At 43.1% G+C, this 144179-nt stretch overlaps 1 protein-coding gene, 1 long non-coding RNA gene and 2 other non-coding genes across 4 annotated transcripts; 2 read left to right on the forward strand and 2 right to left on the reverse strand.

Annotated features, from left to right (window-relative positions):
- Positions 1-44877: 44877 nt before the first annotated feature.
- IL20RB (interleukin 20 receptor subunit beta) lies at positions 44878-98874 on the reverse strand. Its single transcript, XM_056563100.1, has 7 exons — positions 98803-98874; positions 93456-93576; positions 90184-90374; positions 57121-57245; positions 49521-49671; positions 46942-47087; positions 44878-46168 (listed from the first exon to the last, which is right to left on the reverse strand). The coding sequence occupies exons 1-7, from the start codon at positions 98849-98851 to the stop codon at positions 46064-46066; spliced, it is 888 nt and encodes a 295-aa protein (XP_056419075.1). The 5' UTR covers positions 98852-98874; the 3' UTR covers positions 44878-46063.
- LOC130360575 (uncharacterized) lies at positions 57510-93447 on the forward strand. Its single transcript, XR_008890715.1, has 3 exons — positions 57510-57648; positions 91520-91599; positions 93328-93447. It is a non-coding gene; the product is annotated as an uncharacterized LOC130360575 (long non-coding RNA).
- A 36437-nt stretch (positions 98875-135311) lies between the features above and the next one.
- On the reverse strand, positions 135312-135382 carry TRNAG-GCC (transfer RNA glycine (anticodon GCC)). Its single transcript has one exon. It is a non-coding gene; the product is annotated as a tRNA-Gly (tRNA).
- A 103-nt stretch (positions 135383-135485) lies between these two features.
- TRNAK-CUU (transfer RNA lysine (anticodon CUU)) lies at positions 135486-135558 on the forward strand. Its single transcript has one exon. It is a non-coding gene; the product is annotated as a tRNA-Lys (tRNA).
- The last annotated feature ends 8621 nt before the right edge of the window (positions 135559-144179 follow it).

Here is a 144179-nt window from a genome sequence, read left to right on the forward strand (position 1 = left end):
AAATGTGAAATTTATTCACCCAAAGTCTTGCGACGTTTCGGCTGTCCAATTACAGCCTTTCTCAAGCATGATAGATAGATAGATAGATAGATAGATAGGAGATATATAGGAGATAGATAGAGAGAAAGATCAGTGTTTCTCAACCAATGTGCCTCTAGCTGTTGCAAAATTACAGCTGGGAGTTGTAGTTGTGCAACAGCTGGGGGCACCCTGTTCAGGAAACATTGAGAAATCCCCCACTGACCCCTAAACAGCAATTTGTGTTCTTCCCTCTTTCCCACCAGAAAGTTACCTTATTGATGGGTGGCCTCAGCACGGGCGGGTGTCGGAATCCTCGGTGGAGCAGGGAGCAAAGCATGGCCCTGCTCCTATTGGACTGCACGTAGAGGAGTGTGGGGGGAAGGGGAGGAGGAGCATCTCTCTGCTCTCCTCCCATAGAGTCAGCGCGGCCACAGCCCTGGCCCCTGCACTGACATTAAAGGGCTGCAGGCTGAATATTTTAAAAGAAAATGGTGCTGCAGCAGCGGGCCCCTCTTAGGCTGGAGGTCCCACCATCAGTCCAGCCCTTCTGTGCTACGCCCGCTGCAGGGGGGTACAGCAGGGCCCGGTGCCCTTACTGGAGTACTGGCTGTACCCCCCTGATGGCGCCCCTGCGGCCCCACATCATACATTACATACATACATCCTACATACACACTCAATAATACATACACACAATACATATACGCACACATTAAACATACATATATAAATCTAGCTTACACACATCTATCATTTACTACATACGTAAACACACATCATACATACAAACATCAATCTCACAGTCCAGCCCTGGTCTCATCCCCCCATCATCTTTTCCCCTTGTCTCATCCCCCCATCATCATTTCCCCCTGTCTCATCCCCCCATCATCATTTCCCCCTGTCTCATCCCCCATCATTCCTCCCCTCATCATTTCCCCGTCTCATCATCACCCCATCATTCCCCCCCCCCCCTCATCATTTCCCCGTCTCATCATCCCCCCATCATGTTCCTCCTATGGCATCCAGTGGTCTTCAACCTGCGGACCTCCAGATGTTGCAAAACTACAACTCCCAGCATGCCCGGACAGCCGACTGCTGTCCGGGCATGCTGGGAGTTGTAGTTTTGCAACATCTGGAGGTCCACAGGTTGAAGACCACTGTTCCCCTTTCCTTACTTGTCTGCGTTTCGGCTGTCTTGCGGGGTCAGTGAAGCAGATGAGTTACGTCCTCTCCCGGGTCCTCTGCACGGCATCACGGATGTCACTTTTCGGTGGCGACTACAGGAAATGAAGTGATGCCGCGCAGAGAAGCTGGCAGAGGACGTAACTCTAATACTAAACAAAGCAGACGCTGCTGCTTTAAATCAGTGACCAGAAGACTTATCAGCGTATAACACGCAGGCAGACTTTTTGCCTTAAATTTAAGTTTTAAAAGTGCGTGTTATACGCCGATAAATACGGTATTTAGCGTGACACACCAAAGAGAACAGTGGGAACTGGCTACTTATCATTGCAGCAATGCTCTGCTGCTGTCTGACTGTCCATCATGTACTGCTGCAGCTGCTACTATCCCTACACAGCAAGACATCTCCTGGCTTGTCCATCATACTATACTCAGAGGCATAACTGGAGTTTTCTGGGCCCCAGTGCAAAAATAAAAAATAAAAAAAGAGTGAAAGAGTGGGAGGGACTTTGGATATATCACATATGGACATATGGATTTTAATAAATATTTATTAAATAATACCGGTTTTAGCTAATAAATAGAGGAAAGACACAAAATTATTCATTTCATTTGAATCTGTTCATTGCTGCTTGTGTTTGGTGTGCAGTATATCCGCTATCCATTAGGTGTCCCCCAACTTGTCCAGAGCACATTTCCCCCCATCTCTTGCACAGACTTTGGACTTTGATATGGTATGGTATATGTATATGTGTATATAACGTGTAATCATAATTGACCTTTGTGTATTCCATTTATATTTTTTGCCATTTTACAGTGAGCTCATATTATGTCTTTGGTTTTTCTTTGTGTCTTCCCTCCCCCATTCTCTTCTTTGAATTACACTACTTAATTCTTATGAAGTCCAGATGTCTTTAGAACGTGTGGCAGGCTATGGCAGCTTTTGGTGTCAAGTGACTTTTAAAGGGGTACTCCACTGGAAAACTTTTTCTTTTAAACCAACTGGTGCTGAAAAGTTAAACAGATTTTCAAATTACTTCTATTAAAAAATCCCAATCCTTCCAGTACTTATCAGCTGCTGTATAATACACAGGAAGTTCTTTTCTTTTCTAATTTCCTTTCTGCCTGACCACAAGTGCTCTCTGCTGACACCTCTGTCCGTGTCAGGACATGTCCAGAGCAGCATAGGTTTGCTATGGGGATTTTCTCCTGGTCTGGACAGTTCCGGACATGGACAGAGGTGTCAGCAGAGAGCACTGTGGTCAAACAGAAAGGGCTTTGTGGTAGCCCTTGAGGGGGTGTATCGTAGTGGTAGTATGGTAACGGTATAGGAGGGGTTAATATTAACCCTGTCACTTGTGACGCCAGGGTGAGGGCTGGTATTATTGAGGTATAGCTTCGGCCTTTCGCCGCCCTTCCCATAAACGACAGGCGTATGCAGATAATGACTGAAGGTCCACACTGGAGTTAAACTTGAACTGAAGTAAACTTTACTCTTGAACTTGCGGTACATTCAGAATACAGTAACAGTCTCTGTAATACACTTGTATAGACTTCAATGACTGACGGTTGCTGTGGACCTTGCCTCTTTTGCCGGTTAATAGAATCAAGGTAATTGGTGCGTGGATCCGTCCGGATTTAGGGGTAGATTAGGTCTGGTAGTCCCGCAGAGTGTTTGGGGATTGATACACTCTATAACTATAATTGTTCAGCCGTTGCCGCAAGGCTCAGGCCTAACTCACTGCGATTACTGCTGTACAGGTCTTCTCTCATCAAGAGCACAGGAGCAAGAGAACTAAAATGGCTGCCGCGTCCCTTATATGGACGGAGCCTAATTTGGGGGCGGAGCCTAATTTGATAGGTCCAAGGTCAGCTGTCACTCACCATCACACAGGCTTCTGGGTGATCATCTGACTTCCTGTACACATAATAATACCAAAACAAGGCTAGAAATACCAAAGTGAGGTCTGGAACGCATCCAGAGTGAGGCCCTGCGATGCCACAGAAACAAGTAATTAACCATTTATTTACATATATTATGCTACTTACATTAACCTATGCATAAATTACTAATTATGTACTAGAATAGAGGCGACTAGGGGTATTAATAGGAATCCCTACGTCCTAGGGACTCTGGCTATGGGGACCCATAAATAAACAAGTACCGTATAGAATGCGGTACTGGGACACCACAAACCCCTTACTAAAGATAAATCGGCCTCGACGTCTGTCCCCTGAGACAGAGGGACTAGGACTAAAACAGGATGCTATAGAACAGGATGATCTGTACATTTGCTATACATCCTAAGTAGAGTAAACACATTTTGATGCTATCTAGACATTTGAATGCTATCTAGACATTTGAATGCTGTTTAGACATTTAAAGAAAGCTATCTATCCTTTAGTTTTTAGCTTCCTATACGATTTTATTAAACTTATGATACATTTTGAGGCTTACTTGACAATTAGATCTCTCTAGACAATTAACTAGCTATCTAAGACATTTTTATTAGCTCTCTATACATTCTGAGGCTAAACTGAACATTAGCACATACTTCTATATATAAGGCTAACTAGACATTAGTAACTAGACAGTATATTGGCTAGCCGGAAGCTAGGTCACAGTAAGGGTGGCTGCTAGGGTCTATCGACTACACGCTACTTATCCCTAGAGCACTTTCAAAACAACCTATCCAGGTTATTCTAAGAATTACGTGTTTATTTTCTATATTTCTAAGAGCACCTGCTGGCCAGGCAGAGAATCTCACACACGCAATGAAAAGAGAAAAGAAGAAGTGTACCTAACAGTGGCAGGAATTGGGTATAAATATGCTACAATTCCTTAAGTGTTTTCTGAAGTGAGATATTTATTTGTTTTTGTGTATGTACTAGAGAAATTTTGAAGTAGTACATTAAGTGAGTAATCTAGGGTACTGGAAAGTGCTATTTGAAAGGGAATCCTCCCTATCATTTTTTTGGGTTGAGACAGGTGCTAGCGATGGGCGACAGCAATAATACTACCCTCAGAGGAGCAGAGGTGCCCCCTATTGAGTTACTACTAAACACCTTTGATTTATGATACATTTGTACGTACAAAAATGTATACATATTTCTAGTGTTGAGTGTACACGTGCTGTACGTCGATATTTTCCATGTACAACTCTGAGCTATTTTAATGTACATAGACATTTGACTATATTTTCTATGTACAAACCTTACTTATTATTTATGTGCACAGACACAGGGACATCTTTCTGTCTACGGAACCATGTACAAATTTACTATATATTTATCAACACTCCAACATATTTCAGGTGTATTCACCCGATAAGTGCAACATTTGTCATAAGAGTTCTTATGAAGTTGGTGGTATATACATGAAGCAGGTGTGTAAGGATCAGCAGTCCACCTACACTAGGAGTCCAGGACAATATACAAGTTGGCATGTAAGGATCAGCACTCCACCTACACTAGGAGTTCAATTGAAAAAATGAACACGGCCTTAACCACAACTCAGCCGGGTACAGTCCTTGATGAATCTCCTACAGCCTAGGAGTCTCTTGACTTAATAGTCAGGCACAAGCTTAGTGATTACGTTGCTGAACTTTAAACTGAAACAAACTTAGCACAGTCCTGCTAGGCACTTTTCTTGAACTTGGTTCCTGTAAGACAAAATGGTTAGACAGAGAAAAAAACAATAAGACATTACTTTAGAGTCTCTTTAGAAGATGTTCTTCTTCACTCTTGTAGTGCCTCTCTTGGTTCCCCTATATCTGCCAACATCAAGGGCAGGATCAGACTTGACATAGCTTTGCCACACCACATTGGTGAGAATGGAGTTGTGGAAGGCAGCTTGAGAAGGGGTTATAGGCGTACTAGCCGGGATCACAGTGGGGCAATAGGGCTTGAGCACCATCTTCAAATTAGGAGCAACCCATGACCCTTTCGTTGGTACCTTAGGAACTGGCAAACTCTCATTGCTCTGAGAGGGCCTTGGTACATCTGTGGGTACCCCAGGGTTAGACAAACTCTCACTGCTCCAAGAGGGTCTAGGTACCGACTTGGGTGGCCGCAATTTTTTCTTCACCCTGTGTAGAACTTGACTCTCGACGGTATGAAGAAGATGAAGAACTTGGTTCTTTGCTGTACGTAGAGGATGATGCACTTGACTCTTTGCTGTACACAGAAAATGATGAACTTGACTCTTTAGGCTCCTCCTCCTTGGGTACGCTGGTGGAGGCTTTAGGAGCAGACCTTTTCGGCCTCAAGTTGAAGGGATCAGATTCCCAATCCGTTGACGGGAAATATTTGAAAGGAAGCTGTGTTGGGGCTGTTGGTCTGGTGACCGCTGCAGCCCATTCTCCACAAAGGCTCTGGACGGGGGTGTACTCCACATTTTCACCCACCTCCAAGGTGTTGAACTTCTTATGGAGATATGGCCTTTGCACTGCTCGCTGGTTTACGAGGATGGTCTGCCCAGTGTGGCAGTCAAGGAGAGTCCCATAACGGGGGTGATCCCATTTACGGATGTACAATGCCTCCATTTCCTTGGTATTTTCTTGATACCGCACTCTTTCTTAATAGGGCAAGTGTACGTGCTTTGGAGCATAGAGTTCCTTGTATCGGGCCTTTAACTTTTCCATCAATTCGGCCAGCTCGGCTTCTTGATGGGCCCTTTCCCTTTCTGCAATTGGGATTAGTGGGAGTGTTTTCCCAGGTAACAGTTGAAGTACTCTGTGCATGTACTCAAACAGCTCCGGCTCATCTCCGAACACCCATTGCGGTAATTTTGGTGAGCACGGTCGTGCACTTGGCAAACTTGATCGAGGAATGACCTCAGGGCTGGAGGAGGAAGAATAGGCTGCCTCTGGCGGGGTACTCACAGCTGACTCCTCTGATGGGATCTCGGCCCACGAGCCCCAGATCCTGTGGTGAGGGGACAATTTCACCGGTGACACACCTCCAGGTGTCCCTGCACTGTTCGCTGGAGGTGTCTCTGGCCAATTGTCGTCATCATCAGGCAGTGGGTGAAGATTGCAGGCCCCCTCTTCGTTCAATGACAACCACTGCAGACGGTCAGCAAGCTCTTGAAAAAGTTGGGCTGCGACTGCCACAACTTTCTGTGTTTCCGGCGCCATTTTGCCAACTTGACCACGTGGAACGCTGCTCTCCGCCATGTCTGTACTCTCAGTCTCTCTCTGCAGACTGAAGAGGTTGTTCTGCGGGGAGTATTTTATAGTAGGCTTCTCCAAAATGGCGCTGGGCAGGAAGTACACTATCGGTGCAGCCCCGACTTCCGGTCCCTCCAGAAACGATTCCTGCATCTCTGAGTTCCGCTTCGGCTGCGACACAGCAACTTGGTGGCCACGCCCAGGGGCGGGGCGTGGCGCAGGGCGGGCTTTCTTCGCGCGCTTTTCTGGTAACAGTTGAGGTCCGCCCTTGCTGTCTGAACAAGAGGATCGCATAAATTCATTGCGCAGTTTACACATTGTAGTTGCAAGCAGATTTTCGCCTCCCCCCTTACTTTTCTCTTGGCCCCCTTGTATGGTGCACCACAAGCACCGTTCTTGTACACAGCAACACATGAATAAAGTTCACTTCTTACAGGAGAGTACACTTTCACTAGTGGCAATAGTAGGCACACTCCCGAATCCCGTTCGTGCAACGCCAAAAAGGCTTTGTGGTAGCCCTTGGGGGGGTGTATGGTAGTGGTGGTATGGTAACGGTATAGGTGGGGTTAATATTAACCCTGTCACTCGTGACGCCAGGGTGAGGGCTGGTATTATTGAGGTATAGCTTCGGCCTATCGCCGCCCTTCCCAGAAATGACAGGCGTATGCAGATAATGACTGAAGGTCCACACTGGAGTTAAACTTGAACTGAAGTAAACTTTACTCTTGAACTTGCGATACATTCACAATACAGTAACAGTCTCTGTAATACACTTGAATAGACTTCAATGACTGACGGTTGTTGTGGACCTTGCGTCTTTTGCAGGTTAATAGAATCAAGGTAATTGGTGCGTGGATCCGTCTGGATTTAGGGGTAGATTAGGTCCGGTAGTCCCGCAAAGTGTTTGGGGATTGATACACTCGATAACTATAATTGTTCAGCCGTTGCCGCAAGGGTCAGGCCTAACTCACTGCGATTACTGCTGTACAGGTCTTCTCTCATCAAGAGCACAGGAGCAAGAGAACTAAAATGGCTGCCACGTCCCTTATATGGACAGGGGGCGGAGCCTAATTTGATAGGTCCAAGGTCAGCTGTCACTCACCGTCACACAAGCTTCTGGGTGATCATCTGACTTCCTATACACATAATAATACCAAAACGAGGCTAGAAATACCAAAGTGAGGTCTGGAAAGCATCCAGAGTGAGGCTTGGAACGCATCACATGACCCGAAGGCCCTGCAACGCCACAGAAACAAGTAATTAACCATTTATTTACATATATTATGCTACTTACATTAACCTATACATAAATTACTAATTATGTACTAGAATAGAGGCGACTTGGGGCAGACTGGATTAGTAGGAATCCCTACGTCCTAGGGACTCTGGCTATGGGGACCCATAAATAAACAAGTACCGTATAGAATGCGGTACTGGGACACCACAAAATTCTAAAAGAAAATAACTTGCTGTGTATTATACAGCAGCTGATAAGTGTTGGAAGGAATGGGATTTTTTCAAAAAGTAACTTACAAATCTGTTTAACTTTCTGGCACCAGTTGATTTAAAAGAAAATGTTTTCCAGTGGATTACCCCTTTAATGTTTGTATGAGGGGTATGTGTGCAGCCTTAGCCAATCATAGTTCATCTCACACTGAACTGCTCTGGGCTGTGTGTAGAAGAGTGAGGGAGGAAGTTCTCCCCTGTATGGCTTCAGATGATGTCACACCTGCTGGGTAACGCCCCTTCCCAGTCTGTGAATGTCACACCTGCTGGGTAACGCCCCTTCCCAGTCTGTGAATGTGACTGAAACTGAGCAGAAAATACAGAGCAATATCAAGGTAGAAAACTGAAAAATAATAAAAATAAATAAAGGCAGGGTGTGGATTATCATGATGGGGGCAGTGAACTGGGAGAATTATAACATTTTAAAAGATCATGACAGGTACTCTTTAAGGTAAAAACTGATGGTAGCTGATGACAACCGTTGCACTTTTTGACATCAGTTGTGACATCAGTTCTGATGAGTTTATGTACTTCATCTGAGCCTGATGCAACTGATATATTTAAACCCAGCCTAATAATATTTTGCACAGGGTACTAGTCCCAATTTCTGCAACACTGTCCCAGAAACTTGAGTGTTAAACATAGTTTGTTACAGCAGGTCATGTGTGCTTACATATGCATTCATTTTGAAAACTTCAATATACTGTACACAATTGATTTCATTTATAGGTATCTTTTTTATAGAAATGGGTTAATAATCCATATCTAGCAGCACCTGTCCATAATTCCCATAACAGAGACCAGTGACTCTGGAGTGAATTCACAGAACTTCACCTGATGCTACCACCACTGATAGGGGACTAGATAAGAGAATCTTGATCATTTTAAGCACATACATGTTTTTATTATCAGCAATCGTATCAATCTCCCAGTGCAAGAGTAAAATGTGCTGAATAGGACAGGTTAAGTCACTTAATCATCTGCGGCTTTGAATTACCAGTCAGGAAAATAATAGGGTCATACAGTTTAGGTGGGGATGGAATGGGCTAAAATACAAATAATAAATGGGATTTTGAAATGGCAGAGAGCATTGCATAAATCCACCTGAGTATAAAGGGCTGAAGCAGCATCTAATGCGTTTCCAAAATAGCCACCCGCTCTGTGTAAGGAGGACATTGTCCGCTGCAGAATAGCCCCTCTCTGTCAAGCGGACACACTCCTTATTAATCGGAAGAGGTAATTGTATGGAGGAGGGGGAGAGCGAGCCTGGATACTGCTGCTGCTGCTGCCACAAGAGATAAAAAAGCAGCAAATTGCACCCAGTTGAAAAGCCGGTGCTGAGAAGTGAGGGTTTGTTGAGTGCCGGGTAATTATCCACCACAAAAGGGACCAAATTGCCGGCTCTATACCGGGGACCCAACTGCAATTTTGCTTCCTTACGAAAGCTGATCAAGCTTTTATAACCTGATAAGACTCTGGATGAGAACTTGCTGAATCTGAAGGAGCTGTCCGGTTCAATATATATATATATATATATATATATATAAACATTTTATTGACAAAATGAACTAAGTCACATTTTATACATTGTGGAAAGCATTTGAACTCTTTCGAAAATGCCATCACCATCTTAAAAGAAGTTTCTCATTTGTTAGAGTCCCTTTGTTTTTACATTAAATAATCTTTTTAATCCAGACATTGTGTTTCTGTCTTGGTAGCTTCAAATAGAATTTAGAGCAGTGCTCTCCAACTTGTGGATCTACAGCTGCTGAGAAAGTACACCTTCAGGTATTTTTAGAGTTGTAGCTTTTCAATAAGAACCACAGGTTGGAGACCATTGTTTAAGCTCAAGCACAAAAATGTAGTACCAGTGTTTCCTTAAAGGAGAACTCTGCTTAAACTTTTTATCATTGTGCCCAGGCTGCAAAAGTAAAACAACAAACTTTAACTCAACTTCCACTGCTCCCTGATGTGCAGATATCGATCTTCTGTTTTCTAGGCCCGGTCTACTTCCGCATCCTGGAGCTCGATGTGTTGGCTGAGCGATATCCCTTCTATATCAGCCGGTGATATGCTGAGCGCAGTGTCATGTGATCAGCCTGGGCCCTGCCTTCTGCCCGGGCCTGTTACATGACACTGCGCTCAGCATATCACGGATTGAGGCAGGACATCGTGGTGGCCGGCGATAAGCTGATCTCAGTGTAATGGGTCAGGCTTCAGGATCTGGACAAAGACTCGGCCAGATGACCGATATCGGCACACTGAAAGAGTGGCGGAAGGTGTATTAAAGTTTTTTTTGTTTTACTTTTTGCAGATCAGCCACAATGAATAGAAAAAAGTTTCAGTTGAGTTCTCCTTTGAAGCTAGGGCTACACAGAGATTCTAGCCACAATAGGTGTTGAGCAACCAAAAAAATTGAAGTGTTACTTTGCATTGATCGTGCTTCACCTGGGCTTCAGTTACTGAATGCATTAGAACACACAAGTGTATGAAGAGCACAGCAGTGTACATCACACAGCAGGGAAACAAGAGTAAAGATCACAGATCACCAGCACATGGGGTTCCCACAAATGGTCTCTGTCCCTACAATGGGCAGTAGCAGGTCAACTGCAGTGTGCAGGAAGTGTGAGCAGGGTGTAGTGACAGAGGAAAAGTGTATATTAGAGAGGAACAAATTTTAGAAAAATTAAATTCGACAGTTCGCAGAATTTTCCCCAAAATTTGTTTTGGTCCGAATTTATTTACGGTGAATTGCTATTAAAAACAGCTATTTCTGGCCTACAGAGAGCCTCAATAAGGGTGTAGAACACTTTGCCTTGCTGAAACATGCATAGGGTTTGCGCTGGGTAAGTGAAATAATACTGTTATTCAGTATGACATGCAGATCAGATGCGTCGCTATTAGAATCACTGTTGCAGAGCAGCACAATGACAGAGCCAGCATATAGTGGCTGAATGACACAGCCTGGAGCTTGTGGCAGCATGAGGAGAACAAATAGTGGCTGAATGACACAGCCTGGAGGTGGCGGAAGCATGAGGAGACCATATAGGGGCTGAATGACACAGCCTGCAGTTGGCGGCAGCATAAAGTGGCTGAATGACACTGCCTGGAGTTTGTGGCAGCATGAAGAGAATATATATTGGCTGAATGACACAGCGTGGAGGCTGCGGCAGCATGAGGAGACCCTATAGTGGCTGAATGAAACAGCGCGGAGGTGGCGGTAGCATGAGGAGAATATATGGTAACTGAATGGCACAGCCTGGAGTTGGCAACAGCATGAGGAGACCACATAGTGGCTAAATGACACAGTCTGGAGTTGGAGGCAGCATATAGTGACTGAGTGACACAGCCTGGAGCTTGTGGCAGCATGAGGAGAACATATAGTGGCTGAATGACACAGCCTGGAGGTGGCAGAAGCATAAGGAGACCATATAGTGGCTGAATGACACAGCCTGGAGTTTGCGGCAACATGAGGAGACAATATAGTGGCTGAATGACACAGCCTGGAGTTGGCGGCAGTATATAGTGGCTGAATGACACTGCCTGGAGTTTGTGGCAGCATGAAGAGAACATATAGTTGCTAAATGACACAGCGTGGAAGTGGCGGCAGCATGAGGAGAACATATAGTGCCTGAATAACACAGCGTGGAGGTAGGGGCAGTGAGAGGAGAACATATAGTGGCTGAATGACACGGCCTGGAGTTGGCAGCAGCATATAGTGGCTGAATGACACAGCCTGGAGTTTGACACAGCATGAGGAGAACATATAGTGGTTGAATGACACAGCGTGGAGGTGGCAGAAGCATGAGGAGACCATATAGTGGCTAAATGACACCGTGTGGAGGTGGCAGTAGCATGAGGAGAACATATAGTGGCTGAATGATACAGCCTGGAGTTGGCGGCAGAATGAGGAGACCACACAGTGGCTGAATGACACAGCTTGGAGTTAGCGGCAGCGTATAGTGGCTGAATGACACAGCCTGGAGTTTGCGGCAGCATGAGGAGAACATATAGTGGCTGAATGACACAGCCTGGAGGTGGCGGAAGCATGAGGAGACCATAAAGTGGCTGAATGGCACAGCGCCAAGGTGGCAGCAGCATGAGGAAACCATATAGTGGCTGAACGACAAAACCTGGAATTGGCGGCAACATGAGGAGACCACTTAGTGGCTGAATGACTCAGTCTGGAGTTGGAGGCAGCATATAGTGGCTGAATGACTCAGCCTGGAGTTTGCGGCAGCATGAGGAGACCACAAAGTGGATGAATGACACAGCCTGGAGTTGGCGGCACCATACAGTGGCTGAATGACACAGCCTGGAGTTTGCGGCAGCATGAGGAGAACATATAATGGCTGAATGACACAGCCTGGAGTTGGCAGCAGCATGAGGAGACCACATAGAGGCTGAATAACACAGCCTGGAGTTGGCGGAAGCATATAGGGGCTGAATGACACAGCCTGATGTTTGTGGCCGCATGAGGAGAACATATAGTGGCTGAATGACACAGCGTGGAGGTGGCGGCAGCATTAGGAGACTACTTAGTGCCTGAATAACACAGCGTGGAGGTGGCGGCAGCATGAGGAGACCCTATAGTGGCTGAATGACACAGCCTGGAGTTGGCGGCAGCATTAGGAGACAACATAGTGGCTGAATGACACAGCCCAGAGGTGGCAGAAGCATGAGGAGACCATATATTGGCTGAACGACACAGCGTGGAGGTGGGGGTAGCATGAGGAGAACATATGCTAGCTGAATGACACAGCCTGGAGTTGGCGGCAGCATGAGTAGACGACATAGTGGCTGAATGACACAGCCTGGAGTTGGCGGCAGCATATAGTGGCTGAATGACACAGCCTGAAGTTTGTGGCAGCATGAGGAGAACATATAGTGGCTGAATGACACAGTGTGGAGGTGGCGGCAGCATGAGGAGACCCTATAGTGACTGAATGACACAGCCTGGAGTCGGTGGAAGCATAAGGAGATCATAAAGTGGCTGAAAGACACAGCGCGGAGATGGCGGCAGTATGAGGAGACCATATAGTCCCTGAATGACACAGCGTGGAGGTGTTGGCAGCATGAGGAGACCATATAGTGGCTGAATGACAGAGTGTGGAGGTTACGGCAGCATGAGGAGAACACATAGTGGCTGATTGACAAAGCCAGGAGTTGGTGGCAGCATGAGGAGACCACATAGTGGCTGAAGAACACAGCCTGGAGTTGGCTGCAGCATATAGTGGCTTAATGACACAGCCTGGAGTTTGCGGCAGCATGAGGAGAAAATATAGTGGCTTAATGACACAGCCTGGAGGTGGCAGCAGCATGAGGAGAACATATGGTGGCATATGAGACAGCTTGGAGCTGGCATCAGCATGAGGAGAACATATGATGGCAGAATGAGACAGCCTGGAGGTGGCAGCATCAGGAGTCCTGAAAGTGACCCGGTGACAGAGTGGTGCGGTGGGTGGCAATACCAGTACCCATTGACGAAGGTGGGTGAAAAAAGGAGAACTTGGCATCAGATGTGTCAGAAAAGTAGCTGAGGCAGTTAGGCAGAAGAAAACGGTCTCTTTTGTAAAAGTGTTAGTTTGCACAAGTAAGTATTGAGGATATGAATTATGTGAAACTTAACTTTTTATAATATGCTTAGGATAAAATATATGGACCAAAAAAAAAAACTTTTTCAACTCAAACAGAAGGAAAGGTATGCAAAAAAAAACACCATGTGCCACCTACACCACCAAGTATTAGCATGATGCAAATAGCTCTAAAAGGTGGAAGGAAACAACGTATTGTCCATTGTAGCAGGTGGGGGTAAAAACTTCCCCTGTAAGGACCTACTCTCGCCCTATTAATTCCCTTCTTGGCAAGTGTTACTCACCCTAAAAAGGGCAGCCCCACACAGGAAACTCTCTCTATTTCCATCTGAAAACCCTGGGAAATAGCAGTGTTTGTATGGGTAAGTAGGGAGAGGTTCGTGTGCGGGGCCACCCTTTTTATGGCGAGTATCACTTGCCAATGTGGTGTCCTGGTGACTTAGTCCTGTCCGTTTGTCTGGAGTCCCCTCAGCCAGAGTGCCTTCATGCTAATGGGCTCTGCTGAAGGGCTAATCCCTAGTTGCCTCTTAATATGGTAATATTTGATGTATATATTTATATATTTAATTAATCTAGGATACCTCTGTAGAGGTCACGTGCCTGTAATTTATGTTATGCTATGGTTTAAGGATATACCCAGAGTTCCATGGGTCAGGACTGACAGGTTTGGTTATCCAATGAGCTTTGTTCCACCCCCTTAATATATAAGGGGCTGCTGCCACTAGATTTTCCTCTTGCTCTTTTGTTCCTGGCACTTAAAGAAAGCACATCTCACATCTCATCATCAATTCAAGCTAGGTCTGAAGCCTTATCTTCCGCAGCCACTAAACTGTGAGTTATCCCGCTCAAATCCTGTGTGACTACTGCAACTCAATTATCTTAAAATCAGTAGCACAGTGGCTAGCAAATCCAAATTCATTGCACTCAGAAGTCCCAGCAAACCTGTGAGGAACCTGAACTATGGTCCTCTCTACAAAGACTGTTTTGTTACCTGAAATGCATAAACTATGCAGTAAAGTTTATTCTGGTTTTAATCAATATCTGCTGTGGACATTCCCTTATTTTTCCCTACCGTTTATGGGACGGTTGGCGGTAGGATCATTACCCTAAAGAGACCCCACCCTGGCGTCATGACAACAAAGGGTTAATACCAATGCCCTACACTGCCACTCTGCAACACCCCATTGCATCCTTCCATCCCGGCACAACACCAAGAAGGGAATTAATAATGCAAGAGTAGGGCCTTACAGGGGAAGTTTTTACCCCCACCGGTTACAATGGACCATACGTTGTTCCCTTCCACCTTTTAGAGGTCTTTGCATCACATCCATTCTTGGTGATGTAGGTGGCACATGGTGTCTTTTGCACACCTTTCCTTTTGTTTGATTTAAAAAAAAAATGGGTACCTATATTTTATCCTAAGAATATTATTAAAAAAGTTTTACATAATGCATATCCTCAATACTTACTGGTGGTCTGACGCGGAGGAATGTCTGTAGCTTGGGAGCATCGCCGTAAATATGTATAGCACTATCCATATTTGTGAAGTGTTGGTGTGTCACCATGGTCAATCTACTCTGATGCATCAGACATTGGTGAGGAAAATCCTGGCTCATCCATCTTCACAAAGGTCAGTCTCTCAACATTTTTCGTGGACAGACTAGTTTTCCTTGGGGTTACTATGACCCCCGCCGCAATAAACACCCGCTCTGATGGCACACTACTGGCCGGGCAGGAACGCTTTTCCAGGGCAAACTCCACTAGTTGTTGCCACAAATCAAATTTGGCTGCCCAGAAGTCCAGCGGATCTTCAAGGTGTGATGGCATGGTCATGTCAAGGTATGCCACCACCTGCTGGTTCAGGTCCTGCTCCAGATTTACCTGCTGCTGATGAGTCGCTTCACTATGCGGGTGAAGAAAGCTACTCATCAGCGACTGTAGACTCATGCTGCTGCTGCTGATGGAGCTAGTACTGCTCCTGCAACCCCCCCCCCTCCCCAGCAGTCATTGCAGTGGAAGGTGAGCACAGAGGGCCCCCCGAGTCAGACCTGTGAGAGGATGGACGATGGCGCAGATAGGCATTGGCCAACTGCCTACGTAGGATGTCTCTGTAGTGGTTCAGTTTGTTCTCCCTCTCAGTGGGTGTAAAAGTCCCCCAATTTGTGCTGGTAGCGAGGGTCCAATAAGGTGGAGAGCCAGAAGTCATCCCGCTGTCGAATGGTGACAATTCGGCGGTCACAAGCAAGTAAGCATGCATCATGCCATTTGTGCAAGAGACTCGGAGGGACTCCCTGCCTATATCTCCACTGCATACTGCCACTGTGTGTCTGGGTCCTCTGTCTCGCCTTCCTCATAACCCTCTAGCTCCTCTGGCTGCTCCTGCACCTCCTCTCCTGTCAGATGACTAGAAAAACCACCCATCTCACAAAACCAAAACTGTGCTCCACTGTGCCCCACCCCCTCCTCCAGTTCAGCCCCCACAGGGCTCATGTGGCTGTGAGATGTAGGCGCCATGTCTCCAGTGCCCTGACCAGCCATTGTTTCCAACACGTGTTGTAGTAGATGAAGCAGTGGAATGACGTTGTTCATCCTGTAATCCTGGCATGGAGGGTGGAATTCCAACGTGTGGAAACGTCGTAAATCAGACTATGTTGGGGGATGCCGTACTGATGCTGCAGCTCAAGAAGGTGGTGCTTTGCGGTGTACGAGTGGCTGAAGTGCATGCAAAGTTTCCTTCACATTGTTACAATGTCTTGCAGATGGGGGGACACTTCAGGAACCGCTGGACAACCAGATTGAACATGTGTGCCATGCAGGGTGCATGTTTCAGGCTTTCTTATCGCAGCGCAGACAAGATGTTCTTCCCGTTGTCGATCACGATGGTTCCCATTTCTAGTTTTCGTGGAGTAAGTCATGTGAAGAACGGTGTGACACCGCCGAGCCTTGCACACATGGTATGCTGGAGGGGCACTGAGACTTGTCCGTGCAGTGGAGGCTGAGGACACAGTGGAGGATGAGGAGGTGGAGTGGAACACTGTCACAGGACCAACGGCCTGAGAGCATGGAGACGGAAGCGGCGTGACCTGTCCAAGTTGCTGTTGTGCCTGTGCAGGAATCACATTCACCCAGTGGGCTGTAAAGGACATGTATTGTCCATGACTGTAGTTACAGCTGTACAGGTCGGCCCTGCCGTGCACTTTAATAACACCAAAAGGCTCAAGGACTGGCCCACCTTCTGTTCCACAAAATTGTGCAGGGCTGGTACTGCCTTCTTTGCACAGAAATGACGGCTTGGGACTCTCCACCTCGGATTGGCACAAGCCATCAATTCTCTGAAAGGTGTAGAGTCCACCACTTGAAAAGGGAGGGACTGCAGCACCAGCAACTTGGACAGGAGCACATTCAGCTTCTGTGCCTTAGGATGAGTGGGCACATACTGTTGTCTCTTGGACATGGCTTTGCCGATGGATTGCTGGTGGAATGACTTACTCGAAGTAGGAGGAGCAGAAGCATCTGGAGCGGCAGAAGATGGGTATGACACACAGCTCCCTTCAGCTGAGGTGGTGGAGCCTTGGCTGGCCGGCATGCTACTGGGTGATGCAGCAGGCTGAACCACCACATCGGAGCCAAGGATCTCCCAGGCCGCTTTATGTGATGCTGCATATGTTGGCCCAGGGCCGTGGTGCCAACATTGGGACCCTGGCCACGCTTCTCCTTCTGCCAACACATCTTGCATGTGGCCAGATAAACATCCTCCGGATGCGTGATGAAAAACTGCCACAATGCATATTAGCTGATTTTCCCACCAACAGTCTGCACTGATTGACTACTACTGCCTCTGACTCCAGGAACTCCTTTTTCACTACCTCCCGGGAAGGTAGGCGGCCGCGATGCGGGTGGTCTACCCCGGGCATGTTTGGCTACAGTTTTTCCATGCTGACTGCCAACCATGCTACCACCTTGCTGGCTCAGCTGCTGCCTCAGGGGCAACCTGCAACCCTATTCTCCTTCTACACCTGGCTCCCAAGTGCAATCGGCTTCATCATCATCGAGTTGTGTCTACACGTCACTGATGTCCTCCTCAGGTTCCTCAAAAGTGTCTGCTTCAGGAGCCTGAATGCTCGCAACACCACCTCCCACACCACTCTCCTCATCACTACTTAGCCGCCAAGTGGAGGAATCGGCGGATGTCTCCTCCACTTCTTGCTTGGGCAGTGGCTGCTTACTGTTCTCTAGAAGATCGTCTTCACTAAATAGTGGAGCTGAACCCACAGCATAAGAATCTTCTGTGGGGGAGGGAAGATCATAGGACAGAGGCAATGGGAGGACAGGGATTGCTCCCAGGCCATGCCAACTGAGAGTTGTGTCTGAGGAACCCATAGACTGTTGACTGGGGGTGTCAGTTGTCACTTGTGATGAAGTGGATGACCGTGTTAACCAATCAATGACTATTTAACTTAAAGACCGCCTAGATGGTCCAATAATACCCTTAAGTTCCCAACTTATTATTGGACCATATTATTGGACCATCTAGGTGGTCTTTAAAGGGGTACTCCGGTGAAAAACTTTTTTTTTTTAAATCAGCTGGTGCCAGAAAGTTAAACAGATATGTAAATTACTTCTGTTAAAAAATCTTAATCCTTCCTGTACTTATTAGCTGCTGAATACTACAGTGGAAATTATTTTCTTTTTGAAACACAGAACTGTCTGCTGACATCACGAGCACAGTGCTCTCTGCTGACATATCTGTCTATTTTATGAACTGTCCAGAACAGCATATGTTTGCTATGGGGATTTCCTTTTACCTTGGACAGTACCTAAAATGGACAGAGATGTCAGCAGAGAGCACTGTGCTCATGATGTCAGCAGACAGCTCTGTGTTTCAAATGGAAAAGGATTTCCACTGTAGTATTCAGCAGCTAATAAGTTCAGGAAGGATTAAGATTTTTTAATAGAAGTAATTTACAAATCTTCAAAAGGCAATGAAGGAATAGAATGAATCGGCAACTCACCAGTCTTCTCTTCTGAAAAAGTTCCTTTATTCAAAACATACTCACAGCATGAAATGCAAATAGGGAGAGGGATCGGTGCAGGGGGGGTAAAATGTAGTAGGCGACAGATTCTGTTTCACTCGTTATACGAGCTTCATCCGGCCATGACTACCTGGAACTCTATGCTGCTTCTTATACAGGTGAGTGGCCAATCAGAAAAATCATTCTGGACCGCCCATCTGATCTGACGTACCTGGTGATGCTTCTTAGGGCATCGCCATTGGCTATAAGTCGCCATTTTAAAAGTGCGTCAGTAGAAGTTAGCAATAAATTACATACTTGTAAAAAAATGTGTGTATAATAATACATTTAAAAACAAGGTGCATAATCAACTTTCTCGTTAAGACCAAGTGGACCTGCTGCCGCAGTATGTATAATCCAGTAAGTTTCTCTTTGTAATAAATACTGGTCGATGTTGATCCCAGGTTTAGGTTTAACTCTTTCGATCCCGGCAAATTTTAAATTGTCAGTTTTTCCACTGTGGGTCTCTATCATATGGGTAACGAGTCTGGGTGCTCCTTTTAATGTGCGGAAAGAATACAGGTGTTCCCTAATTCTTGCGCATAATTGTCTTATAGTTTTTCCGATATAATAGAACCCACAGGGACAAAAAATGACATAGACCACATATTTTGTTCTGCATGTGATGAGTTCTGATAATGTATGCGTTATTGCTCCTATCCTCATAGTTTTATATTCGGCATTGAATTTGCAGAAGCTACATGTAAGCTTCTGCAAATTCAATGCCGAATATAAAACTATGAGGATAGGAGCAATAACGCATACATTATCAGAACTCATCACATGCAGAACAAAATATGTGGTCTATGTCATTTTTTGTCCCTGTGGGTTCTATTATATCGGAAAAACTATAAGACAATTATGCGCAAGAATTAGGGAACACCTGTATTCTTTCCGCACATTAAAAGGAGCACCCAGACTCGTTACCCATATGATAGAGACCCACAGTGGAAAAACTGACAATTTAAAATTTGCCGGGATCGAAAGAGTTAAACCTAAACCTGGGATCAACATCGACCAGTATTTATTACAAAGAGAAACTTACTGGATTATACATACTGCGGCAGCAGGTCCACTTGGTCTTAACGAGAAAGTTGATTATGCACCTTGTTTTTAAATGTATTATTATACACACATTTTTTTACAAGTATGTAATTTATTGCTAACTTCTACTGACGCACTTTTAAAATGGCGACTTATAGCCAATGGCGATGCCCTAAGAAGCATCACCAGGTACGTCAGATCAGATGGGCGGTCCAGAATGATTTTTCTGATTGGCCACTCACCTGTATAAGAAGCAGCATAGAGTTCCAGGTAGTCATGGCCGGATGAAGCTCGTATAACGAGTGAAACAGAATCTGTCGCCTACTACATTTTACCCCCCCTGCACGATCCCTCTCCCTATTTGCATTTCATGCTGTGAGTATGTTTTGAATAAAGGAACTTTTTCAGAAGAGAAGACTGGTGAGTTGCCGATTCATTCTATTCCTTCATTGCCTTTTGAAGATATGAACTTTTTGCCAAGTATCAGAGCACCACCACATCTCTAACTATACTTCTCGGTACAAGCGTCATACACGACTGCCCGCCAGAGCCTATAATAGCAGTGCCGAATATCACTTCTTTGCTTTATATAATTTACAAATCTGTTTAACTTTCTGGCACCAGTTGATTTAAAAAAAAAAAAGTTTTTCAACGGACTACCCCTTTAAGTTATATATGGATTTACCCTCCAACCGTTGGTCTCATCTCTAGGTGTAACCAATCGATGACGGCAGATGGGTTGCTGGTCAAGGCCACAAGCTGATACCCGGAGCTCAGGCCTCCTGCTGCGACTCCTGCTGCCACTCGCCCCTAGTCTGCTACGACCTCTGCCTGATGAATTTAGGCCTCTGCCACTCCTCGGTGCACATCCTGTCACTTCTCTGCCTGACATACTTAGTGCATATATGAGGGGAGTACAATACGCTCCACTACGCTTAAAACAGTATTTGTCTACAACACAGGTGTATACAGCAGGTGTATTATTTTGTCTGGCCCACACAGTATCTAGGCCCTTAAGACTTTAACAGGAAGAAAATAGTACACCACTGAGATGTACATAAGTTGAATGAACTTATCAGGGGAGGACAATGTGCTCCAGTATGCTTAAACAGTATTTGTCTACAACATCAGCCGGTGTGTACTTTTATCTGGCCTTTCACAGTGTCTAGGCCCTTAAGACTTTGACAGGAACAAAGTAGTACACCACTTAGATGTACGCATGTGGTATGCACTTATTAGAGGAGGACAAAACGCTCCAGTATGCTTAAAAAAGTATTTGTCTACAACACCAGCAGGTGTGTACTTTTGGCTGACCTTTCACAGTATCTAAGCCCTTAAGACATTAACAGGAACACAATAGTACACCACTTAGATGTACATATGTGGTATGCACTTGTGGTTTCCCAGTACGGGATGGTGTTTCTCCGTACTCTCCTGCCCTGTCAGACAGTGTCCCTCAGTGTCCCCAGGGCCCCCTGCAGTTGTTTTCCCCCATGTACATATGTTATGTATTTTATTCTGTAATGTATCTTTAATAAAAATGTGCCATGTGATTGTTATCCAGGAGGTACTAGTGACCAGCTGACCTCAAAGGTGACCTATGGGCTCCCTGCTGGTCTCTCCCATATAAACCCTGGGTGGAGGTAGATCTCTCTCTCTCTTTTCCTCTGTCCACGCTCTTTGTGCTGAGGTTTAGTTCAGTCAAGTCATGCCTATAGTGTTTTCCAGAGCAGCGGAGGCCTCAAGTCAAGTCCTGCAGCCACAAGTCAAGTCCTGCAGCTACAAGTCAAGTGCACAGTGAGCTAAAGTCACAGCCCTGTCAGTCAAGTTAAATGGGCACTGTCACCAACTTTATTTTTTGATATGTTGTAGTACTTATGTACTACAACATATCTGTAATATACTTTTATTATTTTTTTTTTCATTAAAAAGGTTTAATTTACATTTAAAAACCGGCTACTGAAAAAGGACTGATTTTGGAGTGGCAATCAGTCCTTTTTCAGTTAGGCTGCACTCGCTCCCTGCCTGTCAATCAGACAGGCGGGAGCGAGCGCATTGGCTCCCCGGTCACTGGCTGGGAGGCCACTCCTCCCGCACATCGCCGCCGCCTCGTTGCCGCCGCTGTCCCTGCACGCCCGCTGACGGACTCTGCAGTAACTGCAAGTGTAATGAGGGAACGGGGTATGCGGGGCGGGGGGGGAGGCAACGGGCTAGTGCCGTAGCGGGGGGGGGGGGGGGGAACGGGCTAGCAAAAAAAAAAAATTGGGTGGTGGGAGCTACCCTTTAAGTCTTCTGTCTATTCAGTGTGGCCTGCACTAAATTCTCCCATCCACTACAAGTCCCAGCAATCTTGTGAGGTCTCTGTGTCACTGGTAACCTCCTTGGGCCCTGGCTGTACTGCTTAGACAACTGTCTACCCTCAGTAAAGCTACCTTTGTTCCATAACTTGGTGTTAGTGTCTTCATTGCCCCCCGTGCCTAGCCCAGGATCCAGCGGTATACCTTCGTTTGGTTAAGGATAAACCTGGCATCCCAAACACAATGGGTTAATACCATCTGCCCCTAGGGTCATAACATCTGCCCTGCACCACACACCCCGCCATTACCACACACTTACGAGGAGAGAAAAATGCACTCCAGTATGCTTAAAACAGTATTTATCTACAACACCAGCAAGTGTGTACTTTTGCCTGGCCTTTCACAGTATCTAGGCCCTTAAGACTTTAACAGCAATAAAATGGTACACCACTTAGATGAAAATCTTGGCTACTATTAGTTTTTTAGTTGTTGTACACACCAGTGCTGCAGCACACAGTAGCTGTGTACTACATTCAAAATTTCTCTTTCAATCTAACTCCCTTTCCTATCAGTGCTTCTAAGCTGGATTTGGGCTTGAGGTGAATCGCTGCTATAAAAAAGCTTTTCTGTGCAACACACTGCTCTCTGTCCCTCTCTGCAGTAGAACGCTGATGTGACTGGGAGGTGAATCGCTGCTATAAAAATGCTTTTCTGTGCAACACACACTGCTGTCTGTCCCTCTCTATCTCTCTGCAATAAAAGGCTGAAGTGACTGGCCGCAAGATGGCTGCCGATTATATAGGGCTGTGACATCACAGGGGTGGCTGGCTGCTGATAGGCTGCATGCTGCATGTGATTAAGGGTCATCCGCCTAACCGCCTTCCCAGGATTCCTTGCCCCATAGCAGTACAGGTGTCCTTTAACCTTTGCAGGGACATCGCTTTGGGGGGGTGAGTGGGGCGTGGAAGGGCAGGAAGCAGAGCAGCGCTCGCGGGTCACATATGCTTAGTTCCCTAATGTAGGGACAGCACGCTGCCAATTCATTTCCTGATGTGGGGACTGCGGATGAGAAGCTGACAGTGCGCCAGTGGGGGGAATCATGATAGCCGATACCCCTTATTCCCCCCGCGGGCGCATGGTCCTCATGGCGGGGAAGGGGTTGTGTACATTGTGAGCCAGGCGCAGGGCTGGCTGACAGAGAGAGGAGACATCCATCCTCCCCAACAATTCAATGAATATTTATTACAGGGGTGTGGAAAAGGGGCAAAACCATTGCAGGAAAAGAAAAAACAGCAACAACTGCAGCACTGACGTCTTGTCCACAACAGTAAACAAACATGGCCGCAGGTGTGGACAACAGTCAAAAGCAACCGTAAAAACTACTGAACTTCCGTCACAGAAAAGAGGTCAGTAAAAACATATATGCTGTGGACAGATGTATAACATGTGAATTACAAAAGTGCTAAACTCGCTGCAAACACGCTAGATAACCATAAAACTGTGGTACCGGGCATTTTTTGCACATCTAACCACTGTCATTTTCAGCATTAATAACTCTGGGATGCTTTTAATTTTCATTCTGATTCAGATTTTTCATGACATATTCTACTTTATGTCAGTGGTAAGTTTTTGTCGATACTTGCATCGTTTCTTGGTGAAAAATTCCAAAATGTCATGAAAAATTTGAAAATGTTGCATTTTTTAACTTTGAAACTCTCTGCTTATGAGGAAAATAAACATAACATATAAATTATATATTGATTCACATATACAATATGTCTACTTGATATTTGCATCATAAAGTTGACATGTTTTTACTTTTGGAGGACATCAGAGGGCTTCAAAGTTCAGCAGCAATTTTCCAATTTTTCACAAAATTTTCAAAATCTGAATTTTCAGGGACCAGTTCAGTTTTGAAGTAGATTTGAAGGGCCTTCATATTAGAAATACCCCATAAATTACCCCATTATAAAAATGCACCCCTCAAAGTGTTAAAAATTACGTTCAAAAAGTGTGTAAACACTTTAGGTTTACGTGTATCTTCATTTTTTACACTTGCATGTTCTTGTAGACCCAGTTTTTAAGTTTTCTTAACTTTCTCGATTGGGAAACTCACATTACGCAGCTTTATCAATGACCATTTCTCTTAAACCCTTAAAGGGGTATTCCAGGCCAAAACATTTTTTTATATATCAACTGGCTCCGGAAAGTTAAACAGATTTGTAAATTACTTCTATTAAAAAATCTTAATCCTTCCTGAACTTATTAGCTGCTGAATACTACAGTGGAAATTCTTTTCCGTTTGAAACACAGAGCTGTCTGCTGAGATCATGAGCTCAGTGCTCTCTGCTGACATCTCTGTCCATTTTAGGTACTGTCCAAGGTAAAAGGAAATCCCCATAGCAAACATATGCTGTTCTGGACAGTTCATAAAATGGACAGATATGTCAGCAGAGAGCACTGTGCTCGTGATAGTTATTAGCTTCTGAATTTGAGTTGTTGTTTTCTGTCTAACTGCTCTCTGATGACTCCCGTCCAGGGAGCTGTGCAGTTCCTATGGGGATATTCTCCCATCATGCACAACTCCCGGGACGTGACATCATCATTGAGCAGTTAGAAAACTTCAGAAGCTAATAACTATTGGAAGGATTAAGATTTTTTAATAGAAGTAATTTACAAATCTGTTTAACTTTCCGGAGCCAGTTGATATATATAAAAAAAGGTTTTGCCTGGAATACCCCTTTAAGGACCAGGCCATGTTAAATTTTTTCACTTTTGTTTTATTTACAAATTTATTTACAAATCATAACGCTTACAATTTTGCCGCCTACGGACCCATATGAGTCCTTTTTTATGTTTTTGTGCCTTTCAATTAAATTTGGAATGACATCAATTTTTTAACCACAAAATTGATGTTGAACATATTTTAGAAATCTTTATGTGGCATATTTATTTATTTTTTTTTTAAATGGCATATTTCTAACTTTTGTGGGCTTCTGATTCTCTGCAGTGCACATATTGTTTAAAATGACACCCTATAATTAGTCTTTAGGTACATACATAGCCAAGGATACCTCATTTCTAATGGTGTTATGTTATTTCAATCCTTTAAAAAAATGTAAACTATATGCACCAAAATTAGTATTTTTTAAATTGTCCTCCTCTGACCCCTTAAATTTTTTTCGTTGTCTGCATACGTGGATGTGTGAGTACTATTTATTTGTGCCGTGCTTTGAAGTTTATTATAGTTTTTTTTTTTTTTAATTTTTTTATTTTTTTTTCATTTTTTATGGACTGTTGTATTGTTTGTAATTTTTTATAGAAAGGTTATGCCAAATGCAATAAAATAAGCAATTTCTGTCTGTGGAATTTCTTAACATTTACACAATTGAATGTTCAGTTTATTTAACATTATCATTTTTTATTTTGGATATTTACTCACACAACGATACAACATATGTTTATTAGAGATGAGCGAATTTTAGAAAAATTCGATTCGGACGATTTTCTGAAAAAATTTGGTTTGGTGCAAATCTATTTGCGTTGAATCGCTATTAAAAACGGCTATTTCTGGCCTACAGAGAGCCTCAATTGGAGTGTAGAACACTTTGCCTTGCTGTAACATGCATAGGGTGTGTGCTGGGTTAGTGAAATAATACTGTTATTCAGTCTGACATGCATATTAGAGGCCCTCGCTATTAGAATCACTGTGGCAGAGCGGCACAATGACAGAGCCTGGAGGTGGCATCAGTATAAGGAGACCATATAGTGGCTGAATGACACAGCGTGGAGGTGGCGGCAGTATGAGGAGAACATATAGTGGCTGAATGACACAGCGTGGAGGTGGCAGAAGCATGAGGAGACCATATAGCCTCAATACGGGTGTAAAACACTTTGCCTTGTCCTAACACAAATAGGGAGTGTGCTGTGTTCGTAAAATTATTCTGTTATTCAGTATGACATGCAGATTACATGCATCACTATTAGAATCACTGCCGCAGAGTTTCCGGATGTGGTAGCAAGGAGACTATATGGCGTCAAAATTAAAGAGAATTTTTATGTAATTTTTATTTAACTCCTTGCCGCAGAATGCCGGGTTTTTACAGCGCTGCGGTATAGGAGGGTTATGATGTGGCTAATGCCGGACATCGCTGTTCCGGCAGATGTCCGGCATTAACTCTTTAGATCGCCGCGCCTAAAAGTGAAAGTAAAAGCATCCGGCAGCTCAGTCGGGCTGATCGGGACATCGCAATGAAATCGCGATGTCCCGATCAGCTAGGACGCAGCAGGAGAATGTCTTATCTGCCTCCTGCGCATCCGAATGGCGATTGATTGCTGCAAGCCTGAAATCCAGGCTTGAGCAATCAACCGCCGATAACACTGATGAATGCAAAGCTATGGCTTTTCAGTGATCTGTGTAAAAGATCAGTGTGTGCAGGGTTATAGCCCCCTATAAGAGCTATAACACTGCAAAAAAAAAGTGAACAAAAAAAGTTAATAAAGATCATTTAAACCCTTCCCTAAAAAAAAGTTTGAATAACCTCCCTTTTCCCATAAAAAAAACTGTGTAAATAAAAATAAACATATGTGGTATCAACGCGTGTGTAAATGTCCGAACTATAAAAATATATCGTTAATTAAACTGCACGGTCAATGGCGTATACGTAAAAAAAATTCAAAAGTCCATAATAGCGTATTCTTGGTCACTTTTTACAACATAAAAAATTTATAAAAAGCGATAAAAAAAAGTCTGATCAAAACAAAAATGGAACTGATTAAAACTTTAGATCACAGCGCAAAAAATGAGCCCTCATACCACCCCATACATAGAACAATAAAAAGTTATAGGGGTCAGAAGAGGACAATTTTAAACGTATACATTTTCCTGCATGTAGTTATGATTTTTTTCCGAAATAATAAAAAATCAAACCTATATAAGTAGGATATCCTTTTAATCGTATGGACCTACAGAATAAAGATAAGGTGTAATTTTTAATGGAAAATGTACTGCGTTGAAACAGAAGCCCCCAAAATTTACAAAATGGCGCGCTTTTTTTCAATTTTTTTGCACAATAATTTTTTTTCCCGTTTCACCGTAGATTTTTGGGTAAAATGACTGATGTCATTACAAAGTAGAATTGGTGGCACAAATAAAAAGCCATCATATGGGGTTATAATTTTGAAAAGGTAAGGAGGAAAAAACGAAAGTGCAAAAACTGAAAAACGCTATGTCCTTAAGGGGTTAATTTAATTTAATTTGAATTGATTTAAATTTTTTGAGTACCCATTCTGGTGAGCATCGAGCTGGCGGTCCTCCACCAGGCGAGATGCCACCTATTCCAGCCCCTGCCTCTCAGCGCCCCCCTGATTGTGAAAGTGCGAATGTTTAATTTAATCAGTTATGGTTCATTGTTATCGCTCGATCAATTTTTTTAAATTGAAATAGAAATTTAAGATTTAATAATAAAATGTGTGGTTACAAAAGACCAAATAAAACAAGGAGTTACATGTCACATGGCAGCACAAGAGCCTACAGGTGGCAGCAGCATGAGGAGACCATAATCTGGCTAAATGACACAGCCTGGAGTTGGCGGCAGCATGAGAAGACCATAGGGCCTCACAATCCCTAAGATAAAAAGATGAATTTTCAAATTTAAATTGAAGATTTATGGTAGCTAGTGCTACAATAAAAATGTTTAGGAAATGTCCCAGCAGCATGAGGAGACCATATAGTGGCTGAATGACACAGCCTGGAGTTGGTGGCAGCATGAGGAGACCATACAGTGGCTGAATGACAAAGCCTGGAGTTGGCAGCAGCATGAGGAAAATACCATAGGGCCTCACAATCCCTAAGATAAAAAGTTGAATTTTCTAATTTAAATTGAAGATTTATGGTAACTATTTATGGTAACCTTAAAAATGTTTAAATAATGTGCAAGCAGCATGAGGAGACCATATAGTGGCTGAATGACAAAGCCTGGAGTATGCGGCAGACATGAGGAGACTATATAGTGGCTGAATGATAAAGCCTGTAGTTTGCAGCAGCATGAGGAGAATATAGGGTGGCTGAATAACACAGCCTGGAGGTGGCGGCAGCATGAGGACAACATATGGTGGCAGAATGAGACAGCCTGGAGGTGGCAGCAGCAGCATCAGGAGTCCTGCAAGTGACCCTCAGACAGAGTGGTGCGGTGGGTGGCAATACCAGTACCCTGTGACAAAGGTGCGTGAATAAAGGTCTGATGCATAGGAATGTTTGTAACTGTAAATCTGTATTCACTATTTATATTTGTGAAGTGTTGGTGTGGCACCATGGTCAATCTACTCTGATGCATCAGGCATTGATGGGTGGAAATCCTGGCTTATCCATGCCATATTCATCTTCACAAAGGTCAGTCTCTCGTGGACAGACGAGTTCTCCTTGGGGTGACTATGGCCCCTGCTGCACTAAACACCCGCTCTGATGGCACACTACTGGCTGGGCAGAACAGCTTTTCCAGTGCAAACTCTGCAAGTTGCTGCCACAAATTAAGTTTGGCTGCCCAGAAGTCCAGCAAATCTTCAAGGTGTGTTGGCATGGTAATGTCTGCTGCTGATGAGTTGCTTCACTATGCAGGTGTAGAAAGGTACTCCTCAGTGACTGTAGACCCAGGCTGCTCCTGATGGAGTTGGTACTACTCCAGCAACCCCACCCCTCCCCAACAGCCATGGCAGTGGAAGGTGAGCGCAGAGAACCCCCTGAGTCAGACCTGTGAGAGGATGGACGATGGCACCGATAGGCATCTGCGTACTTCCAGTAAGGGGGAGAGTCAGAAGTCATCCCGCTGCCGAATGGTGACAATTCGGCGGTCACTACGCAAGCAACTGAGCATACATCATGCCATTTGTGCAAGTGGCTTGGATGGACTCCCTGCCTCCATCTCCACTGCATATTTCCACAGTGCATCTGGGTCTTCTGTCTCGCCTTCCTCATAACCCTCTAGCTCCTCTGGCTGCTCCTGCTCCTCCTCTCCTGTTAGATGACTAGAATAACCGCCCAATTCGTGAAACCGGCCATAAGATGTAGGCTCCATGTCTCCATTGCCCTGAACAGCCATTGTTTCCAACATGTGAAAGAGTAGATGAAGGAGTGAAATGACGTTGTTCATCCAGTAATTCTGGCAACTGACTAATAATGTGGCTTAATCAAAGAGTCTAAGCAAACGGCAGGTGTCACGTGTGAGCTGCCTCTTGTTGACATTGCAGTTACACAAGGGAGTCCCCTTCTCCGCTTGGATCATCAGGAAATTGGTGATGGCTTTTCTCTGTTTGTATAGTCGGTCCAAAATGTGGAGGGTGGAATTCCAACGTGTGGAAACGTTGCAAATCATACTATGTTGGGGGATACCGTTCTGACGCTGCCACCACGGTTCTTCCAGGCCGCTTTATGGTGGCACAGCATATGTTGACGCAGGGCCATGGTGCCAAGATTGGAACCCTGGCCACGCTTCACCTTCTGCCGACACATCTTGCATGTGGCCAGGTTAAGATCCTCCGGATGCTTGATGAAAAACTGCCACACCGCTGATTTTCCCACCAACAGTCTGCACTGATTAACTGCTACTGCCACTGACTCCAGGAAACCCTGTTCCACTACCTCCTGGGAAGGTAGGCTGCCCCAAAACAGGTGGTCTACCCCGGGCACGTTTGGCTCCAGACTTTCCACTTCTGCCACCATGCTGACTGCCAACCATGCTACCACCTTGCTGGCTCAGCTGATGACTCACAAGCAACCTGCAACCCTCTTCTCCTGATGATGATGAAGCCCCTTCTGCACCCAGCTCCCAAGTGTGATCGACTTCATTGTCATCGAGTTGTGTCTGCACGTCACTGATGTCCTCCTCAGGTTCCTCAACAGTGTCAGTTTTAGGAACCTGAATGCTCGCAACATCACCTCCCACGCCACTCTCCTCATCACTACTTCTTGGCTGGCAGTAGCTGCTGACTGTACTCTAGATCATCCTCACTAAATAGTGGAGCTCAACCCACAGCATTAGATACTTCTGTGGGGGAGGGAATAGCATAGGATGGAGGCAATGGGAGGACAGGGACTACTCCCGGGCCATGTCAACTTAGGGTTGTGTCTAAGGGACCCATTGACTGTTGACTGGGGGTGTCAGATGTCACTTGTGATGAAGTGGATGACCGTGTTAACCAATCGATGACGGCAGATGGGTTGCTGGTTGAGACACTACTGCTAGCTGATACCTGGAGCTCAGGCCTCTCGATGCAACTCCTGCTGCTACTCGCCCCTAGTCTGCTGCAACCTCTGCCTGATGAATTTAGGCCTTTGCCATTCCTCTGTGCATGTCCTGGCACTTCTCTGCCTGACATACTTAGTGCGTATATGAGGGGAGTACAATACGCTCTACTACGCTTAAAACAGTATTTGTCTACGGGTGTGTACTTTTGGCTGGCCTTTCACAGTATATAGGCCATTAAGACTTTAACAGGAACAAAATTGTACTCCACTTTGCTTTTAGTGCTCTGCTCATCCTAACTGGCTGGCTACTTTTAGCTTTTCAGTTGTTGTACACACCATTGCTGCAGCACACAATCACTGTGTACTACACCCAAAATTGCACTTACTCTCTCAATCTCACTCCCTTCCCTATCAGTACTTCTAGGTTGAATTTGGGTTTGAGGTGAATCGCTGCTGTAAAAAAGTTTTTCTGTGCAACACACTGCTCTCTGTCCCTCTCTGCAATAGAACACTGATGTGACTGGGAGGTGAATCGCTGCTGTAAAAATGCTTTTCTGTGCAACACACACTGCTCTCTGTCCCTCTCTCTCTGCAATAAAAGGCTGATGTGACTGGCCGCAAGATGGCTGGCGATTATATGGGACTGTAACATTGCAGGAGTGACTGGCTGCTGATAGGCTGCATGCTGCATGTGATTCAGGGTCATCCCACTGACCCTTGTTCCCACCTTCCCAGGATTCCTTGCCCCATGTCCTCACATGTGGATCTGCCATTTTAGATGCCTGGCCCCTGGAGCATGGACCACACTAAATGGAGTTTGATGAAGCCCTAACTGACTGGCTACTATTAGCTTTTCAGTTATTGTACACACCAGTCCTGCAGCACACAGTCGCGGTGTACTACACCCAAATTTGCACTTTCTCTTTCGATCTCACTCCCTTCCCTATCAGTGCTTCTAGGCTGAATTTGGGCTTGAGGTGAATCGCTGCTGTAAAAAAGCTTTTCTGTGCAACACACACTGCTCTCTGTCCCTCTTTCTCTGTAAAAGAACGCTAATGTGACTGGCCACAAGATGGCTGCCGATTATATAGGGCTGTGACATCACAAGGGTGGCTGGCTGCTGATGGGCTGCATGCTACATGTGATTCAGGGTCATCCTGCTGACCCTTGTTCCCGCATTCCCAGGATTCCTTGCCCTATGTCCTCACATGTGGATCTGCCATTTTAGATGCCCGGCCCCTGGAGCATCGACTGCACTAAAGGGAGTTTAATTAAGTGATTTGTGCAATCGAATCGCGGCAATATTCACATTCGTTACAAATCAAATGTTTCCTGAAATTCGTAATGAATTCAGATTAGTCAGATTCGATTCGCTCATCCCTAATTAAGATTATTAAATAGAAGTAATTTACAAATCTGTCTATCTTTCTGGAACAAGTGTATTTAAAAATATATATATACCCCTTTAACCATTTCTCATTTATTGCTATGAACATGGTTTGAAAAAAATACTTCGGTTTTATTGGAGGCCCACGCTGGGTCCCCGGCGTCTCTGCCATGATACCTGCCCGACACCACTCCCTTGATCCGACACATTTGCTATAGAAAAATAAAGAAATTGAAGCTACTTTCCTGGTGAGTGCCGTCTATCTTTTTCTAGTCTGGATATCTGGAATTGTTCTTTTCTGGACACAGCACCCACATAGGATTTACGCTTCATTCATCCCACCTGTTGCTTGCCTTTTCCGTTATTACAGCAGTGCCGGTAGCTATTTCTTTCTACTGTCCAATCTATTTATATAGTTCGGACATTTACGCACGCGGTAATACCACATATGTTTATTTTTATTTACAAAGGTTTTTTTTTTTTTTTTTTTATGGGAAAAAGGGGGTGATTCAAACTTTTATTAGGGAAGGGGTTAAATCACATCTATTAACACTTTATTTTCAATAGGGGACTATAACATTGCGCACACTGATTTCCTACACTGATCACTGCCATGCAATAGCATGGCATTGATCAGTGTTATCGCCGATCGACTGCTCCTGCCTGGATCTCAGGCACAGAGCAGTCATTCGGCGATTGGACAGTGAGGAAGCAGGTAGGGATCCTCCTCCTGTCCTGCAAGCTGTTCACCGCAGCGGTCCCGAACAGCACCACTGAACTAACCGGCAATGTTTACTTTAGTTTTAGACGCAATGATCAAGTTTGATCACCACGTCTAAAGGGTTAATGCCAGACATCACATTGATCCGAGATGTCCGGCATTAGCCGTGTTCGGCATTAACCATGTGGGATGCGTGCCCATCTGCTGAGCACGCGTCATACCTCGGGAGCCGCAGATGGACGTCCATTTGCAGGAAGGGATTAATGTTGTGGTGTCATTTATTGGATGAAGAATGTTCAGGTGAGGAAAGTCCTCACATTCCAAACAAAATTGCTCAGTCACCAATGTCATTAGGTCAAATAATTAAATCGCCATTTCTAGTATAAATGGAGATTTAATTATTTAATATATTTTTACATTTTATTTACTTTATATTTTTTATATTATATATTATTAATTATATATTAATCTATATTTTAATATTTCAATATAATTTTTTTGAATATATATATATATATATATATATATATACACGCTCAGCAATGTACAATAAAAAAAAAAGTTTCAAATAGTAATATTAATAATATTTGTGGATATTTTGCTTGGTCAGCTTTTTGGAGGAGGTTAAGTTTTGCTTAGGTATTATAAAATTAACTTGGTGGTGTGCAATGTCATTTCTGTATGTTACTTTTTTATTGGCGGCAAATTTCAACTTTTGAAGGGTTATTGCGCCCATATTTGTGCCACAGATAGTTTGTCGCAGTTGATCAATTAGTAACCACTGCAAAAAAATTACTTGGAAAGTCGCTTAGGTGAGAGAAACATTGAAAATGGCTAGAAGCAAAAGTCGCATATGTTTGTCACATAAATAACGTGAGACAAAATATTGCAACAAAAATACGTGAGAAAAACAGGGTAAACACAATGATGAATACCCCCTATATCTTTATTCAAATCAATCTAAAAACATACAGTAGACATGAGCTAATTAATAGAGATCGCATATATGCAAATCAGGACAGCACCAGTGTAAATCAAGTATGCTGCAATTGCATGCGTATACCAATATACAACATTGGTAAGTGTTTATATACAGGGGGCAAAAAAGTTAAAGTTGGCCACCAATTGTGCAAGTTCTCCACTTAAAAAGATGAGAGACTCCTGTCATTTTCATCATAGCTATACCTCAACTATGAGAGACATAATGAGAAAAATCCATCCATAAAATCACATTGTCTGATTTTTAAAGAATTTATTTACAAATTATGGTGGAAAATAAGTATTTGGTCACCTACAAACAAGCAAGATTTCTGGCTCTCACAGACCTGTAACTTCTTCTTTAAGAGTCTCCTCTGTCCTCCACTCGTTACCTGTATTAATGGCACCTGTTTGAACTTGTTATCAGTATAAAAGACACCTGTCCACAACCTCAAACAGTCACACTCCAAACTCCACTATGGCCAAGACCAAAGAGCTGTCGAAGGACACCAGAAACAAAATTGTAGACCTGCACCAGGCTGGGAAGACTGAATCTGCAAAAGGCAAGCAGCTTGGTGTGAAGAAATCAACTGTGGGAGCAATTATTAGAAAATGGAAGACATACAAGACCACTAATAATCTCCCTCAATCTGGGGCTCCACGCAAGATCTCACCCCGTGGTGTCAAAATGATCTCAAGAACGGTGAGCAAAAATCCCATAACTACACTGGGGGACCTAGTGAATGACCTGCAGAGAGCTGGGACCAAAGTAACAAAGGCTACCATCAGTAACACACTACGCCCCCGGGGACTCAAGTCATGCAAAGCTATACGTGTCCCCCTGTTTAAGCCAGTACATGTCCGGGCCCGTCTGAAGTTTGCTCGAGAGCATGTGGATGATCCAGAAGAGGATTGGGAGAATGTCATATGGTCAATTGAAACCAAAGTAGAAGTTTTTGGTAAAAGCTCAACTCATCGTGTTTGGAGGAGAAAGAATGCTGAGTTGCATCCAAAGAACACCGTACCTACTGTGAAGCATGGGGGTGGAAACATCATGCTTTGGGACTGTTTTTCAGCAAAGGGACCAGGATGACTGATCCGTGTAAAGGAAAGATTGAATAACATAGTAACATAGTTCATAAGGTTGAAAAAAGACCAGAGTCCATCAAGTTCAACCTATAACCCTAATGAGTCCCTACTGAGTTGATCCAGAGGAAGACAAAAAACCCTCATACTAGAGGTAAAAATTCCTTCCCGACTCCAAATATGGCAGTCAGAATAAATCCCTGAATCAACGGTCTGTCCCTATAAATCTAATATACATATATATTATTCTCCAAAAATGCATCCAGCCCCTTTTTGAACTCTTTTACAGAGTTCACCATGACCACCTCCTTAGGCAGAGAATTCCACAGTCTCACTGCTCTTACAGTAAAGAAACCCCGTCTGTGCTGGTGTAGAAACCTTCTTTCCTCTAAACGTAGAGATATAGATACAGTCCTGGGTATAAATAGATCATGGGAGAGATCTCTGTACGGTCCCCTGATACATTTATACATAGTTATTAGGTCGCCTCTAAGCCTTCTTTTTTCTAAACTAAATAACCTTAATACTGATAATCTTTCTGGGTACTATAGTCCTCCTATTCCCCGCATCACTCTGGTTGCCCGTCTTTGAACCCTCTCTAGCTCCACTATATCTTTCTTGTACACTGGTGCCCAGTACTGTACACAGTATTCTATGTGTGGTCTGACTAGTGATTTGTACAGCGGTAGAATTATTTCCTTGTCGTTGGCATCTATGACCCTATTGATGCACCCCATGATTTTATTTGCCTTGGCAGTAGCTGCCCGACACTGGTCACTACAGCTAAATTTACTGTTAACTAAGACTCCTAAGCCCTTTTCCACGTCAGTGGTCCCAAATGTTCTCCCATTTAATACATAATCTTAGCCCGGATTTTTCCTCCCCATGTGCATAACCTTACATTTATCAGTGTTGAACCTCATCTGCCACTTCCCAGCCCAAACCTCCAACCAATCCAGATCCATTTGTAACAGTTCACTGTCCTCTACTGTGTTTACCGCGTTACAGAGTTTAGTATCATCTGCGAAGATTGGGGCCCTCTTGAGATTTTGAGTGAAAACCTCCTTTCATCAGCATGGGCATTGAAGATAAACGTGGCTGGGTCTTTCAGCATGACAATGGTTCCAAACACTCCACCCGGGCAACGAAGGAGTGGCTTTATAAGAGGCATTTAAAGGTCCTGGAGTGGCCTAGCCAGTCTCCAGATCTCAACCCCATAGAAAACCTTTGGAGGGAGTTGAAAGTCCGTGTTGCCCAGCAACAGCCCCAAAACATCACTGCTCTAAAGGAGATCTGCATGGAGGAATGGGCCAAAATACCAGCAACAGTGTGTGAAAACCTTGTGAAGGCTTACAGAAAACTTTTGACCTCTGTCATTGCCAACAAAGGGTATATAACAAAGTATTGAGATGAACTTTTGTTATTGATCAAATTCTTATTTTCCACCATAATTTGCAAATAAATTCTTTAAAAATCAGACAATGTGATTTTATGGATTTGTTTTCTCATTATGTCTCTCATAGTTGAGGTATACCTATGATGACAATTACAGGCCTCTCATCTTTTTAAGTGGGAGAACTTGCACAATTGGTGGCTGACTAAATACTTTTTTGCCCTACTGTATTGCTCCTGCACAAATGATCTGGGATATATAACCCAAATCTGGGGTATCCAAAGGAGAATACAGGTATAATGTAAACCTTAATAGGTCATGACACTACACATTTGTAAGCCAAGTTTACCTGAACTAAAGGTACCACACTTGTAGCAATTGCAACTCACCCATGTTGCTATGAATGTACTGTGCTGTACACATTTTCATTGCCTTTCTCAGGGGGCTCTTGAGACCCTTGCCTGATACGTAAAGGGTTATGATGGTGATTTTTTATTAAACCTGCGACTGACCCCCATCTATCAGGTATGTTGGTGCTCTGTGTTGTGTTCCATTGTGGAAGCAGGCGGGCCAAAGGTTACAAATGTTGTTGATCTCTGCAGCTTTCTGTTGTGTGTGATCACTTTCTATTAAGTGCTGGGGGTCTATCAGTGGGATAAAACTGCTATGGAATTTGTAGGATAAAAATTCCTAACAAAAAAAATAGCCTAGCCACCCTAACCCTAGGTTCTGATATTAATCTCGCCTGCCGTAAATGTTGTCCAGCTATGTGAGTAGGTTACCATAAAGAAGGGAGTCAGCATGGCCTCAGGCTATATGTTCAGTTCATAAGTCTTTTCAAAAAGCTGTGATTTACATTGAAAGGGCCAGCTGACACTGTGACAGGAACACAAAAGTGACTCCAAGAAGGCACAATGGCTTCTCACCACCGCTTATGATCAGCTGTGAAATCAATGACACAGGTCAACGAGACAACATGTAGAAAATGTCACCATCAGAGTTGATCTCTGCCCACAGCCCCCGGAGATCAGGAACTAAAGAATAAAAAAGGTGCAATGTGTGAGAAGACCCTTCAGATGTTCAGTAACATCACTAGCACTAAGCGCTAACATTTACCATTAGAGCCGCCATTCCTGATATGAATTGTAAGACCTCTCATCCAGGACGGGTGCAAGGATTTTTGCCACTCTAGTCAAAAGCTAATTCTGCTGCCCATCGTGCCCTTTTACACGCCCCACTGCAGGGGTGACACATTAACGAACTAACCTCCTCATGGAATCACATTACCACTGGGGTGAGCGGTTGCTATCAGGACCTGCAGACAGTCTGCAATAACTTTCTTGCAGTGGACAGAGCTGCGCCCCCATCAAGAAGGTGCTCCAGGCTGCTGCCTATTTTGCCTATAGGTGGAGTCAGCCCTGCTCTCATCTGAGTGCTAGTAGAACAGTAGGAGTATAGTTATGTCTGCGGGTATTGTGTTGGTTTTTGTCACAATTTGTTTGCAATAATTGTGTGAACAAATGCCATATAACCTGCATGTATGAAATAACCCTTCCACAATATCACAGTTTTTTTTAGACTGTGACCATATAGGCTGTAATGTCTTTATATGTCCTCAGTACAGTATATTGGCTCATAACAGACAATACAGGTAAAATAAGGCCATGAATCGAATACACCTAGAGGGCTCCCTTAGTAACTTTATATACAGATTTTTACAAAATTCTTACAGATATTTACAGGACTAAGGACCCTAATATACATACTAAATATCCCGATATTGCCCTATATCAGTGTTTCCAAACCAGGGTGCCTCCAGCTGTTGTAAAACTACAACTCCCAGCATGCCTGGACAGCAGAAGGCTGTCCGGGCATGCTGGGAGTTGTAGTTTTGCAACAGCTGGAGGCACCCTGGTTGGAAAACACTGCTCTATATAATAGAAGAAGCTCATTCATCAACTGATTGCATTATTTTGACCTTATATGGTCTGCTTTGAGATGGTGGGTGATTTTGGAAAGAACTCTCAGCATAAGCTTACCATTTTTCAAGTCACACTGTGAGCTGTAGTTTCCCAATACCAAATATGAGTGTTACACAGCCGAGGCTACATTGACCTCATATTTGATTTCTCTATTGATCTAAGCTCTAGTATCCTATTTCTTAACAATGCTTGATTCTGTTATGCATTCTGATTCTGTATGTATTAATTGATTTTTAGTTCTGGAACTGTATAAATTTACTGAGCTTAGTTCTGTTACTATATGAATTCATTGAGCTTAGTTCTGATACTATATGAATTTCCTGAGCTTAGTTCTGTTACTATATGAATTCATTGAGCTTAGTTCTGATACTATATGAATTTACTGAGCTTAGTTCTGGTACCATATTTATGTAATGTGATTTGTTCCTGTGCCATATTCTATTTACTGAACTCCGTTCTGGCTCTGTATTAATACACTAAGCTTAATTCTGGCAACATATTTATGTTCTGACCTTGCTTTTGGTGCACATGGTGCACATGTATTTGCTGTGCATAGATCTGGAACAGTATTTATTAAGTAAACCTATGATGCTGAATTTCAATGTAATGAGCAAATATATTGCAGATTTTCTATGGCAGCAAGTGATTAGGATTTTTATAAATCCTATACCTTCTTATTTAACAGATTTCCACAACGTGTGAAGTAATTCTTTTTTTAATTATCTGTCATGTGCAAAAGCTCACCCTGTGGCATGGGTAGGGTGTAATTTCACTGTTTTTATCAGGCAGCAGAGAGTCTAGATGTAGTCCTTATCTTCATAAAGAGCTTCTGCAGGATCTGGGGTTTGTATTGCAAGAAGCACTTTTTTAGTTGCTGTCAACACTCATTTAAGTAAAGGGTTTAAAGGGGTACTTTTGCCTGCCCCTAGACATGTTATACCCTATCCAAAGGATAGGGATAACATGTCTGATCTCCTAGCTGGCGCCGCAGCATTATGGTCAAGGAAGCCTGGGGCTTCTGTGATCGTGATGTCACGCCACGTCCCCTTCATTCATGTCTATGGGAAGGGGTGTGACAGCTATTTCACAACTGTTATGCCTCATTCCATAGACATGAATGGAGAGGGCATGGCGGCTGGAGCAGAGTTCACTCCGTGCACCGGATGACTGGGTGCCACGGCAGAGATCGCAGGGGTCCAGATAGGGCATAATGATATGTCTAGCGACGTAATACCCCTTTAATGTCAATTTCTGTTGGCACAACAACTATCCTTCTCCTAGACCAGTGTTTCCCAACCAGTGAGATGAATTTTAAAGTGACTTACAGCCATGTCACATTCAAAATCACTTAAAGGGGTACTCCGGTGCCAAACAATTTTTTTTTTAAATCAACTGGTGCTAGCAAGTTAATTACATTTGTAAATGACTTCTATTTAAAAATCTTAATCCATCCAGTACTTATCTGCTGCTGTATGCTCCACAAAAAGTTATTTTCTTTTTGAATTTCTGTCCAGAGCAGATTAGGGTATCTGCTATGGGGATTTGTTCCTGCTCTGGACAGTTCCTGACATGGACAGAGGTGTCAGCAGAGAGGACTGTGGTCATACAGAAAAGAAATTCAAAAAGAAAAGAACTTCCTCTGGAGCATACAGCAGCTGATAAGTACTGGAAGGGTTAAGATTTTTAAATAGAAGTAATATACAAATCTGTTTAACTTTCTGGCACCAGTTGATTTAAAAAAAAAATGTTTTACCACCGGAGTACCCCTTTAAGTGATTTTGAATGTGACATGGCTGTAAGTCACTTTAAAATTCATCTCACTGGTGTGCTGCAAAGCTCATTGGGAGGAGTTAGACACTAAAGTCATGCTGTGTGCACCCTCTAGTGTCCGAAGCCGGGCTACACTCTATCTGACTCCACCTCCTGTCATATGTGTACGACATCTGGATGGTGCGCCGGGTGCAGTGGTACAATAACTAGTCAGCGACAGTGCTGCCCCTGTGCACCGCTCAGCTAGACACATACATAGACATATGTAACGCATCTGCATGATCTAGTGAGTAAAATATATAAGCATTATATTTTTTGGGATACGACAGGTACGCTTCACAAAGTGACAGTGACACATGTGACAGATTTGCTGCAGTTTGTATGTACCTCTATGTTTTGTTTTGTTTTCACCAGGGTACAGTAGTGTACCATCTAGATGGCAGCCTTAGCCCCCTCTCACTTGGGGAGACTCAAAGGTCAGAAACTGCAGTAAGAGATGAGGGTGAGCAGGAGCTTTGACCAGTCTACTGCTGAAGCCTCATGGGCTGGACAAGTCAGAGCATGATAAGTACAGTATGTATACAGCGCACACTGGTAGTAGTGAAAACAAAACCTTCAGAGCACAATATGTGAATTATCTTTATTCCAACAATATTCAAACTGGTTTGCAGGGATGTCCTAGAATTTCAATCAAGACTACAGTCCTGTGCTGCCCTCTAGTGCCATTTTTAAGATTTACAAATATTACAAGACTTCACAAAATAGTGATTCCCTTTCCTATACATAATAAATTGCATGTATAGACTTTAAGACAATAGTCTCCAAACTGTGGACCTCCAGATGTTTCAAAAGTACAACTCTCAGCATGCCCGGACAGCCAACGGCTGTCCGGGCATGCTGGGAGTTCTAATTTTGCAACATCCGGAGGGCCACTGTTTGAACACCACTGATTTAAGATAACAGTATGTGACAGGTGAAGAGGGATTTTAAAAGACCAAAACTACCTATTCCCAGGGCCAGACTGTTACTTAAAAAGCAGCCCTGGCACCTAAACCCCACCAGCCCCCATACTGTATCACCTCCACACATTCATGCAGAAAGCTTAAAATTTTATCCCACCCTTCACATCCACCTAAACTAAATCACACTATCTACCCAAGAAGGAAAACAATTGAATCATATAAACATATACATCACATGTTCAGGGGCAAATGTACCCTCACTTTTTAGTTAAAAACAGACAGGGACATTTTTGCGATGAGGCGAGTTGAAGGACTTGCCTCAGGCAGCGCAAGATAGGAGGCAGACATAAAAATAAAAAAAAAAACAGCCTATGACTTTTTCGGCTTGGTGCTTCTCAAAAACTTTAAGGGTTGGGTCACATGTAATGGATCCACAGCGTATTTCATGCTGCGAATGCACCAATGAATGACCCTAGAGTGTGCCTCCTGCTGTGCCTGCTCCTAGAAGCAAGACGCCGCTACATGCTGACACACAGGGACCTGTGAGTCGCCGTGCGCATGGGCAGACATTGACTGCTCATAGTAGTGCTTGGCGGTATGGCCTAAAATGAATATCACGGTATATTTTTTTTATTATCGCGGTATCACGGTATTACCGCCTGTCCCCCCCCCCCCACCACCACCCCACCCCGCTAGCAGGGTCCCTGTGCCCACTAGCGGTGTCACAAGAATGCCAAGCGCGGCTCTGTTCCCTGTCCCTGTCTGCTCTCAGGGTACGGGAACAGATTTAAAAGCCTCGCGTGCAGCTAACGTAGTACTGCACATGCACAGTACTATGCAAATAGTGTAGGGCTAACGCTAGGCTCCTAGCGCTGCCTAAGTTAGCCCTACGCTATTTGCGTAGTGCTGCGTGCGAGACTTTTAAATCTGTTCCCGTACCCTTAGAGCTGACAGGGACGGGGAACAGAACCGTGCTCGGCATTCTTGTGACACCGCTAGTGGGCACAGGGACCCCGTTAGCGGTCATGGTAGCGCTCGCGGGAGGCATTCTTGTGACACCGCTAGTGGGCACATGGATCCCGCTAGCAGTGGGGATTGATCATGCTCGCGGGGACACTGGCTGACAGGCGCAGCGGGGGGACACAGTAAATGGATTAGCTTCTGTGGCCCGATTCCGCTCTCGGAATCAGGCCAGAGAAGCACACCGGGACAAGTGAGGGCGCCGCGCTGGGCTCTACAATTCATCCAGAGGGTGGGGGAGGGGCCCGACCGGTATAGCGGTATGGGCAAAAATCCATACTGTGGGAGAAAAAAAAACAGTATCCGGTTCATACCGGTATACCGCCCAGCACTAGCTCATAGTGGCGGATTGCTGCTACGAGCAGGCACAGCAGGAGGCACACTCTAGGGCTGGTCATCGGTGGATCCGCAGCATAAGATACGTTACGTGTGGCCCTACCCTATCAGTGAAGTCTATTCCTGTGTGAAAGATACTAACAGGTTAAAAAAGGTCAGATGTTAATATACAGAGCAAAATTATTGATGTAAATCAGCTGGTTTCACAGATATAAGATGTTATGCTGTGTCTGTATCGTATGAATTTTACTGTAGTATATCTTTGGAAGTAATGTGTGACATGACTTCATATTGTTCCAGCATGTATAGAATGATTATTAAGTGCAGATTACTAAACCACCAGTAAAAAAGACTTTCATCATGTAAATAACACGCATAGACTGAGCCAAAGGAGGCTTAGCAAGAAGGAGTCTGGAGAAATTCGAATTACAAAAAAGTAAGTATATCATTATACACCAATAGACTACTTTACTTTCAATAGTTTTTATTGAATATTTTAACAGAAAAAGTATACAAAACATGTTGCGCACAACAAAGCACCATAAAGAATATACAGAAGAAAAATATAAACAGAAATAAAGAAAAGGAGAAGGATTACCATGTATCACAATGGAAAATACAAGACCTACACTGCTATTAATGAATCATTGCCCTCTTAGCCTGAAAGGAACAATTAATGCAGAAATGTATAAACAGACATGTCGTTAAGAGGCCAGCCATAGCCAGCTGGATTTCCAACTAAGTAATACAATCTATGGGGGTCAATATACTACTTTAAACCTTCCATCTTTATTGGACTCTAATCTTAAGTCTACAGTTTACATTTATTATCTGTTATTCCCATACAAAGTATAAGGAATTCAATGAAGTTACCCCCACGTATGGGCAGGGAAAAGGAGAAGTCCTGCACTGGCCCACAGCCCCTGTCCCTTCCTATTGCATATCTATCCTAAATGATGGATCCACAACCACTAAGATAGTCCCTGCCTATCTACATGCTAGGACGTCAAGTCAAAACAACAAACTACAATATACTCAGTCACAGGTCAAGGAATTGTCAGGAATATAAAAGGTAAATGCACACTGAACAATACAGAGGGAGACAAACCAACTGATAAATGAGTCAACAAGCCGAAATAAGAACAAAGTGAACCTGAGAGATGCCGAATCAGAAATCAAGGGGTTAATCCAGGAAACACAGTCAAAGTCAGAATACCAGATAGCAGAAAATAATAAAGAAAGCGAGCTATAGAAATTACTTCTTTCACTGGCAAGGTGTATTAACCAGTAAAGGCTTAAATAGCCAGCTGAACAGGTGTGGTCACACAAGATATCTGAAAGGTGGGTGAGACACAGCCTGTAGTTGGCACTGGTAATGCCCAAGCAGGGCCGTTTGAAGGAATTTGGAGGCCCCAAGCAAAATATAAATGGAGGCCCCCCCCCACGCAAAGCCTACAGGAACCACAGCATATCCATACAGTTAAAGTTTACCCACAATTTATATAAATAAAAAAGGAGGCTAACATTGCAATTTTCATGCACATTAGATGCAACAGCAGTATTTGCACTGTGCAAATACTGCTGTTGCATTTAATGTGAATGAAATTTGAGCATTTTCAATAAATGAACATTTGCGAAAAACACCACTGTACCATACAAATTGTATGGTACAGTGGTGTTTTTTGCAAATGTTTAATGTATATTCGATACAATGTAGTACCCCCAGATTAACCCCCTCCCCACAGTAGGCAGGTAGTACCCCTAGATTAACCCCCTCCCCCCAGCAGGCAGGTAGTACCCCCAGATTAACCCCCATAGGCATGTAGCACCCCCACATTAACCCCCTCCCCCCAGTAGGCAGGTAGTACCCCCCGCACCCCAGGTGGGGGTTCATCTGGGGGTGCTACCTTCCTACTGGAGGGAAGAGGGGGTCAATCTGGGGGTACTACCTTCCTACAGGGTGGGGGAGTTGGGGTTAATCTAGAGGTACTACCTTCCTACTGGTGGGGAGGGGGTTAATCTGGGGTTACTACCTATCTACTGGGGGCCCCAGATTACCCCCCCCAGTAGGCAGGTAGTACCCCAGATTAACCCCCTCCCCCCAGTAGGCAGGTAGTTCCCCCAGATTAACCCCCCCCCCAGTAGGCAGGTAGTACCCCCAGATTACCCCCCCCCCCCAGTAGGCAAGTAGTACCCCCTGTACCCCAGGAGGGGGTTAATCTGGGAGTGCTACCTTCCTACTGGGGAGGAGGGTGTTAATCTGGGGGTACTACCTTCTTACAGGGCGGGGGTGGGAGTTAATCTTGGGGTACTACCTTCCTACTGGTGGGGAGGGGGTTAATCTGGGGGTACTACCTACCTACTGGTGGGCCCCAGATTACCCCCCCCCCCCAGTAGGCAGGTAGTACCCCAGATTAACCCCCTCCCCCCAGTAGGCTGGTAGTACCCCCAGATTAACCCCCCCCCCCCAGTAGGCAGGTAGTGCCCCCTGTACCCCAGGAAGGGGTTCATCTGGGGGTATTACCTTCCTACTGGAGGGGAGGGGTTAATCTGGGGGTACTACCTGACTACTGGGGGGCCCAGATTAACTCCCGCCCCCCCAGTAGGCAGGTAGTACCCCCAGATTAACCCCCTCCTCCCCAGTAGGAAGGTAGTACCCCAGATTAACCCCCTTCCCCCCAATAGGCAGGTAGTACCCCCAGATTAACTCCCTCCTCCCCCAGTAGGAAGGTAGTACCCCAGACTACCCCCCCCCCCCAGTAGGCAGGTAGTACCCCCTGTACCCCAGGAGGGGGTTCATCTGGGGGTGCTACCTTCCTACTGGAGGGGAGGGGGTTAATCTGGGGGTACTACCTGACTACTGGGGGGGCCCAGATTAACCCCCCTCCCCTCCAGTAGGCAGGTAGTACCCCCAGATTAACCCCCTCCTCCCCCAGTAGGAAGGTAATACCCCAGATTAACCCCCTTCCCCCCAATAGGCAGGTAGTACCCCCAGATTTACCCTCTCCTCCCCCAGTAGGAAGGTAGTACCCCAGATTAACCCCCTTCCCCCCAATAGGCAGGTAGTACCCCAGACTAAACCCCTCCCCTCCCCCCAGACCCAGTAGGCAAGTAGTTAGGGGTACTCACGCCAGTCAGAGTCACTGAAATGTAACTAACGCCACACGATGCGCACAGTCACGTGACACGTCACGTCACGCTCTAGGGCCAGCTTTAGGACGCCCTGGGACTCAGCGTGACGTCAGGTGACGCACGAACGTACGAAGTCCGGACCGGAGGTGAACCAGGGCGGGGCACAAAAAGGAGCCGGAGGCAGTGACTTCAGTCTCTGCCTCCCGCTCCAGACAAGCTCTAGCACTGCTGGCCCGGCAGGCCGACAGGGTGAGCTGCCTGCTGAATGGCATAGGGAAGGAGGACAGGCAAACACAGGCTCTGCAACGGGGCCCCGGGCCAGCTCGGGGCCCCAAGCAATTGCTTGGTTTGCCTGTCCTCTTCCGACAGGCCTGTGCCCAAGACATCATGTGACATGACGGAGCTAGCTACAGTGTCACTTATATCCTTGTATACAATCCCCCTTATTATTATGATTATCTTTATGATAAATATCAGGTAGTTATAACAGGAAATATGGATTAAAAAGAAGTATGTTGTTGAGTATGAGTTTTTTTTCGCATTCAATATATTTCTTATTCTACTTTCACACTGACGTTGTGACCCACCTGTAATGGGTCTGGTAGGCTCTTTTTTTGTGGCATTTTTGCACCCCCATAGTGATGCCACTGCAAAATGGTTAGGGGGGAGATTTATCAAAACCTGTGCAGAGGAAAAGATGCCCAGTTACCCATAGCAACCAATCAGATCAGTTCTTTCACTTTTAAAAAGACCTCTGCAAAATGACAACTGGGCAAGTTTTCCTCTGCACAGGTTTTGATAAATCTCCTCCAAGGTGAATTAAGGTTACCAACATCAGCAAACCGCTACATAGATCAATGTCATTGTATTTAATTATTTAGAATAACCTTGTGACATTATTTTATACATTATACCAATAGTTTTCTCCACATTTGCTCTCAACATGTTCTTCTTATGTGGAGCCTTCTCTGTTGAGTTGCTTCTTTTTGCATTATGGATGAATGGTATAGAAAGTATAAAAACATAAGCACCAAAGTTGTGGGAGACTTCCCTCCACTTAGTATCTGAAGTTCTGAACACCATGATGTGAATAATGTACATATAAGACAGTTTGTATTTCACAGTATGTCAAGGCCTTTGTGATTTGGCAGGATGAGAACTATTTTCTCAGGAGAACAAATGTTCATCAGGGTCAACACTGTAGAGTTCTTCAGTACTTTCCTTGTTTGTGTCATGGCTTTTACGCATTCTTACATTAATACAGGGCTCTGTCTGTAGAGGAACAAAAATAATGTTGAGTAAATTTATATAATCTACAAATTATTTTATTAATGATTTACTTAAAGGGGTATTCCGGCTTTATACATCTTATCCCCTATCCAAAGGATAGGGGACAATATGTATGATTGCAGGGGTCCTGCACTGGGGACCCCCACATTCTCTGTGCAGCTCCTGGCATTCTGTGTTGGGAGCTACCTCCGAGACAGGGACGTGACGTCACGCGCCACGCCCCCTCCATTCATGACTATGGGTGGGGGCATGACGGCCGTCACGCCCCCTCCCATAGACATGAATGGAGGGGGCATGGCATGACGTCACTAGGGGTCAAGAAAGACTGGGGAGAGGTTAAGGAAGACTGGGGAGGGCCCTGCAGACAAGTGGGGGTGAGGCGGGGCCCTATGATCATACAGTATTTTAGGAAAAAGAATGGAACTTGGTGCCTTGCAAAGGACCCATTTTTTTACCAAACTGTTGTGGTGTGCGAGAGGTAGGTGGCAGAGCGGTCAGCAACAGGCCCCTTTTTAAGGTTTCATTTGGCCTGGGTCCCTGACAATAGTAATATTGCCCTGATGGAGGGCCTTTATACCCTTAAAACCCTAATTGGTAATGTAGCCCCATTCTTGTATGAGAGTACCCCATATTGAGTCAAACTCCCAAATCGTGGCCAATTTTAAAAATATTATTCAACTATTTAAATGCCAGTCAAGCAATGGATAATTCTTGCTACAGTAACAGGTAGCATTGTGTAAATGACATCTTCTTACCAATACAGCTGGAATTTCCTCATCCGGACAGCAGACATATAGCATCACATTCTTAACTTTCCGGCCTACTAAAACCATCGGCAAAAATGCCAGAACTATGCCAAATACGCAAAGGAGTCCAGTGAATAGGCCAGATGGTTGTAGTTCTACAGACATAAAGAAGAGGATTGCAGTTATGTACTGTATGCACCCTGTTATTTTCTTATATAAAGATAGCACAGGCATATGTTCTGACAAGGATTTTTTACTTTTTTTGTGATCGGGACACTTGCCACTAAAAACCCCAAAAATTTGGCAAATCTGAAAGTAACTCCAATATCTCATATACCATATGTCACACTGTCCAAACCCTAGGAAGATGAGATACAAAAAGTTGCTTGCCAGCGTCTACACCATTTTTACTCCTTTACATTATTATTAACAAATCTAGTGCCCATCTCTAATGCCATTGAAGCCTCCAATTCATGTCTTCCCCAAATCAAAAGCTCTGTTTCCCTCCAAAAGGTATACAGTAAACAGAGGCATAACTTGTAGCTTCAGGGTCCCAATGCAAAACCTGTGACATGGCCCCGTGTTTACTGTGCACAACTAATAGTGGTGTTTTCTTATGGGGCAGAGGTGCCTTTGGGCCCCCTTAGGCATCAGGGCCCTGGTACAACTGTTACCTCCACACTCCCTATAGTTACTCCCCTGGGTGTGAAACATGGAGCTTTCTCCAAAATAGCCATTTGGAAACTGGTATTGAAAGACCTAAAAAGCCCTTCAATCTGCACCATAGCAGTTTACTTGACATAAACAGCAGAAGTTCCTGGTGGAGATAATATGGCCAACCTGTAAATTCTAGAATCCCGCCTCTTCCTTTTATCTCGATAACGGAGCTGTGTTCTCCCTCCCTTGCATCCATTAAACATGTTTCCATATATTTTTGCTGTACACTGTGATTGTTTATTTAACATCTGCTACCTAGCAGTATTATTTTAAGTACCATATGGTGGTATTATTTATGTACTGAAAGAAATCCTTAAATTGAAGGGCAGTCATATTTACATACAGTATTGTAGTATTTGAGCACTTTATGGTACCATTATTTGAACACCCTATAGTAGAATTGTTCAAGCAATTTATGCTGTTTTTATTGCTTTACGCCGGTATTATTTGGGATATGTCTGGGCATATTATATAAATATGGCAGCACTTTATTTGCATTGTTTGTATTATTTTGCTCTGTGGGACTATATTATTTGGATAACAATTAATATATTTTGGTCTTACCAGGCCCTACTATGAACTAGCCCGCTAAAGAGGTGTTGGGCAGCCGCATTGGAGAGAGGGTAGTGGATGCAGAAAGTATGGCACAGTAGGAAGGCGGGGAGATGTGGGGGAAGGGAAGCAAAAAGCTGCGTGTTTGTGCAAACGCTGTATTTCACTTGCAGTAGTGAATGAGGAAGAAAAACAAAGGTCAACCATGAAAAATAAATCGCTAAAAAGCTGTGGCTATTAGCTGGGCAAAAGCATCGAAAAAGGATCCGAGCAGGACACCAGAGGCACCGTAGGACTATTGTAGGTGAGTAGAGGTTTATTTGTTTTTTATATACAACACAATTGGATAACACATTTTATTACAGAAGGAGTACAATTTAAATGGGTACTCCGGTAAAAATCAATTTTTTTCATATCAACTGGCTCCAAAAAAGTTAAACAGATTTGTAAATTGCTTCTATTAAAAAAAATCGTCATCCTTCCAGTACTTATCAGCTGCTGTATACTACAGAGGAAGTTGTGTAGTTCTTTTCTGTCTGACCAAAGTGCTCTCTGCTGACAACTCTGTCCATGTCAGGAATTGCCCGGAGCAGGAGAGGTTTGCTATGGAGATTTGCGCCTGCTCTGGACAGTTCCTGACATGGACAGAGGTATCAGAAGAGAGCACTGTGGTCAGACAGGAAAGAAATTCAAAAAGGAAATAACTTCCTCTGTAGTATACAACAGCTGATAAGGACTGGAAGGCTTAAAATATTTTAATAGAAGTAATTTACAAATCTATTTAACTTTTTGGAGCCAATTGATATGAAAATTTCAATTACAGAAGGAGCACAATTTAACAACAATACTATCTTGGGAGCCCACAAATCTTGTCTGAGGGAATGGGATATTGGTGTTAGATGGAGACACACCTGAAGTCATAGAGGCATGTCAAAGGTTTTGTTCGGTGGGTGGGTTCCGGTGCTGAGAACCCTACTGAGAATGAACCGGGAGAAGCGTTTAGTCGCTGAAGACGAGTTCATAGACAGTCTATGTGTCCTTCAGCCCTCACTTACTTCTTCCCATTCACTTTAGCAATCGATTGGACTTTGAGCACCCGGACTCTACTTTGACACGTCTCTACAATAGTGATTCCCAACTAGTTTGCCTCTAGCTGTTGCTAAACTACAACTTCCAGCATGCCCGGACAGCCATTGGCTGTCCGGGCATGCTAGGAGTTGTAGTTTTGCAACAGCTGGAGGCACACTGGTTGGGAAACACTGCTCTATGACTTATATTGTATGATATTGATAGTGTGAATAATATTGCTATACACTTACGTTTAACCTGGACACAGACTGGTTCGCTGCTGCTGCTATTCCTAAAGATGGTACTTGCATAGGCGATGACCTCAGCACAGTATTCTTTCCCTTGCTCTGCTTCCTCCAGAAAAGTGGATGTACTAAAACTACTTGGTTTTATTGCTTTCTTCTGCAAAAAAATAATAAATAAATGATTAATTAATTATTTAATTAAATTAATAAAAGAAATGATAATATCCTGTAATGTGAAGTTCTTCATAGTATGGTGTTTGGTAAATTTAGGAAAACAACCGTTTTACATTGCAGTGTACAAAAGTGAGCTACCGTATTTTTCGCCGTATAAGACGCACTTTTTCTTCCCCAAAACTGGGGGGGAAAAGTTGGTGTGTCTTATACGGCGAATACACGCACCTATCGGGTCGGTCCCTGCGGCCATCAACGGCCGAGACCCGCGGCTAATACATGACATCACCGATCGCGGTGATGCCCTGTATTAACCCTTCAGACGCGGCGATCAAAGCTGACCGCCGCGTCTGAAGGGAAAGTGACAGTAACCTGGCTGCTCAGTCGGGCTGTTCGGGACCGCCACTGTGAAATCGCGGCGTCCCGAACAGCTTGCAGGACTCCGGGAGGGACCTTACCTGCCTCCTCGGTGTCTGCTCCGGGCCGGGATCCCCTGCATGGCGGCGCTCTCCTTCGACGTCATCACGTCGTCGAGCATGCCGTCTTGTCATCCAATAGGAGCGGGGTGCGTAGCAACGTGATGACGGCAACGTGATGACGGCAACGGAGAGCGTGGATCCCGGGGAAGAAGACGTCCGGAGCATCGGGGACACCACGGGGACGCGACGACAGCGATGGAGCGACATCCAGGGCAGCGGGGACGGGTCCGGAGCGGCGGGGACACGTGAGTATTACCTCCTATCCAGTGGTTTTCAACCTGCGGACCTCCAGATGTTGCAAAACTACAACTCTCAGCATGCCCGGATAGCCAACGGCTGTAAGGACATGCTGGGAGTTGTAGTTTTGCAAAATCTGGAGGTCCGCAGGTTGAAGATCACTGTTGGGTGCAGAATCTTTTTTTTCTAGATTTTGCACCTTTAAAATTGGGTGCGTCTTATATGCCGGTGCGTCCTATAGGGCGAAAAATACGGTAATTATAATACGGACAATAAAAGGCTTGTATGCAATTAAACTAACCAAAGCTACAATAACATTCCAGTAGCCCCAGATGGCACATGGTGGCCACAAGAGAAGAAAGCAACACATTCTAGTCATAGATTTGTATAGATGTAGGATAAAAGCTAATATCTAATGTTAGCATTAAACATTACATTTTACATGAATTCTTAAAGTAATTATACTGTAATGCAGATATTAACATGCTGATGTGAATATAATGTAATGTTTAATGCATGAATCTCTTTTTGTATTTACTTGTATCTCTTTTTGTATTTACTTGTATCTCTTTTTGTATTTACTTGTATCTCTTTTTGTATTTACTTGCATTGATCATTTGCTAGGTGTCAGAAACAATTCTTACACTCTGTATTTTGTTCACAGCCTACAACTAGCCAGCAGAGGGCGCCATATACTGCACTTTTTACATTTATGCTACTGAAAAAATACTGTGTGTGATTTTATTGCTTAAAGGAGTTATCCGCCATAGGGTGATTTTAGGAAGTATCTGCCAGACAGTAATGACCATGCTTCGAAAATATCCGTGTTTCTTTTGGGGGCTAAATTGCTATGTTGTGAGATTACCATAAAGCTGAGGCTATCTTTCTGTGAACTGGCTATTTCCTGTTGGAGTTTGTTTCCTCAAACTACAAGTCCCATGATTTCTTGTCTGTAAGTGTGAGGTCACTTTCCTCCCTTCCACACTTCTTCAGCCACCCCACTTATTAAAACAAACCTGTGATCCCTTCCATGCAATAGACCAGTGTTTTCTAACAGGGTGCCTCCAGCTGCTGCAAAACTAAAATTCTTGCAGAATGATCTCCCTCCCTCCCAGCAATTGCTTCACCCATTGAAGCAAAGACAGGCTCCCTTTGAACACCTGACTGGTTATGTCATATCTCGTGCCAAACTGCAACCTGTTAAAACCTGAGATTTGTATACTGTTAAAAATAAACATTGGGGCAAAAATTACAGAAGAATTGAGAGACCATCATCAAACACAGGTATAGACACTATATTATCAACTACACTAACTTTACAGTCCCTGTAGCATAGTCACACAAAAACTCAGAATACCCCTTTAATAATATATATATATATATATATATATATATATATATATATATATATACACAGCGGTCCCTCAACATACGATGGTAATCCGTTCCAAAAGGACCATCGTTTGTTGAAACCATCGTATGTTGAGGGATCCGTGTAATGTAAAGTATAGGACAGTGGTCTACAACCTGCGGACCTCCAAATGTTGCAAAACTACAACACACAGCATGCCCAGGCAGCCGTTGGCTGTCCGGGCATGCTGGGAGTTGTAGTTTTGCAACATCTGGAGGTCCGCAGGTTGAAGACCACTGGTATAGGAAGTTGTACTCCCCTGTTCCCACCGCTCCAGACCATCACCGCTTGTCACCGCTGCCCTGGATGTCGCCTTCCATCACTGTCGCCGCGTCCCCGGGTGTCCCCGACGCTCCGGCAAGGCCTCTGCTTCCCCGGCATCCTTGCTCTCCGTCGCCGCCACCACGTCGCTCCTATTGGATGACGGGATGGCGTGCGCAGCGACGTGATGACGACGATGGAGGGGATCCCAAAGAGGACGCGCCGGAGCCCTGCGGACAGGTAAGTGAACGTCAGCGGACCACACGGGGCACCGTAAACGGCTATCCGGTGGCAGCTGAAGCAGTCTGCACTGCCGGATAGCCGTTTATGCGATGGCCCCGACATACAAAAGCATCGTATGTTGATGCTGCCTTCAACATGCGATGACCTCTGAAAGGCCATCGTATGTTGAAATGATCGTAGGTCGGGGGGGTCACTGTGTGTGTGTATATATATATATATATATATATATATATATATATATATTATATATATATACAAAATATAAAAGCTCTAAAAAATTGTGGTAACAGTTTATTTTTATCAGTAAACAAAGAGCAAAGTGTATGGAGAGAAGAGAAAACTAAATCAAATGAATATATGATGTGACCTCCATTTGTCTTCAAAACAGCATCAATCCTTCTAGGTACTTGCAGACAGTTTTTAAAGGAACTCGAAATGGAGGTTGTTCCAAACATTTTGGAAAATTGGGGGAGCTTTATCATTGTATTTAGAGCTTTTTTTGTGCTTACATTTGTCCTTTTTCTGTCCCATGTGCGCCTAGGCAAGTTTATTTGCGACTTATACTCCTGAAACAAAATAGCTCAAACACGCTTACTGGAGTCACTTTGCATTTACAACTTGAACTGGTAACAGATTTATGAGATGCAAATATCACACAAAATGTTGCAAACCCCTCAAAAAAACACCCCAAATCTACACCAGCCCAGAGCTGCCTTAGAAAAGTGGCTGTGGACAATTTTTTTTGCGCAACTGTGACTTTTTTTTTTTTTGCAGAGTAGAGAAACAATCATACAAAATACTGTTCTGATATATGACATATTGTTTTTTGTTTACGTGCGCCAAATGTATTACCCCCCTGTGATAGTATAATAAATTTGTTGCACACAAGACAAACCAAAGCAAAAATAAAATGACTTAAAAACTCACTTTCTAAAGACACAGAATGATACATGGCCCCCATTGTCTATATGTTGGGCCATTTTTCTGCTGCAGAATGGAAATTAGGATCCAATCAGATGTCTCCATCTTACTTTGCAGCATTTTTGTAGACCTGCAAGCATTTGCCCAGTCCTTTAACCCCTTAAGGACTCAGCGTTTTTTCCATTTTTGCATTTTTATTTTTTCCTCATCACCTTCTAAAAATCATAATGCTTTCAATTTTGCACATAAAATTCCATATCATGGCTTAAATTTTGCGCCACTAATTCTACTTTGCAGTGACATTAGTCATTTTACCAAAATATCCATGGCGAAATGGGTAAAAAATTCATTGTGCGACAAAATTGAAGGAAAAAATGCCATTTTGTAATTTTGGGGGCTTCCGTTTCTACGCAGTGCATTTTTCGTTAAAAATGACACCTTCTCTTTATTCTGTAGGTCCGTATGGTTAAAATGATACCCTACTTATATAGGTTGGATATTGTCATAATTCTGAAAAAAAAATCATAACTACATGCAGGAAAATTTATACGTTAAAAATTCTCAACTTCTGACCCCTATATATATTTTTTTTTCCGCGTACGGGCTGGTATGGGAGCTCATTGTTTGTGCAGTGATCTGAAGTTTTTATCGGTACCATTTTTGTAGTGATCAGACTTTTTGATTGCTTTTTATTCATTTTTTCATTATATAAAAAGTCACCAAAAATACGCTATTTTGGACTTGGAATTCTTTTGCGTGTACGCCATTGACCGTGCGGTTTAATTAACAATATATTTTTATAATTCGGACATTTCCACACGTGGCGATGCCACATATGTTTATTTTTATTTACACAGGGTTTTTTTATGGGAAAAGGGGGATGATTCAAACTTTTATTAGGGGAGGGGTTACATGACCTTTATTAACTTTTTTTTCCCCCTTTTTTTTTGCAATGTTATATCTCCCATAGGGGGCTATAACACTGCACACACTGATCTTTTACACTGATCACTGCAAAGCCATAGCTTTGCATTGATCAGTGTTATAGGTGGTCGATTGCTCAAGCCTAAATCTCACAGTAACCAGAACAACAAAAGACCTCAGTGCAGATTAACCCTTCGGGTTCTTACAGGCGGGAACCCCGCGATCAGACATCTTATCCCCTATCCTTTGGATAAGGGATAAGATGTCTAGGGGCGGAGTACCCCCTTAACATGTATGTTTATATTAGTCTCTAATGGGAAAACAAAACTTCTAAAGACACTTTTACATTTAGCACTTGTATTGTGATCCATTTAGACCTTCTCTAGTTGTAAAATAAGTTTACATGGGAGCTTTCTTTACCCCAACAAACATAATCTGCATTACAATCAAAGTAGAAATACAGCATTTTTGCAATATCATTGAAAGTGTCAAAATCCAGATTTTAAAGCAAAACAAACAATGAAAGGTATAAGGAATGTGGTGTAGCCGAATAACAAACACATTTAAAGGGGTATTCCATGAAAAAAACTTTATATATATATATATATATATATATATATATATATATATATATATATATATATCAACTGGCTCCAGAAAGTTAAACAGATTTGTAAATTAATTCTATTAAAAAATCTTAATCCTTTCAATAATTATCAACTGCTGAAGTTGAGTTGTTGTTTTCTGTCTGGCAACAGTGTGCAGTTCCCAAGACAAGCAGAGATGTCAGCAGAGAGCAGAGTAGAAGAGGTTTGCTATGGGGATTTGCTTCTAAACTGGGCGGTTCCCGAGACAGGTGTCATCAGAGAGCACTTAGACAGAAAAAAAACAGCTCAACTTCAGCAGCTCAAAAGTACTGAAAGGATTAAAAAAAATTAATAGAAGTCATTTACAAATCTGTTTAACTTTCTGGAGCCAGTTGATATAAAAAAAGTTTTTTCCTGAATAACCCCTTTAACCATTTTTATAGAACAGAGATATGTTCATAATTCTAGTCTATAAGATAGACTATACATCTGAGCCTTCAAGTAAAACTCTGTTCACATCAACCTTGTGGCCTTCATTTATAATGGCAACTTTCAACACAGTGGCAGACCTATTGTACAGCGGAACTCATTGACTTACAATGAGGTTTACATTTTTTTATTAAATGTTTTTTTTTTGCACCATTTTGATTAGAATAACGCTACTGGGAAAAAAAAACTGTATCTGCAATTAAATCTGACTGAGCAGCCTTCAGTGACCCTTATGCTTATATCATCTGTATAATAGACTGCTTGTTTGGCTAACTAGTCCTTAAGGAGTTAATGACAGGGACACTTTAAGGCAGTGTTTCCCAACCAGGGTGCCTCCAGCTGTGGAAAAACTACAACTCCCAGCATGCCCGGACAGCCAAAGGCTGTCCGGGCATGCTGGGAGTTGTAGTTTGGCCACAGCTGGAGGCACCCTGGTTGGGAAACACTGCCTTAAAGTGTCCCTGTCATTAACTCCTTAAGGACCCAGCCCATTTTGGCCTTGAGGACACAGAAAATCATATAATTAAAATTGTCCTTTTCTAACTTTTTTATTTTTCTCCATATCTGTAGTTTTTCTCGGAACCATTTATGTTTTGATTGGACTTTTTGATTGCTTTTTATTCATTTTTCTCTGATATATATTGTGATTACAAATCTGTAAATTGGGACTTTGGTATTATATTATGGTGTTCACCAAAGGGGATTATTAACATATTTAATAGATCGGACATTTCTGCACGTAGCAATATCAAGTATGTTGATTTCTCTTTATTTTTTACTCTATTTTTCATAGAATTGAAAAAGAGAGAAATGTTATTGAGGGAGGGAGGGGGGGCTTATTCACATTTCTTAAAACTTTTTAAACCTTTTTTTTTTCCACACTTTTCTTAGTCCCCCACAGGGAACTATATATTGCAGTCATTAGACTGCAAATACTGATCAGTGCTATGCATATGCAACTGGGACCCAAGGTCTATGATGCAAGCGCACTCATTTTAGCTGCGATGGGACACAGGACTTACATGTACGTCATGGTGCACTAGGTCACAGGTGCCCAGGACCTACCTGTACGCCCTGCGTTCTCTAGAGTTTAACAAAACTTTTGACATGTCAAAGAATTTGATTGGTCACGTTAATAATTTGAACCAGCCAGTGTGCTTTACTCCCTGGATCTCTGCGATCTCCATCCAGTTGCACTAAATGGCCTCCACATAAGTCTATGAAGCCTGTATCCTGCAACTGGACCGAGATTGCAGTGAACCGGGTGAAGCGCACCGCCGCATGCTTCTTACCGGATGTTGCAATGATTAGTGGAGTCTGAACGCTTCCCAATGAGCAAAACCTATGACATGTCTCTGTGACACTTTACATTTGCCATAAACATGGACCCTCAGATCTCCTAAGCATGTTTGCTGCCATATGGAGACATTTATGGCTTTGTTTATCTTCTGCAAACAAATGAACATCATGTCAAAATCCATTACACCCAATGTTCACCATTGTTTCACTCAATAGCAGGCAGAGGGCTGGGGCTGCCCCTATACAAATAAGAATGTCATCTGATTTTGATGGCAAGTATCTTATTCGTATGACCAGCTTTAGTTCAATATAAAGTGACTTAACTTTTTAGGTAGATTACATTTATATAAAATAGTGCTGAAAAGTGGACATGATTGATCTCTTGCTTTGTGGTCGTGTGGTAGGCTGTCTATTGCAGAGAAAATATTGTACAGTGAGTCTCTCTCTCTCTCTCTCTCTCTCTCTCTCTCTCTATCTATCTATCTATCTATATATATATATATATATATATATATATATATATGCCAAATATTCACCAATTCTGAAGGCTGTTGTCTCACTTAGCCACAGCCATGCATACTTACATCTTCCTTTTTCCCTTTTTGCCAATAAAAGACAAAAAACTGAAAAGATGGTCCATAGTCTTCAGTGTGGACTACCAGGTTGAGTCCACTGACTTGGAGGTCTACCTTTGGAGGAGTCAGGATTGCTGAAAATAACAGAAAAAGAAGTGAATTACATTGTTATTAACATAAAATAAAATAAAAATCATGCAGGTCCACTCAATTTAGAGCAAGGGTCTCAAACCATGGCCCTTCAGATTTGGCAAAACTTCAATTCCCAGCATGCCTGGACAGCCAACGGCTGTCCGGGCATGCTGGGAGTTGAAGTTTTGCAACATTTGGAGGGCCACGGTTTGAGACCACTGGTTTAGAGCATTGTTAGCTATATTAATATTGCATTGTCTTACAGGGACAGAGCTACCAGATGACCACTTCCAACACTGAAACTGTCCCGGTAGCTGCATCTTAAAGCAAAGGTCTGATGAAGAAAGAAATGCAGCTTTGAAACACGTAAGCAGTAAAGGGATCTGCTTACATCTGTCTGTGATTGTAAGTAGCGCTATTGGTCTTTTATTTTCTGCAACACTTTATTTATTGAACATTTTTAAGGTGAGACAAATTACAAAAACAAAAATAAATATACGTACTTATTATATTCAGGCTATCAAGGAACAAATGGACCCAACCTCTATCCTCAGGAAAGGCCATTAATATTAGACCGGTGGGGGCCTGACTCTCTTTAAAGGGGTCATGGCATTCCACAGGCAAGTGCCACAAGCACCCATCACTGTACCATTGATAGTGGCAAAATACTGATCATGGGGGGTGTCAATGTCCAAAGTTGGACCCTCACCAGTCTATTTTTAAGATGGGATCTTTTTAATATGAGATCTCATTGGAACAATTATGAAAGGGATAGAAGGCATTCTCCCTACCCATCACCCATCATGTTACTTAAAGGGGTACTCCCGTGGAAAACTTTTTTTTTTCTTTAAATCAACTGGTGCCAGAAAGTTAAACAGATTTGTAAATTACTTCTATTAAAAAATCTTAATTAAAGAGCACTGTGGTCATGACATCAGAGAAATCTAAAAAGATAAGCATTTCCTCTGTAGTATATAGCACCTAAAAGTACTGGAAGGATTAAGATTAAGATTTTTTAATAGAAGTAATTTACAAATCTGTTTAACTTTCTGGCACCAGTTGATAAAAAAAAAAAGTTTTCCAAGGGAGCCTGTCATCAGATTTTACCATTTATAATATGTGGCAACACGATATATATGGCAACATTTTCTTCCTCATCATCCCTGGGAGATGCTACTGCCCGCAGGGATGGTGAGGATGCATATCTTAAAAGTGTCCCCTGCCGGTAAGTAGTCCTCTGCGTGGGGAGCTATACTCACCTAGTCCTGTATGCTGCGCTGTAGTCACGCCCCCTCAGCATGATTGACAGCCCTCACTACTGTTCTGCTCTCCAAGCAGAGCGATGATGCAGGGTGAGCCTGTGCTGTCAATCACGATGAGTCATGATTACAGCGCAGTAGACAGAACTCGGTGAGTATAGCTCCCCACCCAGGGGACTACTTACAGGGCCAGCGGGGGACACTTTTAAACTGCATATTCTTATCATCATTGTCGGCAGGAACGTCTCACGGGAATAGTGAGGAATTTTACCATATACAACGTGTTGCCAAGCGTTATATATGGTAAAATCTGATGACAGGTTCCTTTAATGTGTCTGGCCACCTTTCTGAAACAGATTAACTATTACAATCAAAGTGTGAAAACCTAGTGCATCCTGTTGATTCATTTTGGAATGGTCCATCTAATTTTTTTTCTTCCCCATAATGCCATCTAATATCTGATGTGCACCAGTCCCTCCCACAGCAGAGCCCCAGGCTCTGACAGTGTTATTTGACTTTCAGACTCTCCCTTTTCCTCCATACAAAGCCATGGTCATTATGGTCAAGCAGTCCCATTTTTGTTTCATCAGGCCAGTGGATATTTCTCCAAAAAGTAAGCTCCTTGTTGCTCCTTGTAAGCAGTTGCTGACTGTAACCTGGCTTTTATGTGGTGGTTTTGGAGCAGTGGCTACTTTCTTGATAAGCGGCCTTTCGGGTAACATCCACATAGGACATATTTTACTGTTAAAACTGTTACTTTTGTGACTTAAAGGAGTACTCCGCTCCTAGACATCTAATCCCCCTATCCAAAGGACCCCGGCGATCTCCCTGCTGCACCCAGCATTCGTTTAGAGCGTCGGGTGCAGTGCCGGAGGCTCAAGACATCACGGTCGAGCCCCGCTCGTGATGTCATGACCACGCCCCCTCAATGCCAGTCTATGAGAGGGGGCGTGACGGCCATCTACACTTTGTCTAAAATGGCCCTGTATGTATCCCAAAGACCTTGCTAAAACTATGGTTTGTGGAATATGTGGAGGGGAGGAATATGAGTTTTAATTACTTCAATCTAAGTGTATGTAATCTGTAGAACAGACCAATTGAAGAATGTTGGAGTATTCAGAGTTTTGAGGTTCACTATAAACCTGCAAAATTTTACATATTGAATGCTCCATAAACGAATTCAAGTCAGACAAAAGATTTGTTTAAACACCTGTCAACCAATCTGTCAATGAGAATATGTATACAGGTGGAGCCTATGAATCCACATAATACTGATAATATCTGTAACGCAACATACTCATCACTTGACAAGACTCTATGTCTCCACAGAGGTATGTGAGGAGATACAATCTAACAAAAAGAAAACCACCATAGTAAATATGGATTATAAAATAACAGGTTGAGCCCCTTAAGGACGCAAGGTTTTTCCGTTTTTGCATTTTCATTTTTTTCTCATCACCTTCTGAAAATCATAATGCTTTCAATTTTGCACATAAAATTCCATATGATGGCTTATTGTTTGCGCCACCATTTCTACTTTGCAGTGACATTAGTCATTTTATCCAAAAATCCACGGCAAAACGGAAAAAAATTCATTGTGCGACAAAATTTAAGAAAAAATGTAATTTTGTAACTTTTGGGGGTTTCCGTTTCTATGCAGTGCAGTTTTCGGTAAAAATGACACCTTATCTTTATTCTGTTGGTCCATACGGTTAAAACAGGGGCGGCCATACCATATGTGCAGCCGGTTCAGCTGCACAGGGGCCCTAGTGTGTGAGGGGGCCCGCTGCCCATTGAAAGGGCAGAGGGCCCCCTCACACAATACACACTGAGCAGCAGCGCTGCACCGCCGCTGCTCACAGTCAGGGCCAGGGCCGCCATTGGGGGGTACAACCCCTACTCCTCTAAGGGGCCCGGAGCTTCAGGGGGCCCGCCGGCCCTGTGCTTTTTTTTTTTCTTTCTTGTCAGTGAGTGACTGTGTCTGTCACTCACTGACCGCTGGGGGCCCCCACTGTGCACTGCTCATTGACTGACTACATACAGTCTGAGTCAGCCAATCAGTCAGACTACAGTAGCGTGCCCCGCACATACCTCCATGGCGAGCATCTGCAGGGCCCCCTTCCCCGTCTTATGTCAGCCCCCCTCGTCGGAAACAAAAGAAAACAAAAAGTTTACTGACAGCACTGCTCCTGCCCAGCTTCCTCCCGCCCCGGCGCCGCTCCGAGCTGTACACAGTATACAGAGCAGGCCGTGACCTCTGCCTTGACGACATCACTCACGGATGCCTGGCCTGTGGAGAAGATAGGACGTGACCCGTTGGACATGGTGTGTATCTCTGCTTTTGTACACCAGTGTTTACAAATCAGTGTGCCTCCAGCTGTTGCAAAACTATACCTTCCAGCATGCCTGGACAGCTAGAGACTGTCTGGGAATGCTGGGAGTTGTAGTTTTGGACCACCTGGAGAGACACTGTTTTGAAAACACTGCCTTAGTCAGTATTTTCCAACCTGGGCACTTCCAGCTGTTGCACAACTACAACTCCCAGCATTCCCCTGACAGTCTTTGGCTGTCCAGGCATGCTGGGAGTTATAGTTCTTCAACAGCTGGAGGCACTCAGGTTTGATAGGTAGGTCCTTAGTCCATTGTTTTCCAACCTGGGTGCCTCCAGCTGTTACAAAACTACAACTCCCAGCAGAATCCTGGACAGTCTTTAGCTGTCCAGGCATGCTTGGAGTTATAGTTTTGCAACAGCTGGAGGCACTCAGGTTTGGTAGGTAGGTCCTTAGTCCAGTGTTTCCCATCCTGGGTGCCTCCAGCTGTTGAAAAACGATAACTCCCAGCTTAAGACTGTCCGGGCATACTGGGAGTTGTAGTTTTGCAACAGCTGAAGGCAGCCAGGTTGGGAAACACTGACTACAGCAGTGTTTTCGAAACATTGTCTCTCCAACTGTTGCAAAACTACAACTCCCAGCATGCTCGGACAGTCTTAAGCTGGAAGTTAGAGTTTTGCAAAAGAAGGTGGCATTTTGGTGGGTAGTTGGGCCCTTAGTCCAGTGTTTCCCAACCTGAGTGCCTCCAGCTGTTGCAAAACTACAACTCCTAGCATGCCCAAACAGCCAAAGCCTGTTTGGAAAACACTGGACTAAGGGCCTACCGACCAAATGTTACGTGGCCACCCACCTACCAACCAAACATATGCCTGCCTACCTACCAACCAAACATATTACCTACCTAGCAAACACTTTTCCTGCCTACCTAACAAACTTATAACCTACCTACCTAGCGGCAAACCTTTTACTTGCCTTCCTACCAACTGAACTTACTACCTGCCTAAATAACTTGCAAACTTACTACTTGCCTACCTACTTAGAGAATGTTCTACCTACCTAATTTACTACTTGCAAACGTACTACCTGCTTACCTAGCAAACATATTACCTGGGTGGGGGGGGGGGGGCAGCCTTATTCTTTGCACAGGGGCCCTCTGTTGTCTGTGTCCGCCCCTGGGTTAAAATGATACCTTATTTATATAGGTTGGATATTGTTGTACTTCGGGAAAAAATCAGAACTACATGCAGGAAAATTTATACGTTAAAAAATGTCATCTTCTAACCCCTATAACTTTTTTATTATTCCACATACGGCCCGGTATGAGGACTCATTTGTTGCGCCGTGGTCTGAAGGTTTTATCGGTACCATTTTTGTAATGATCGGACTTTTTAATTGCTTTTTATTCATTTTTTTCATGATATAAAAGTGACCAAAAATATGCTAATTTGGACTTTGGAATTTTTTTGCGCGTACGCCATTGACCGTGCGGTTTAATTAACAATAGGATTTTTATAGTTAGGACATTTCCACACGCGGCTATACCACATATGTTTTTTTATTTTTATTTACACAGTTTTTTTAATGGTAAAAAGGGGGTGATTCAAACTTTTATTAGGGAAGGGGTTAAATGACCTTTGTTAACTTTTTTTCCCCTTTTTTTTTGCATTGCACACACTGATCTTTTACCCTGATCCCTGCAAAGCCATAGCTTTGCATGGATTAGCGAGATACGGGCTCGATTGCTCAAGCCTGTAGCTCAGGCTTGGAGCAATCAAACGCCGATCAGACACGACGGAGCAAGGTAAGGGGGTCTCCACTCGCGTCCTAGCTGATCGGAACATCGTGATTTTATGGAGATGTCCCGATCAGCCCGACTGTGCTGCTGGGAAGCGTTTACTTTCACTTTCAGATGTGGCGGTAAACTTTGATCGCAGCGTCTGAAGGGTTAATAGCGCGCGGCACAACGATCAGTGCCGCATGCTATTAGCCCCGGGTCCCGGTTATGACTAGCAGTTGGGACTGACCCGGTGTGATGTGGGGTCACGGCGTGACCCCGTTTTAAACACCGGGACCGGGCAAGGGGCGTACAGGTACGCCCTTCGTCCTGAAGGAGTTAAGGAAACAAAATGTCAAGTACATTCTAGTGTATGAAAACCTCTACTGATCCTTCTAGTATTTAACTTAATAAATATGGTTAATAAATGATAAAATACGATCGAGACAGGGAATGTATATTTTTACTCTTAACTAGAGATGAGCAAACTTTTAAAAAATTTGATTCGGCCGATTCGCCGAATTCCCCGAAAAAATTAGTTTTGGGTCGAATTTATTTGCGTCGAATCTGTATTAAAAACGTCTATTTCCGGTCTACAGGGAGCCTCAATAAGGGTATAGAGCACTTTGCTTTGTCCAAACACGCATGGGGAGTTTGATGTGTTAGTGAAATAATACTGTTATTCAGTATGACATGCAGATTACAGACATTGCTATTAGAATCACTGCTGCAGAGCGTCGATGTGGCAGCAGGGAGATCATATGGTGTCAAAATTGAAGAGGATAAAGAGATTTTTTCATGCCATTTTTATTTAATTTAATAAATATTTATAAAAATTTCTTGAGTACCCATTGTGGTGAGCAGTGAGCTGGATGTCCTCTGCCAGGTGAGATACCACCTGTTCCAGCCCCTGCCTCTCAGCGCCACTCTGACTATGAAAGTGCGAATGTTTCATTTAATCAGTTATGGTTCATTGTTATCGCTCCAAGCTGTTTCATTGGAGTCTTGTGATAATTCCACAGGTAAAATGACGTCAACGACCATAGGGCCTCAGTCTTGAAAAGATTACATCAATTTTTTTAAATTTAGGATTTATATTAGATTCCAAATTTTAATGTCCCGGTGTTTACTTTGAACTAATACTGTATGACTACAAAACCCAATCTAACAAGTAGTCACATGGGGGCACAATGAGCCTAAAGGTGGCAGCAGAATGAGGAGACCATAATCTTGCCGAATGACACAGCCTGGAATTGTAATTTAAGGTAATGTCCCAGGCATCAATAAACCATATATTTGCTGAATGATATAGCCTGGAGCAGGCGGCAGCATGAGTAGACACTAGGGCTTCACAATCCCTAAGATTAAAAGATGAATTTTAAAATTGAAATTGAAGAATTATATTAGCTTGTGCTACCATAAAATATTTGTGGGTAATGTCCCAGGCCCAGCAGCATCAGTAAACCATATATTGGCTGAATGACACAGCCTGGAGGTGGCAAAAGCATGAGGAGATCATATAGTGTCTGAATGGCACAGCCTGAAGGTGGCTGAAGCATGAGGAGACCATATATTGTCTGAATGACACAGCCTGGAGATGGCTGAAGCATGAGGAGACCATATAGTGTCTGAATGGCACAGCCTGGAGGCAGCTGAACCATGAGGAGACCATAAAGTTTCTGAATGGCACAGCCTGGAGTTGGCAGAAGCATGAGGAGACCATTGAAATTTAAGTATTTGAAATTGAAATTTAAGATTTTGAAAATAAAATTTTAGCTAACACTCCCAAATTTTAGTGTCCTGGGTCCCGGGATGTGGGTAAAGGACCAAATCTAACAAGGAGTCACATGTCACAATGACAGAGCCTGGAGGTGGCATCAGTATAAGGAGACCATATAGTGGCTGAATGGCACAGTCTGGAGTTTGTGGCAGCATGAGGAGACCATATATTGGCTGAATGGCACAGCCTGGAAGAGGCTGAAGCATGAGGAGACCATATAGTGGCTGAAATTACAGATTGGAGTACCCCTATCCGCTTGGATCATCAAGAAATCGGTGATGGCATTTCTCTGTTCGTACAGTTGGTCCAACATATGGAGGGTGGAATTCCACGTCACAAAGCAGGCTATGTTGGGGGATACCGTTCTGACGTTGCAGCTCAAGGAGGGTATGCTTTGAGTGGCTGAAATGGATGCAAAGTTTTTAGGATGTTTTGTAAATGGGGGGAACACTTCAGGAACAGCTTCACAACCAGATTACACACGTGTGCCATGTAGGGCACATGGCTCAGTCTTCCCAGTAGCAGCGCATGCAAGATGTTCTTCTCGTTGTCAGTCACCATGGTTCCCTTTTTCAGTTTTCGTGGAGTAAGCCATGCTCGGATTTCTTTACAAATTACTTTTATCAGTTCCTCCCCTGTGTTATTTCGTTCGCCAAGGCGAACCATGTGAAAAACAGCGTGACACTGCCGTGCTCGCACAGCATACATGGTATGCTGAAAGGCCACTGAGACTTGTCTGGGCAGTGGAGGCTGAGGACACGGTGGAGGATGAGGAGGCGGAGTCGCATACTGTCACAGGACCAGCGGAGTGTATTGTCCCTGACCATAGTTACAGCTTCAGACATCAGCGCTGTCGTGCACTTTGGTACACACCGACAGGCTCAAGGACTGGCGCACCTTCTCTTCCACAAAATTGTGCAGGGCTGGTACTGCCTTTTTCGCAAAGAAATGAAGGCTTGGCACTCTCCACCTCGGCTCAGCACAAGCTATCAGTTCTCTGAAAGGTGCAGAGTCCAAGACATGAAAAGGGAGGGACTGCAGCACCAGCAACTTAGACAGGAGCATATTCAGCTTCTGTGCCGTTGGATGAGTGGGCGCATACTGTTGTCTCTTGGACATGCCTTCACTAATGGATTGTTGGCGGAATTACTGACTAAAAGTAGGAAAGGCAGGAGCATCTAGAACGACAGAAGGATGGTATGACACACAGCTTCTTTCGGCTGAGGTGGTGGAGCCTTGGCTGGCTGAAAGAGGGAGCGGCTTGCCACTGGCTGATGCAGCAGGCTGGACCACTACATCAGAGCCACGGTTCTCCCAGGCCGCTTTATAGTGGCGCAGCATATGTTGACACAGGGCCGTGGTGCCAACATTGGGACCCTGGCCACGCTTCACCTTCTGCCGACACATCTTGCATGTGGCCATGTTAACCTCCTCCGGATGCTTGATGAAAAACTGCCACACTGAGTAGCTGATTTTCCCACCAACAGTCCGCACTACTGCCATCGTCTCCAGGAACCCCTGTTCCACTACCTCCTGGGAAGATAGGCTGCCATGATGCAGGTGGTCTCTCGCGGGCACGTTTGGCTCCAGAATTTCCACTTCTGCCACCATGCTGACTGCCAACCATGCTACCAAATTGCTGATGATGATAAAGCCCCTTCTGCACCTTCATCATCAACAAGTGTCTGCACGTCACTGATGTCCTCCTCAGGTTCCTCAACAGTGTCTGCTTCAGGACCCTGAACGCTGGCAACACCGCCTCCCACGTCACTCTCCTCATTACTACTTGCCCGCCTAGTGGGGGATGTGGAGCATGTCTCCTCCACTTCTCTGCTGGGCAGTAGCTGCTGACTGTCCTCTATTAGATCGCCCTCACTGAATAGGGGAGCTGAACCCACAGCATAAGACGCTTCTTTGGGGGAGGGAACAGCATAGGACAGAGGCAATGGGAGGACAGGGACTGCTTCTGGGCCATGCCAATTGAGGGTTGTGTCTGAGGAACCCACCGACTGTTGACTGGGGTATCAGATGTGACTTGTGATGAAGTGGATGACCGTGTTAACCAATCGACAGCAGATGGGTTGCTGGTCGAGACATGACCGCTAGCTGATACCGGGAGCTCAGGCCTCTAGCTGTGACTCCTGCTGCCCCTAGTCTGCTGCGACCTCTGCCTGATGAATTTAGGCCTCTGCCACTCCCCTGTACACGTCCTGGCACTTAGTGCGTATATGAGGGAAGTACAATACGCTATACTATGCTTAAAACAGTATTTGTCTAGAACAGCAGCAGGTGTGTACATTTGGCTGTCCTTTCACAGTATCTAGGCCCTTGACAGAGTAACAGGTACAAAACATTACTCTACTTAGATGTACATATGTGGTATGCACTTATGATGGCAGAAAAATGTGCTACAGTACACTTAAAAGAGTATCTGAGTAAAAACACCAGCCGTTGAGTACTTTTGCCTGGACTTTCACAGTATCTAGGCCCTTGACAGATTAACAGGTACAAAATAGTACACTTCTTAGATGTAGGTATGTGGTATGCACTTATGAGGGCAGAAAAATGCTCTACAGTACGCCTAAAAAAGCACTGTGGTAAAACACCTGCCAGTGATTACTTTTGCCTGGACTTTCACATTATCTAGGCCCTTGACAAATTAACAGGTACAAAATAGTACTCTACTTAGATGTAGGTATGTGGTAAGCACTTATGAGGGCAGAAAAATGCTCTACAGTACACTTAAAAAAGTATCTGAGTACAACACCAGCCGGTGAGTACTTTTGCCGGGAACTTCACAGTACAACTGCCAACCTAATGAGGGGACCTACAACCTAATGTGGGGGAACTATACTGCCTACCTAATGTGGGGGAACTACAACCAAATGTGGGGGAACTATACTGCCTACCTAATGTGGGGGAATTTCAACCTAATGTGGGGGAACTATACTGCCTACCTAATGTGGGGGAACTACAACTGCCAAGCTAATGTGGGGAACTACAACCTAATGTGGGGGAACATACTGCCAACCTAATGTGGGGGAATTTCAACCTAATGTGGGGGAACTATACTGCCTACCTAATGTGGGGGGAACATACTGCCTACCTAATGTGGGGGAACTACAACCTAATATGGGGGAACTATACTGCCTACCTAATGTGGGGGAAGTACAACATAATGTGGGGGAACTATACTGCCTACTTAATGTGGGGGAAGTACAACATAATGTGGGGGAACTATACTGCCTACCTAATGTGGGGGAACTATACTGCCAACCTAATGTGGGGGAACAATACTGCTAACCTAATGTGGGGGAACTACAACCTAATGTGGGGGAACTATACTGCGAGCCTAATGTGGGGGAACTACAGCCTAATGTGGGCGAAGTATACTGCCAACCTAAAATGGGGGAACTTCAACCTAATGTGGGGGAACTATACTGCCAACCTAATGTGGGGGAACTATACTGCCAACCTAATGTGGGGGAACTACAACCTAATGTGGGGGGAACTATACTGCCAACCTAATGTGGGGGAACTACAACCTAATGTGGGGGACCTATACTGCTAACCTAATGTGGGGGACTACAACCTAATGTGGGGGACCTATACTGCCAACCTAATGTGGGGGGAACTATAATGCCAACCTAATGTGGGGGGAAATATACTGACAACATAATGTGGGGGAACTCTACTGCCAACCTAATGTGGGGGAACTAAACTGCCAACCTAATGTGGGGGAAACTATACTGCCAACCTAATGTGGGGGAACTACAACCTAATTTGGGGGAACAATACTGCCAACCTAATGTGGGGGAACTACACAAAAATATAAAATTGTACTATTCTGATCCCTATAACTCTATTATTTTTCTGTATATGGGGATTTATGAGGGTAATTTTTTGCGCTGTGATTTGTAGTTTTTATAGGTACCATTTTTGTTTACATGGGACTTTTCAATTTTTAGATATTTTTTATGGTATTTGAAGTGACCAAAAATGTGCAAATCTGATTAGTGCACTATTACGACTTTTGGGGCCCCACTTTTGATTTTGCCCAGGGCCACGCTAAGCCTAAAACCAGCCCTGACAAAGCATTGGTGACATCACCGCACGAGGAGGGGGGCTTGGGAACAGGGCTGCCATCAGAAATTTTGGGGCCCCTTACACAGCTTGTAGTCTGGATTATAAACACTGGTGTAACATTATGTGTGTGGTTCCTATACATACACCCCCCCTCCTGCCTTCGCATACAAAAAATAACAAAAAAAAGATACACACCAAGTCCCACGCAGCGATCTTCAACAGCTGGTCGCATCCTATCTTCTCCACAAGACAGGTGCCGATGAGTGACGTCATTGGCTCCTGCATCGGGGCAGAGGTCACGGCCTACTCTGAACTGTATACGGGCATGCGTACAGCTCAGAGAGACGGCGGTGGCGGGAGGAAGCCGGGGAGGAGCAGTGATGAAAGAAGTTCAACGTGAACTGTGCTTTTTTTTTTTTTTTTACGGGCGATAGGGCGGGGTGACCTCCCACCGGCTACTGCAGATTTAAAGAGGCAGCAGCCGGCGGCCCCTGGGGTATGTGCAGAGGCGCACTGCTGCATTCTGACTGATTGGCTGACTGTATGTAGTTAGTCAATCAGTCAGCATGCAGTGTACAGTGGTGGGCCCCCAGCGGTCAGTGAGTGACAGACACAGTCTGTCACTCCCTTACAGGAGTATGGGTTGTAGCCCCCTGATAGCAGCCCTGCTTGGGAACACCCCCAGCACATCAAGTCTGGTGATTTGCATATTACATAGGATAATGGATGAACTGAGCCACAGCTCTAGTGGTGTTAAGCATCATTTTCATTAGTCAAACAACAATTTTAGGAGAACCCCCCAGGGGAACCCTTAAACTAAGTACCCCCCAATTTAAAATGTACCTTTTATTAATCCATTTAAAGTGTAAACTGTAATATACATAATTGTGTGATTCTACAAGTTTGTGTAATGACACCACCACTAACGTTAAAACCACAGTTGCCACCGGGCTCCTTGACTCCTGTGCTTGTCTTTTATAAGCTCTTGAATACTACAGAGTGAGCATTTTGATAGCTCAATCTCCTAACTATTGGGAGCCGGTGGCTACTGCTTATTAAAATCATCAAATATTAGCCAGCCCTTCCAATGTTTCACTGGCACCCCAGCTTCATCAGGAAAGTCTGGTGGCTAAGTCTTAGCCACCAGACTTTCCTGACGAAGCTGGGGTGCCAGTGAAACGTTGGAAGGGCTGGCTAATATTTGATGATTTTAATAAGCAGTAGCCACCGGCTCCCAATAGTTAGGAGATTGAGCTATCAAAATGCTCACTCTGTAGTATTCAAGAGCTTATAAAAGACAAGCACAGGAGTCGAGGAGCCCGGTGGCAACTGTGGTTTTAAAGTTAGTGGGATTTTTTTTTATTTGACTATGCTACAGGGGCTGTAAAGTTAGTGTAGTTCATAATATAGTGTTTGTACCTGTGTGTGACGGTTTTCTCACAATTCTTATGTGATTTTCACCTCAATATTTATTTTTAACAGCATACAAAATGACTGTTGTCTCGGATTTTTCCCAGCTTGCAAAGCGGTCGAGACCTGACTCACTAGTCAGCTGATGACAGGGAGCCTGTCTGCTTCAATGGGTGGAGAGAGCAAGCTGTAAGTAATGCAACAGCTGGAGGCACAGGTCTGCAGCTCATTTATGTTTCAATGGGTGGGGTAGCTGATGTGTGGGAAGGAGGAAAATTGTATCATGGGATTTGTAGACAAACAAGAAAACTGAAAACAGGAAATACAAGTTCAGAGAAAGCTAGCCACAGTGTTATGGTAATCTCACAACATAGCCATTCAGCCCAAGACAAGCGCAGATCCTTCCTAAGCATGTCCATTACTGTCTGCCAGGTACGTAACAAAATCACCTTATCCTGGATAATCCCTTTAATGGTATATTGTAAGAATGGAGGTGTGATTTGCATGCAACATCAAAAACAAACACATTAGTTTGGGGATTACTTTTGCAGTTTAAATGGGCACTGTCATTAAAACTAATGTTTGCTATCGCACTCCTGATGGTAAATAATAAAAATCTTTCTAATGTACTTTGTTTAAAAAATTTTTTCTATGTTTTGTGTTTAAAAAAAGCTGCCAATAAGTGTCTCCCTACTTGTCCAGAAGTAATAAAAAATAAAGGCAGGGGGTGCTTTATCATGATGGGGGCAGTGAACTGGGAGGAATATAGAATTTAACAAGATCATGACAAGTACTCTTTAACCCCTTAAGGACTGAGCCCTTTTTCACCTTAAGGACTGTGCCCTTTTTCGCAATTCTGACCACTGTCACTTTATGCATTAATAACTCTGGGATGCTTTTACCAATTATTCTGATACCGAGATAGTTTTTTCGCGACCTATTCTACTTTAACACAGTGGTAAATTTTCGTCCTTACCTGCATCCTTTCTTGGGGAAAAATCCCTAAATTTCATGAAAAATTAGAAAATTGTGCATTTTTCTAACTTTGAAACTCTCTGCTTGTAAGGAAAATGGATATTCCAAATAAATTATATATTGATTTACATACACAATATGTCTACTTTATGTTTGCATCATAAAGTTGACATGTATCAGAGGGCTTCAAAGTTCATCAGCCATTTTCCAATTTTTAAAAAAATGTTCAAAATCAGAATTTTTCAGGCACCAGGTTTGAAGTGGATTTGAAGGGTCATCATATTAGAAATTCGACATAAATTACCCCATTATAAAAACTGCACCCCCCCCCCCCCCCCAAGTATTTAAAATGTGTGTTAACCCTTTAGATGTTTCACAGGAATAGCAGCAAGGTAAAGGAGAAAATTCAAAATCTTAATTTTTTACACTTGCATGTTCTTTTAGACCCAGTTTTTGAAAATTTTCAAGGGGTAAAAGGAGAAAAAGCCCCCGAAAATTTGTAACCCAATTTCTCTCGAGTAAGGAAATACCTCATATGTGTATGTCAAGTGCACTGCGGGCGCACTAAAATGCTTTTGGAAAGAAAGTTTTGCTGAAATGGTTTTTGGTGGGCATGTCGCATTTAGGAAGCCCCTATGGTGCCAGAACAGCAAAAAAAACACATGGCATACTATTTTGGAAACTACACCCCTCAAGGAATGTAACAAGGGGTACAGTGAGCCTTAACACCCCACAGGTGCATGACAAATTTCCGCTAAATTTGGACATGAAAATGAAATATTAGATTTTTTTCACTAAAATGCTGGTTTTACCCCAAATTTTTCATTTTCACAAGGGGTAATTGGAGAAAAAGCCTCCCAAAATTTGTAACCCCATTTCTTCTGAGTATGGAAATACCCTATATATGGATGTTAAGTGTTCTGCGGGCGAACTACAATGCTCAGAAGAGAAGGAGTGCCATTGAGCGTTTGGTGAGAGAATTTGGTTGGAATAGAAGTCTGGGGCCATGTGCGTTTACAAAGCCCCCCGTGGTGCCAAAACAGTGGACAACCCCACATGTGACCCTATTTTGGAAACTAAACCCCTCACAGAATTTAATAAGGGGTGCAGTGAACATTTACACCCCACTGGCGTTTGACAGATCTTTGGAACAGTGGGCTGTGCAAATGAAAAATTTAATTTTTCATTTTCACGGACCACTGTTCCAAAAATTTGTCAGACACCTGTGGGGTGTAAATGCTCACTGCATCCCTTATTACATTACGTGAGGGGTGTAGTTTCCAAAATGGGGTCACATGTGGGGGGGGGGTCCACTGTTCTGGCACTATGGGGGCTTTGTAAACACACATGGCCTTCATTTTCGGACACATTCTCTCTCCAGAAGCCCAATGGCGCTCCTTCTCTTCTGAGCATTGTAGTTCGCCCACAAAGCACTTTATATCCACATATGGGGTATGTTCTTACTCAGAGGAAATTGGGCTAAACATTTTGGGGGGCTTTTTTCCTATTCTCCCTTGTGAAAATGAAAAATGTAAGGTAACACCAGCATTTTAGTGAAAAAATGTTTTTTTTTTCATTTTCACATCCAACTGTAATCACCTGTGGGGTGTTAAGGCTCACTATACCCCCTTGTTACATTCCGTGAGGGGTGTAGTCTCCAAAATGGGGTCACATCTGGGTATTTATTGTTTTGCTTTTATGTCAGAACCGCTGTAAAATCAGCCACCCCTGTGCAAATCACCAATTTAGACCTCAAATGTACATGGCACACTCTCACTTCTGAGCCTTGTTATGCGCTCGGGGAGCATTTTACGCCCACATATGGGGTATTTCCATACTCAGGAGAAATTGTTTTACAAATTTTGGGGGTCTTTTTTTCCTTTTACCGCTTGTGAAAATTAAAAGTATGGGGCAACACGAGCATGTTAGTGTAAAAAAAAAATTTTTTTACATTAACTTGCTGGTGTAGACCCCAACTTTACCTTTTCATAAAGGGTAAAAGGAGAAAAAGCCCCAAAAATTTGTAACACAATTTCTCCCGAGTACGGAGATACGCCCTATGTGGCCCTAAACTGTTTCCTTGAAATACCACAGGTCTCCGAAGTGAGAGAGTACCATGCGCATTTGAGGACTAAATTGGGGATTTGAATCCGCCACAAAAATACAGTTTTTGCCAAACAGGGTGTCTCCAGCTGTTGCAAAACTCCGTCAGTCAGTGGCTGTCTGGCAATACTGTGAGTTGTTGTTTTTCAACAGCTGGAGGCTCCGTTTTGTAAACACTGCCGTGCAATACCTTTTTTTTTTTTTTTTAATTGGGGGGGGGACAGTGTAAGGGGGTGTATATGTAGTTTTTTTTTACCCTTTATTATGTGTTAGTGTAGTGTAGTGTAGTGTTTTTAGGGTACATTCACACGGGCGGAGGTTTACAATGAGTTTCTCGCTGGGAGTTTGAGCTGCGGCTGAAAATTTGCCGCATCTCAAACTTGCAGCAGAACTCACTGTAAACCTCCAGCCGTGTGAATGTACCCTGTACATTCACATGGGGGGGGGGGGGGGGGGCAAACCTCCAGCTGTTGCAAAACTACAACTCCCAGCATGCACTGAAAGACCACACATGCTGGGAGTAGTAGTTATGCAACAGCTGGAGGCACATTAATTGCGAAATACAGAGTTTCTTACTTAACTCAGTGTTTTGCAACCAGTGTGCCTCCAGCTGTTGCAAAAACTAGAACTCCCAGCATGTACAGTCTCTCAGTGCATGCTGGGAGTTGTATTTTTGCAACAGCTGGAGGCACACTGGTTGCAAAACACTAAGTTAGGTAACAAACTCGGTTTCACAATTAATGTGTCTCCAGCTGTTGCAAAACTACAACTCCCAGCATGCACTGAAAGACCACACATGCTGGGAGTAGTAGTTATGCAATAGCTGGAGGCACATTGGTTGCGAAATACAGAGTTTCTTACTTAACTCAGTGTTTTGCAACCAGTGTGCCTCCAGCTGTTGCAAAAACTAGAACTCCCAGCATGTACAGTCTCTCAGTGCATGCTGGGAGTTGTATTTTTGCAACAGCTGGAGGCACACTGGTTGCAAAACACTGAGTTAGGTAACAAACTCGGTTTCACAATTAATGTGTCTCCAGCTGTTGCAAAACTGCAACAATCAGCATGCATTGACGGCATGGGCAGGACAAGGCATCGAAGGGCATGCTGGGAGTTGTAGTTTTACAACAGCTGGAGGCACACTGCTACAACTCCCAGCATGCCCTTTGGTAGTCTTTGCATACTGGCAGTTGTAGATGGCTGCACACTTTTTCATAGAAAAAATGTGCAGCCAGCTGTTGCATAACTACCACCCCCACCATGCACAGACTACCAAAGGGCATGCTGGGAGTTGTAGTTGGAACTCCAGCTGTTGCAAAACTACAACAGCGAGTTGTTGCTAAGCAACAGCAGGAGGTGAACAGGCCACATCTCCTGCTGTATCCTGCCGCCTGCAACACCGCAGCTGTATCCTGCCGCCGGGACCGATCCTGCTGCTCCTGTTGCCGCCACCGATCCTGAGGGGACCCCCCGCCGGACCAGGGGTAGGTAGGAGACCCCCGCTGGCGCCAATCTCCACCATCTTTGCCGTCCTGATCGCCGCCCAGCAGAGTTGTGAGTGGTCGGTCGTTCCGACCGATCAATCACGTGATCTTGAAGCGGCACCAGAGACCCGATTGACCCGGAAAAGCCGCAAATCGTTGGTCACCAACTATTTGCGGCGATCGCCGACATGGGGGGGTCTCGGGACCCCCCCCAGGGGTTTGCACGGGGTGCCTGCTGATAGATATCAGCAGTCACCCCGGTCCAGAAAGCGGCGTATCCATATGCCCTCAGTCCTTAAGGACTTTAACCCCTTAAGGACTCAGCCCATTTTGGCCTTAAGGACTCAGACAATTTAATTTTTACATTTTCATTTTTTCCTCCTCGCCTTCTAAAAATCATAACTCTTTTATATTTTCAGCCACAGACTAGTATGAGGGCTTGTTTTTTGCGCCACCAGTTGTCCTTTGTAATGACATCACTCATTATATCATAAAATGTATGGTGCAACCAAAAAACACTATTTTTGTGGGGAAATTAAAACGAAAAACGCAATTTTGCTAATTTTGGAAGGTTTTGTTTTCACGCCGTACAATTTATGGTAAAAATAACATGTGTTCTTTATTCTGAGGGTCAATACGATTAAAATGATACCCATTATTATGTACTTTTATATTATTGTTGCGCTTAAAAAAAATCACAAACTTTTTAACCAAATTAGTACGTTTATAATCCCTTTATTTTGATGACCTCTAACTTTTTTATTTTTCCGTATAAGTGACGGTATGGGGGCTCATTTTTTGCGCCAAGATCTGTACTTTATTTTGATTTCACAATTGCATATAAAAAACTTTTAATACATTTTTTATAATTTTTTTTTAATAAAATGTATTAAAAAAGTAGGAATTTTGGATTTTTTTTTTCGTTCACGCCGTTCACCGTACGGGATCATTAACATTTTATTTTAATAGTTCGGACATTTACACACGCGGCGATACCAAATATGGGGGTAAAATAGGAAAAAACGGACGTTTTATTTTTTTATTGGGGGAGGGGATTTTTCACTTTTTTTTTACTTTTACATTTTTTTTTACACTTGAATAGTCCCCATAGGGGACTATTCATAGCAATACCATGATTGCTAATACTGATCTGTTCTATGTATAGGACATAGAACAGATCAGTATTATCGGTCATCTCCTGCTCTGGTCTGCTTGATCACAGACCAGAGCAGGAGACGCCGGGAGCTGGACGGAGGAAGGAGAGGGGACCTCCGTGCGGCGTTATGAATGATCGGATCCCCGCAGCAGCGCTGCGGGCGTTCCGATCGTTCATTTAAATCGCGAACTGCCGCAGATGCCGGGATCTGTATTGATCCCGGCACCTGAGGGGTTAATGGCGGACGCCCGCGAGATCGCGGGCGTCGGCCATTGTCGGCGGGTCCCTGGCTGCGATCAGCAGCCGGGATAAGCCGCGCATGACACGGGCATCACTCCGATGCCCGCGGTTATGCTTAGGACGTAAATGTACGTCCTGGTGCGTTAAGTACCACCTCACCAGGACGTACATTTACGTCCTGCGTCCTTAAGGGATTAAAACGGGGGCGTATGGATATGCCCGCCGTCCTTAAGGGGTTAAAGGGGTACTCCGGCCCTAAGACATTTTATCCCCTATCCAAAGGATAGGGGATAAGATGTCCGATCGCAGGGGTCCCGCCACTGGGGACCCCCACTATCTCACATGCAGCACCCATCTCTGGGAGCTGCACACAGCCCTGCAGCCTTGGAGTCTGCCAGGTCACGACTATGGGGCTGGAGTATCGTGATATCATGACTCCGCCCCCGTGTGACAATGCATCCACTTATGTATCCGAACGCATGAATAGGGATTATATATATCCGGAGTGAAATGCCAGTGCCCCCCCAGCAAGCCCACCCCCCCCCCCCCCCACACCCCCACCCCCACTTCTCTGTATCTTTTTATGTTGGCTAATAGAAGAAGAAGATCGACAGATAGATAGATAGATAGATAGATAGATAGATGTACCACTGCAATTCTGTCTGCAACCTCATGTTTGTTAGTCTACTATTGTGGAATGAAGGTGTTATTGATAGTTTGTTGCCAAACTGCTGAAGCATTTATGTTGGTAACAAAAATAAAACAGCTTCCATTAAGGCAGCACAACAAGTTTGGGCAGGGTGATTCAGATAATAACATGCGAAATATTTATCTACCAATTTAACTAGTTAGTGGGTTATACTGTAGGTGTTTAACACATTTAAGGCCTTTGAAGAGACCTCATATTTAAAGGAGTACTCCTGCTCCGTCCTGCCGGGCTGCAAAAAAATGAAAATAAACCATCACTCACCTTCCTGGGTTAGGGGGTAAGATGTCTAGGGGCGGAGTACCCCTTTAAAGTGTAAAAATAAAAGTAAAAAAATTAAGTAAAAGAAATGTGAAAAAACCCCTCCCGCAATAAAAACGTAAATTGTCCCATTTTCCCTATTTCACCCCCAAAAAGTGTTAAAAAAACCATTTTATATACATATTTGGTATCGCCACCTGCGTAAATATCTGAACTATTAAAATAAAAAGTTAATGATACCGTACAGTGAACGGCGTGAACGTAAAACGTTAAAAATAGCTGCTTTTTTATAACATTTTATTCCAAAAAAAATTAATAAAAAATGGATTAAAAGTTTTATATATGCAAATATGGTATCAATAAAAAGTACAGATCACAGCGCTAAAAATGAGCCCTCATACCGCAGCTTATATGGAAAAATGAAAAAGTTATAGGTCTTCAAAATAGGGGAATTTTAAATGTACTAATTTGGTTAAAAATTTAGCGATTTTTTTTAAAGCACAACAGTAATAGAAAAGTGTATAATCATGGGTATCATTTTAATCGTATTGACCCAAAGAATAAGGAACAAACAAAAACTTCCAAAATTAGCAAAATTGCAGTTTTCTTTTTAATTTCCCCACACAAATAGTATTTTTTTTTGTTGTGCCATACATTTTATGGTAAAGTGAGTGATGGCATTACAAAGGACAACTGGTCGCACAAAAAAAACAAGCCCTCATACTAGTCTGTGGATGAAAATATAAAAGAGTTATGATTTTTTGAAGGCGAGGAGGAAAAAAAGAAAACGTAAAAATAAAATTGTCTGCGTCCTTAAGGCCCAAATGGAGTCCTTAAGAGGTTAAAGGGGTACTCCGGTGGAAAACCTTTTCTTTTTTTTTTTTTTATCAACTGGTGCCAGAAACTTAAACAGATTTGTAAATGGCTTCTATTTAAAAATCTTAATCCTTCCAGTACTTATTAGCTGTAATACTACAGGGCAAAATTTTCCATTTTCCATTTCCATTGTCCATTTAAAGAACTGTCCAGAGTAGGAGAAAATCTGCATAGCAAACATATGCTGCTCTGGACAGTTCCTAAAATGGACAGAGATGTCAGCAGAGAGCACTGTGGTCAGGATGTCAGCAGAGAGGACTGTGTTCCAAAAAGAAAATAATTTCCTCTGTAGTATTCAGCAGCTAATAAGTACTGGAAGGATTAAGATTTTTTAATAGAAGTAATTTTCAAATCTGTTTAACTTTCTGGCACCAGTTAATAAAAAATAAATAAAAAAAAGTTTCCACCGGAGTACCCCTTTAACCCCTTAAAGGGTAGCTCCCACCAAGGACAATATAATCTAATATGTCCCTACCTAGAAATCTATCTCATTGAGTGCCTTCAGCTGTTTCCCAACTACAACTCCCAGCATACCATGATTGCTATTAGCTGTCAGGCCATGCTGAGAATTGTAGTTGTGAAACATAGATAAATAACACTCATGCCTAGTGCTGGGCTCTCCCAGCGGTGTCACAAGAATGCCTGCCTGGAGCGCGATCACTACCATTACCGCTAGCGGGGTCCCTGTGCCCACTAGCGGTGTCACAAAAATGGCGAGCGCGGCTCTGTTCCCCGTCCCTGTCAGCTCTCAGGGTACGGGAACAGATTTAAAAGCCTTGCGAACGGCTAACGTAGTACTGCGCAGGCGCAGCACTACGCAAATAGCGTAGGGCTAAAGTAGGCAGCGCTAGGAGCCTGGCGTTAGCCCTACGCTATTTGCGTAATACTGCGCATGCGCAGTACTACGTTAGCTGCGCGCGAGGCTTTTAAATCTGTTCCCGTACCCTGAGAGCTGACAGGGACGTGGAACAGAGCCGCGCTCGGCATTCTTGTGACACCGCTAGTGGGCACAGTGACCCCGCTAGCGGTGATGGTAGTGATCGCGGGGGGCACATTTCCCACTAGTGGGCACAGGGACAGGGTAACGGGGGCGGGCGGGTGGGGCCGTGCGCAAGGCCAGTGGAGCTGGCCAATGCGTGCAGCCCCAGCTATCAGCGTGCTCGCTCTCGCCTGTTTGATTGACAGGCGGGAGCGAGCACCGCAGTGACTGAATTTCGACTCATTGCCAGGCTTAAAGGGGTACTCCGGTGAAAACCTTTTTTCTTTTAAATCAACTGGTGGCAGAAAGTTAAACATATTTGTAAATGACTTCTATTAAAAGAATCTTAATCCTTCCAGTACTTATGAGCTGCTGAATGCTACAGAGGAAATTCCTTTCTTTTTGGAACACTGATGACATCACGAACACAGTGCTCTCTGCTGACATCTCTGTCCATTTTAGCAACCATGCATAGCAGATGCATAGCAGATGCATAGTAGATGTATGATAAGGGCAACATGGTAACTCAGTGGTTAGCATTGCTGTCTTGCAGTGCTGAGGACTTGAGTTCAATTCCCAGTAAGGCCAACAATAATGAAAGTGTTATTATTATTATTATTATAATAACATCAGCAGATAGAACTATGGTCGTGATGTCATCAGAGAGCATTCCAAAAAGAAAAGAATTTCCTCTATAGTATTCAGCAGCTAATAACTACAGGAAGGATTAAGATTTTTTAATAGAAGTAAATTACAAATATGTTTTACTTTCTGCCACCAGTTGATTTAAAAGAAAAAAGGTTTTCACCGGAGTACCCCTTTAAATAAGTCGAAATGCCTTAAGGAGGCAGAAAATTTTATTTTTATGTTTTCATTTTTTCCTCCTCGCCTTCAAAAAATTATAACTCTTTTATATTTTCATCCACAGACTAGTATGAGGGCTTGTTTTATGCACGACCAGTTGTCCGGTGTAATGCCATGACTTACTTTACCATAAAATGTATGGTGCCACCAAAAAAATACTATTTGTGTGGGGAAATTAAAAAGAAAACCGCAATTTTGCAAATTTTGGAAGGTTTCGTTTTCACGCCGTACAATTTATGGTAAAAGTGACATGTGTTCTTTATTCTTTGGGTCAATATGATTAAAATGATACCCGGGATAACATACTTTTCTATTACTGTTGCGCTTAAAAAAAATCACAAACTTTTTAACCAAATTAGTATGTTTAAGATCCCCCTATTTTGAAGACCTATGACTTTTTCATTTTTCCGTATAAGCGGCGGTATGAGGGCTCATTTTTTGTGCCGTGATCTGTAATTTTTATTGATACCATATTTGCTTATATAAAACTTTTAATAAATTTTTTATTAATTTTTTAAAATAAAATGTTATAAAAAAGCAGCTATTTTGGACTTTTTTTTTTACGTTCACGCCGTTCACTGTACGGTATCATTAACATTTTATTTTAATAGTTCAGATATTTACGCACATGGCGATACCAAATATGTATATAAAATATTTTTTAAACACTTTTTGGGGGTGAAATAGGGAAAATGGGGCAATTTATGTTTTTATTGGGGGAGGGGGTTTTTCACGTTTTTTTTTACTTTATTTTTTTACTTTTTTACTTTTATTTTTGCACTTTAATAGTCCCCATAGATGACTATTTAAAGTAATCACTCGATTGCTAATCCTATTCAGTGCTATGTATAGGACATAGTACTGATCAGGGTTATCGGTCATCTTCTGCTCTAGTCTGCGGGAAGGCAGATCAGAGCAGAAGACTCCCGGAAGACAGCGGAGGCAGAAAGCTGCCGTGCTGGAGATGCCGTGATCGGCATTGATCACGGCATCTGAGGGGTTAATGGCGGATATCCGCGGGATTGCGGATGTCCGCCATTACCGGCGGGTCCCTGGCTGCGATCTACAGCCGGGACCTGCCGCGCATGATCCAGGCATCGCTCCGATGCCCGCGGTTATGCTTAGGACGTAAATGTACGTCCTGGTGCGTTAAGTACCGCATCACGTCGTTAAGGGGTTAAAAGGGTACTCCGGTGAAAAACTTTCTTTTTTTTTTAAATCAACTGGTTTTGCACTTCTTAAACGTTGCAAAATCTATGGAGAACAAAAGTACTTCACAGAGTAAAGTTAGTGACAGATAGCAAAATTATCACTGGTAGGCTTCTTTAACTTGGAAACTTGCCATCCCAGCTTCGCCGGTCGGACTGCTTCTGAGGCTGGGACAGTGCCCCCTCCATTGGGCTCACTCGTGTGTTCCAGTTCACCCGTGACAAAGTAGACTCTGTTATGGTGGGGCTGATGGTGACCACCACTTGTACTGCAGTGGCTTGCGCCAGTGGGGGAATAGCAGTTAGTGCCTGTTGGGCCGGCCGAACCTCCTCTGCGGGAGTAGGCCGAGGCACTTCAGTTGGTGCCCGCTGGTTAGGCCAAACCTCCTCGACCAGAGGAATAGGCCTGGGCACATTAACAGATGACTGTGGTAGATACTTTGATGCCATGACACGTATTTTGGGAAAATATTTATCTTCTTCTGGACAGATGCTTTTGACTTTATTGGATAACTTGCAGCTCATCGCCAAACAACCACTTAGGTAATGGTGTTAATCGGGGACGTACAGCAGACTTCTGGACCTAGGGGGTTTGCTCAGGGCTAGGGGTAGAAAGAGGGTTAGAGAAAGTGGCCTCAGCCAGGGTACTCACTTCTGACTCCTCAGTGTGGATTTCGGCCCAGGACCCTCAGGTCCAGTGGTGAGGGGACAGCCTCACCGGCGATGACGCATGGGAAGATGTCGGCATTCCCTCCACCGGGGTTGCTGGCCGGTCTCCATCATCATCGGGCAGCGGGACTTGGTAGCAGGCCTCTTCAGCCCCAATGGAGATCTTCTGTAGAGGTCAGCTAACTCTTGAAACATGTGCGTCGTGGCGACTTTACGTGCCATCTTGTGTCTCTCTGCATGCTTGCTTGCCTGTTCCGCCATGTTGCTCCACTTGCTGACTTCCGGCAAACTGGGAGAATCCGGCAACGCTGTTCCTTTTAATGCAGGGCTTCAGGAAAATGGCCGCCGGACGGAAGTGCGTCAGCGTTGCCGCGTTGACTTCCGCTCCCCTGGCAACAAGGGGCGGATCTTTACAGTTCCATTTCGGCATTGATACAGAAACATGATTAACACGCCCAGGGGTGGGAAGCTGACCAGTGCGGGACATTTTTGCACGCTTCTCCGGAACATCTTTCCCTTGCAGATACAGGCAATACTTGACAATGTAACATAGATTCTGATCTGATCTTGCCCATGGTGGACACAGTACTTAAACGTTTCACAATGGCGGACAACGGTCTTTTTTTCACCTCCCCCTCTATATCACAAGCACCTCGGGTATAACACTTTCCACTGATAAAGTCCCGTACACTTTCTGGCACAAATTTTATTCTCATTGGCATGCCTTTTCTGACAATACTGGACACAGTTCAGACTGAGGGAGGACTTTTCGCATCAGGCACACACACGTATCCTGTTCGTGAAGCCAAAAGTTGTGGTGACGGGTTGTGATGAGGGGAGATGTTGTTACCCTAGGGGCAGATGGCATTAACCCCTTGTATTCGTGATGCCAGGGCGTGGTTTATCCTCGATACCACCCGAAGGTATATCACTAGATCCTGGGCTAGGCACAGGGACAATAATGACTCTGACGCCAAGTTACGGATAACGGTAGCTTTACTGAGGGTAGACAGATGGTAAAGTCTATACAATTCAGCCAGGGCCCAAGGAGGTGATGAGTGACTCAGAGGCCTTAGGGGCTTACTGGGACTTGTAGTAGATATGGTCAATTTAATGTAGGCCATGTTGACTTGACAAATGATGACTGTAACTGACTTGACTGGACTGATGACTGACAATACTGAGACTGTGGTTACTTGTAGCTTCTTGTGGCTGCAGACTGGACTTGAGGCCTCCTATGACTCTGGACACTCTCTGGGGCTCGACTTGACCACAGCAAAGACTTGTAAGGAAAGAAAGAGAGCTAGCTCCACCCAGGGCTTATCTGGTGGAGACTAGCAGGGAATCAATAGGTCACCCCTGGGATCACCTGGTCACTGGTACCTCCTGGGTAACAATCACATGACAAGTCACATGGTAAACAGTCTTAAAGTGATATGCTTTCTGAACACATTACATGGTAGAATACATTAGAAACATATTTACATGGGGGGTGATGCAAGGGAGGCCCAGGGGGCAATGTAGGTGTAACGATTCGGCTAGCTGGTTGTGGATCCTCTGTGTCAGCGAGGGATTGGCGTGGACCGTGCCGGTGGACCGGTTCTAAGATGCTACTGGTATTCACCAGAGCCCGCCGCAAAGCGGGATGGTCTTGCTGCGGCGTAGCAACCAGGTCGTATCCACTAGCAACGGCTCAACCTCGCTGACTGCTGAGAAGGCGTGGGACAGAAGGACTAGGCAGAGGCAAGGTCAGACGTAGCAGAAGGTCGGGGCAGGCGGCAAGGTTCGTAGTCAATATGGCAATAGCAGGAGGTCAGGAACACAGTATGGACAAACACAGTAATAGCTTTCTCAAGGCACTAAGGCAACAAGATCCGGCGAGGGAGTGCAGGGGAAGTGAGGTATAAGTAGGGAGTGCACAGGTGCAAGCTAATCAAGGTGATTGGGCCAGGCACCATCATTGGTGCACTGGCCCTTTAAATCTCAGAGCGCTGGCGCGCGCGCGCCCTAGAGAGCGGAGCCGCGCGCGCCAGAGCATGACAGCCGGGGACCGGGACAGGTAAGTGACCTGGGATGCGATTCGCGGGCGAGCGCGTCCCATTATGCGAATCACATCCCCGCCGGCCATGTCAGTGCAGCGCTCCCGGTCAGCGGGTCTGACCGGGGCGCTGCAGGGAGAGAAACGTCGCGAGCGCTTCGGGGAAGAGCAGGGACCCGGAGCGCTCGGCGTAACAGTAGGGAGGCTGCCTGACAGTGTAGCAAGGGTACGTGGTAACACCTCCCGTACTGGGCCACCACATATACAATAGGGGTTACACTGTAGGGGGGGCAGGGGACATGGAGGGACTCTGCCTGACAGGGCAGGAGAAATGTACGTGGACACACCATCCCGTACTGGGCCACTACATTACTTATAACTAGAATAGTAGTCGATACTTGCTTTGTAGGAGGCTTTGGCTTGAACAGTACATATGATAGGTCTGAACTTTACTGACTGGACCTAGGAGGTATACGCTGACTAGGGGGGAGATTTATCAAAACCTGTCTGGAGGAAAAGTTGCTGAGTTGCGCATAGCAACCAATCAGATCGCTTCTTTAATTTTTAACAAGGCCTCGGAAGCAATTTGATTGGTTGCTATGGGCAACTGGGTCAATTCTCCTCCAGACAGGTTTTGATAAATCTCCCCCTAGGTGTATACACATTTCTCTGACTGTCTGATCTACCTAGCAGGAGCAGATTTAGGAGAGATGTTCACACTATACAGGGTAGAGCCAGACTGCTCCGGTTTTTGGGTCCGGCCCTCTGGGGAGAGGAAGTTGGAGTAGGTATTCCCCCCTCAGCATTTCCAGTTTCTGCATAAAAACTAGCTGTGGAGCGTGTCTGATGTAAAGCCAATGTTAACCTTTACACATCTGTAATACCTGTTATGCAATATACAAAAAGAACAGTTATAGAAGTTCCTCACCAGGGGCAGACAGAATGGTCCGGCACTGCCTAAGGGCCTGGGGCTGAGGGGGGCCCACTGTGGGGGGCCCGCCCACAGCAGGACTTGCTGCTTCACGAGATCAGGGAGCATACAAACTTAATATATACAGATCTCCTGCATGCATGCTCCCTGATCTTCTAGCAGCTAAAGCAGTAGTATAGCAAGGAATGACCTGTGTGGGTAGTCATCATTATCCCACTTGAGCATCATCATTATCCCACTTGAATGCCGGAACTTTTCCCCTTTACAATCTGTGTAGGAGAATGCTTAAGGACCTGAGTCACATGACCCACAGGTCCTTAAAGGGGTAGTCCAGTGGTGAAAACCTTATCCCCTATCCTAAGGATAGGGGATAAGTTTGAGATCGCGGACGGTCCAACCGCTGGGGCCCCCTGCGATCTCTCTGTATGGGGGCCAGGCTCTCCGGCCAGATAGCGGGTGTCGACCTCCGCACGAAGCGGCGGCCGACACGCCCCCTCAATACATCTCTATGGCAGAGCCGGAGATTGGTGAAGGCAGCGCTTCGGCTCTGCCATAGAGTTGTATTGAGGGGGCGTGTTGGCAGCCGCTTCGTGCGGAGGTCGACACACCACCTTCCCGCGGGCTGTCGGGGCTCCGTACAGGAGATCCCAGGGGGCCCAGCGGTCGGACCCCCCGCGATCTCAAACTTATCCCCTATCCTTAGGATAGGGGATAAATTGTTCACCACTGGTTTCCCCACTGGACTACTCCTTTAAGCATCACTGCACAGAGGAAAAAGACAGAATGAAGTAAGGTGTGTTTGTGTGCATTCATTATTCTGCTTTTTACGCCATGTCTTATACTTCAGTCACCTCCAAAGCTGCACTCGCTATTCTGCTTTTACACCATGGCTTAGCATCCTACCACCTCCAGAGCTGCACTCCCTATTCTGCTGTTACACCATTCCTTATCCTACAGTTGCCTTCAGAGCTGCAGCCACTATTCTGCTGTTACATAATTTTGTATACTCCAGTCACCTTCAGAGCTGCACTCACTTTTCTGCTGTTACATCATACCTGATCCTCCAGTCACCTCCAGAGCTGCAGCCACTATTCTGCTGTTACACCATGCCTTATCCTCGAGTTACCCTTCAGAGCTGCACTCACTATTCCGCTGTTACACCATGCCTTATCCTCCAGTCACCTTCAGAGCTGCACTCATTATTCTGCTGTTACACCATGCCTTATGGTCCAGTCACCTCCAGAGCTGCAGCCACTATTCTGCTGTTACACCATGCTTTATCCTCCAGTCACCTCCAGAGCTGCATTCACTATTCTGCTTTTACAGCATGCCTTATCCTCCAGTAATATTTAGAGCTGCACTCACTATTCTGATGTTACATCATGTCTTTCCCTCCTGTCACCTCCAGAGCTGCAGCCACTTTTCTGCTGTTACATCATGCATTATCCTTCTGTTACCTCCAGAGCTGTAGCCACTATTCTGCTGTTACATCATGTCTTATCCTCCAGTTGACTCCAGAGCTGCATTCGCTATTCTGCTCTTGCATCATAGCTTATACTCTAGTCACCTACAGAGCTGCACTCACTATTCTGCTGCCTTATACTACAGTCACCTCCAGAGCTGCATCTGCTGCCTGGGGGTGATAGGAGTTTGATTGCTGGAGCTGTTCACGACAACGTACACAAACAGCCTGTACTCACTGCTGTGCTGCCTACACTTACAGGAGGCGTTGAGGAGTCAGCGCAGCCAAGCTTTTAGGTATTGGAGGAAGCCTTCCTTTCTAGTGCCTGGTTCAATCCCAATGGGAACGTGGTGGCCACATTCCTGTTACTGTGGGATCTCAGCATTTACAGGCTGTCTAAGAGTAATAGTAGTGTAATAGAAGCAATCACAGTACTATTACCCTCATAAGACTGCACAGGGGAAAAAAAAGAATTATATTGTATGTGGGCGGGTTCTATAAAGGGTGGGCGCAAGGGTGTCAGTCCACCCCTCACAAAACCCCAAAAACAGATTTAGGCACTTAGCAAAAAGCTTCTTCAGACACATCACTACTTCACATATTTATAACTGGGTCACAGTAACCGGGACACTACATAAGTACCCTCTAGGTTTTCTTCTTTAATCCCTCTCCAGGATGTTGATTTAACTTAGCTGCCACAGATTACCAGGTTACATGTTTTTGGGTACATACACTGCCCCCATTGAGGGGGCTCCCTATCGGCAAGAACTAGAACAGCAGTAGAAGCATAAGGACAACAGGAGGATGGCTAAGGCGATCAGCGGTAATTGCAGAGTAGCGATCAGCGGTCACCTGCAGATGACCATGGCAACCATCCACCAGTGTAAGATAAAATATGTATAGTACAGACTGGTTGCAAGTTGACTGAAAAAAGATAAGATTTTACAAATCAAAGGGGTATTCCGGCATCACGCCCCCTCCTATAGACATGAATGGAGGGGGCGTAATGTGACATCACAAAGGGGCGTGGCATGACATCAAGTCTCCAGTCCCGGAAACACAGAGGTTTCCGAGACTGGAGCAGCAGCCCTGCATAGAGAGCGGTGCTACACGAAGATCGCGGGGTCCCAGCTGCAGGCCCCCCACCCCCACCACCTTTGGATAAGGGATAAGATTTCTTTGGCCGGAATACCCCTTTAACTTACATATAAGACCATGTAGCCTAGTTTTTCTATGATAATGCTGAACCCTTCAGTGCTCTCAAAATCAGTAACTGTAACCACCGCAGGTGTACCAAGTTCCACGTCTAATCCTCATGTGCCATTTACAAAACTGCTGCTCTTTTATGTGGCACAGAGAACGCGGAGTCTTACTGAAGCACAGTGTGCAGCTGTATCCTCTACACCCTTTATTAAACCTCTGTCAACCTATGAGGCTTCGGCTTCAGAATAACCTATTAAACATTTGTGTGAAAAAACTTTTCTATAGAATTTGATTTTCATTGCCACAAGAATCAGTAGGTACAGTATATCCCATAAATCAGTCCACCTCTCACATATATACAGTATCTCCCATAAGTGAGTCCACCCCTCACATTATATATACAGTATCTCCCATAAGTGAGTCCACCCCTCACATTATATATACAGTATCTCCCATAAGTGAGTCCACCCCTCACATTATATATACAGTATATCCCATAAGTGACTCCACCCCTCACATTATATATACAGTATCCCCCATAAGTGAGTCCACCCCTCACATTATATATACAGTATCTCCCATAAGTGAGTCCACCCCTCACATTATATATATAGTATCTCCCATAAGTGAGTCCACCCCTCACATTATATATATAGTATCTCCCATAAGTGAGTCCACCCCTCACATTATATATACAGTATCTCCCATAAGTGAGTCCACCCCTCACATTATATATACAGTATCTCCCATAAATCAGTCCACCCCTCACTTATATACAGTATCTTCCATAAGTGAGTCCACCCCTCACATTATATATACAGTATCTCCCATAAGTGAGTCCACCCCTCACATTATATATACAGTATCTCCCATAAGTGAGTCCACCCCTCACATTATATACAGTATCTCCCATAAGTGAGTCCACCCCTCACATTATATCTACAGTATCTCCCATAAGTGAGTCCATCCCTCACATTATATACAGTATATCCCATAAGTGATTCCACCCCTCACATTATATATACAGTATCTCCCATAAGTGACTCCACCCCTCACATTATTTACAGTATCTCCCATAAGTGAGTCCACCCCTCACATTATATACAGTATATCCCATAAGTGAGTCCACCCCTCACATTATATATATACAGTATCTCCCATAAGTGAGTCCACCCCTCACATTATATATACAGTATCTCCCATAAGTGACTCCACCCCTCACATTATTTACAGTATCTCCCATAAGTGAGTCCACCCCTCACATTATATACAGTATCTCCCATAAGTGAGTCCACCCCTCACATTATATACAGTATCTCCCATAAGTGAGTCCACCCCTCACATTATATATACAGTATCTCCCATAAGTGAGTCCACCCCTCACATTATATACACAGTATCTCCCATAAGTGAGTCCACCCCTCACATTATATATACAGTATATCCCATAAGTCAGTCCATACCTCACATTATATACAGTATCTCCCATAAGTGAGTCCACCCCTCACATTATATATACAGTATCTCCCATAAGTGAGTCCACCCTACACATTATATACAGTATATCCCATAAGTGAGTCCACCCCTCACATTATATACAGTATCTCCCATAAGTGAGTCCACCCTCCACATTATATATACAGTATCTCCCATAAGTGAATCCACTCATCACATTATATATACAGTATCTCCCATAAGTGAGTCCACCCCTCACATTATATATACAGTATCTCCCATAAGTGAGTCCACCCCTCACATTATATACACAGTATCTCCCATAAGTGAGTCCACCCCTCACATTATATATACAGTATCTCCCATAAGTGAGTCCACCCCTCACATTATATACAGTATCTACCATAAGTGAGTCCACCCCTCACATTATATATACAGTATCTCCCATAAGTGAGTCCACCCCTCACATTATATATACAGTATCTCCCATAAGTGAGTCCACCCCTCACATTATATACAGTATCTACCATAAGTGAGTCCACCCCTCCACATTATATATACAGTATCTCCCATAAGTGAGTCCACCCTCCACATTATATATACAGTATCTCCCATAAGTGAATCCACTCATCACATTATACATACAGTATCTCCCATAAGTGAGTCCACCCCTCACATTATATACAGTATCTACCATAAGTGAGTCCACCCCTCACATTATATATACAGTATCTCCCATAAGTGAATCCACTCATCACATTATATATACAGTATCCCCCATAAGTGAGTCCACCCCTCACATTATATACAGTATCTCCCATAAGTCAGCCCACCCCTCACATTATATATACAGTATCTCCCATAAGTGAGTCCACCCCTCACATTATATACAGTATCTCCCATAAGTGAGTCCACCCCTCACATTATATATACAGTATCTCCCATAAGTGAGTCCACCCCTCACATTATATACAGTATCTCCCATAAGTGAGTCTACCCCTACATTATATATACAGTATCTTCCATAAGTGAGTCCACCCCTCACATTATATATACAGTATCTCCCATAAGTGAGTCCTCCCCTCACATTATATACAGTATTTCCCATAAGGGTGCGTTCACACTGCGGAATCTTCGATCGCTGAATTCCGCGAGCAGAGATTCCACCTGGCGGCTGCCGCTGAAGGTACTTCGGCGCTAGGGCCGCGGGGCACTGAGCCATCACCATTGACGGGTATGCAGTGTTCGCGGTATCTGCGCAAAGAATGAACACGTTCTTTCTTTGTGCGGAACAATTTCAGCGGCGGAATTGTCCGCCGTGGAAATTCTGCAGTGTGAACGGGTCTCGAGGAGACCCATTCACACTAATGTTAAGTTGACACCGCGGAATTCCGCTCGCGGAGTTCCGCTCGGGGAATTCCGCTGGAATTCCGTAATGTGAACGCACCCTAAGTGAGTCCACCCCTTACAATATATACAGTATCTCCCATAAGTGAGTCCACTCCTCACTTTATATACAGTATCTACCATAAGTGAGTCCACCCCTCACATTATATACAGTATCTCCCATAAATGAGTCCACCTCTCACATTATATACTGACATTATCTGACATTGCATCCATACTTTCCAGCCTATGAATGTGTTAACAAATTAGGACATAGGAGAAAACTAAGCAGGGGAATTGGTACTTACTTGTCTTTCTGTCGAATGGTGGCTCAAGTTCTGCCCAATCAGATCGCTGGTCTCCTAGAATTGCCCGAACCTTAAATCTATACAAGACGCCAGCTGACACTTCATCAGTCACATTGCACTGTTTTGTAGATATTTCCTGGCAGTTCTCCGCTTCATGCCAAGTGTCTTTCAAATATATAGTTTCGAATTCCCTAACAAAACAAAACCAGTGTTTATAATGGGATATTACAAATTTACATCAATACCACACCAAGAAATGAGCTCAGTTATCTCAGGGATTTATAATATCATTTCTTCTGTGGTAGTATGTGATGGCATGCTCAACTGGCTATACACTACATATGGGCTACCCAAGTGGAATTGAAGCACTTAATAAAGGATCTGGGTCCATTTGGGTCACACGTTTGGTCAATGTTGACTAGATACAACTATTCAACACAAAGGCCAAGCAGTTAGTTTATGTGCACAAAAAGTATTTAGGCTTCATTTTGAGCCTTATTTTTAGATTTATTTTTTTTTTGTTCGCATGCAGTTTTTTCAGCCATGTTTTGCTTTTGGCTTAAATGGGGCTCAATGGAATGTAAACATAGCCTTTAACGTCTTCCATTGGCTCTACAGAAGTCATAAATAGCATATATTACAAGGAACAAGGGTCTAGTTTGGAATATACAGGCCTCATTATTTAATTAGGTTACACATATCCAGTGTAATGTCCCGTTGTGGGACATTACATTAGTGTAAAATTATTTTATTTCCCATGGACAATCATTTATTATTATATTAGTCAAATGAAGATTTGTGCAGTCTAGAGGATTGAAGTGAGTGTATTGTAAATTCACTTGTATCTCGAAGAACTTGTAAAAGAGTCTCTGGCTAAAACAACATGAGGGAAAAAAAACACTCCAACAACTCTGTGAAAAGTAGCAGTCAGGAGATATACCGTATGTGAGAAAGAAGAACAAAGAAAAAACAGGTAAGGCACAGTGGAGGACTTATAGTCCAAAATGGGTGCACACGCTCCAAGGGTCCGACTCAAGATCCCATGTAACTGAATAATGCAAGGAAGAAGCAGCACTCCAGGGATTATAATCCAAGAAATAATTTATTCACCCATCAGTGAGATGCAACGTTTCGATCCACAATCCGGATCTTTATAAAGCATGCTTGATAAAGATCCGGATTGTGGATCGAAACGTTGCATCTCACTGATGGGTGAATAAATTATTTCTTGGATTATAATCCCTGGAGTGCCGCTTCTTCCTTGCATTATTCAGTATGTGAGAAAGTGATGTCTTTTATGCCTTTTGGCCTTTAAAAAAATTTTTTTTCCATGCAGGCGAGGGACAACATACCACCAATAATATGGCTCCCGACCGGCAGCATTCTGTTATATGGATTCTTCTGTGCAGTTTGTTGGTTAGTATGATCTCTATGTTCTGATATTTTTATTTGACTTTGCGCATTTTATTTTATTTTTTAAGAAATATGTCTCATAGATTACCAAAGCCTTAACACAGAAACATTGAAGATAGTTGGCAGAAAAAGAAAAAGACCACCTGGTCCCTTCAGTCCACCCTTATTTAATAGTTTTTTTTAGGATTGATATATGTTTGTCCCAGGCAGGTTTACATTCACTTACTGCGGATTTACAAACCACATATGCTGGAAGCTTGTTCCAACTATCTAGTACAAAAATGTACTTCTCACGTTGCTTCTCTTTTCCTCCCAAATAACCTCCATGTTCTTGTGAATAGCTTCCTTTTAAAAATACTTCCCTTCTGAATAAATTTACATTCTTTCGGCCAACAGTTATCTCTCTCCCTTCTCCTCCATACACATGAATGTTCATGCATTGTCTATGGGGTAAAGGTAAAACAAGGCAAGACAGGATTTGTGCCAGCTTATCCTTCTTAGAACCAAAGGGTCAAGTAGAAAAATTCCAGCATGTCTGACCCTTCTCTCTTAGTAAAGAATCGGGAGGTTGCCGTACACCTTAAGGGAGTATTCCGGGATAGTGTAATTCATAGAAAATATCGTTCATATAAAAGTTTACTGGCCCACCATGACCAGGGACTTGTCAGTTGGAAAATCACACGACCCCTTCGCCCATAATCTCCACTTTAAAATCCAGGTACTTCCGAGCTGCAAATACTTTAGGTCCCATAATATCCTGCACATCTTTCCAGCGCTTACATGCCTTTGCCTGTCCCCCTATCCCAGTCTCCTCCTGTATTATCCTAATGCATGCCCCCCATTAATCACCCCTCACTAAAACAACACCCACAGCTCCCCCTAACATATGCCTCCTAGCTAGTCTCCTCCAATCAGGGCTGAGCACAAATTGCCTGTATGAATATTCCTGACCTGGGATGGGCTGACAGAAGGCAGGTCTAAAACGCTATGCATGCCGGGTTTGCTGACGCGTTGACCACAAGATGCCGAGCTCTCATAGCATTATGGTGGTCGACAGTCAGTTGTTCAATAGGAGCTACAGAACTTCCTGCTGAAACGTAGCTGGGAGAAGACAAAGGCATGCGTTCAAGATGGACAAGGCAAGTACTTTACACTATCATATATCTTTGGGTCATAGAGTTAGATGACAACAATTATTGGATCCCAGAGTGCTCCTTTAAACATAGACCCAAGCCCCACAACTAATCTAAGTTTAAGCCAACTATTCTTTGGCCTAATTCAAACCAGAATTATTTGCCAACATTTTGGTGCATTTAGAGCACACTGTTTTACCAATTACATACTACCTTTTTAGACCAGGAGGAAAAGTGTCTTAAAACTCATAACTGTGAGGCAAATCACCCCCCATGATCCATTGTGTGGCGCTCCGGGTCAGGACAAGCGGAGAGCCGGAGCGCCCCACAGGAGATCGCAAGGGGTCCCAGCGGTCAGACCCCTGCAATCAGACACTTATCCCCTATCTTTGGGATATAGAATCAATTTCTCTACATGTGATTTCTTCTTTAAGTTAACAATAGATATTAAAAACTAATCACCAGTGTTATCATCCATATTCAGCTGGGATATACATCTAAAAAGAGCAAAAAGTAAAAGTGAAAAGGGGCCAGACACCTCTTGTATGTATATTTTACTGGTTCCTAAAAATCTCTGTTCTTTCCATATCTTTTCTAGGTATCTAGAACGTACACTCCCAAATTACAGGTATCTGATTTGCAGAGGATCTTCAGACACTTCCTTAACACACAAGGAAATCGGAGGATACAGTCAAAACAATACACAATATATAAATCAGTCCTTACCCTTGTGATTGAACGGAATAAGTAATGTTTCCAGCCACCGTAACAGGATCCCAGTACAGAAAATGCTTCAGGTTGATAGAGACCATAAAGAGGTTTGCTGGGGCTGGAAGCAAATGTTGGTCTAAGACAAAAAATAAATAATTAGAAAACAAGATATTGAAGAAAATAAAGACTTACAGCTTTTTTAATTTAGAATATAGTTCTCAGTTACAGGCATGGCAGAACAAAAATTGCACCAGAGAAGACTGAAGCAGAATCTACAGACAAAGCACAGAAAGTTTAGGAAGTTATCCACAAATTGGCCATTCTGTATATTGTTAGAAAACCCATAGTAATAAATATAAGGATTCCATAGGACTGTGCAAGCGTGACGAGCACAGCGCTGCTCCCTGCCTGTCAATCAGACAGGAGAGAGTGAGCGCTGTGCCCGCAGCAGCTGCGAACATGGCCGGCTCAGCTGCTCCTCCTCAGTCCAGACTCCACTACAGTGTGAAGTGAGGGCGGAAGCAGTCCCCCCAGCAGGTTTCAGTGACGTAGCACCTGTTGGAGCATGCCCACATCCTCCTGCCAGCAGCTCACACTCTGTGATTAAAAAGATTTGTGAGAAATAGAGCTTTTAAACATTTTTAAAGGGTGGGGGGGGGGGGGGGGTTGTTAGGTATAGTGACAGGTACTATTTAAACTCCTTCACTGTATTTGCAGCGACCACTTCTGCAGGAAGGCTATTCCATGCATCCACCACTCTCTCAGTAAAGTAATACCTCCTGATATTACTGCAGAAACCTTTCTCCTCTAATATAAAATGATGTCCTATTGTGGTAGTTTTTCTTCTATTAAATTTACTCTCCTCCTTTACCGTGTTGATTCCCTTTATGTATATAAAAGTCTCTATCATATCCCCTCCGTCTCATCTTTCTCTTATACATGTTAAGGTCCCTTAACCTTTCCTGGTAAGTTTTATCCTGTAGTTCATGTTCTAGTTTAGTAGCTCTTCTGTGAACATTTTTCAATGTATCTAAATCCTTTTGGTCTCCAGTACTGCGCACAATACTCCAAGTGAGGTCTCACCAGTTCTCTGTACATGAGCATGAGCACTTCCCTCTCTACTACTAATACCTCTCCCCATACACCCAAGAGCACTTCCCTCCTTCTTCTTCTAATACCTCTCCCTATACACCAAAGAGCACTTCCCTCTCTACTGCTAATACCTTTCCCTATACACCCATGAGCACTTCCCTCTCTACTCCTAATACCTCTCCCTACTGCTAAGTCCTTTCTGTATACACCCATGAGCACTTCCCCCTCTAATGCTAATACCTCTCCCTATATACCCATGTGCACTTCCCTCCTTCTACTTCTAATACCTCTCCCTATACACCAAAGAGCTCTTCCCTCTCTACTGCTAATACCTTTCCCTATACACTCATGAGCACTTCCCTTTCTACTCCTAATACCTCTCCCTATACACAAAGTATTTTCTAGCATTTTCTATGCTATTCTATGACATTGTCTGCTTACCTTTAAAGGGGTACTCCACTAGAAAACATTTTTTTTAATCAACTGGTGCCAGAAAGTTAAACAGATTTGTAAATGACTTCTATTTAAAAATCCTAAACCTTCCAGTACTTATCAGCTGCTGTATGTTCCCAAGGAAGTTCACTTCTTTTTGACTTTCCTTTCTGTCTGACCACAGTGCTCTCTGCTGACACCTCTCCATTTTAGGAACTGTCTGGAGCAGGATGGGTTTGCTATGGGGATTTGCTGTTACTCTGGACAGTTCCTGACATGGACAAAGGTGTCAGCAGAGAGCACTGTGGTCAAACAGAAAATGAATTCAAAAAGAAAATAACTTTCTGCGGAACATACAGCAGCTGATAAGTACTGGAAGGGTTAAGATTTTTAAATAAAAGTAATTTACAAATCTGTTTAACTTTCTGGCACAAGTTGATTAAAAAAAAAAAAAAATTCCAGGGGAGTACCCCTTTTATGTCCCCTGAAATAATGACCCCCTAAATCCCTTTCCCCAGATACTTAAGACTGGATCACATATTCTATATTCTGCCCTTGGGTATTTTATTTTCCTATACAGCTTTTGTAAGAGACCAGGTCAGTGTTTCCCAATCAAGGTGCTTCCAGGTGTTGCAAAACGACAACTCCCAGCATGCCAGGACAGTCATTAGCTGCCCGGGCATGCTGAGAGTTATAGTTTTGGAACAGGTGGAGGCACTCTGATTGGGAAACAATGGACCAGGGTTATGCTAGAATTGGACAAGCATCTTATTATATATGTATAATATATTAATTTAACTCCCACTTTAAAATGAATCGCTTAAAGGGGTTATCCACCATAAGGTGATTTTAGTACGTACCTGCCAGACAGTATTGGACATGCTTAGGAAGGATCTGCGCTTGTCTTGGTGCTAAATGGCTATGTTGTGAGATTACCATAACACTGTGGCTAGCTATTTGTGAATGGGTTTTTCCTATTTGACTTTTCTTTTTTTGACTACAAATCCCAGAATTCTATTTTTCTCCCTCCCACACATGAGCCACCCCACCCATTGAAACATAAATGAGCTGCATCCATTCAAAAGACCTGTGGTTTTCAATCAGGGTGCCTACAGCTGTTGCATTAGTTGCAGATTGATCTTTCTCCCACCAAGCGATCCCTCCACCCATTGAAGCAGACAGGCTCCCTGTCATCAGCTGACTAGTGAGTCAGGTCTCGGCCGCATTGCAACCTGGGAAAATCTGAGACAACAGTCATTTTGTATGCTGGTAAAAATAAATATTGGGATGAAAATCACAGAAGAATTGTGAGAAAACCGTCACACACAGGTACAGACACTATATTATGAACTACGCTAACTTTACAGCGCCTGTAGTATAGTCAAATAAAAAAAGTTCCTGGAATACCCCTTTTTGAATACACTACACAAGGCTTGAATACACTGTGGATTTTCTGCAAGAGATGTATTTGTATGTGAAAAACTTACAGCGTATTAAATAAAAAAGTATGTATAGTACAGAAGAGGGCTCATGCATCTGTATAGCTGTATATGCAGGAGCCCTTGTGTGTCAGCAAGTATTTATTTCTGGTAAATACATTTTCAAAAAAACTACATAAGTCTAAGTGTTTTTTTTTAATGTAAAACAAGGGATAAGACCTTTTTTTTTTTTTTATGGGTGAAGCATTTTAGAAAAAAAGAGACAAAATGTTAACCAAAGACAAAAAATAAATAAATACATGAAATCATAAAACAAGGAAGGAGGAAGTGGTATATACATATTAAGACAAAATAAAGAAATGTTTCCGAAAATAGAAAGCGCACAGAAAACTTCTAACAGCCAGAAATACAGATCTTGGGTATTCATGCATAAAGAAGGAAATAGTCTTCTATTATTTTTGTGACATCTCATAACTGCCAGTAGTAGCATTTTGGATACAGACATCATTTTCCCAATGACAACACTGACTGGCAGGAGCACTTTACTGAAACCAGGAAGGAAGACATGCTCTGCAAGGCAGCTTGAATCTTTCAATTAGCACTGACAGCATCAAAAACATTTTATATGTTGTACATCTTGGCAAAACATTAACCTTTCTAATATACATCGTAAGAAAACTATCTTTTTTTAAAGAAATAACGGCTTATAAAACAGACCACTAGGGGTCCCCATACCATCCAGAACATAATCCTGTCCGGTTGCAGCAACATCTTTGTCCCAGCTGAAGCACAGGCTGGGACAAAGTCCGGGAAGTGAGGGCAGGACTAGCATTCCTCTGTGCTCACTCCTGTCCTATCAGACTGCAGTATAAAACAGAGAGGAAGGGATTACAGAGCAGCCGGCAGTGATTGAATGAAGAGACCCAGCACAGCACAGGGTGGGCTCAGTACTTGCCCATGACACACCCCTTCCTAAGAAGTAGATGTCAGAATGAGTGAGCAGCAGAACAAAGGGATTTATGAGCCACATACAGATGCTAGACAAATAAAAAAAAGACATGTAAATCATCTGCCTGACCCAGTGAATAACATATATATAAGCATTATTGTTTCTATGATATGACAGCTACGCTTTGAAACATGATCTCTTCTTAGTATTTTATTTTTTATTATTCATCCAGAGAATACACAAGATAAAAATACTTTTGGATACTATCCAGATGATTCATTTGTAATCTTGCCTGAGGAAGGAATCTCTGTACTCGCATATATAATTCTTTTTGGTTAGTTTCACTCGTAAAATACTTTGGTCTGTATGTTTACCTTTTTTTACACCATTTTTACATCATGAAGTATTTGTTACAGACAAACATAGCTGAATTGTGCAGAGTTTCCATACTAAAATCTGAAAGGATTTTGTTGTGGTTTTGTTACAGATTGTCTGCTTTGCTTTTAGTGTAGAATATGCAAAAAAAATCTATTTCCTAAAATCTACATTTTATTCACAACATAAATCTTCATTCTGTAGATTCCAAATCTTTTTCCAATCCAATTTCTGCATTGATTTTACACAGATCTTTATCCAGTTTTTGTAGATAAGATTTTACCATTCCACTTTCCTGCTACTGTAAATGCTGCACATTTTATGCATGGAAATTTCATGCAGAAAGTCTGCAGAAAATATTCATTGTGTAAATGTAGCTTTTATCTGTTTACGTAGAGACACTAGCAGAGTACCTGGCGTTGCCCGTCCTTCCTTCCTAAACCTTGTGGGAGAGAGGTCTCATATCTCGTCCTCATATCCCGATTTCATATTCCAACCTCATATCCTGTCCTCATATCCCAACCACACATCTCATCTCAACCTTATATCCCGATCCCATGTCACATCCTCAACCTGTCCTCAAATCTCATCCTTATACCCGTCCTCATTTCCCAACCTCATATGCTGTCCTCATATCTCAACCCTTATATCTCGACCCCATTTCCTGCCCTAATATCCCATCCTCATATCCAGTCCTCATATCCCAACGTTATATACCATCTTCATATCCTGTTCTCATATCCCAGCCTCATACTCCATCATCATATACTGTGCTTATGTCCTGTCCTCATATCCCATCCTCATATCCCGCCCTTATATCCCGATCTTATTTACCATCTCCTACATTAAATATTTTCTGTACCTGCCTGCCACACAGTTAAATCATACTTTACCACCACATTAGTCCAGCTGAAAAATGTTTAAAAGTCCCAGGCAATCTTAGCAGACTGAGAGCAATGGGTTTAGAAGATCTGTTTGAAGTCCCATAGAGAAAAACCCCACTCACATAAGGGGGTGGGTTAGGGTTGATTTAACTCTACTATATTTTTAGATTACATACAAGTAACATATGTACCAACTCTCATTGAAATATCTTCAGCCATTTGGAAGTTAAGCTGGAACATACATGCAAAGACACATTGGGGGAGATTCATCAAAACCTGTCCAGAGGAAAATTAGCTGAGTTGCCATAGCAACCAATCAGATCGCTTCTTTCATTTTTGAAAAGGCCTCTAAAAAATTAAAGAAGGGATCTGATTGGTTGCTATGGGCAACTCACTGACTTATCCTCTGGACAGGTTTTGATAAGTCTCCCCCGTTGTGTTATATATATATGCATTTGCATTGTAAAAATTACAAAAGATTCAGATAGGACCCCTTCTTATATGAGATTACAATTAGAGATGAGCAAATTTACAGTAAATTCGATTCGTCACAAACTTCTCGGCTCGGCAGTTCATGACTTATCCTGCGTAAATTAGTTCAGCCTTCAGGTGCTCCGGTGGGCTGGAAAAGTTGGATACATTCCTAGGAAAGAGTCTCCTAGGACTGTATCCACCTTTTCCAGCCCACGGGAGCACCTGAAAGCTGAACTCATTTATGCAGGATAAGTCATCAACTGCCGAGCCGAGAAGTTCGTGACGAATCGAATTTACTTTAAGTTCGCTCATCGGCATTGTTGATGAATCCTTTAGATGTGGCTGCTGCCCAATGCTGTGGCCTGCTGAAAAAAAAAGTCCCCTCTTTGGTTGAATCCACATGGGTCAGACATACTGTGAAATGTTACTACAGATTTGGGATGGTTCCCACCGCTCTCTGTGTATAGGAGTGAGATAAATGGTAAATCAATAAAATCCACAAATCAACAAATCCAAGAATTGTGGCACATGGAAAATCCCTCTAATGGGGTGTATTCTGTCACAGTGCCTAGGGCAGCACGAGCTGTGGATACAGCTGGATGGACCAGTCCAGACGACATTTGAGGAATGGGAGGATGGGTTAATGAGTCATGTCTAGTATTGTAAATCAAATCCAACTTCCTTCATGTGGACTGTGATACCAGACATAGAGGCGGCTCTAGACTTTGTGAGACCTTCAGCAAAACGTGACCATGAGGCCCGCAGGAAGTGCCAGCAATCATAACAATAAACAAAAACACTTGGTATAATATTCTTTGTACTGTGACGTCACTGTGCACATTTACCCTGTATTGTGATGTCACTGTGCACATTAACCCTGTATTGTGATGTCACTGTGCACATTAACCCTGTTCTGTGACATCACTGTGAAAATTAACCCTTTATTGTGATGTCACTGTGCATAATAACCCTGTACTATGACATCACTGTGCATATTAACCCTGTATTGTGATGCCACTGTGCATAATAACCCTGTATTGTGATGTCCCTGTGTATATTAACCCTGTTCTGTGGCAGACAGAGGCTGCATGCCTGAAGCTGAGCACAGTGACAAATGTATCCAAAACAGGCAGCCACCACGGACGGTTGGGTCACATCCCTGCAGGAGTGGTGAGGATGAGAGGACTCCTACTTCTTTCTACCCTGCGCTCTCCTTTCCTATTTTATGCTGTTCACCACGTGGGATCATAAACATTATATTTTAATAGTTCAGACATGTGGCCATTGTAAATATATTGTTCTTTGTTGTTGCTTTTTTTCCTTTTAATGGAAAAAGGGGGGGTCATTTATGTTTTTATAGGGGGGGGGCTTTTATACATACATATATATATATATATATATATATATATATATATATTCCAAAGAAGAAAGCAGCACTCCTAGAGCTGTGTATAGGTGCTCACTAGCTAGGGTCCCGGCTCAAGAGCCTCCACAGATATTCCAAAGAAGATGCAGTGGCACTCAAATAGTGAAAAAAGGTGAATTATTTATTTATCTTGAATGTGCAAAGAGGCGACATTTCGGCCATTATCAGCCGAAACCTCGCCTATTTGCACATTCAAGATGTCTATAATTCCACATGTATTAATTCATAGTTTTGATGCCTTCAGTGTGAATCTACAATTTTCATAATCATAAAAATAAAGAAAACTCTGAATGAGGTGTGTCCAAACTTTTGGTCTGTACTGTATATATATATATATATATATATATATATATATATATATATATATATATTATTATCATTTTCACATGTATTCTACACTTTTAAAGTTGCCATAGGGGAATATTAATACAATCATTAAATTGCTATGTACTGTTTAGTACTATGTAATATCACAGAACTGATCAGTATTATCGGTGACCATTGGCACTTGTGGTGGCCCGGTGCAGGAGTTGTACCCCTGAGCCCTTGATGCCCTGTCAGGTAGCCTCCCTGCAGTGTCCCCTGGGCCCCCTTCACCTGTTCCCCTTGTATTGTTATCTTTATGCTGTGTATTGTATATAAAAGTGTTATGTCTTTAAGATCCGATGACATGTGATTAATCAGTGTCATGTGATTGTAACCCAGTGAGGTATCAGTGACTATGTGACCTTAGGGTGACCTATGGCCTCCTAAGCTCCCTGGGAGGAGCTAGCGTGCTCTCTTGATTTCCAGTTAAGTCTTTGCTGGGGTCCAGTGCAGTCAAGTCCTAAGAGTGTGTCTGGAGTCCAGAGGAGGCCTCAAGTCAACCACGCAGCCACAAGTCTGCAAGTCCACAACCCCCAGGTCCCAGTCAGAGCCTGGTAAGCATCAAACAGGTATAGTCAGTCTCAGTCAAGTCAGTCAAAGTCAACCTGTCTTCAGTCAACGTGGCCTGCATCAAAATTGTTCTAGGCCACTGCAAGTCCCAGCAAGCCCTAAGGTCTCTGAAGTCACTGGTCACCTCACTGGTCATCTCCGAACTGTATAGACTATTCTACCTGTCTAACTCAGTAAAGCTACCGTTGTTCCGTAACTTGGCGTTGGAGTAATTATTACCCCCATGCCTAGCTCAGGATCCAGCGGTATACCTTCGGGTGGTATTGAGGATAAACCATGCCCTGGTGTCACAAGCACAAGGGGTTAATGCCATCTGCCCCTAGGGAAATTCCATCTGCCCTCATCACACCCTCTACCACACACTCATTGAACCCCCATGATTGCATTGGTGCTCAAACCCACCGGCACCTCCATTATGTCTATAGATGCCGCAATCAGTATTGATCACGGCATCTACAGGGTAATGATGGACATGAGCCTGATCGTTGATGTCCACTATTAACCGCGAGGTCCCGGCTGCTGATAGCTCCCTTCATGTTCTTGACATAGATGTCCTAGGGCACCATGACATACATTTACGTCATAGAGTCTATGGAGGGAAACACCACAAACTTGGTGAAAAAATAAATACCAAAAGATATCCAGAGGGCTTGTCCCACCATTAAAAATTTTTGGTGAGATGTACTACATGTCATTCACAGGCTTACAGACGTATCTCTTCCCAATGAAACTGCCCGTCCCTTAATTCCGATACTATCTGGCTCTTAACGCTGCTTGACTAAATCCGTGGTAGGGTTCATTATCCTGGCTATGTGTACAGTCAACCCACCCTACAATTTCTAATTGGCTTTGGGAAGTTGCACATAGAATGAAGGAAATATCCACGGACGCCTAACAAGCTTTTGCCCTTTTCTCCATTCCTCGGAGCTATTAAGGTTTACGATAATAGATAATAGAGCTGTTTACTTTGTCAAACTTCAGACTTTTTTTAGTGGTTGTCATACTTTTGCATCAAATTTATCCAATAATACCATGCTGGTGAATGTTTTCTCCATTTTTTGTTTTTCCTTTTTTTATTTATATTGCTTTTATCCTTTCTTTTCTTTAAGCTACCACTATGTAATAAACATTTAATGTTAAAAAAAATTTAAATAAAAAAAATGCCATAGCTACAGCACACTACATTTTAGGGGGAAAAACTGGCAATTACTTATTCCGCACAGAGAATCCACAGCAGCAAAGTCCCAGTGATACCAATGAGATTTTGCTGCAGAAATTCCGATTCCAGACATGTCTGTTCCTTCTGCATGAAAATGCATTGCCGTCTATGAGACGGTACATTTCCCAGTGGTCCTAGCACCGTTATGTTCTGCCGGTGCTCCACTGTCGGGGGAATGTCCACAATTTTAACATCAGTGTTGAGGGATAGCCAATGACATTGTTTACATCTACCACAGTAGTGCACCTAAATTTCTGTATTATTCTAATTGTTACACATCCACACCGTCTATCTGGTGTAGGATTCTATTGTGGCACTTGTAGTCTGTTGCAGAGATCCACTAGTGTATGCATTTTTATGCTGGGGATCGCCCCTAGCAACTGACCGCAAGGGCAGGATCTGCTCCCCCAGTATAAATGCACAACTGCATTTGGGGTTGAGGACCTCCAGCCATTGGAGACCACGTCTTTGTTGTTGTTTAAACTTTATACTTGGAGGTGTGTAAACTCCATATGTAATCCGCCTTGAACATCTTCCAGGCAGCATTAACCCCTTGAGGACGCAGGACATACTCAAACGGACCCTTTTCCGAGTCCTTAAGGACTCAGGACATTTGAGTACGTCCTGTCAAATCCCGGCCCCCCGCCGCTAGCTGGAGGGGAGCCGGTGCCCGATGCCTGCTGAAATCGTTCAGCAGGCATCGGGGCATATTGCCCAGGGGGGTCATTATGCCCCCCCATGTCGGCGATGGCCGCAGATCGCTGGACAATTCAGTCCAGCGATCTGCGGCAGATTCCGGGTCAATCGGGTCTCCAGTGACCCGGTGACCCGGAATTACAGGCTGTTCGGGGCCGTCGGAGATGGCCCCGAACAGCCAGAGCCTGCAGGGGTGAGGTGGCACTGGTGCCACCTCACGATCGCCCTGATTCGTCGGCCGGTTTCCCGGCCGACCAATCAGGGCGCCTGCTGCGGGTGTCACTCCCGCAACCCGCTCCGCCCCTCTTCCGGAGGACGGGAGCGGGTGCGGGACGTGCACCCCGGGTGCTGGGGACCCCGATCCCCGGCGTCAATGTTGGGATCGGGGCCCCAGGAGCGACGGCCGCGGCGACGACGACGAGGGACTGATGTGATGCGGCTGGAACGTTGGAGGTGAGTGACAGCCTCCTGCTGTTGCTTAGCAACAGCTCCCAGCATGCAAAAAGGGCATGCTGGGAGCTGTAGTTATGCAACAGCAGGAGGCAGACCACCCCAACTCCTAGCATGCCCTTATGGGCATGCTGGGACTTGTAGTTTTGCAACAGCTGGAGGCACATTTTTTCTATGGAAAAGTGTACCTTCAGCTGTTGTGTAACTACAACTCCCAGCTTGCACAAACAGCTAAAGTGCATGCTGGGAGTTGTAGTAGTGCATCTGCTGGTTGCATAACTACAACTCCCAGCATGCCCGTTGGCTGTCGGTGACTGCTGGGAGTTGTAGTTTTGCAACAGCTGAAGGCACACTGAGTTATGTAGCAAACCAGTGTGTCTCCAGCTGTTGCATAACTACAGTCCCCAGCATCCCCAGCCAAAGTTGTATGCCTCCAGCTGTTGCATAACTACAAGACCCAGCATGCCCTTCCGCTGTCCGTACATGCTGGGGGTTGTAGCTTTTGCAACAGCTGAAGGCACACTGGTTGCAAAACACTGAGTTTGTCACCAAACTCGGTGTTTCACAACCTGTGTGCCTCCAGCTGTTGTAAAACTACAACTCCCAGCATGCACTGATAGACCGTACATGCTGGGAGTTGTAGTTTTGCAACAGCTGGATGTTTCTCCGCCCCCCCCCCCCCCCCAATGTGAACGTACAGGGTACACTCACATGGGCAGAGGATTACAGTAAGTATCCGGCTGCAAGTTTGAGCTGCGGCAAATTTTCTGCCGCAGCTCAAACTGCCAGCGAGAAACTACTGTGAACCCCCCGCCCGTGCGACTGTACCCTAAAAACACTACACTAACACACAATAAAAAGTAAAAAACACTATGTATACACATACCCCTATACAACCCCCCTCCCCTCCCCAATAAAAATGAAAAACGTCTGGTACGCCACTGTTTACAAAACGGAGCCTCCAGCGGTTGCAAAACTACAACTCCCAGCATGCACTGATAGACCGTACATGCTGGGAGTTGTAGTTTTGCAACAGCTGGATGTTCCCCCCCCCCCAATGTGAACGTACGGGGTACACTCACATGGGCGGAGGATTACAGTAAATATCCGGCTGCAAGTTTGAGCTGCGGCAAATTTTCTGCCGCAGCTCAAACTGCCAGCGAGAAACTACTGTGAACTGTACCCTAAAAACACTACACTATACTAACACACAATAAAATAAAAAGTAAAAAACACTACATATACACATACCCCTTCACAGCCCCCCTCCCCAATAAAAATGAAAAACGTCTGGTACGCCACTGTTTCGAAAACGGAGCCTCCAGCTGTTGCAAAACAAGTACTCCCAGTATTGCCAGATAGCCACTGACTGTCTAGGCATGCTGGGAGTTTTGCAACAGCTGGAGGCACCCTGTTTGGGAATCACTGGCGTAGAATACCCCTATATCCACCCCTATGCAAGTCCCTAATTTAGGCCTCAAATGCGCATGGCGCTCTCACTTTGGAGCCCTGTCGTATTTCAAGGTAACAGTTTAGGGTCACATATCGGGTATCGCCTTTACTCGGGAGAAATTGTGTTACAAATTTTGGGGGGTATTTTCTGCTTTTACCCTTTTTAAAAATGTAAAATTTTTGGGAAAAGAGGCATTTTAGGGAAAAAAATAATTTTTTTTTTACATATGCAAAGTCGTGAAACACCTGTGGGGTATTAAGGTTCACTTTACCCCTTGTTACGTTCCCCGAGGGGTCTAGTTTCCAAAATGGTATGCCATGTGTTTTTGTTTTTTTTTGCTGTTCTGGCACCATAGGGGCTTCCTAAATGCGGCATGCCCCCAGAGCAAAATTTGCTTTCAAAAAGCCAAATGTGACTCCTTCTCTTCTGAGACCTGTAGTGCGCCAGCAGAGCACTTTTCACCCCCATATGGGGTGTTTTCTGAATCGGGAGAAATTGGGCTTCAAATTTTGGGGGGTATTTTCTGCTTTTACCCTTTTTTAAATGTTAATTTTTTGGGAAACCAAACATTTTAGTTAAATATTTTTTTATTTTTTTTACATATGCAAAAGTTGTGAAACCCCTGTGGGGTATTAAGGTTCACTTTACCCCTTGTTACGTTCCCCAAGGGGTCTAGTTTCCAAAATGGTATGCCATGTGGGTTTTTTTTTTGCTATCCTGGCACCATAGGGGCTTCCTAAATGCGGCATGCCCCAGAGCAAAATTTCCTTCAAAAAAGCCAAATGTGACTCCTTCTCTTCTGAGACCTGTAGTGCGCCAGCAGAGCACTTTTCACCCCCATATGGGGTGTTTTCTGAATCGGGAGAAATTTGGTTTCAAATTTTGGGGGGTATTTTCTGCTATTACCCTTTTTAAAAATGTAAAACTTTTGGGAAACCAAGCATTTTAGGAAATTTTTTTTTTTTTTTTTTTTACATATGCAAAAGTCGTGAATCACCTGTGGTTCACTTTACCCCTTGTTATGTTCCCTGAGGGGTCTAGTTTCCAAAATGGTATGCCATGTGTTTTTTTTTGCTGTTCTGGCACCATAGGGGCTTCCTAAATGTGACATGCCCCCCAAAAACCATTTGTCGCTCCTTCCCTTCTGAGCCCTCTACTGCGCCCGCCGAACAATTAACATAGACATATGAGGTATGTCCTTACTTGAGAAAAATTGGGTTTCAAATACAAGTAAAAATTTTCTCCTTTTTACCCCTTGCAAAAATTCTAAAATTGGGTCTACAAAAACATGCGAGTGTAAAAAACGAAGATTGTGAATTTTCTCCTTCACTTTGCTGCTATTCCTGTGAAACAGCTAAAGGGTTAAAACGCTGACTGAATGTCATTTTGAATACTTTGGGGGGTGCAGTTTTTATAATGGGGTCTTTTATGGGGTATTTCTAATATGAAGACCCTTCAAATCCACTTCAAACCTGAACTGGTCCCTGAAAAAAAGCGAGTTTCAAAATTTTGTGAAAAATTGGAAAATTGCTGCTGAACTTTGAAGCCCTCTGGTGTCTTCCAAAAGTAAAAACTCGTCAATTTTATGATGCAAACATAAAGTAGACATATTGTATATGTGAATTAAAAAAAATTATTTTGAATATCCATTTTCCTTACAAGCAGAGAGCTTCAAAGTTAGAAAAATGCTAAATTTTCAAATTTTTTATCAAATTTTGGGATTTTTCACCAAGAAAGGATGCAAGTTACCACAAAATTTTACCACTATGTTAAAGTAGAATATGTCACGAAAAAACAATCTCGGAATCAGATTGATAACTAAAAGCATTCCAGAGTCCTTAAGGTGAAAAAGGGCTCAGTCCTTAAGGAGTTAAGGAGCACCTGTGAGGCCGGCAACTATATTAGCCAACTTAGGTGGGGCTTGTAGTCTGCCTCCCTCCTCCCATTGTATGTGTCTGCTTTTAGCCACGCTGGAGGGTACCTGGAAGAACGCTGTGAATCGGCATAATGCTGCCGTACATGCCCACTGGCCCCTTGTTTTGCTTATCACGCACAGGTGGGTTTAGCGTTAGGTCCCGTGCCATTTGAGAAACCTTGGCGTTGGTGCGTGGGCTCAGGTATGTCCTTCATATAAGGATATACTGGCTAATGTCTCAATTTTAACATCAGTGTTGAGGGTTACCTAATGTCATTGTTTACCACAGTAGTGCATCTAAATTCTTGGAATGTCCACATGGAAATTTTTAATGCAGACCTCGCCCGTGTGAACATATCCTTACAGTGATGACGAAAATTTCTGCCTGGTTCCTGGAAATCTAAAACTTAGATTTGTCACCTGATTTTGTAATAAGGGTGCATTCACACGGCCGTCTGTCCCCGTTTTTTATTTCCCCGTTTCGGTTCCATTCTTACAGGCTGTAAATGGATTAAAAACGGTTTTAATTATCCCATTCATGTCAACTGGATTTTTTTATAATCCGTTTACATCCGTTTGTACCCGTCTGCACTCATTTCCGTTTTTTTTTTTTGGACGGCAGAAAAACGGCACGTGCAGTATTTTTCTTCCGTCAAAAAATCGGCAGAAAAAACGGATACAGTAAATTTTACATTGAAGTCTGTGGAAAACGGATAAGCCTTCAATGTTATCCATTTGCATCCATTTTTTCAATCTGTTTTTTTATCCGTTTTTACTTCTGAACATGCTCAGAACAAAATTTTTTTTTTTCGGTTTATTAACTGAACAATAACTGATACAAACGGATAACATCTGTTTGCATCCGATATTGCCCTTTTTTTTTTTAAGTCCTTTTTTTCTTTGACGGGAGAAGAACGGGACAGGTATAGACAGCCATGTGAACGCCGCCTTAAATGGCTACTCCACTTCCATTCTCTATGTTATAACAATTCATCACACAGGGCAAACATAGAGCAAACCATGAACACCAATAAACCATGAATGTGAACAAGATCCCCCTAGGGTTGTTTTGCTTGATGGCATACCAATTTCCAGTATAGTAACATGCCAATACCTCATGGCTCCTCATAGATCAGTTGCGTAATTCTTTCCCAATCCCATGTTATTCTTTGCTCTGTGTGTTCTCTGGGCAAACCTGCTGAGCTTGTGACAACTCATAGGAGTACATAGTAAATGTCAACGCATGATAGAATGCATGTGGTTTAGGGAAAATATTATGTATGTTCCAGGAATCAAAAAGTGTAACAGAACATATCATTTTGGATCACAGAGAAATGAAATTTAAACTTAATGAGGGAGATTTATCAAAACCTGTCCAAAGGAAAAGTTGCTGAGTTGCCCATAGCAACCAATCAGATCGCTTCTTTCATTTTTGAAAAGGCCTGTGAAAAATGAAAGAAGCGATCTGATTGGTTGCTACGGGCAACTCAGCAACTTTTCTTCTGGACAGGTTTTGATAAAGAACCAGCATAGTATGTTCCTACAAATAAAACCTTTATGATATTGGCAAAGTATTGGTAGAAGAGTCATTCATTTGTTATAGAAGAATGAAAAGAAATGAAGCACTTACCATTGAACTCATTGCTGTATTGTTTATTCCAAGCGGATAGACATACATTCAACACCTTCGTGCAGAGTCCAGAGCAGATACAGCAGGAGCGTGCACCGGAGGTGCACGCTCCTGCTGTATCTGCTCTGCACTCTGCACAACAGTGATTCTATAGATTGTATTGATTGAAGAGTTCTAGGGTGAGTGCTTCATTTCTTTTTATTCTTTTTTATTCTTTTTATGGCAAATGAATGAACTTCGCAAAAGCAACTTTGGGGAGAGTTATCAAAACCAATCAGATTGCTTCTTTCATTTTTAAAGAGGCCTTTGAGAATTGAAAGAAACGATCTGATTGGTTGCTATGGGCAACCGCTCTTCCTCTACACAGGTTTTCATAAATCTCCCCCCTTAATGTGCAGCACCACCACCACAAAACACCCGCTATTCCTCACCTTCACCTAGCTTACACATTATCAGTATAGCCCATTGTGTATGTGGGCAGTGCCGGGAATCATTTATTTAGCTGGATATTGTTTGAAGAGTCATTTATATCACCCTACCGTATGCTACAACTTGGTTTGTGTCAATGTTGCTGTTGCAAGCAAACAATTTCACCCCCCCCCCCCCCCCCCCCACAGCACAGTGGTAATGTCCAACTGGGAAAAAAAAAATATATTTTTTAATATATCCCTCTCTCTACCTTTAGGGGTAGGGGTTATCCAGGGATCAGGGAAAAAAAACAGCTAATTTCTTTCAAAAACCGCTCCCCGTCTGTTTCCAGGTTGGGTGTGGTTCTGCAGCTCAGTTACATTGAAGTGAATAGAGCCAAGTTGTAATACCACATCCAACCTGAGACAGACAGGGAGTGATTTTTGAAAGAAATTAGCTGTGTTTTTTTCTTTATTCCTGGACAACCGCTTTAATCCTGTAGGAACATATTGCCTCAGTTGCCTTAAAGAGTAAGTGCAGAGCTGCTCCCCCCACCCGTTCTGCACTGATCACTGTGCAGAGACATTGCTGATACTTGGTGGTACAGGGGCAACCATAAGTTGCAGGAGTCACGCTTATTAGAAATATTTAACCTAGAAGAAAGGTCATGTATCTTTAAGCCTCATTCATACTTCTGCAATGAAATCTGTTCCTACTAGACTTGAGCCATAGTCTGTATGATAGATCTATTTTAAAAAGGATCTTAATGAAACCAGACAGATGTCTAAGCCTCTGTTCACATTGACATCATAGATTCCATAGATTCTGTAAAGTCTACATAAAATTGTACTAGATGCTAAAAGGTATGCACTGTATGTATGTATGTTCAAGCATTCCAAATGGCTGGAAATATTTTGATAATACTTGGTACACACGTTTCTTCTATGTCAACTAAAATATAGTAGAGTTAAATTAACCCGAACCCACCCCCATTTGCAGGGATTGGGGTATATTTTGCCTGAAGTCCTGGTCAAATTCAGGCATATGTCCTGATCGCGTTACTCTGGGGCTGCAGAGATTGCCCGGGACTTTTAAACATCCTGCCAACTGTCCAGCAGGCAGGTGCAGAGAATAGTTAGTGCAGGGAACGGGATATGAGGATGGGATATAAGGATGCGCTATGAGGATGGGAAATGAGATCAGGAGATGAGGAAGGAATATGAGGTGAGGATATGAGGATGGGATAAGAGGTCAGGATATGAGGAAGGAATATGAGGTCAGGAAATGAGGATGAGATATGAGGTCAGGAAATGAGGATGGGATATGAGGTCAAGATATGAGGATGGAATATGAGATCGGGATATAAGGTCAGGATATGAGGATGGAATATGAGATCAAGATATGAGGATAGGAAATGCAGATGGCATATTAGGTCAGAATATGAGGTCATGACATGAGGTTTTGATATGAGGACGGGATAGGAGGTCAGAATATGAGGTCAGAATATGAGGTCAGAATATGAAGTCATGATATGAGGTCAGGATATGAGGATGAAATATGAGGTCGGGATATGAGGATGGGATATGAGGTCAGGATATCAGGATGGAATATGAGATCGGGATATGAGGATAGGAAATTAAGATGGCATATTAGGTCAAAATATGAGGTCAGGATATGAGGTTGTGATATGAGGACGGGATAGGAGGTCAGGATATGAGGACGGGATATGAGGTCCGGATATGAGGTCAGAATATGAGGTTGTCATATGAGGTTGGTATTTGAGAACGGGAAAAAAAGTTGGCATATGATGACGAGATATGAGAGTGGGATATGAGATCGGGATATGAGGATTCGAAATGAAGATGGCATATTAGGTCAGAATATGAGGTCAGGATATGAGGTTGTGAAATGAGGACGGGATAGGAGGTCAGGATATGAGGATGGGATAGGAGGTCAGGATATGAGGATGGGATCTTAAAAATGTTTATTAGTTCACAATACATGCAAAGTCCAATTAACCCCTTAAGAACGCAGGGCATACGGGTATGCCTCCGTTCCCGAGTCCTTAAGGACTCAGGGCGTACGTGTACGTCCTGTGTCCTGCTAACAGGGTTTAAACCGTTCTCAAAAGCGGAGAATGGGTTAAACCCTGTGGGTCCCAGTTGCTACGGGCAGCCAGGACCCACAGCTAATGCCATGCACCGCCAATCGAGCCGATGCCCGGCATTAACCCTTTAGACGCCGCAATCAAAGTTGATTGCGACGTCTAAACTGAAAGGGAAACTATCCCGGCAGCTCAGCCGAGTTGATTGTGACTATCGCGACAGAATCGCGATGTCCCGATCAGCTTACTGAATGACAGGAGGGTCCTCACCTGCCTCCTCCTCGTCCGATCGGCGATCTGCTGCTCCATGCCTGTGCACCAAGCTAGAGCAGCAGAGCGCCGGTAACACTAATCATTGCTGTGCAAAGGCATCAGAAGATTGCATAGTATAAAAAAAAAAAGTAAAAAGTGGTAAAAAAAAAAATAAGCCCCCTCCCCCCTAATAAAAGTTTAAATCACCCCCCTTTTCCTATTTTTAAAATAAGGTAATAAAAAAATATCATATGTGGTACTGCCGCATGCATAAATGTCCGAACTATTAAAATATAAGGTTAGCTAAACCGCACAGTCGATGGCGTACACGTAAAAAAATATCAAAGTCCAAAATAGTGAATTTCTGCTCACTTTATATTCCATAAAAATATTAATAAAAGGCGATCAAAAAGTTATTTCTAAACAAAAATGGTACCGATAAAAAATGCAGATCATGGCACAAAAAAAACGAGCCCTCATATAGCCCCATACGCGCAAAAAAAAAATGTATAGGGGTCAGAATATGACAATTTTAAACATTCAAATTTTGGTGCATGTAGTTATAATTTTTTTAAAGTAGGAAAATAAATAAAACCTATATAAATTGAGTATCCCTGTAACCGTATGGACCTACAGAATAAAGATAATGTGTAATTTTTACCAAAAAATGTACTGCGTAGAACCGGAAGCCCTGAAAAGTTGCAAAAAGGCAGATTATGTTGTAATATAAGTAATGTAATTGCAAAGTACAATTGGTGACGCAAAAACAAGCCCTTATTTGAGTCTGTAGGTGCAAAATTGAACGTGTTATAATTTTTAGAAGATGAGGAGGAAAAAACAAAAAATTTAAGCTGAAAATGGGCTGAGTCCTTATGGGGTTAAAGTACAAGAGCAAAACAATTGAACAACCCTATAGATAATGTACATGATTTCAAGACAGCTCTAATGCCTGAACTAGTAACAAAAAATTGATTGCACAATTGCCCCAGTAAGACAATAGAAAGAAAGTACCAAGGTATAAACCGCAATAATCGGTCACATCCTACAAGCTTCGCAAAACAGAGTCCATAGCTTCTGTCCATAGGTTCTGTCCATAGCTTCTGTCCATAGCTTCTGTCCATAGGTTCTGTCCATAGCTTCTGTCCATAGGTTCTGTCCATAGCTTCTGTCCATAGCTTCTGTCCATAGCTTCTGTCCATAGCTTCTGTCCATAGCTTCTGTCCATAGCTTCTGTCCATAGCTTCTGTCCATAGCTTCTGTCCATAGCTTCTGTCCATAGCTTCTGTCCATAGCTTCTGCATTGGTTGCATTGTACAACAGATACAAATTATTTTCCACAGATTCCATTGCAAGACCAGCTATTGGGGACTCTTTCGGGTAGTGTAAACAAAGCGTAGATGTGAACAAAATATGTTGATTTCTATCTCTTAACTATAGTACTGGACATAATAGAATTGATAAACAAAGATTTTAACATTCTTTTAAACACAAAAAAAAATGTAAAAAGAAACCTAATAAAAAGTGTGAATTCAGCATTTGGACAGAGAACTATGTTCAGGGAACTAATTTATTATTATTTATAAATAAGAGCTTAGATAGCTCAAAACGGGACAGTGTTTGGATAAAACATTAGTCTGTTGTTCTTTTTATGAGCTGATAAAATTTGTATTTAAAGGGGTACTCTGGCACTAAGACATCTTATCCCCTATCCAAAGCATAGGGGATAAGATGTCTGATCGCGGGGGTCCTGCCATCATGCCCCCTCCCATAGACTTGCATTGAGGGGGCGAGGCGTGAAGTCACACGCGGGCGGAGTCGTGATGTCACGATACTCCATCCCCGTGGTCGGGAGGCATAAGACTTGGAGCCTCCAGCACTTCCTGCAGTGTTAACAGGTGAGTGCTGCATGCTAGATTGTGGAGGTCCCCAGCGGTGGGACCCCCGCGATCAGACATCTTATCCCCTATCCTTTGGATAGGGGATAAGATGTCTTAGTGCCGGAGTACCCCTTTAAAGTCTTTTTTGCACAGAGCTAGGGAAACCACTTTTTTTTCTCCTATAGAATTGCACCAGTCGACCGGGTTCCAGCATTTCTTGTGCTCTACTATTATATTGAGGACTGTGCATCTTTGTATGGCAGTGAGCAGAATTTCTTCCTGTTTCTGTACATCTGTTCACATCTTTCCTAGTGATTTTTGGCTGTACCGGAACTGTTGTTAGACAGCTTCTTACCTGTCCTGTACCTTACCTTTAACATATTATGGGGTCCATTGCAATTTCATTCATCCATCTATCCATCTATCTATCTTTCTCATATCTATCTATCTATATATCTGTCTCATATCTATCTATCTCATATCTATCTATCTATCTATCTGTCTCATATCTATCTATCTATCTATCTCATATCTATCTATCTATCTGTCTCATATCTATCTATCTCATATCTATCTATCTGTTTATCCATCTACACAAAAAAAAGAATGCTGCAGCACTCAAGTAAAGTGAAAAAATGTGTAGCTTTATTCCATACAACAAAAAAATGCAATGTTTCAGCTGCCCATGCAGCATTTTTTAAGCTTGAAAAAGGCTGCATGGGCAGCTGAAATGTTGCTTTTTTTGTTGTTGTTGTATGGAATAAAGCTACTAATTTTTTCACTTTACTTGAGTGTTACAGAGTTTTCTTTTTTGTGTGGATCTGTGTTGGCTCCCGACTTGGGCTTTGCTTAGCTGCTTGCACCATCTATATACTATTTTTCCCTCATGTGCTGCTCAGCCCTTAGATCTATCTATCTGTGGTGTGCCACGGGGGTGTGATGTGAGCTGTACAGTGAGGATCAAAAGTTTTTGCACCCCAGGTAAAAATTTGTATTAATGTGCATAAAGAAGTTAAGGAAAGATGGGAAAATCTCCAAAAGGCATCAAATTACAGATTAGACATTCTTATAATATATCAACAAAAGTTAGATTTTATTTCCATCATTTACAATTTCAAAATATCAGAAAACAAAAAAATGGTATCTGCAAAATTGTGGGCACCCTGCAGAATTTGTAGCATGCACTGCCCCCTTTGCAAAGCTGAGACCTGCCAGTGTCATGGATTGTTCTCAATCATCATCTTGGAAGACCAGGTGATGTCAATCTCAAAGGTTTTAAATACTCATCTGACCTTGCCCCAACAATCAGCACCATGGGTTCTTCTAAGCAGTTGTCTAGAAATCTGAAGCTGAAAATAGTTGACGCTCACAAAGCTGGAGAAGGCTATAAGAAGATAGCAAAACGTTTTCAGATGTCAATATCCTCTGTTCGGAATGTAATTAAGAAATGGCAGTCATCAGGAACAGTGGAAGTTAAAGCAAGATCTGGAAGACCAAGACAAATATCAGAAAGAACAGCTCAGGATTGTGAGAAAAACAATACAAAACCCACGTTTGACTGCACAATCCCTCCAGAAAGATCTGGCAGACACTGGAGTTGTGGTACACTATTCCACTATAAAGAGATACTTGTACAAATATGGTCTTCATGGAAGAGTCATCAGAAGAACACCTCTTCTACGTCCTCACCACAAGCCTGATGCATTTTGGAAACAAGTTCTGTGGACCGATGAGGTTAAAATTGAACTTTTTGGCCGGAATGAGCAAAGGTACGTTTGGAGAAGAAGGGGAACAGAATATAATGAAAAGAACCTCTGTCCAATTGTTAAGCATAGGGGTGGATCAATCATGCTTTGGGGTTGTTTTACAACCAGTGGCCATCTCACGAGTAGAAGGAAAAATGGATTCAATAAAATTTCAGCAAATTTTGGATGCTAACTTTATGCCATCTGTTGAAAAGCTGAAGTTAAAGAGAGGATGGCTTCTATAAATGGATAATGATCCTAAACACACCTCGAAATCCATGGGGGATTACATCAAGAGGCGTAAACTGAAGGTTTTTCCATGGCGTTCACAATCTCCTGATCTCAACATAATTGAAAATCTATGGATAGACCTTAAAAGAGCAGTGCATGACAGACTGCTCAGAAATCTCAAAGAACTGGAAGACTTTTGTAAGGAAGAATGGGCAAAGATACCTCAAACAAGAATTGAAAGACTCTTGGCTGGATACAAAAAGCATTAACAAGCTGTGATACTTGCCAAATGGGGCAGTACAAGATATTAACTCTTCAGGGTGCCCAAACTTTTGCAGATGCCATTTTTTTGTTTTCTGTTATTTTGAAAAGTGTAAATGATGGAAATAAAATCTAACTTTTGTTGACATATTATAAGAATGTCTGATCTGTAATATGATGCCTTTTGGAGATTTTTCCATCTTTCCTTGGCTTCTTTATGCACATTAATACAAATGTTTACCTGGGGTGCCCAAACTTTTGATCCCCACTGTATGGGGCAGATGTTGTAGCCCAGGGGCAGATGGTATAAACCCCTAAATGTTCGTGATGCCAGGGCATGGTTTTACCGAGAACCACCCGAACAGTAGCACCACTAGTCCTAGTTAGGCAGGACAGATAAGAGTCCAAGGCCAGGTTAGGGTTAACGGTAGCTTTACTGAGGTAGACAGATGGTACAGTCTTTACAGCTAGGCCAAAAGCCCAGAGAGGTGACCAGAAACACAGGGGACCTCGCAGCTTGCTGGGACTTGCAGTGACTTTGACAGACTTTAACACTGCCACACTGACTATAATAGCCTTGACTTGACTGAAGATAGTGACAGCAGAAAGAGATGACTTGACTTACGGACTTGTGGCTGTAATTTAGGCTTGAGGCCTCCAGATGTGCTGGACACTTGCTCTGAGACATCTGGACTGGACTTGACCTCAACTGAAAGTGTGGTGGAAGAGAGAAAATAGGCAGATTGCAGCTCCTCCCTTCCTTATAAAGGGGGGCTGAGCAAGGAGCCCATAGGCTAGCTGTGGGTCATCTGGTCACCTGGTGCTCTCTGGGTAACAAAACATGTGACTTTAACATGTGACAACCATTATCATGTGACTAATAACCAAGTGACCATATCAAAAGTCCTTTACACATAATATATAACTTATACAGACTATGGGGGTACAGTGCAGGTGAGCCCTGGGGACGTGCAGGGACTCAAGATGATAGAACTGTGAGATGCACATCCCATACTGGGACATCATAAACCCCCTACTTAACTAAAGTCGCCCTTGACGTCCGTCCTGGAAAGCTTTGAGGAGCAAAACGGCCGTGGGGCCACATGCAGTCCTGGAGCATTGTATCCAACGTCCATATCAATCCCCAAACACTCTGCAGGACCACCGGACCAAATCTACCCCTAAATCCAGACGGATCCACGCGCCAATTACCTTGATTCTATTAGCCTGCATAAAAGGCAAGGTCCACAGCAACTGTCAGTCATTGAAGTCTATACAAGTGTATTACAGAGACTGTTACTGTATTCTGAATGTACCGCAAGTTCAAGAGTAAAGTTTACTTCAGTTCAAGTTTAACTCCAGTGTGGACCTTCAGTCATTATCTGCATACGCCTGTCGTTTCTGGGAAGGGCGGCGATAGGCCGAAGCTATACCTCAATAATACCAGCCCTCACCCTGGCGTCACGAGTGACAAGGTAAATATTAACCCCTCATATACCGTTACCATACCACCACTACCATACACCCCCCAAGGGCTACCACATATCTGTCTATCTATTTATTATTGGCAGCCTCCCAGTCTGACTGAGAGAGCTTGGTAAGTGTGCTATTCCAAAATTAGGAAAGATAGTGTAGCTCACTCAGTAATAAAGAAGATACATGAACCTGAGGTTAACTGGTGTTGCCCTCACCCAAGGGCCTATGGAAAATAATAAATAGGTATAGTTGAAAAACAACTAAGGACCAGTCCTCAAGGTGTATCAGAGATATTAGCATATGATCCAGATAGTAATTATAATATTTTTAATGATATAAGTCACAGGTATATAAATGTCACTAATACCTGTCCCTGCAGGGCCCTTGCAAGGGACATAGAAATCAGTGCATGTAATTCAGTGCATAAGTATAATACAAATACTCATATAAAAATATATATATATATATTAAAAAATATTTAAAAAATATTAAAAACTTGCATCCATATGAAAAAATATTGTGCTAACAGTAGTTCAATGTTCTCATGATAGAGTTCCAGTAGCTAAGTACACAGTTCAATTGTTTGCGATCCTTGTGTGGAATAGACAATAGCAATCGTTGGTGGTACAGTATGTATCACATTTATAAGAATAACGATACGAGGTCTGGTGCACGGCACCACTCACCACTCCTGAAGCCGTCTATGGGGCTGGTTGTACGGGCTGACACGGAGATGTCAGGTCTCCGGAGGTGCCCGGTGTCTTAGTAGCAGCGCAGATCTCCTTCTCCTGTAGTCCTCGGCTGGCACGGGTGGCACCGGCCTCTCTGGTGTGCCGTGGATTGCTGGTTGGTCCAAGGAGACGGCGACAATGGCAATAGTTTAGCAGCAATGATAGTGTAGTAGCAGCGGTGGGAGTAGGTGCGGCGTGCCTCGTGTGAACTGAGCGCTGTGCGCGCGTAGTAGAGCAGTGGTCCCGATAATGAGGACTTCCAGCAGTTGCAAATGGTAAGTTGGAATATCGCTATATTGAAGATGAATTTATATGTATGATGGTAGATGCAAGTCTGTGGTAAGTTTCTAGACGCGTTTCAAGGCCTCGGGCCTTTTCCTCAGTAGAAATATATGTATACAGTACGTGTCAGGAACATTTTATAGTGTGGCTAGTGATTAGAGGAAAACTTGGAAAACCTGGAATTTGCGGGATAAAAGTAAGATAAGGTACTGGATCATATGAGGTAGAGAAATAGAGAAAATATAGAAAAGTGGGTAAGGAAAAGGAAGATGTTAGAAATAGATAATCAAATAGGTATGGCATGAATACAAAACAAATGGGATAAAATATGATTGTCCCATGTGGCTGATAAAAATAAAGAATTAGATAAATAATAAAAAATAATAAAAATAAAATGTTGTTGTGAAAATGGAAGTGAACAGTCAAGTATGTATGTGTAATGGAAAAATGGAATATAAGAGGGTGACAATAAATTGGATGAGTGTATCTAAAATATATAAATATAGATGTACATGGTCGTGCGCACATATGGAAATAAATGGATATAAAAGTGTGCAGGAGTAATGTAAGCATACAATTATTATATAGGGTACCTTTTTATTTAAAATAAAAATAAAGATAAAAATAAAAATAAAAATAAAAATAAAAATAAAAATAAAAAATAAAAAATACAATATATAAAAAATATAAAAAAAAAAAAAAAAAATATAAAATAAAATAAAAAATAAAAAAATATATAAAGATAACAATGATTAGAGCACAGTATCGGGCTGGAGAAGGAAAATTACAATAAACGACGCGGTGGTGTAGTCAATCTTGGATAGCCTATCCAAGATTGACTACACCACCGCGTCGTTTATTGTAATTTTCCTTCTCCAGCCCGATACTGTGCTCTAATCATTGTTATCTTTATATATTTTTTTATTTTTTATTTTTTATTTTATTTTATATTTTTTTTTTATATTTTTTTTTTTTTTTTTATATTTTTTATATATTGTATTTTTTATTTTTTATTTTTATTTTTATTTTTATTTTTATTTTAAATAAAAAGGTACCCTATATAATAATTGTATGCTTACATTACTCCTGCACACTTTTATATCCATTTATTTCCATATGTGCGCACGACCATGTACATCTATATTTATATATTTTAGATACACTCATCCAATTTATTGTCACCCTCTTATATTCCATTTTTCCATTACACATACATACTTGACTGTTCACTTCCATTTTCACAACAACATTTTATTTTTATTATTTTTTATTATTTATCTAATTCTTTATTTTTATCAGCCACATGGGACAATCATATTTTATCCCATTTGTTTTGTATTCATGCCATACCTATTTGATTATCTATTTCTAACATGTTCCTTTTCCTTACCCACTTTTCTATATTTTCTCTATTTCTCTACCTCATATGATCCAGTACCTTATCTTACTTTTATCCCGCAAATTCCAGGTTTTCCAAGTTTTCCTCTAATCACTAGCCACACTATAAAATGTTCCTGACACGTACTGTATACATATATTTCTACTGAGGAAAAGGCCCGAGGCCTTGAAACGCGTCTAGAAACTTACCACAGACTTGCATCTACCATCATACATATAAATTCATCTTCAATATAGCGATATTCCAACTTACCATTTGCAACTGCTGGAAGTCCTCATTATCGGGACCACTGCTCTACTACGCGCGCACAGCGCTCAGTTCACACGAGGCACGCCGCACCTACTCCCACCGCTGCTACTACACTATCATTGCTGCTAAACTATTGCCATTGTCGCCGTCTCCTTGGACCAACCAGCAATCCACGGCACACCAGAGAGGCCGGTGCCACCCGTGCCAGCCGAGGACTACAGGAGAAGGAGATCTGCGCTGCTACTAAGACACCGGGCACCTCCGGAGACCTGACATCTCCGTGTCAGCCCGTACAACCAGCCCCATAGACGGCTTCAGGAGTGGTGAGTGGTGCCGTGCACCAGACCTCGTATCGTTATTCTTATAAATGTGATACATACTGTACCACCAACGATTGCTATTGTCTATTCCACACAAGGATCGCAAACAATTGAACTGTGTACTTAGCTACTGGAACTCTATCATGAGAACATTGAACTACTGTTAGCACAATATTTTTTCATATGGATGCAAGTTTTTAATATTTTTTAAATATTTTTTAATATATATATATATATTTTTATATGAGTATTTGTATTATACTTATGCACTGAATTACATGCACTGATTTCTATGTCCCTTGCAAGGGCCCTGCAGGGACAGGTATTAGTGACATTTATATACCTGTGACTTATATCATTAAAAATATTATAATTACTATCTGGATCATATGCTAATATCTCTGATACACCTTGAGGACTGGTCCTTAGTTGTTTTTCAACTATACCTATTTATTAAGTGTGCTATTCCACCTTGTTCACACTGGTGTGGTGCTGTGCGGCGTCCGTTGCTGCCGTGGCGCCGTGTCTGTGGGGAGGTGCGACCCATAGACTGATTTGAGTGGCATTGGGGCCGCTCAGCCAGTGGGTCATTCCCCCCCGTGGGCACTGGTGTCGCGGCGGTGGTGGTCGCCGCCCTGTGTTACGCCATTTTATGCTAGGGACTTTAGGGACCCACTGTAAATAGGTGGCCTTGACGTGGCGAGTGGGCTTGTACTTTTTGATCAAAAATGTATACTAACAACCTGTTAGTTTTTGATATTATGCTGAGAAGCAATCAGATCATTATACAAGATTGTAGATGTGCACCATGTCTGTTTTCTTCTAACCAAATTCACACTATTTATTATTGGACTTATCTGTCTATCTCATATCTATCTATCTCATATCTATCTATCTCATATCTATCTATCTATCTCATATCTATCTCATATCTATCTCATATCTATCTCATATCTATCTCATATCTATCTCATATCTATCTCATATCTATCTCATATCTATCTCATATCTATCTCATATCTATCTATCTATCTCATATCTATCTCATATCTATCTCATATCTATCTCATATCTATCTCATATCTATCTCATATCTATCTCATATCTATCTCATATCTATCTATCTCATATCTATCTATCTCTCTCTCTCATTTATATCTATCTATCTTTCTCATATCTGTCTTTCTATCTACCTATCATCTATCTATCATTGGACTCATCTGTCCCCATTACACGTCTTTGAGAGATATTCTATGCTGGAATTTCCATGTTCTCCATAGTCATCCTATATAAAATCCTACCTGCAAGCGAGTTGCAAGTCCAGGCTATCAGTAGCACTTGAAGTCCTTGGAGTATAGCCATTGTCTGTCCCATCACATGGAGCTGTACCTATCCTCTGATCATGGGGAGCAGCGCACAGGGACACTGCTTACACTCATATGACACCACGCTGAGACCTAGAAATCCTGTTCTTCATCTACAAACATTTCTGGAGAGGTGTGGCCAAGGAAACAACGCAGACACGGCAGTGGAGAAGACTTTTACTCACGTTAAACCAGTTGTGCAGTAGGCAGTCTTCCTACCTGGGGAGGACATGACTTCTACAAGGGTTAACCAAGGGGACGCAGATCATTGTTCACATCGTACAATATGGATCACTCATTCTCGTGCCTCTTATACTGATCAGGAAAACTAAGCAAGGTGAAGAACTATGCTAAAGTGTTCGGAATTAGTCTTATAAAGCATGCAATGACTTGTACCTATGACACATGTATAGTGACTTCACTCAAATGTATCAATATACTGTACGGATAGTGAGGCCATAGAGGGGCATGGCTCCACCTGCCATAATTATCTTATTGTAGCATTACATGGTAATAATTTCTTATATATAAGCCTGTCTGGGTGGACTATCAGCCTCTTAGTCAGTGTTTCCCAAGCAGTGTGCCTCCAGCTGTTGCAAAACTACAACTCCCAGCATGCCTGGACAGCCAACGGCTCTAAGTAGTTCTCTAAGTAGTTGAGTGTTTCCTCCGCAACCCCTACAACATGTAAGAGGTGACTGATGGATCCCACTAGAGCCCTGTGCAGGACTGTTTTCCTAATCCCGCTTCTGTCTACTCCTCTTGGATTTCTGACCACTTCTGCAACGTGTGTCCAATCCCATCTGCTCCCGAAACCCGTACCCCCATGCCAATTCATTACTCCCTTGTGCCAATTCATTACCTCTTTGTGCCATTTCCTCGCCCCTAGTCCAATTTCATTACCCCCTTGTGCCATTTCATTACCCCCTTGTGCCATTACATCCCCGCCTGTGCCATTTCATCCCTGCCTGTGCCATTTTATCACCCCCTTGGGCCATGTCATCACCCCCCTTGAGCCATTGCATTACCCTCTAGCAGGGCCAGATTAAGGCTGCCTGGAAGACGGAGCACTTCATTATGATGCCCCCCCCCCCCCCCCCCGACAGTTCCCCCACATTAGGTGTAGTATAGTTCCCCCACATTAGGTTGGCAGTACAGTCCCCCTGTATTAGGTTGGCAGTATAGTTCCCCCGCATTAGGTTGTAGTTCCCCCATATTGGGTTGGCAGTATAAGTCCCCGCATATTAGGTTGGCAGTACAGTCCCTGCACATTAGGTTGGCATTACAGTCCCCGCACATTAGGTTGGCAGTACAGTTCCCCCACATTAGGTTGGCAGTACAGTTCCCCCACATTAGGTTGGCAGTACAGTTCCCCCACATTAGGTTGGCAGTACAGTTCCCCCACATTAGGTGCAGTATAGTTCCCCCACATTAGGTGCAGTATAGTTCCCCCACATTAGGTGCAGTGCAGTTCCCCCACATTAGGTGCAGTACAGTTCTCCACATTAGGTGCAGTATAGTTCCCCCACATTAGGTGCAGTATAGTTCCCCCACATTAGGTGCAGTATAGTTCCCCCACATTAGGTGTGCAGTATAGTTCCCCACATTAGGTGCAGTATAGTTCCCCCACATTAGGTGCAGTATAGTTCCCCACATTAGGTGCAGTATAGTTCCCCCACATTAGGTTGGCAGTACAGTTCCCCCAGTTCCCCCCAGTTCTGGGGGTCACAGAGTATTTTAACATCAGTGGACACTGTGTGTAGTTGTTGTTCCAGGGGTTTCAGTGTGTGGCAGTGTTGAATTCAGAAGGCACAGTGTGGCAGGTAGCTTTTATACACAGTGGATATAAAAAGCCTATATGCCCCTGTTAAAATGCCAAGTTCTTGTTATGTTAACCCCTTAACGACCACGGACGTAAATGTACGTTCTGGTTTGGCGGTACTTTGCACATCAGGACGTACATTTACGTCCTGTGTATGACCGCGAGCATCGGAGCGGTGCTCGCGTCATACACGGCGGGTACACGCAGGGACCCGCTGGTAATGGCCGTCATTCGCGATCGGGCAGATGTCCACCATTAACCCCTCAGATGCCGCAATCTATACAGATCACGGCATCTGCTGCAATGCGAATGATAAAATAGATGATCTGATCGCCCGCAGCGCTGCCACGGTGATCCGATCATCTGTAATGGCGGCAGGAGGTCCCCTCACCTGCCTCCGTCCGTCTCCCGGTGTCTCCTGCTCTGGTCTGAGATCGAGCAGACCAGAGCAGGAGATAGCCGATAATACTGATCAGTGCTATGTCCTATGCATAGCACTGAACAGTATTAGCAATCAAATGATTGCTATAGATAGTCCCCTATGGGGACATAAAAAGTGTAAAAAATAAAAAATAAAAAAATAAAAAAAATAAAATACGTTGAAAAATGTAAAAATAAAAAATATAAAAAAGTGAAAAATCCCCTCCCCCAATAAAAATGAAAATTGTCAGTTTTTCCCATTTTACCCCCAAAAAGCGTATTTTTTTTAATTATAAACATATTTGGTATTGCCGCATGCATAAATGTCCGAACTATCAAAATATAATTTTAATGATCCTGTACGGTGAATGGCGTAAACGTAAAAAATAAAAAATAAATGTTTTTCATTATATAAAAGTTTTATATATGCAAATGTGATATCAATAAAAAGTACAGATGACGGCGCAAAAAATTTGCCCACATACCGCCCTATATACGGAAAAATGAAAAAGTTATAGGTGGTCAAAATAGGGCGATTTTAGATTACTGATTTTGTACAAAAAGTTTTAGATTTTTTTTGCGCGGTACAAAAATATAAAAGTATCTAGCCATGGGTATCATTTTAATCATATTGACCCACAGAATAAAGAACACATGTCATTTTTACCGTAAATTGTACAGTGTGAAAACGAAACCCTCCAAAATGTGCAAAATTGTGGTTTTCATTAAAATTTCCTCCCTACAAAATTTTTTTGGCTCGCCGTACATTTTATGGTAAAATGAGAGGTTTCATTACAAAGTACAATTGGTCACCCAAAAAAGCAAGCCCTTATATGGGTCTGTAGATATCTGGAAATATTAGAAGGAGTTATGGATTTTAGAAGGCGAGGAGGAAAAAACGAAAATGCAAAAATAAAATTGGCCTGGTCCTTAAGGTGAAAATGGGCTTGGTCCTTAAAGCCCATTTTCACCTTAAAGGGGTACTCCGGTGTGAAAAATGTTTTACTTAAATCAACTGGTACCAGAAGGTTCAACAGATTTGTAATTACTTCTATTAAAAAATCTTAATACTTTCAGTACTTATTAGCTGCTGAATTCTACAGAGGAAATTATTTTCTTTTTGGAACACAGTGCTCTCTGTTGACATCCCAAGCACAGTGCTCTCTGCTGACATCTCTGTCCATTTTAGGAACTGTCCAGAGCAGCATATGTTTGCTATGGGGATTTTCTCCTACTCTGGACAGATCTTAAAATGGACAGAGATGTCAGCAGAGAGCACTGTGCTCATGATGTCAGCATAGGGCTCTGTGTTCCAAAAAGAAAATAATTTCCTCTGTAGTATTAAGCAGCTAATAAGTACTGGAAGGATTAAGATTTTTTAATAGAAGTAATTTACAAATCTGTTTAACTTTCTGGTACCAGTTGATTTGAAGAAAAAAAAAAGTTTTCCACCGGAGTACCCCTTTAACATCTTAAGGACCCATGAAGTACGCGTACTTAATGAGTCCGCTCCCGATCTATAATGCGGGGCCACAGCCGATCGCCGAATGACTGCTCAGTGGCTGAGATCCAGGCATGAGCAGTCAAGCGGCAGAATCATCGATCACTGGTTTCTTATGAGAAACCAGTGATCAATGTAAAAGATCAGTGTGTGCAGTGTTATAGGTCCCTATGGGAGCTATAACACTGCAAAAAAAAAAGTGGAAAAAAAAAAGTGAATAAAGATCATTTAACCCCTCCCCTAATAAAAGTTTGAATCACCCCCCCCCCCTTTTCCCATGAAAAAAAGTGTAAATATAAATAAAAATAAACATATCTGGTATCGCCGCGTGCGGAAATATCCAAATTATAAAAATATATTGTTAATTAAACCGCACGGTCAATGGCGTATGCGCCAAAAAATTCTGAAGTCCAAAATAGTGCATTTTTGGTCACTTTTTATATCAATAAGTACTATCAATGCAAAAATAGTACCGCTAAAAACTTCAGATCACGGCGCAAAAAATCAGCCACATCCACGTAAAAATAAAAAAGTTATAGGGGTCAGAAGATGACAATTTTAAACTTATACATTTTCCTGCATGTAGTTATGATTTTTTCCAGAAGTATGACAAAATCAAACCTATATAAGTAGGGTATCATTTTAATCGTATGGATCTACAGAATAAACATAAGGTGTCATTTTTACCGAAAAATGTACTGTGTAGAAACGGAAGCCCCCAAAAGTTACAAAATGGCGTTTTTGTTTTCAATTTTGTCTCACAATGATTTTTTTCCGTTTCACCTTCGATTTTTGGGTAAAATGACTGACATTATTACAAAGTAGAATTGGTTGCGCAAAAAATAAGCCATAATATAGATTTTAAGGTGAAAAATTAGAAGAGTTTTTTTTTTTTTTAAAGGTAAGGAGCAAAAAACAAAAATGCAAAAAACGGAAAAACCTGGGGTTCTTAAGGGGTTAAGGACCCCTGGCATTTTTTGCACACCTGACCATTATCACTTTAAGTATTAATAAATCTGGGATACTTTTTCTTTTCATTCTGATTCCTACATTGTTTTTTCATGACTTTTTTTTAACTTTGAAGCTCTCTGCTTGTAAGGAAAATAGACATACCAAATAAATGATATATTGATTCGGATAGACAAGATGTCTACTTTATAACTGCATCATAACGCTGACATGTTTTTAAGAAGAAACAAGCGTATATAGATCAAATAATCTCAAAGTATATTGACATATATGCAAAAACATACATTTAAAAACATTAAAACACAGAAATAATGGAGAAAACGTTGTTCAATGTGATGAACATATATGACTCAAGGGATAACCCAATAGGGAAAGGGAGGCCTAAGTAATGTGCAGCATAGATAAGCCAAATTGTAAACTGATATATTTAAACATATTTAAACATCAGAAGCTAAAGTGCATTGCTACATGGATTGTAATAGCACAATGTATGGGTCGCTTAGTGCTTCAATACGCAAAATAGCGATCCAGGCATGATAAGATAGGATATACACATGGTAACTTGCCTAGTGGCTAGTGGTAGCAGGCCTCCAGCACCCGACATTTCCTCACCAGACTTTTTCCGGGGTGTAAACACCGGGGTGTGGATGAAGGCCTGTTACCACTAACCACTAGGCAAGTTACCAAGTGTATATCCTATGTTATCTTGTAATGTCAGCCTCATGCCTGGATCGCTATTTTGCGTATTGAAGCACTAAGCGACCCATACATTGTGCTATTACAATCCATGTAGCGTTGCACTTTAGCTTCTGATGTTTAAATATATATCAGTTTACAATTATGCTTATCTATGCTGCATCTTAGGCCTCCCTTTCTCCTTTCTCTATTGGGTTATCCCTTGAGTCATATATGTTCATCACATTGAACAACTATTTCTCCATTATGTCTGTGTTTTAATGTTTTTAAATGTATGTTTTTGCATATATGTCAATAAACTTTGAGATTATTTGATCTATATACGCTTGTTTCTGCCGTATTAGAAATTTAAAGGCGTATGATCTTACACCATTGGTGTTTTTTTTGTATATTTATGTTTTTACTTATGGAAGACATCAGAGGACTTCAAAGTTCAGCAACAATTTTCCAATTTTTCACAAAATTTTCAAAATCGGAATTTTTCAGGGACAAGTTCAGGTTTGCAGTGGATTTGAGGGGCCTTCATATTAGAAATACCCATAAATGACCCCATTATAAAAACTGCACCCCTCAAAGTATTCAAAATGACATTCAGTAAGTGTGTTAAAAAAGCGGAAAATTCAAAGGCTTCATTTTTTACACTCACATGTTCTTGTAGATCCAGTTTTTGAATTTTTTTAAGGGGTAAAAGGAGAAAAATCACCTTATAATTTGTAACCGAATTTCTCTCAAGCAAGGAAATATCTCATATGTGTATGTCAAGTGCTCTGTGGGTGCACTAGAGGGCTCAAAAGGGTAGGAGCGACAATGGGATTTTGGAGAGTGAATTTTTCTGAAATGGTTTTTGGGGGGGCAAGTCACATTTAGGAAGCCCCTATGGTGCCAGAACATGAAAAAAAACACATGGAACACTATTTTGGAAACTACACACCTCAAGGAACATAACAAGGGGTACAGTGAGCCTTAACACCCCATAGGTGTTTGACGACTTTTCGTTAAAGTCGGATATGTAAATGAAAAAAGGGATAACAGGAGAAAATGGCCCCTAAAATTTGCAACCCCATTTCTTCTGAGTATGGAAATACCCCAAATGTGGATGTAAAGTGCTCTGCAGGCGAACTACAATGCTCAGAAGAGTAGAAGCACCATTGAGCTTTTGGAGAGAGAATTTGGTTGGAATAGAAGTCAGAGCCCTTGTGCGTTTACAAAGCCCCCCGTGGTGCCAGAACAGTTGACCCACCACAAACATGTAACCCCATTTTGAAAACTACAATCCTCACAGAATTTAATAAGGGGTTAATGAGTACTTACACCCCACTGAGGTTTTACAGATCTTTGGAACAGTGGGCTGTGCAAATGAAAAATTAAATTTTTCATTTTCACAGACCACTGTTCCAAAAATCTGTCAGACACCTGTGGGGCGTAAATGCTGCCTGTACCCCTAATTACATTACATGAGGGATGTAGTTTTCAAAATGGGGTCACGTGTGGGGGGGGTCCGTTGTTCTGGTACTATGGGGGCTTTGTAAACACACGTAGCCTTCAATTCCGGACACATTTTCTCTGCAAAAGCCCAATGGCGCTCCTTCTCTTCTGAGCATTGTAGTTCGCCCCCAGAGCACTTTACATCCACATATGGGGTATGTTCTTACTCAGAAGAAATGATTAAAAAAGAAAGGAGAAAAAGGGGGTGTGCACCTCGTACAGATTACCAGACAAAACAGATGGAAAATCAAGAGCAACAGGACGAGATCCGTGAGGATGGCCCCTTACCTCTGTGTGTTATGCTGAGAGCATAACATCTGGATGAACCTATAATTTAGAGAATGCTGCCTCTGGGTCCATCTGGGGTTCCTGGATGTGGAAGCCAGTAGAATTGCAACGGATAGGGGAGGAAGAATACTTTCGCGAAAAAACGGGACATCAATCAGGGCGCAGGACTCATATGAAAGGCGCCCTGATTGATGTCCCGATTTTTCTCGGAAGTATTCTTCCTCCCCTATCTATTACTCAGAAGAAATGGGGTTACAAATTTGTTTTTTTTTTTTTTTCCTATTTTCCCTTGTGAAAATGAAAAATTTAGGGTAACACCAGCATTTTAGTTTAAAAAAGTTTATTTTTCCAATTTCCCATCCAACTTTAATGAAAATTCGTCAAACACCTGTGGGGTGTTAAGGCACACTATACCCCTTGTTACGTTCCGTGAGGGATGTAGTTTCCAAAATAGGGTCACATGTGGGTATTTATTTTTTTGCGTTTATGTCAGAACCGCTGTAAAATCAGCCACCCCTGTGCAAATCATCAACTTAGGCCTCAAATGTACATAGTGCGCTCTCACTCCTGAGCCTTGTTGTGCACCTGCAGAGCATTTTACACTCACATATAGGGTACTCCATACTCAAGAGAAATTGCATCACAAATTTTGGGGGTCTTTTTTTTCTTTTACACTATCAGGCTGGTGTAGACCCCAACTTTTCCTTTTCATAAGGAATAAAGGGAGAAAAAGCCCCCCGCCCCCAAAAAAAAAAAAATTTGTAGCGCAATTTCTCCCGAGTACAGAGATACCCCATATGTGGTCCTAAACTGTTTCCTTGAAATGCGACAGGGCTCCGAACTGAGAGAGCACCATGCGCATTTGAGGACTAAATTAGGGATTGCATAGGGGTGGACATAGGGGTATTCTAAGCCAGTGATTCCCAAACAGGGTGCCTCCAGCTGTTGCTAAACACCCAGCATGCCTGAACAGTCATTGGCTGTCCGGAAATGCACGGAGTTGTTGTTTTGCAACAGCCGGAGGCTCTGTTTTGGAAACACTGTCGTACGATATGTTTTTAATTTTTATTGGGGGGGTGGACAGTGTAAGGGGGTGTATATGTAGTGTTTTACCCTTTATTATGTGTTAGTGTAGTGTAGACAAGTGTTTTTAGGGTACATTCACATGGGCGGGGGTTTACGGTGAGTTTCCCGCTAGGAGTTTGTGCTGCGGCGGAATTGCCGACATGGGGTGGTCTCAGGCCCCCCTAGGGGTTTGCACGGGGTACCTGCTGAATGATTTAGCAGGCATCCCAGTCAGGTCCCCGCCTGGCTAGCGGCAGGGACCAAAATTCCCACGGGTGTAAAGGTACGCCCTGGGTCCTTAAGTACCAGGGTGTCGGGGCGTACCTGTACGCCCTGGGTCCCTAAGTGGTTAAGTTATCGCAACACTTTGTTTTTAAACAATTTAATTATTAATAGTGATGAGCAGCAGGGGCCATATTCGAATTCGCGATATTTTGCAAATTTATGGATGAATATTCGTCCTATGTTCGCGAAATTTGCACATTCGCTTTGTTCGTTCTCTTTTTTTTATGCGAAAATTCGCAATGAAATTCGCAAAATGCGTATGCCCAATTATATCTTTCACCTAAAAGAAAGGAAGGGATCAGTGTCCAGTCTGGAAGAGCCGATATTCGCATAAATATTCACGTAAATTTGCATAAGAAAACAAATATTTGTCATTACGAATATATATATATATATATATATATATATATATATATATATATATCACTATATTCTAAATATTCACAAAATCTCGAAGTGGCGATTTTCGCCATAAAAATTAGCATCTCGAATATTCGCGCTCAACACTAATTATTAAGTGAATGTCTCCACCTAGTGTTGACTCAATGTATTGACAGAAGATGCCTGTATTTGGTATATTTGTTTAACAGTGATAACTAATATTGTTATTCATGTTTAACACACCTTAACATAACCTTTGTGTAACCATAGTGTGCATGTTTTTATTGTGCAGTGCAGTATGGGAACAGTGACTGACAATGAACTGGATTTATATTTTTTAATTTTTAGGATGTCTCCTAGGCTCCTACCTCTCCTAAATGTTATCTAGGCTCGATCACTAATTACCTCTGAGAGGTCCATTTTCAAAACCTCCCAATATTTTTCCAAGATAGATCTTATTGGCCCAAAGGCCTGATCAAAGGCCCCAATCACCTGTATTGGGTGCCTAGTTTCATCTCTCTTGTGAGCAATCAATAATTGGTACCTAGGATTATGTAGTGCATGTCTAAATGCATCTCTTAAAATGTAATCCGGATAACCCCTAGTCCTAAAGTAAGTTCTCAGCTCATGGGTTTGGATCAAAAAATTTTCCCTGGTGAAGCAGTTTCTTATGAGGCGGTGGAACTGTCCCCTCAGGATACCCCTGAGGGGTCCCGGGTAACAGCTCTCCCACCTCAGGAGACTATTAGTGGATATTTCCCTACGGTGTACGGAAATTCGTAACATGTCCACTCCATCTTTCCTAATATTAAGGTCCTGAAAAGCCAGGTCAGTTTAGCTTAACTCGAACGTAAAGAATAAACCAATCGGATTTGTGTTGAGTGAATTTACAAATTATTTTAATTTGTCCTTTTTGCCTTGCCATAGGATAAAAATATCATCCATGAACCTTGCCCATTGAAGGGCATGGTCACTGAACTTTCCACTCTCATCCATGAAGACTAGGCTGGCCTCCCACCAGTCTAAGAGCAGATTTGTGTAAGTGGGGCTGCAAGGGCTCCCCATAGCTGTGCCCCTAAGCTGGTGGTAAATCTGGCCATCAAAGAAAAAATAGTTCATTGTGAGGACAAACTCCAGTAACCTTATGACCAAAGTGTTGTGTGCCTATGAATGGTTCCCTCTAAAGGACAAGAAATAGAATATTGCCTTTGTGTCCAAATCATGTGAGATGGACGAATATAGGGCCTCCACGTCCATACTCGTCAAATGGTTTTCTCATCAACAGGAAGTGCCTCAATTTTACTCAAAAGATGCATTGAGTCTCTCAAGGATGTAGGGTGGGAGATGCAAGGACAAATTCCCTTATGATTTTATTGACATAGACCCCCACATATTGCCCTATACTGCCGATGCCAGATACAATAAGTGCCCTTTTAGGGGGAAATCCCCTTATGTTTCTTAGGTAGGGTGTAAAAGGTGGCAGTAGTGGGTTTAGCTGGAAGCAAAAACTCATATTCCTTGTTTCTCAATAGTTTAGCACTCTTAGACCTCTCAGACATTGCCGCTGCTCCCCGTCGAGAACGTTAAAGCCTCCTTTTTTTCCTTGACTTTAATGGCCCTTCTCATGACTGGGAGCAACGGCAAACAACAGGTCCCGGCAGCTCCCATTTACTATTATGGGGGACCGCCAAGCGCTGTTACGAATAGCAGGGGAAAAAGATAGCACATGCAGTAATTTTTCTCACACTATTCTAACGGCAGTGTGAACGAAGCCTTAGCCTGTGCCACTATTTGCCTCAATTCACCTAGATATTTACAAGTGGAATCAGTAGAAAGGATCTCATATGTAGTTCTAGTGCCCAGAAGTTTTAGACACATCTGTATCGTGCTCTGTTCAATATCACAATGTTCCCCCCTTCGTCAGAGAATTTGATAATCAAATCCTTGTTTTCCTGGAGTTACTTAATTGCAACACGTTCCTCCCTGGTTAGATTTGGCTGTGCTCTAGTCTATGAGGATGAGTGTTCTAATATCGCGCAGCACTAACTCTAGGAAAACATCAATACATTAATGGGGGGGGGGGAAGTTTACTGGGGGGCCTACTAATGAAGTAGATCTGATATTATCATCTAGTAGGCCCGTCAGGCCCCCTGTCGCAGATAATTCCCTAATATCGATGCCTAGTTCCTGGCATTAACGTTGAACAGGTACAAGTCCTTGGCCCAGGTGAAGGGGTCATACTCAACAGTGGGAACAAAAGAGAGACCCCTACCAAGGAGACGCACCTGTTGTTCAGACAAAGTAAAATCAGAGAGGTTAATAACCTCCAAGGTTTGATCAGATTGAGAATTCAATGTCGTTTTTTTTGCACGAAAGGGATTAAGGGTCCCTGCTGGGATCCTTGTTGGTTAATCCTAAAAAAGCAGAGGAAGAGGCAGAAGAGGAGTCCTTGACACTTGCCATATGCAGCAGAAACACATTGGAATTAACCTTCTTATGTATATTGTGGTACCGCCTTTAGTATAGTCGTCTCGATAATTGGACGTAGTTGTTAACTAGAATTTGGTGTATTTCAGCATGAATGACTAAAAGTTATGTTTAAGAGCACTTCCATATTATTTTGGTATTTCTTAGATTTTTAGCTGGGTCTTAGTTTTGCACTACCTAGCCTGCTGTGGGGCACTAGCACAATACCACAGACCCTCTCTACCTTATTTTAAAGGGGTTATCCACCATAAGGTGATTTTAGTATGTACCTGGCAGACAGTAATGGACATGATTAGGAAGGATCTGCGCTTGTTTTGGGGCTAAATGGCTATGTTGTGAGATTACCACAACACTGGGGCTAGCTTTTTGTGAACTGGTATTTCCTGTTTGACTTATGTTTTTTTTTTTTACTACAAATCCCACAATGTCATTTTCCCCCTCCCACACATCAGCCACCCCACCCATTGAAACAAAAGACCTGTGGTTTTCAATCAGGGTGCCTACAGCTGTTGCATTAGTTGCTGATTGATCTCTCTCCCACCAAGCGATCCCTCCACCCATTGAAGCAGACAGGCTCCCTGTCATCAGCTGACTAGTGAGTCAGGTCTCGGCCGCATTGCAAGCTGGGAAAAATCTGAGACAGCAGTCATTTTGTATGCAGGTAAAAATAAATATTGGGGTGAAAATCACATAAGAATTGTGAGAAAACCTTCACACACAGGTACAGACACTATATTATGAACTACACTAACTTTACAGCCCCTGTAGCATAGTCAAATAAAAAAAATTCTGGAATAACCATTTAAGCATTAATAAGTGTGATTCTGAGATTCTTTTGTCGTGACATATTCTATTTTATAACCATGGTAAATTTTCGTTGATACTTGCAGGAAAAATGTGCTTATAAGGAAAATAGTCAAAATATGAATTTTTCAGGGACCAGTTCAGATTTGAAGTGGATTTAAGAGGCCTTTTTGTTAGAATTCCCCCATAACTGACCCCTCAAAGTATTCAAAATGAAATTTAGAAAGCTTTTTAACCCTTAAGGTGTTTCACAGGAACAGCAGTAAAGTGGAGAAGAAAAGACAAAACCTTTTTCTGTAACATAGCAGATAATAACACAAAATGCTTCTCAACTATAGGTCTATGTTACTAAGTACCGTATTTATCGGCGTATAACACGCACTGGCGTATAGCACGCACCCCCATTTTAACAGGGAAATTTAAGTAAAAAAAATAAAATGTAAAAAAAATGACTTGGACTAAATGCCACATCATCCCCCCAACTTTTTTTCTTCTGCACCTCAGTTTGGTCCCGTCCCCTCCAGTGCCACATCATTCCTTCCCTGTTATCAGTCCCTGTGCCACATTTACCCCTCTCATTGCCACCCCCATGTCTCATCATCCCCCCATGTCTCATCATTTCCCCCTGTCATAGACCACCACTAGCCATACAGACATTTAGCATTTAGTGCCTCCCCCCTCATCATTTCCCCCTGTCTCATCATCCCCCACCCTGTCTCATCATGCCCCCCATCATTCCCCCCTCATCATTTCCCCCTGTCTCATCATCCCCCACCCTGTCTCATCATGCCCCCCATCATTCCCCCCTCATCATTTCCCCCTGTCTCATCATCCCCCACCCTGTCTCATCATATCTCCCCATCATTCCCCCCTCATCATTTCCCCCTGTCTCATCATCCCCCACCCTGTCTCATCATGCCCCCCATCATTCCCCCCTCATCATTTCCCCCTGTCTCATCATCCCCCCACCCTGTCTCATCATATCTCCCCATCATTCCCCCCTCATCATCCCCCACCCTGTCTCATCATTCCCCCCTCATCATTTCCCCCTGTCTCATCATTCCCCACCCTGTCTCATCATCCCCCCCCCATCATGTTCCTCCTATGCCAGTGGTCTTCAACCTGTGGACCTCCAGATGTTGCAAAACTACAACTCCCAGCATGTTGAGGAGGAAAAACGAGTGCAAAAATGAGAAAACCTGTGGTCCTTAAGGGGTTAACCATAACATTCAGATGCATATACAGGATATGCTTCATGGTTTTAGCTCCACCCCCTTATTAGAATTACATATATCTAAAACCCAGCCTAGTTTGTTTTTATTGTCCCATAAAGGGATTTTTTTAATTTCACCTATAAATGTTTTGTTCATTCATATTCATTCATGTTTGTAACATATGTGCCAAGAACCAAAATACCAGTCTGAACCTGCAGGGTGGCAAGTTTACATCACACGGTTTTATCTATCTCAGCAGAATTGATTTGTCTATAAGTGAACCAAATAACTCAAATAGTATTCTGTATAATCATTTATTCTCCTATATCTGCCTATTTGTTACTATATTGTTGCCCTGTAAACAAAGAAAAAAAAAAACTTTGACTGCATTGGCCGGGAATCGAACCCGGGCCTCCCGCGTGGCAGGCGAGAATTCTACCACTGAACCACCAATGCTTGTCTGTTGCTCTCTCCTCCAAACACCTCCTACAACTGTGAACCTGTCTGAGCCTGGGCTCACGCATACATAAGATATACTGGAAACCCTGAAATTTCAGAAGCCCGGCTAGCTCAGTCGGTAGAGCATGAGACTCTTAATCTCAGGGTCGTGGGTTCGAGCCCCACGTTGGGCGTAGCTTTTTATTTTTTTCTCTGTCATTTTAGATGTATATATATATTTTTTTTTTATAATTAAGTTATTAAAGAATCACAGAAATATAATATTTTCTTTAGACTGGAAAAGGACATAACAAAGCAGAGTAAGTTCTGTTTTTCTATATTTTCACATTAGTTAAAAGTGTAACAAAGGGAAATAGGACAGGGATACAGGAAGCAAAAACAAAACCCCTCAATAAATATGTCATATAGGTGGCTTATTTTTTTCCATATTCTGATAACTACACTGTTTTCTAAAAAAAAAGATATATAGGTTTTAACCCCTTGGGGATGGAGCCCATTATAACCCTAAGGAAGGGAGCATTTTTTGCACATCTGACCACTGTCCCTTTAAGCATTAAAGGGGTATTCCAGGCAAAACCTTTTTTTATATATATCAACTGGCTCCGGAAAGTTAAACAGATTTGTAAATTACTTCTATTAAAAAATCTTAATCCTTCTAATAGTTATTAGCTTCTGAAGTTTTCTGTCTAACTGATCAATGATGATGTCACGTCCCGGGAGCTGTGCATGATGGGAGAATATCCCCCTAGGAACTGCACAGCTCCCGGGACGTGAGTCATCAGAGAGCAGTTAGACAGAAAACAGCAACTCAACTTCAGAAGCTAATAACTATTGGAAGGATTAAGATTTTTTAATAGAAGTAATTTACAAATCTGTTTAACTTTCCGGAGCCAGTTGATATATAAAAAAAAGTTTTGGCCTGGAATACCCCTTTAATAACTCTGAGATGCTTTTACCTTTCATTCTGATTCCAAGATAGTTTTTTCGTGACATATTCTACTTCATGTTAGTGGTAAAATTGTATTGATACTTGCATCATTTCTTGGTGAAAAAATACAAAGTTTGATGAAAAAATTGAAAATGTAACATTTTTCTAACTTTGAAGCTCTCTGCTTATAAGGAAAATGGACATCCCAAATAAATGATATATTGATTAACATATACAACATGTCTACTTTATATTTGCATCATAACGTTGACATGTTTTTACTTTTGGAAGACAAAGTTCAGCAGCAATTTTCAAATTTTTCACAAAATTTTCAAAATCTTAATTTTTCAGGGATCAGTTCAGGTTTGAAGTGGATTTGAAGCGCCTTCATATTAGAAATACCCCATAAATGACCCCATTATAAAAACTGCACCCCTCCAAAGTACACAAAATATTCAGAAAGTTTGTTAACCCTTTAGGTGTTTCCCAGGAATAGCAGCAAAGTGAAGGAGAAAATTCAAAATCTTCATTTTTTTACACTCGCATGTTCTTGTAGACCCAGTTTTTTAATTTTTATAAGGGGTAATAGGAGAAAAAGTCCCCCAAAATTTGTAACCCAATTTCTCTCGAGTAAGGAAATATCTCATATGTGTATGTTAAGTGCTCTGTGGGTGCACTAGAGGGCTCAGAAGGGAAGGAGCGACAATGGGATTTTGAAGAGTGAGTTTTTCTGAAATGGTTTTTGGGGGGCATGTCAGATTTAGGAAGCCCCTATGATGCCAGAACAGCAGAAAAAAAAACATGGCATACTATTTTGGAAAATAAACCCCTCAAGGCACGTACCAAGGGGTCCAGTGAGCCTTCACACCCCACAGGTTTTTGATAACACTAAAGTGCAGTTTTTTCCCCAAATTTACCATTTTTACCAAGTGCAATGGCAGAAAATGCCCCCCAATTTTTGTAACCCCATCTCTTCTGAGTATGGAAATACCCCATGTTAGGACGTAAAATGCTCTGCGGGTGAACTGCAATGCTCAGATGAGAAGGAGTCACATTTGGCTTTTGGAAAGTGAATTTTGCTGAAATGGTTTTTGGGGGGCATGTCGCATTTAGGAAACCCCTATGATGCCAGAACAGCAACAAAAAACCACATGGCCTACTATTTTGGAAACTACTCCCCTCAAGGAATGTAACAAGCGGTCCAGTGAGCCTTAACACCCCACAGGTGTTTGAAGACTTTTTGTTAAAGTCGGATGTGTAAATGAAAAAAAAAATTTGTTTCACTAAAATGCAGTTTTTTCACCAAATTTTACATTTTTACAAGGGGTAATAGGAGAAAATGCCCCCCAAAATTTGTAACCCCATTTCTTCTGAGTATGGAAATACCCCATGTGTGGACGTCAAGTGCTCTGCGGGTGCACTACAATGCTCAAAAGAGGAGGAGCGCCATTGGGCTTTTGGAGACAGAATTTGGTGGGAATAGAAGTCGTGGGCCATGTGCATTTGCAAAGCCCCCCGTGGTGACAGAACAGTTGACCCCCCCCCACATGTGACCCCATTTTGGAAACTACACCCCTCACGGAATGTCATAAGGGGCGGAGTGAGCATTTACATCCCACTGGCGTTTGACTGATCTTTGGAACAGAGGGCTGTGCAAATGAAAAATTTCATTTTTCATTTTCATGGACCACTGTTCCAAAAATCTGTCAGACACCTGTGGGGCGTAAATGCTCACTGTACCCCTTATGACATTCCGTGAGGGGTGTAGTTTCCAATATGGGGTCACATGTGGGGGGGGGAGTCCATTGTTCTGGCACTATGGGGGCTTTGTAAACACACGTGGCCTTCAATTCCAGACAAATTTTCTCTCCAAAATCCCAATTGCGCTCCTTCTCTTCTGAGCATTGTAGTGCACCTGCAGAGCACTTTGCATCCACATATGGGGTATGTTCTTACTCAGAAGAAATGGGGTTACAAATTTTGGGGGGCTTTTTTGCTATTTTCCCTTGTGAAAATGAAAAATTTAGGGTAACACCAGCATTTTATTTAAAAAAAAATAATTTCTTCATTTTCCCATACAACTTTAACGGAAATTCGTCAAACACCTGTGGGGTGTTAAGGCGCACTATACCCCTTGTTATGTTCCATAAGGGGTGTAGTTTCCAAAATAGGGTCACATGTGGGTATTTATTTTTTTGCGTTTATGTCAGAACCGCTTTAAAACAACCCCTGTGCAAATCACCAATTTAGGCCTTAACTGTACATAGTGCGTGCGCAGAGCATTTTACGCCCACATATGGGGTATTTCTGTACTCAGAAGAAATTGCGTTACAAATTTGGGGGGTCTTTTTTTTCCTTTTACCCCTTGTGAAAATAAAAAGTATGGGGCAACATCAGCATGTTAATGTAAATTTTTTTTTTTTTTACTCTAACAGTCTGGTGTAGACCCCAACTTTTCCTTTTCAGAAGGGGTAAAAGGAGAAAAAGCCCCCCAAAATTTGTAAAACCATTTCTCCCGAGTACGGAAATACCCCATATGTGGCCCTAAATTGTTTCCTTGAAATACGACAGGGCTCTGAAGTGAGAGAGCGCCATGCGCATTTGAGGACTAAATTAGGGATTTGCATAGGGGTGGACATAGGGGTATTCTACGCCAGTGATTCCCAAACAGGGTGCCTCCAGCTGTTGCTAAACTCCCAGCATGCCTGGAAAGTCAGTGGCTGTCCGGAAATGCTGGGAGTTATTGTTTTGCAACAGCTGGAGGCTCCATTTTAAAAAACACTGCTGTACAATACGTTTTCATTTTTATTGGGGGGACAGTGTAAGGGGGTGTATATGTAGTGTTTTACCCTTTATTATGTGTTAGTGTAGTGTAGTGTTTTTAGGGTGCATTTGCACTGGCGGCGTTTTACGGTGAGTTTCCCGCTAGGAGTTTGCGCTGCGGTGGAAAATTTGCCGCAGCTCAAACTTGAAGCAGGAAACCCTCTGTAAACCCATGTAAAATGTACATTCACATCGGGGGGGCAAACCTCCAGCTGATTCAAAACTACAACTCCCAGCATGCACTGACAGACAGTGCTTGCTGGGAGTAGTACTTTTGCTACAGCTGGAGGCACACTGGTTGGAAAACCTTCAGTTAGGTTCTGTTACCTAACTCAGTATTTTCCAACCAGTGTGCCTCCAGCTGTTGCAAAACTACAACTCCCAGCATATACTGATCGCCGAAGGGCATGCTGGGAGATGTAGTAATGCAACAGCTGGAGGTACGCAACTACAACTCCCAGTATGCCGAGACAGCTGTTTGCTGTTTGGGCAAGCTGGGATTTGCAGTTTTGCAACATCTGGAGTGCTACAGTTTAGAGACCACTGCACAGTGATCTCCAAACTGTGGCCCTCCAGATGTTGCAAAACTACAAATTCCAACATGCCCAGACAGTAAACTGCTGTGTGGGCATGCTGGGAGTTTTAGGTTTGCAAGATCTAGAGGGCCACAGCTTAGAGACCACTATATAGTGGTCTCAAACTGAAGCCCTCCAGATATTGCTAGGCAACTCACCGGCTTCCGTAGGATCCAGGGAGCCGCATCGCCATCCTCTTCTGCCACCAATTGTCGCCTCCGCCGCCGATAAGTAAGTGGATCTTCATCGCCCCCTTCATCGTCCCCTTCAGTTTCCCCGTTCTGCCCCACCTAATGTGGGTGGGCAGAAAGGGGAAACCGAATGTTAACCCCCCCTACCCCGATCTGCTATTGGTCGTCGCTTCTAGACAACCAATAGCAGGGACAGCAGGGGCGGAACCCCTGCCACCTCACTCCTATCCTGTCTTGGACAACCCTGATCCCCCTTATTTTCCGGGTCACCGTAGACCCGTATGACCCGGAATAGCTGCAAATCGCTGGGCATTGGCACGGGATGCCTGCTGACTGATCCCGGTCTGATCACAGCCCGGTGTACGCCCTCCATCCGTAAGTGAAGGGACACGAGGGCGTATCGATACGCCCTTATCCCCAATGGGTTAACCCCTTAGGCTGGAATTACACTTGTTTTTTTTTGGGGGGGGGGGGGGGCCGGAAACGCCAAGAAAAATGCCAATTCTGCTGCATGGTGTTTTTTCGGCCAAAAAATGCTGCGGCCAGATGTTAGCTGTAAATCAATGAGAAGTCTCAAAATTCTTTTCCCACTTGGCGTTTTTCAGTTAGCCGTTTTTAAAAAATCTTTTTGGAATTTTTTTTCACTCTTTTTTGCCATTTTTCAGCTCCTTGGCGGTTTTGCTAAATTGCAGCATGTTGAGCCTATGGCATTTTTTCCCCTGAAATTGGGTAACCATGTGGGTTTTAACTTTGGCGTTTTTGCAGGCATTTTTAATTCTCTTTTGGACTTTAGCGATCCAAAAAAGTGATGGAGATACATTTTTTTAAATAAAATTTCATAGGGTAACATTAAAAAAAAAATAATAAAAAAGATACAGTAGTGATGGAAAAAATTGTATTCAACAAAATTTATCTTTTTTATAAATTTTATAACAGGGATCAATTTATGTGTGCGGGCAGGGCACTAAAAATGTAGCCGACAATAATAAAAATGTAGTGTGTGTGTTTTTCCCTTTTTTTTCTTAATTTTTTTAGGTGGTACTACTACTCCCAGCATGGAACACACACTTTTCCATGATATGAGTAGTAGTTTCTGTACTAATTGACAGATCGCCAGGGTTCCGCTGTGATGCTCCTGTATAATGTATAGATGCGGGCGGCCACCCTTCTATGGTCCCCTGCACTGCCGTATATATACACCTATTCAGATTTCCCTCTGAGAGCTGTGATTGGCTGCAACCATCTGGCCAATCCCCACTCTGGGCGGAAAATATGAATGAGTGATGTTCTATTCACATCAATGACCGGAGTACAGAGCAGAGATGTGAGCGCTGTATAGAGCCGCTCCGCATTTCTGCCATATTATGGACAATCGCATCGGGTGTCAGGACTGACACCCAGGGCAATATGTCTATTAGTATAGGTACTACTACTCCCATCATGGAACAGTCTGTTCCTTGCTGGAAGTAGTAGTACTAAATAAAAAAAGGAAAAAAAATAATAGAGGGAAAAAAAGTGAAACACACATACACACTTTATAAAAAATAAAAAAAAAAGTTCATTATAAAATATAAAAACTTCTTTAACCCCTTAAGGACCGGGGGATTTTCAGTTTTTGCATTTTCGTTTTTTGCTCCTTGCCTTTAAAAAATCACAACTCTTTCAATTTTGCACCTAAAAAATACATATGATGGCTTATTTTTTGCGCCACCAATTCTACTTTGTAATGACGTCAGTCATTTTGCCCAAAAATCTACGGTGAAACGGAAAAAAAAATCATTGTGTGACAAAATTGAAAAAAAAAACGCAGTTTTGTAACTTTTGGGGGCTTCTGTTTCTACGTAGTAAATTTTTGGGTAAAAATGACACCTTATCTTTATTCTCTAGGTCCATACGATTAAAATGATACCCTACTTATATAGGTTTGATTTTGTCGTACTTCTGGAAAAAATCATAACTACTTGCAGGAAAATTAATACGTTTAAAATTGTCATCTTCTCACCCCTATAACTTTTTTATTTTTCCGTGTATGGGGCGGTATGAGGGCTCATTTTTTGTGCCGTGATCTGAAGTTTTTAACGGTACCATATTTGCATTGATAGGACTTATTGACCAAACTATTGCACTATTTTGGACTTTGGAATTTTTTTTCCGCCCACGCCATTGACTGAGCGGTTTAATTAATGATATATTTTTATAATTCAGACATTTCCGCATGCAGTGATACCATATATGTTTATTTTGATTCACACTGTTTTTTTTTTTTTTATTGGAAAAGGGGGGTGATTCAAACTTTTAATAGGGGAGGAGTTAAATGATCTTTATTCACTTTTTTTTTTTCACTTTTTTTTTGCAGTGTTATAGGTCCCATAGGGACCTATAACACTGCACACACTGATCTTCATCATTGATCACTGGTTTCTCATAAGAAACCAGTGATCAACGATTCTGCCGCATGACTGCTCATGCCTGGATCTCAGGCACTGAGCAGTCATTCGGCGATTGGACAGCAAGGAGGCAGGTAGGGGCCCTCCCGCTGTCCTGTAAGCTGTTCGGGATGCCCGAACAGCCCGACTGAGCTAGCCGGCAACTTTCACTTTCGCTTTTAGCCGCGCGGCTCAGCTCTGAGCGCGCGGCTAAAGGGTTAACAGCGTGCGGCGCCGCGATCGGCGCTGCGCGCTATTAGAGGCGGGTCCCGGCTTCACTATGACGCCGGGCCCGCCGTGATATGACGGAGAGCAGGACCAAGGACGTACCGGTATGTCCTTGGTCCTTAAGGGGTTAAATACATTTTTCCCCATCCCTACTGCATTTTTTTTTTTTTTTTGGCAATTTCAACTCAAATGCAAAAACGCCAGAAAAAACATCAGACGCAGGAAATTTCACTGGCGTTTTCTCTGGCATATTTTTCAGTGAAAAAAACGCTGGAAATAAAAACCAAGTGGAATCCTAGCCTTAAATGGGCACTGTCAGATACCAAAAAAAAAAAAAAGGACATCCCAAATAAATTATATATTGATTCACATATACAATATGTCTACTTTATATTTGCACCATAAAGTTGACATGTTTTTACTTTTGGAAGGCATCAGAGGGCTTCAAAGTTCAGCAGCAATTTTCCAATTTTTGACAAAATTTTCAAAATCTGAATTTTTCAGGGACCAGTTCAGTTTTGAAGTGGATTTGAAGGGCCTTCATATTAGAAATACCCCATAAATTACCCCATTATAAAAACTGTACCCCTCAAATTATTCAAAATGACATTCAGTAAGTGTGTTAAAGGAGATATCCAATAGTGAAAAAAACGAAATTAAGTACCTGCCACAATGTAGACCTTGCCTCCATCATCCCACAGCACTTTTCATTATTTGTCTGACCGCTCCAGTTTGTGAGATATGCTGCAATGAAAATCCCTGTACTTCCTGGTTATGGAGCTCAGCTCCCATGATCCTTTTCACTCTCACACAGCCGACTTCCTCCCAAGTACAAAACATAATGTACGCCCCCATACAATAAAAAAACGCCCCCAAGCCGTCCTCTAACACGCCCTACTATGCTAAGTCACTGCCCTTCCTAGTGCTCACCAATCACAGCCCTCATAGCACCACCAATCACAGCCCTCATAGCACCACCAATCACAGCCCTCACATGTGAACCAATCACAGCCCTCACATGTGAACCAATCACAGCCCTCAGTTTCATCTCGGTCAAGTGGTTTACTTGCTCCCTAATAGCAGGTCACTGAGAAGAGCAAGTGATATGAGAAAAAGGAGCTGCTGCAGGTGCTGTTCATACAAGGCTTGTCTGAAGCAGAATAACATCAAAATGGTAAGGTAGAATCATTTCATAGTTCAATTTCTCTGTAATTGTAAGCTGCATTATGGAGGAAGGCTACAGTGAGGGATAGTTGCATTGCTATAGTTGAATTGCTGTATGAATGGCTGTATGTATGAGAGGGAAGTGTTGTTTACACGGGACTGCATGTTGGAAGGGGGTGGAGCAGTGTTATTTACATTGGAATGCATGTTAAAGAGAAGGGAGTAGTTATTTACATGGGACTGTATGTTTTAGAGAAGGGGTTGGTGTTATTTACATGCAACTGCATAGTGGAGGGGGGGGGGTTGTGTTATTTACATAGGACTGTATGTAGGAAAGGTGAGTAGTGTTATTTACATGGGACTATATGTAGGAGAGAAGGGAGTAGCATTATTTACATGGGACTATATGTAGGAGAGAAGGGAGTAGAGTTATTTACATGGGACTGTATGTAGAAGAGA

Source organism: Hyla sarda, chromosome 3, assembly GCF_029499605.1.
Source record: "Hyla sarda isolate aHylSar1 chromosome 3, aHylSar1.hap1, whole genome shotgun sequence".
In the NCBI taxonomy this organism is placed as follows: domain Eukaryota; kingdom Metazoa; phylum Chordata; class Amphibia; order Anura; family Hylidae; genus Hyla; species Hyla sarda.

Excerpts from the sequence above, each read along its gene's own strand:
- IL20RB (XM_056563100.1), bottom strand. The coding sequence starts at position 98,851 with ATGTTCCAGCTTAACTTCCAAATGGCTGAAGATATTTCAATGAGAGTT. Across the intron at positions 57,246-90,183 it reads ACCATTCGACAGAAAGACAA|CAATCCTGACTCCTCCAAAG; the intron begins GTAAGTACCAAT and ends TGTTATTTTCAG. Across the intron at positions 49,672-57,120 it reads AAAAAGGGAAAAAGGAAGAT|AAGAAAGCAATAAAACCAAG; the intron begins GTAAGTATGCAT and ends ATTTTTTTGCAG.